The 125,199-nt window shown below is 50.8% G+C and overlaps 1 protein-coding gene across 2 annotated transcripts; it reads left to right on the forward strand.

Moving 5' to 3' along the window:
- Positions 1 to 13,532: 13,532 nt before the first annotated feature.
- LOC144938137 (uncharacterized) lies at positions 13,533 to 110,040 on the forward strand. Of its 2 annotated transcripts, none has more exons than XM_078865858.1 (17): positions 13,533 to 13,877; positions 51,954 to 52,243; positions 54,214 to 54,376; positions 57,132 to 57,333; positions 58,891 to 58,978; positions 61,540 to 61,923; positions 63,466 to 63,935; positions 64,362 to 64,531; positions 83,956 to 84,089; positions 84,765 to 84,946; positions 91,287 to 91,414; positions 93,830 to 93,977; positions 95,819 to 96,801; positions 97,771 to 97,958; positions 98,327 to 98,458; positions 106,756 to 108,201; positions 109,183 to 110,040. In XM_078865858.1, exons 3-17 carry the CDS (start codon positions 54,220 to 54,222, stop codon positions 109,390 to 109,392), a joined length of 5,022 nt encoding a protein of 1,673 aa, XP_078721984.1. In that variant the 5' UTR covers positions 13,533 to 13,877; positions 51,954 to 52,243; positions 54,214 to 54,219; the 3' UTR covers positions 109,393 to 110,040. The 2 variants fall into 2 exon arrangements, with proteins under 2 accessions (XP_078721984.1, XP_078721985.1); XM_078865859.1 differs by having other exon boundaries at positions 106,756 to 108,036.
- The last annotated feature ends 15,159 nt before the right edge of the window (positions 110,041 to 125,199 follow it).

Raw genomic sequence — 125,199 nt, forward strand, 5'->3', positions numbered from 1 at the left:
TTTTGTGTGTGTGTGTAGGCAGCGGTGGTGCAGTGGTTAGAGCGCAGTGCCACCAACCTGACCACGGGGAGTAATTCCTCGTCACAGCCATCTCTTGGACACACTTAAGCGTTTGTGCTTTCGCTACATTGTCCCCACCTGAAGAAGGACGCTCGTGTTGCGCCCGAAACGTCGTGATTTAATTGAGTTGTTTTCATTTATTTTATTTTATTTTTTACCCACGAGACTTTACCGAAAAAACCAAAGAGTAGGAGTCAGTAAGTCTAATCGAGCCCCTCGGAAATGGCCACTGCCCAGCGCTCATTTGAGCAAGGAGTGCAGCGGCAATACATCAGCATTGTCGTCTTCCCCAGGCCGTTGTGATCTGTCTCGGTCTCCTGATGCAACAATCCATCTGGCACCTGTGCAGGAGCTGATTCCGTTGCTCCATCTCCCTGATGGTCGCCGCTCTCCGTCAATAGTCCCAATCACCGGAAAGCATCCGTCCTATGCACTCAGAATATTTACCCTGGAGAAATCCGATGAGCTATGAAGCTCTTTTCCCCAGAAAGTTACAACAACAAACAATTTTAAAAATACGATAGGAGTGGACAGTATAGGAAAGATAAGCAAATCACTCAAAATATATAAAAACGCATGAAGTATAGAACTTGAAATTGCATAAATACATCAATTCACAAAGATGTGTCTTGCCCAAATCCTGCTTTCTTAACGGGGACGTCTGTGAATTTTGTTTTGTGCATGCATCGTCTCTGATCCACCTGTTGCTCTTCCCGTCTCTCGGCGTAATCCGGAGCACGCATCCCTCCGCGCCTCTCCGCGCACGTTTCTGCATCGTTCATCCGGAGCTTGGAGCCTTGCGGCTCGAGCCCAGGCATCGTCCGTGGTGGGGGTTTGCTGCCTCGGTGCTCTGACAAGGGGCACGGATTTAACCTCCTAAGCCGTCCAGCCGAGTGTATTTCACCTGGCGTAGAGTTAAAGATGATGGAATCCTTTTAGCGCCGGACCCGCGGTGCCGTTGTTTCTCAAGGGCGGCCGGTGTTGGTGCAGCGCTGCGGAGGATTACAGCCCGTGGTGGAGTGGTGTCCATGGGGATTACAAAATGCAGTTGAGGTGGTCGTGTTTGTGTGTGTGTGTACACAGCACTGCGGGCACGCAATTCGTATTCCGCCCTTGCGTGTGGCTTAGCGAACAACAACTTAAAGAGCCATATCCAAGTTTTTAAAAACATGGGTGGGGGGGGGCCTTCAGGCGAGGCTGAATGAACCGCTAAAGTAAAAACTCCTAAACTATTTATTTTTTATTTTACCAGGTAAGGCCCCATTGAGCTGTGTAGCTCTTTTTCAGAAGCAACATGGCTATCACAAATGATAGCCCAACGAAGTGGCTAATCGCGTGGAAATGTATAGCAGCTAACTAGTCTTAAAGCGTGATGTCTATTCTAAAATGTGGAGGGAAAAATCGGAGAACCCGGAGAAAAATCCACGTGACCACGGGTAGAACATGCAAGCTTCAAGTATACAAATGTCAGGGTTGGGATCGAACCCACACACTCCTGTATACCAGGCGAGATAGTTAACATTTCCCCACCGTGACACCCACTAACTGCTGCCGCTGCTGTGAGTGTCCGAAGTTCGCATGGAGTAGCTCACGATGTCGTGCCATGATGACTGTCGCGTGCGCGGGTGAACGCGGACAATTTGACCGGAAGACTTCCAGGAGACCTAGGGCTGTCTGTCAGAATTTCAGGCTGCAAAAGGCAAAACGAAATGTTTTAAACAATCCGCTATTTCACGCAATTCAGTGGACGCATTAGGGTGCCTGGGAGTTTGTTGCAAGCCTCTTGATTCATGGGTGATCTTGTAGAAGCAGCCACAAACTCCAGTCGTACTCGTGGGACGCATCACTCTCTGTCGTTTGGCCTTTAGTGGGCGCCTGCTAGGCTTGGCGCACTTTCACAACTCCTCAGAGACGATGCTACGATGTGGTTATCACCCTGGACTGGTTTCTCCTTTCAGCAGGATTTCGTCTCTTTGACTCCTCTTCTTTGAGCCAGACGAGATGTTATCTGCCTCGCCTGGTATACAGGAGGTCGTGGGTTCCATTCCGATCCTGACGCCTGCTATATATTTGGAACTTGCGTGTCTCTCTCCCCGTGGTCATGTTGATTTTTCTCCAGGTCCTCCGGTTTTCCCCTCCACATTTAAAATGAACGTCATGCGATTAGAGTATTTGGCTGCTATACATTTCCACGTGATAAGCCACTTCGTTGGGCTATCATTTGTTATAGCCATGTCGCTTCTGAAAAAGAGCTATACAGCTTAGTGTGGACTTACCTGTTAAAATAAAAACAAATACTTTCGTTTGGTTATAATAGTTGGCCAGAAAATACTCGACGTGTCTCATTCAAGACGGTGGTATTTCCGATTATGTGTTCCGGCGTTGACCGTAGGGGCAGGGTGCAGCTATGGAGCACACTGCCACGGTCGACACAACGCACGTGGGGATGGTGTGGGGCGAGAGCCACGCGCGCCCGACCACCTTTGTCTCCCCGCATTTTTTTTACATTAAAACTGTACAACGAAACTCGTGTTTGGCAAACATCCCAATGCTGAAAAATGACCTGCGGATTACTCGATTGAGATGAAACATAGCAGGAATCATCACCCCTCCCGTCCTGCTGACAGACTAATTCCTGTTTGCAGGCGAGAAGCTCTGTCGACTTGTGCGGCACAGAGACAGCGTCCAGTGCGATGCAAAGTGCTCCGCAGGGTCTTTCATTGCAAGGCCCACGGGGCGACTGGCGGCCCCCGAGTGGCCTTTAGGGCGGCCCATGACGTGGGGCCCCCCGGCAACACACAAATTGCGAACACCCCCCCCCCCCCCCATCATCATCGTGCAGCTTGCATACCTGTCAAACCCTTACCAATGCCCGAGCAATTCAGACCTTATTGGTCATCCCCGTGTGACCCGTATAAATCTCAACGTTCACCCTACAAAGTCCCATCACAAGGGAGAAACACAAACAAATAGACACAACATTGTGTTTTAATGCCCGCGTTGAAACGGCTGTACGCCGTATGGACCTGAAAACTCAATTTCCCTGTACAAGAATACGGGGTGAACCGTGTGGGTTGACAGGTTTGCTGCTGTCAAACCCCCAGTGGTTTCAAATGTGTGGCGGCCCTCCTCACACTGATGATGTCTTATCGGCGAAAGTGCCCCCCCCCCTCCGCTCTGAGAGTTAGTGAAGAACACTGCCCCAGCGTATATAGGGCGCAATTTCATAAAATAAACTATATTATTCATTATTAATGTTTATTAAACAAATATAATTTATTATTTCAGCGAAAATCTGGCAGAACCCGTCGTGAAAAAAGTATTCTCGGGTAGACATTCCTTGTAATAAGAATAATGATGCATTTATTGGGAATGGGCTACATATGGACTTGTATTAGGGATCTAACGACGCACCCGCTGTTCCGATTGTCACGAAATCCTCGCCATCGTATTCGAGCGCCGACTCGTTTTGCGTCTCGTTGTTTCAACGACCCGTTTTGTATTTTTAGTTTTTTTTTAATCCTAATTCGCGGTCGTCCCCGCATCTACGCGGTCGTTGCGTTCGTCCTAATATGCACGTTAGCATCTCATTCGCATGCCGTTTAGTCGGCGAGCCTTTCAATTTGCTCGCACAGCTGGGGCCCCGCAGCCACGCCAAGAGTCGATCGGTCATTTGCATAAACCTCATCGCTCCTCGCATGCCGCGCTGCGACGCGTGAATTGTGGGACAAAAAAAATCGCATTTTGAATCGATGGGTCAATCCTCCATTGAACACCCCGAGTAAATATCCGCGGCATTGACCGCGCGTGTGCGTACGCCAGCCGGCTTTCCGGGCCCTATCCTCTATCCCCAAGTGAACCCCAGTCTCCTGGCTCCACGTTTAAAAGGGATTAGAGGCTTGCACATCGTCTGTCGCTCAAACGCCGCTTTTGTTTTTAATTTCCCAATGGTGCCCCGTGTTCTGGAGTGGGATCCAGTTTATTATCCTTTGCAGACGTCACGACGATAATAGCGTTGGGGTGCAGCGGCGGTGGTGGTGGCGGTGGTGCGGTGTTGGTGGTGGTGGCGGTGCAGTGGTGGTGGTGGTGGCGGTGGTGGTGGTGGTGGCGGTGCGGTGGTGGTGGTGGTGGCGGTGGTGCGGTGGTGCGCGCCTGGAACACAGCGCCATGGAGTGTAGTGGAGCGGTTTAACGCGCTGCGTTACGAACCCGGCCACCCGAGTTCGATTCCCGCTCGCGGTCACCAACACCGGTAACAATAATATGAACCGGTCTTGGGCCTCCCTTAGGTTAACTCGGCCTGAAATGAGTACCTGGTGCGGTGTGTAAAAACATCGCCGCTGGGGACACAAAGGTGGCCGGGCGTGGTGCTGGCCAGCCCACTCCCCTCGTGTGCCGTGCCGGCCTTCACAGGTGCTGCTCGCTAACAGCACTTGCCCCAACAGTCTGTTACAGGCCACACGGGGGATCTTTGTCTTTGGTGGCGATACGTGCCTGGAGCACAGCGCTGTGGAGGCAGGGTCGCAGTGATCACGATTTGGATTTAGGTCGGAGATGCGGCCCAGCGGTAGCCGCGTTCGTCGCTTGTTGCAGAGGTTCGCGGTTCGAATCCGGTGGCCGTGCCTGGTTAATACAGCGGTGCTGTGCTAACCATAAAATACGTGCTGTCTGCTTCAGAGTGGATATTAACGATCCCGTGCCATCATTCGCAAGAGTAGGCCATCGTGTGCAAGCATCGTGGTCCAAATGTCAATAATAGCCCCACAAATTTCTCAGTTGAGAGTGGTAGAGTTAAATGAGAGGAGAGAGGTAGGAGAGTGCGTGGAGGGGAGTAGAGTGAGATGAGAGGGGCGAGATAGGAGAGTGCGTGGAGTAGCATTCACGAGTGTGTCACAGTGGCGGCTGGGGGTAGGGACATTGCGGGCGTGGGAGATGTGCATACCGTGTCAACCCACACGGGTTTCGCCCGTATTCTTGTTTTCAGGTCCATACGGCGTACAGCCGTTTCAATACGGGCAAAAACATGTTTTTGTCGATGTGTTTGTGTTTCTCCCTTGTGGTGGGACTTTGTAGGATGAACGTTGAGATGTTTCAGGGCGACGGGGTGACCAATGAGGTCTGAATTGGTCTGTAATATGGTAGGGCACTGATAAGGGGTTGACAGCTATGGCAGATGTGGGGGAGAGAACGGGAGCTTGGGATCATTGACAACCCTCGAGGGATGTCAGCGTCGGGAATTTTCGTGTTGGAGATGTTTTGCCTGGGCTGGTGGACCGTGTTGGAATCGGCGTGAGTTTTGACGTCTGCGGGTCTACAAGGCGATCGGAAAATTTGCAATGTAGTTAGCAGTTCGCTGACCTGTCTCTGTGGATTCGTTTCAGAGTTGGCTTCTCGCACAGCATTCCCTCGTTATTCGCGAGGGATACATTGTGGAGATGTTCGTGAAGAGCAAATTTCGCGAGAAATGCTATTGGCCTAAATAAATATGTAAATAAGTTGTGAAATACATTTTAAAAAATATCATCCATGATATAGCTTTTTGAGTTAGATCGCGTAAATAAAAATGTGTCGTTAAACCCGCCACCACCCGACACAGCCGATTAGTCAGGGTTGTCGCGTAAACAGAACGTGCCAATTCGTTACTGGTACAGCACACTGGTGTGTTGGAGAGTAAATCCACAACATTTACAATCTGAGTATTATGTTTTGCTGGCAATTACAACTAGCATCATCAGGTAACAGCCAGATTTGTAGAGAAATCCTCCTGTTCCGTTTCTTAAATAGAGGGATAGATGCGATGGTGTCAAAAATATCATGATAACACATATCTTTATCTCTCATCACTTTATCTCGTCACTTTCTTTCTCTCTCTCTCTAAGCAGTCGTGGAGAGTGCCAGATGCGATTTGCAGATTGCCAAAATCGCGGATGGCAATTTCGTGACAACAACGAAGGCAATACTGCACGTGTGAAGTGTTTCCTCTGTGAACTCCGGTTTCTTCCCACTCACAAAATACTTAATAGGGAAATGGCCAAACCATCCCATTTCAACAGGAAATGCCTGAAAAAGCCTCGCCTCTCAGTCGAAGCTTTCCAGGAGCATACGGGAAATAAGGACGGTTGTGATATTACTTTCACAACAATAGATGGGCGGTTAGCATTGAGGCACTGTCTGTTGAAGGAAATACAGGCCTCAGATTCCAACCATTCTGTGGCAGAGTTCGGGAGTCCTCTTACATAAGCGCGATTTTTTTCTTATTCCGACTCCAACAGCAACAACAACAGCCCAGCATTCGCCACTTAAGTAGCTTATGACGTCACCACGCTATGTGCACTTTGAGGCTATCACGTGAAGTGTCGAAGACTCGCTTGCTGACAGGAGGCCATGGCACAGACCCAGGCCCCATGGGTTGACCGAGACCGTTGGCCGGGTCCCCACCCGCACGCTCGTACACAGCGCAATCCTCCGATCCCTGCGCTGCCTCCCAATCCAATACCAGGATCATCCTTTGAGGTAATGCTGGCATTGCGTAATCAGTTGGCGCGCTGGACTTGCAACCCGGATGTCGCCGCTTCGATCCAAACGCCCGGCAACGATGGTGCAAGTTTCCTAAATCCCTCCGGAGAGCACAAATGAGTTCACCACGGTCAGTCGATCATCAGGACACACGTGTGGTGTTGTTGGTGGTGGTAGTTGAGCTAAAGCGTGGGCATTCTCATCCGAGACGTCCGGCCGGCAGGGAAAAGTAGGCAAAGAACTACCTTCGAGAGGTGCTCCCTTTTGGAGGCCTTTCCGCCAGCGTGCGGCGTGAGCAAGAAGTTGCAGGGCTGCCTTTTTACCATTGCACGTCTTCTTAAACACACTAACACTGAACAATACACTTTTTAATTGTATTTTACCAGGTAAGATCCACTGAGCTATGTAACTCTTTTTCAGAAGCGACCTGGCAATCACAAACGAAAGCTCAACCAAGTGGCTTATCATCATGTAGACATTTATTGCAGCCAAATACTCTGAACGTATGTTCGTTCTAAATGTGGAGGAAAAAAACGCAGGACCCGGAGATAATTCCACGCAACCACGGGGAGCGAGAGAGACACGCAAACGCCAAATATGCAGCAAGCGCCAGGGTCGGGATCGAACCCACTACCCCTGTATACCAGGCGAGGTATGTAACAACAACAAATGGAACGTCCCGTGCAGAACCCTCCTGGATAATGCATCTCAAACGACCCGACGTCTCTTCGTTTTTAACACGCAGGTAGGCGCGCTAAATCGGACGCACGTGACATCGTTCCAGGGAGTTTTGAACGGCAGCCAATGTGGCCGGATAATCTGGAAACATTCCCGAAGGCCGGCCATCATCGCGCCGAAAATAATTAGCCTGCCACTGGACCCCCACACGTTGCCCCCCACCCCCCCCCCCCCCTTAATAGGAATAAATGCGAGGATTCTAATTTGGCGGCCGATAAGTGACGACGAAAGCAAGAATGTGCTGCAGTCGTCGGGAGTAACGGATTAGCTCGTGCGTTGCGTAACGCGGCCGACGATCCGACGTGGTGCTCGTCGTCGGGGTTTTGTTGGGTTGAGTAACGGACCGTGACTCTTTGGTGCAACTTGGAAGGATCTGGAGCTCAAACTGCATTCGAAAGGGACATTTAAACGAAACTAGACTATAAGCAATGCTTGTTTTATTTTACCGGGTAAGGCTCACTGCTCAATAGAGCAATTTTTTAGAAGCGACCTGGCCACAAATTATTTGCTCTAAGAAGTGACTTATCGCGTGGCAATGTATAGCGGTCACATACTCGCAACGCGTGTTTCTAAATGTGAAGGGGAAAACCGGGGGGACCCGGAGAAGAATCCACATTACCACGGGGAGAACACGCAAATTCAAAATATACAGGTGTAGTGACAGAGAAAGGTCACTACTGTGTCGGCCCGTACGAAGGCTGGGGGCCCCAAGGGGGTGCCTGGGGGGTCACGTGGTGGAGGGATCCGGACCCTCCCAGAGGTGGGGGAAGTGAGGCGTGTCCTGGGAAGGGAGGCGTGGCCTGAAGAGAGCCAGCCACGCCGGGGCGGAGCCAGCCACGCCAAACCAAATATAAGCGTGGTGTGAACGCGGAGCGAGGCGGCTGTTGTACTGTACTCCAAAGTGAAGACATCATCGGTCGTCAAGTCCCGAGTCGTCGTCCTGGGCCAGGCAGGCCGTTGCCTGCCTGGTCCAGTCTGTGTCGTGTTCCAGAGTGTTAGTGAGTTGAGGAAGGTGGTCACCACCTCATGTAGAGTGTTATATTATTTACCGTTTAATAAATAGTGTTGCCTCCAAGTTGCGTGTGTGTGCACCTAATTCGAACCTACTACACAGGGATCGAACCCACGCCCTCCTGTATATCAGGCGAGGTAGTTAACGTCTCGCCACTGTAGCACCGCAAATTGCACGGTGCTGAACGCTGGACGATGTATCCACCGTCGATATGCCGGGGACCCCTACCACGTCGGCATGCGTGGTCGTTTCCGGGGTCGTAGCCTATTTTGTCTGACGTCAATTCAGTTCCCGAAGATGCTCCCCGGCACGCGCGGCGAAACGTCGGACTCCGTGCCGAACAGCACGCGCTGCAGACATCGGAGCGCTACATTTGCCGAGAGCGTAAATAAGTGGGACGATGCACCGTCTCCTTCGCATATCTGTCCCGCCACGTAAAACAATAAAAGTGTTTTTTTTTATTCGAAATTGGCACCTTTTGGGTGAGATCGTGTACGTATGATGTCTATTCTTTACCTATAACCCTTCACCACCTGACAGAGCCAATCAAATCAAGTTGTCACGTCGGCACAGATGGCAATCGATTTGGGTTTTTCAGCGAACTGGAATGTTGAAAGGCAAGCAAACATTGAACACTTTTATGCAACGCATAAAATTGTGCGTCAACTCTTCCGCTACCCGAATTAAATGACTCGCCTTCAATGCAGCCTCGTGAAGGCTTCTTTAGACTATTTCTGTTCATACAACGCACCTCCGATTAGCACGGTTGGCTAGGTATGGTGCGAAAGAAGTTTAACATACATACATACATGCAGTGTGCAGTAGTCAGTATTATTTTAAATGTGGGATCATGTAAGTTTCTATTTTCAACTTCTTTCCCACCGTACGTAGCCAACCGCGCTATGAGCACTGTATGTTACTTGCATACACGAAAACCTTAGCTTAGCATACACGCCTTAGCTTAGCAACTTATGTAACGGGAGTCTCAAACTTACACTTTGCAGCAGACAAAGCAGAATAAATTAATTTGCGCACGTTCTGTAAAACGATGGGAAACTCATCAGACTGAAACTCGTGTGTGTGTGTAGGATTTCCCGAAATCAGCTTTGCTGTGATTAGCATACACGGCAGTAAATATATAAATGTGTCGTGAAACCCGCCACCACCCGACACAGCCAATTAGTAAGGTCTGTCACGTAAACAGAACGTGCCAATTCGTTACTCGCACAGCACAACGGTGTGTTGGAGAGTAAACCCACAACACTTTAGTACAGCACATTTATATTTACGCGATCTAACCCAAAAAAATACTGTATTATGGATGATATTGGTGCTAAACAGACACGGCAATGTAAATAATAACCTGTGGTTGGCTGGTGACGGGAGTTAAACTGTCCAATAGGAGTTACAACTTCTCGCTGTATGATTTATGAATCGCATCTGTCTCGACGTCTTGAGTTTCATGAATGCAAATTACGTAATATTGGAGTGCTGCTCACTTAGCAGAGCGTCTCTAAAAATGCAGTCGTGAATGAAACGAATAAACCAACGAAAAGCAAAGTAGTAATAATAATACAGTGACAATCTTCACCCCTTCATAAATCAACTGCTGGATGAATGCCTCCCAAAGCCGTGTCCATTGCAGGAGGTAGTTTGACCGTGCTTCGTAGCGATGCTCAGTGTGGGATGGCGCAGGAGGGGGGTCAGGACCGGGTTTGGCTTTCACTCGCCACCAATGTGAGCTGCTGCGAGGGATCGAACTCAGGTCACCGGCTTAGTGATGCAGTGCCCAGCGCTGCGCCACCACTCCTCCACTGGCGTAATGACGCAGTGCTCAGCGCTGTCCCACCACTCCTCCACTTGCTTAGTGGCGCAGTGCCCAGCGCTGCGCCACCACTCCTCCACTGGCGTAATGACGCAGTGCTCAGCGCTGTCCCACCACTCCTCCACTGGCTTAGTGGCGCAGTGCTCAGCGCTGTCCCACCACTCCTCCACTGGCTTAGTGGCGCAGTGCTCAGCGCTGTCCCACCACTCCACCCCTGCTGCACGTGGTGACATATTTTAGGTGTACGCATGGTCGGAATTTGTTTTCGAAACGTTAACGAAAACATTTTTTATAATCGTTAAGATCAAGGCTGTATGCTTGATACGTCGTGTGACACGCAAGGCATTGATGGGACATCTGAAGGCGATGTGTCACGAGTGTGATTTTTTTCCGTGCGGAAATCAACTGTACGTGGATGATTGCTGCCTCGTCGGAATATTCAGGCTTTCACCCGCCCCTCATCCGATTTCATGAATTGTAGCAATGATGGGTCATGATTAGACTGAATACTCCATTATTTTATGCCGTCTTATTTTGCATCTGTATCTCTTTTTATGTCACGTTCGTAGTTTTGGTGTACCCTCTCATCCTAAATGTAACGTCGGCAATTTATCTGCACATAACGTGCGTGCACTTAAAGTTATTCTTCGTTGCGCGCACAATTCGATGCATGGCTCACGAACATAAGAACCGACTTTCATCGATATGCATCGGTGCATCCCGAACAAGCGAGTGTCATTTTTACAAATCGTCAAAAACACGACAGTTGCGGAAACGTCGCATTGCTCTTCATGAACCACGCGGCCCGGCCAGATTTGCGCGAAAGTGTGTTCGTTTGTTATAATACTTCTGTTATCCGTTCCTTCGGCAGCTTATTCCGGCAGACGAAGCGCTCCTCGCAATCTCTGCTCTGAGATCGACGCCTGGCTTATCGGTGTGGGTAGACTCCGCCAGACGCGGCTGTGAAATAACGCGTGTTACGCAGTTCTCATCATTTCAAGGAATAAAAAAAAAACCCAACCGGTTCGAGTCTAATCTTAGAAAGGCGAGCTAAAAATTACCGCCGGGCCCTTTCGGTCTCAACTCGGGTCCACTCCGTTCCGTTTCTAATTTCCAAATGAAGCCACGCGCGTTCGGCGCCTTGGCAGGAGACGTTGGCAGGAGAACGCCGTGCAGAGGAGGTCGGCCGTGTCCCCGTCGTCCCAACGTTCGCGATGATTTACGTGAAGTGGCGCTCGTGCAAACTACTTTTATATGGGGAGCCGGGCAGCTTTGGTGGCTCAGAAGCAGCAGGCTTGTGTCTGTGACGCATGTTGGAGCTGGCACTATGTGGGGACCCCGCGGTGGAGAGATGTTAACTACCTCGCCCGGTGTACAGGAGGTCGCGGGATCGATCCCGACCCTGATGCTTGCTGTATAATTTAAGTTTGCGTCTCTCTCTCTCCCAGTGGTCGCGTGGATTTTTCTCTTGATACCTCCTGGTATAACACTCCACATTGCGAAACATGGCTGCTATAAATTTCCATGTGATAAACCACGTCGTTGAGGTATCATTTGTGGCCAGGTCGCTTCTAAAAAAAAGAGCTGTATAGCCCAAACATTTTTTTAAATAGTAGTCCTGGACTCAAATCCTGTGATTTCTGATTTCTGCTGAGATTGAAAAGGAACAGGTTTACCCGTGCCCCAAATTCAGTCAGAACTGACTGCTCAGAAAACCCAACGTGACAAAATCCGATTTTGCTCATTTCTGAAATGTCGCATGAAGAAAACCAGTCACTGTTTCCGCAGCTGCACATTTCAGTCGCGGCGGTGTGCGGAACGGTGTCGCAGCGGTAGGCGCACTACGCTACGAACCCTGTGACCTGAGTCTGATTTCTGGCCGTGCCCAACATCAATGGCGAGTGTCGCCTGAGCTGGTTCTGGGCTGTCTCCTCCACCAACGTGCATTGATCGGTGTGGTGAAGTATGGTCAAACAAACCCCCCCGATGACCGACACGGCGTGCAAGTGCTGTGATCAAGCAGCGGATTGGCAAGGGGATGAAAATTATAATCGTTAAGACAGCCCCCTTTGAAGGAAGACAACGCCTGGGTTGATATCGGCTTGTCGTTTCAACTCGAGATGTTTGAACTGCCTAGACGTTTCAGAAAATACTAAACAGAGTTACTTCAATGTAACTTAATATGTATACGTATTTATTATTCGTTTTGTTACTTATATTATAAAACGACGACTCGGGTTTTGCGTCGAACTCGGACCCATATCTAACAGAGGAGGTCGTTGCCGATTAGCATCTGGGCAGTTCACCAGCATTGTTTTCAAGGAGGCCTGACTGCTGATGAGAAACCGAATGGTCGAAACCGGTCCCGAATGTTGCTTGAGTTGCTGCCGAAATGCTGCAGTCTCAGAAGGGTCGTGTGGCTGTCGGGATGTGTAAAACACAAACGGAATCAGAAGTTTATTCTGTGAGTAAATAACCCATTGAGCTACTCGGCTCTTTTTCAAGAGTGTGGAAGGATACATGCTGGTGTACAGATGTGCATATGTCGGTGGGGTGTTACAGTCTGCTTTTGTAGTCATGTTTACTCATCACAAGAGGATCATCAACAACAACAACAGCCATTCGCCACCAAGTGGCGATGACGTCTCCGTGGCACTTGTGCCAGGCCATGTGCATGCATCATAGCTGTCAAAAAATACGGTTTACCCCGTATTCTTGTGCAGGGAAATTGAGTTTTCAGGTCCATACGGCGTACAGCCGTTTCAATACGGGCAATATTTTTTGCCTATTTGTGTTAAGTATAGTAGTGTAGTAAAGTAGTTTCCTATAGTAGCGTGATGGGACTTTGTAGGATGAAGATTGACATGTATAAGGGGCACGGGCTGACCAATAAGGTGTGAATTTGTCTAGAACAAGGTATGGCACTGATAAGGGGTTGCCATGTATGGTAGTGTAGTGGTATAGTAGTGTAGTAGTATAGTATATTATTTGTTATGTTTTCTACCTACGTGACTTTACCGAAAGAACCAAATAGTCTAGTAGTATACTATAGTAGTGAGATGGTGACTTTGTAGGATGAACGTCGAGATTTATAAGGGGCACGGGCTGACCAACAACGTGTGCATTTGCCTGTAACGAGGTAGGGGCACTGATTCGGGGCTTCCAGGTACGATGCGCTTCGAGGCCCAATGGGGGAAGTGCGGAGGGGGACCGCCTCCGCTCTGCCCTCTAGTGGCCATCTCCCTCCAACGCGCCCGCTTCGGGCAAGGCATGGAAGTGGAGGGGGTGGTGCACGTTGTCTGCATCCCCCCCCCGCACTCTCAGCAGCCTCACCAATTGGACGGCAGAAAGCGCCACCACCCCGACGCTCTTGAAACAGCGAGCGGGGATCGTGCGGGCTGGGAGTGGAGTGGAGGAGGGAGAGGAAGAGAGGCTGACGGCGGGTGGTGGTGGCGGTGATGATGATGCCACCACCCCCACCACCACCACAGGGTACCGCCCAGTCAGTCAACTTGGGTTGTGATCAGAGAGGAGGGGGAGGAGGAGGAGGACACGCACAGAGCGAGAGAGACTGTGAATGTTCAACGGTGAAGTTATAAAGGAGGCGTGTAATCGCTGAGAGTCAAGTGAGTGCGGACAGAGTTTATTTTTTTTGCTGCTGCTGCTGTTAACTTCCATCGTTGCGACGCCGTTGTTGCAGTCGAGTCGCGGGGATTTAAAGTCCGAGGTGAGTGCGCACACCGCCCGCCCCACGGCAGACTCGCGCGGCTCGGGATTGACTCGGGCGAAGGTGACAGACACCTCGCACCGCGTGGGCGACTCTCCTCCGTCCCCTCGCCTGTGGCGGGTGAAACTTGAAAACTTGAGTCTTAACTTGAGTTCTTGACGCCCCAAAACAATTGTCGAGGGTTTACCTACTCCGAGCCACGGCGACGAACCCCCCACCCACGTGGCTTCGGTAAGAGGAGAAGTTGGTGTTGGACGGTGTTGCTATAGCCCCTGCCCGGTTTGCTGTGAGAAGCACGGCGCCGGTTAACCTTGGCTACGTGGTGCACTGCCCGTGGCTTGTCGTGAATGCGTCCCTGCGACTCTGTGTGTCAGAGTCTCTGTGGGTCTCTACGTCTCTATGGGTCTCTCTGTGAGTGTGTATCCACGAGTCTCCATGTATGTACATGGGTCTCTGAGTCTGTATCTCTGAGTGTCTTTGCGTTTATGCACTATCTGAGTGCATCTCTGGGAGTCTCTAGTATTTGAGTTAATGTACCACCTGAGTCTGAATCTCTGTGAGTCGGTCTGAGTTTACGTACCACCTGAGTATGTGTCTCTACGAGTCTCTGCTTTCACTGAATCCCACGATTGTGGGCTTACAAAGTTTGCCATGCTTCCCGTGGTTGGTGAGACACGGGGGGAGCGAGGGCGTTTCTGTGTTCACAACCAACGTATGCACTCGCTCCACTCGCTGTTGCCACTCGTTCAAGTCATTCATTCACTACGACGCCGTTTGAATGTTTCGTGGGGGTTGTGATTTCGTTTAAAAAAAAGCTGAACTATTTTACCCCAACTCCTGCGTGTGCTTCTCGCAAGTCGATGTACACGCGTTGTTTGGCATCCTGTATTTACAATTCACGGACCAGCAAGCCATCATAGAACCTGTGTCTCAACCATTCAAACGACTCAATCTACACCAGTGGTTCTTAAACCTTGGCCGCAGCATTTGCACCCCTTTGGCTCTCAATCGTTAAAACGTGTTTATTTTACAATGTTGATTCACACGTAGGGTTCTAAACTTATGTGCCCGAGCTTAATTTGCGTTCTCGATTATTTACCTTTTAAAAAATGATTTGGCCACGAGAATAGGTTTTCCCCTTTTCCACAAAAGGCGCTTTTTGGCGTCATCTGGTCTAACACCTTTTTGAGACTAGGCTCCAAAGAAAGCTGTCTCTGGTGTGGACCAATCAGTTTCAAAGACAATGCCCATATATTCTCAGTGTTTTTTGTTTGCATTCCGACCACAAGCATTGTGGTTCATGCAGACATGATTCCTTGTAAAAGGTTTCAGTTTGGTGTTTTAACATCTTAACACCTGTTTCGTTGCCAGAAAAAAGGGGGAAACCTATTATCACATTTTGGCACTGGCAAAAAGGAGGTCCCATGATGATTTGGCCATGCCTCGTAGCGAGATCACGCCCAGGTTAAGAAGAACCCAATCACTGCCTCCGAGACATTCGAAGAGCACTCGTCATGTCGTGACTGAAGCCAAGCTGCGCGCCGCGAGCACTGAAGAGGGTCCGTCTCCCCGAAACGTCGTCCGTCACATGTGTGCTCATTTATTCTTAATTTACTTTTAAAAGCTACGGAGTTACTGGCGAGATTGCGTGGAGATTTGCTGCCCTCTGCTTTCGCCACGACTGGCAGCGCAGCAGCAGCAGCATCATCATCACCACCCAGTTCTATATTTGTTTAATATTTGTTTAATACTGCAACTGCTTCCATTGTTTATCAACACACAGCGTTGTTTGGCTTGTGAGATCATTTGCCTTTTACAGTGGTAGGATCCATCGCTCCTATACGAGGGCTTGGTGTGTGGGTGTGTGGGTGTGTGCTTTTCAAAAAGTGTCATTGTAGTGTTTTTACAGGGGGGGCTGGGGGTGGACTGCGTTCTATACGATACGTGGGAGGGTTTAGACAGCGGTACTGAAAGTATCGTAGTACAGTAATTGATATTCTTTAATTCTGGTTTAATAATTATTATTGATATTGGGGAAGGTTTCCATACAGTTATTTGCTGCACAATGTTAGGCGCGTGTGTGTGTGTGGTTTAGTAGAACATTGTTCGTGCATTATATATATTAAGTCAAGTGTATGGTTAAATGTATTTAAATTCGCGGTCAGCGTACAGGTTGACGTTGTACGCCACTGCGTTGGGGGAGCGGTGGCGCAGTGGTTTGCGCACTGTTGCCGTGAACCACGAGGAGTCGGGTTCCCGGGACACGGCCCACATCAGTGGCGAGTGACGTCTGAAGAGGGTCTGCACCCCACCAAAGACAAAGATCCCCCGTGTAGCCTTAACAGACTGTTGGGGCAAGTGCTGTTAGCGAGTAGCACACCGATGAAGGCCAGCACGGCCCAGGTGAGGTGGCGGGGGGGGGGCAGCACCACGCCCGACCGCCTTTGTCTCCCCAGTGCTAGCGATGTTTACTACACACCGCTCCGGGTACTCATTTGAGGCTGAGTCTACCTAGGGGGAGGCCCAGGACCGGTTCAGATAATCGTCACCGATGTTGGCCGTGAGCGGGAATCGAACTCGGGTTGACCACCCCCGCCCCTACCCCTCCCACCCCTCCCTCGCCAACCTGCACTGACCGGTGTGGTGAAGTATGGTAAAAAAAACTACCACGACCGACATGGCGTGCGGAGGCCATTAATTATCATTTCCAACTTCGTCTACTTCAATACATTATTCATTGTATTCGTGTCCTTACTGGCTGCGAACGCTTAAATACACGCTCATCACTAAATCTTCACTCCAGTGCCAAACGTACACCAATCATATTCTCAGCTGCCCCCCTTTTACCCACTTTTGTTGCATTGCAGTCACCCATTACGATGGTGTTGACGCACTTCAACTCCGAGTTGCAGTAATTTTCTCATGCAAATTACGCAGCTCCGAGTCAGCAGTTCCGACCGTAACACCGACCGAGGAGATGGAGCAATGAAATCAGCTGGTGTCCAGGCGCTAGGTGGATTACTGTTACATGGTAGAGGCCTTCATCCAGCTGTGGATTGACCGTGCATAATGATTAAGATGATGGCGATATCCTACCCAGGATTGTAGGGGCGCCACGGTGGCGAGATGTTAACTTCGTCGCCTGGTATACAGGAGGTCGTGGGTTCGACCCTGATGCCTGCTGTATATTTGGAGTTTGCATGTTCTCCCCGTGGTTGTGTGGATTTTTCTCTCGGGGTGTCCCCTCCACGCTTAGGATCAACGTGCGATGAGAGTATTCGGCTGCTGTAAATGTCCACGCGATAAGCCACTTCGTTGAGCGATCCTTCGTGACGGCCAGGTCGCTTCTGAGAAAGAGCTGCGTAGCTCAGTGGGGCCTTACTTAGTAAAATACAAAATAATGTGCTTAGTTTTTTTTGTCATGGGGAACTATGGGACACACGGTGATTAGGACAGTCAACTTCATCGCCAGCAACGTGGGTTCTATTCTAAGCCGCGTGAGCAAGATTGTTATTTTAATTTTCGCTTAAACCTCCCCACGGCCCTCTCGGCCTAAACTTGGTGTCCAATCTGGAGCAATGTCAACACTGGAGAGACACGAAGGTGGATGGGCATACACGCCGCCTGCTGATAACACTCCACCCCCAAGCATCGTGTGCCATGCCGGTATTAATCATAATTACATGTGCTCGCACAGTTTCATTTGCCCAGGCTAAAGGGGGTATATTACCAAATTCGTAAAAAGCGCCCAGAGCAAATTGACGTGCAGTAATGTTGCAGCATCTGTGTGTGTGTGTGTGCGTAGCTTTGAACAAAGCAACGGTCGTTATCACTGGGATGCCGTACCCAGTTTCACGTTCGCTCCGGTTATAGTTCTGGCAAGTAGTACCCTTAAGCCGCTCAGATTGCGTTTCGGTGATACCCAAATAGCTGCGGCAAGGTGATTCTGATCGGGCTGGCGGGGCCTCATGACGGCCACCGAAGCCAGCCTTGGGCATAGCCGGCAGGTCAGTTTCGCGCTGAGCTGGCCAGAAATGTGTGCGGGCAAGTTGCCACAGCGTCTCCTGCAACGTGGATGTGTGGCGTTGGCCTGAGCCAGCGCGCCACTGTGTATGGATGTGTGACGTTCTTACCCTGCCACGACTGGACATCGTTGAAAAATAAGCTTCGTAGCTCATCGGATTCCTCCGGTAGAAATAAAGATTATGATTGAACTTCTTTCGCACCGTTCGTAGCCAGCCGTGCGAATCGGAGCTAAAGGCGTTGTGAAATCCGACATTTCGCATTTTACAATAACCGCAGCAGCAACGACAACCGCATTGCAAGTTGTGTACAGCAGAAAGCAAACAGATCGCTTTAGGGGGGGGGGTGAGGGACGGCATTTGGTGAAGGTCAAAGCAGGGGATGAGGTGAAGAGGGAAGGCTGAACACGACGTGGAGAACGAGTCCGTTACGGGTGGCTACGGTGGAACATTGTCACCTTTTTGTTGGGGTCTGCCATGGTTGTTACATGTGGTACTTTAAATCGAATTTTACGGTCGCATCTCATTGCGTGCGCTTAGGGCTGTCATCATTTCACCTCCCCCCCCCCCCCCCCGAGATTCAACGAATTGTCGCGATTCAGGATGGTGATCCATTTCAAGAATCAGTTATTTTTATTATGCAACGCGTGGCATTTCTAGTGAACGAGAGCGGTCCCTCTTGGCTGTAGGGGGGCGATGTGGGGGTCACACGACCCCATGACGCACGGTGTATGTGAATCAAATGTGATCTATCGACCCTTGCCAACATTTCGACGCATGAATCGCGAGCCCTGGGAATCGAAATCGGACGAATCCATCCTTCGGCAAGAACAAAAAAACGTGGCGTGGCCCGATGAGGGAGCGATTGTTGACGTGTTTGTGCGTGTAAGCGGCCGGAGATCCCTGGATTTGATCTTCGACAAAAGCTCACGGTCCACCCTAAACCGCATCCACTGCACAAAACCCTGGCAGATGCGGCCCACCCCGATGACACAATTGGGGAAATTAAAAAAAACTCTCCAGGAGCGTGCGACTGTGGTCATCCAGAGCAGACGCCGTACCAGCGTGCACCGATGCAATGCTCTGACCCACGAATACGAAGAAGGAGACATCACGGGCGGTGATGCACTCGGCTGCTTCTCACGCGGTTGTCTGCCTCGACGCCACCTACATTCTGAAATTGTAGTCGTTGCTTTACATCGACATCAGCCATACGAACTAATAAGAATAAGAAGCGACAGTACTTTTTTTACAGGAGTGGCTCGTTGTTTACATCGTTTAATTGCCGTTTCAGCACAGGCGTTTAAAATGAAGCTGCCACACCCTGTGTGTGTCAGTGACTGCAGCGCTGGCAGTGACTTGTCGTGGCATGGATAGCCTCCCGTGATGACATCAACGCTGTTAGTGCAGTACAGTGCTTGCACATCCTGTGCAGCGCAAATCCCTCTTCATTTTGATTCAAAGCTGAGCCTCTGTTACAACAAAGCCCCCTCCCCTACCCAAGTGTACATTGGCTAGTGAGCTGTGAATTATTTCACAAGTCTCAACCAGCCACCCGTCAAGGGTCTATTTTTTTCAATATCGCAACTCCCGAGACCCGATCGGCTCTGCTTGTGTTCAAATCAGTGAGTTGCGCTCACTCCATGCTTAGCAGCCTAAGTGGGTTCTCTAAATTTGGCTTGGAAAATATATCCACCAAAGTGAATTTCAACAACTTAACCTCAAAATGTGAAGTTTACAGGGATTGTATGCACCGGTGGTCATCGGGCGGAGACCATAAAACGCGCTGTGAATGATCATTTGTATTTTGCGATGGTGAGGGACCCAAAACGCGAACCCACAATATCAACGTTTGCGGCTGGGTTATGGCATTACTCCGTGAGCCATGGTGGAGCTGCTTTGAGAAGCCTCAGCACACAGCCACCTGCAGGCCAAGGCTTTTTCCGTTGGCCTTTCATTAAATGCCGGACTGGATAAGCAAGTGAGCGGGTGCTGGAAGTACAACGCCTGTTTTTTTAATGAGTCACCCGATTCAGTCCTGGATGGGGTTGGGCCCACAAAGGTGGTAACGCTTGAGAATTAAACTTAATCTCGGTACCGAGACACACGACGCCACATCTCGATGTAGCGATCATCCGTTCCTGGCTGCGTTATTAATAGGTGCGCGATAGGGGGGTTAATCCCACCGTGTGGGCCCCCCCACCCCCTCAAACCCAATAACGGGGCCCCCCAAAGCGCGGGGCCCGGGGCGTTCGCCCCGATTCGCCGTGCCCTCGGGGGACGTGTCTGACTTATTGCCGTATTATTTTGTGCGGCGACTTTGACATGATTTAGGAGACGCTTTGACTTTCTAGATTAATCATTAATTGCACCACGGCTAGGAATGCTTTGACAGGGTCACGTGACAGATGAGTTTTAAAAGATACGGCAACAATGCGTGACAGATTAACGATACGTATACTGCTACCGGTAAGTCGATACGGTCATTTCATAGGTAAGTAAAGCATCTATATAATACACGGTGTTTACGTATCGTACAAATGTGCGATCGAATGCCCGGGTGTCTTCGCCTCTGTGGCCACACACACACCACTCTCACTCCCTTTGTGCGATGGAGCGCTCTCAGCCCCCTCGATTGGCACTCGCCAACAAACAACACCCGGCCCCGATCAGGCCCCCAGCGTGTCGCGAACGACGGCCCCATCCGATGATTCGACGGCGGTCCGAAACAAAGCCACGCGGCAGCTCCCGAAGCAGTCGGAATGGATGTCAGATCTCGACACCAATCTGTTGCAATCCCACAGAATGCCACACGAAAGAAGAAGAAGTCTACATAGGCTGGGCGAGAAGGCGGCGGTGGCGGTGGGGAGGGGGCTGTCATCACCTTTGTTGTTTCTTAGCCAAATTGACGGCTACAATTCCCCCGAGTTGGTGGGTGGGTGGGGTGGGGGGGGGCTCGAGCGAAGCTTTTCGAAGAATGCGGCGGCGTCGTCGTCCACCACCCCGAGGGCGCAGTGCAAGCCGCGCCACGCCGGCGTGGCCAGGATTGTCCACATCGCCCGCCTTTTCATTGTCAGAGAGAGAGAGCGCGAGTGCGAGGTGAGCGCTGGCCAGAATCCGGGGAGCCGGGCTGTTGCAGCTCGTGAACAAGCCGTCTGGCCCCCCCGTCCCGCAACACAACTGTTGTGTGTTGCGTGTGTGGCGCGTGTGTGTGTTGTGCGTGTGTGTTGCGTGGCGCGTCACGCAGTCAACATTGGCTTAGGAGATGTTGACTGCCTCGCCTGGTATGCAGGAGGTCCGTGGGTTTGACCCCGACCCCTAACGCGTGCCGTATATTTGGAGTTTGCGCGTGGGTGCGTGTCTCTCCGTGGTCACGTCGATTTTCCTCTCCGGGTCCCTCGGGTTTTTTTTCCCGTCCACGGTGTAGAATTGAACGTGCTTGTCAAGTGTTTCGCCGCAATGCATTTCCACGTGATGAGCCACTTCGTTGAGCTATCATTTGTGATAGCCAGGTCGCTTCTGAAAAAAGAGCAATATAGCTGAGTGGGCCGTTACCTGGTAGAATAAACTAAATAGTTTAGTTTGAGTTTAGCAGCCGGAGAATCTCCCCGCTGGAACGAGCGTTGATGCAATGGTTATCATCTCCGGCCCTCAGATAGCGGTGGAATTTACACGTTTTGTGGCGAGGGCAGTCTATCCTTGGGATTGATTAGCGGACAATACCAACTCTTTCACGTATCCATCCCTGCAAAGTGTATTTTTTTTTACATGTCCCATCAGCCAACACAGCCTTCTGGGATGTGCATAATTTCAGCAGCATTGGTTCAATGCAAGCAAACTCTGGACTGGTTTTCACAACGGTCAGTGTCGGCAGAGCCAGGCTTGCCTTGGCTGGCGTAATGCCAGATGTGACACAAAACTATATCATACGTAATGATTAGTGTCGTCGAAAATACGTGTAACAACGTTCATAGATAAACAAGACAACGTGCCTCTCTCTCATAACCCGTCCCAACAGCGGGCGTCCTATGGGTGGTCGCTATTGATGTGCCTTAAAATTGTACCGATTTTATCGACCCAGACCCGGAGGGATGATTGGCCGAGTTGACTCCCTGACTCACAACAACCTTCAACCTGCGAGCCGGGTACCCCAACCGCAGTGCCACCCATCGCGGGCGCGCGCCGTGTTCATTTCACGGCGTTTTGTGAATCCCAATGCAGGAGCCTCTTGAAAAGCAGCCTTGAGACTCGGTGAGATTCTGCCGAAATAATAAAAGCCATGGAAGAAAGCCACGAATTCAAGCACTGCCTTAGAAACGGTGGCAACGAGCAATTAGGTTTTGGAAAATTGCCGGGCTGAGCCGCGTAAGCGATGTTAAACACACGTGGTAATAATGACGTGGTAACAATGACGTTAAAACACACGTGGTAACAATGACGTGGTAACAATGACGTTAAACACACGTGGTAACAATGACGTGGAAACAATGACGTTAAAAACACACGTGGTAACAATGACGTGGTAACAATGACGTTAAAAACACACGTGGTAACAATGACGTGGAAACAATGACGTTAAACACACTTGGTAACAATGACGTTAAACACACGTGGTAATAATGACGTGGTAACAATGACGTTAAAACACACTTGGTAACAATGACGTTAAACACACGTGGCAATAATGACGTGGTAATAATGTTCGTTAAAACACGTGGTAACAATGACGGGAAACAATGACGTTAAACACACGTGGTAATAATAATAACAGGTTTTTTATTGAGTTATGTTTGTGCACAGCAATTGTGCAATGTGTGAGGTGATTGTGATACTGTATACTCTACTCAACGTCTGTGTCATCTGTAAACTGTGGTTAAAATGTGTTATTGTTATTCACTTTAACGTTGGAATGTGAAGTATTTCGACAAATCATTAGCGTACAGTCAGACGTTGACACGTCACGTATTGTGGTTGGTCTCGTTTGCCCTTTGTTCCTGGTGTTTGTAGATTAGTTCGTTGTCAACATCATCTAGTCTTCACGTATTCTCTACACCTCCGACTAGCACGGTTGGCTATGTACGGTGCGAAAGAGGTTCAACACAAGTACACATACTTGACACCACTTGTTCGTCACTCCAATTAAATACACGCATCATTCCCCCCAGGTGTATGGCGGTAAGCTCGCCGCAGCGGCAACGCGTGTGCCCGCATGGCCAGAATGTCCTGGGTTCGATGTCCGACTCGGGCACCTTCCTGAGTGAAGTGTTGTATGTTCTCTCCCCCCCTCCGCTCTTGCACGTTTCTCCCATAGCTAAAATAAACAAAAAAACTCATACGGTGTAATCGGTATTTCACCCAAACATCTACATGCTCTAGAGACGCATTGCCTGCAAATAACTCAATTGGGATTGTACACAAAGCAGCATCGCCCCCCCTCCTCCCTCTAATGGGGAAACTTGACAGGACCCTCCCGAAAGAGAATCTTGAGACTCAGTGAGGCTTACCTGGCTAAAAGAGTGGAATTATAATCGTCGTAAAAATCGTGAGTGGGCATTCGGGTCTAATCACCGATTTAAAAGACGCGCGTACTGAACCAACCTCACAAGACAGCGCCCGCATCTTTCCCCTTCAAAGGCGTTGTAGCCATACAGATCAATGCGTAGCTATTTAATAAACAAACCAGCGAGAGTTTTACTTGGGCAGAGACCCGCATCTTGGAAAAAAATATAAAACTATCGTTGCGTTGGTAATGAAACGCGTCGCTGTCTTTTTTTTCTGTTGCCCAAATTTTTCGCGCACACAAATAGCCAGACAATTGGCGACAAGTTTATCTGGTTCCATCGGTCACCATTCCTGTTGGGTCAAGTACAGTAATTGGCGAGCAGGCTGAGTGCTCTAAAATGTGCTGCGTGCTTCAAATCCTGGGTCGATCTCACACAGTTGCGGGCGGGATGTGAACCCGGCTTCCCATTTTGGTTGTACGCTCACTGTAATCGGTCTGGCTTGAGGTCAAAGATGACTTTCCTTGCCCCAGTCTGCCCGTCTCCCGTTCACAGCCCTGCGGAGGCAGCCGTGGGAATTTCGCATTCACGCACGGCATGGGCGAGGCCTCTGCATAGGACAACAACGTCCGTTTGCTTCTCCCACGAAGTGGGACTAATTTTAAAAGGGGCTCTCAGAAGGATGATGGGGCAGAGTCAAATCCCAAGTGGGATTCGAACTCGTCGCGATCGGAGTGCGTGCCGCTCTCTCTCTACTGCTGAGCCACCTGGCCGGTGTGACTTCACTATATCGTGGTGGGGAGATGTTCATTACCTCGTCTGGTATACAGGAGATCGTGGGTTCGGTCCCGACGCCTGCTGTATATTTGGAGTTTGCATGTCTCTCTCTCTCCACGTGATCGCGTGGATTTTTCTCCGATCCCCCTCCGGGTTTTCTCCTCCACATTTAGAATCGCCAACACGCATTGAAGAGTATTTGGCTGCTATATATCTCCACGTGATGGTAAGCCACTCTGCTGAGCTATCATGTGTGATAGCCAGGTCGCCTCTGAAAAAAGAGCTATGTAGCTGAGTGGGTAATTACCTGGTAAAATAAAAAAATAGTCTTCAATAGTTTACACCATTGGGCGCACACACACACACCCCGACCCTAAGCTCGGGTTAACGGCTAAGTGGCATCCTTCGTCTTGTGGTTTGGGAAGGGGGTGGGGGATGGTGGCGCTTGTCCAACAAAGCGTGATGGATTCTTCCTGCGATTGTTGCCATCCTCGCGAGCTCCGCAGCGACGGTGGACGCACTCCGGCGGCGTGCGGCCGACAGCGACGGCGATCGCGTGCGGGCCGGCGTGCAGGGTGACCTCGGTAATAGCATCGGGACGATGTGTGGCGTGGCTCAGAGGTCGGAGCGCCAAAGGTGCCCCCCCCCACCGTGTAGCCTTTAACAGACGGTAGGGGCAAGTGCTGTTAGCGAGCACCTATGAAGGTCGGCACGGCACACGAGGGTGGGTGGCCAGCACCACGCCCGGCCGCCTTTTTCTCCCCAGCTGCGATGTCAACACACCCGCACCAGGTACTCATTTAAGGCTGAGTCGACCTAGGGGAGGCCCAGGACCGGTTCAGATAATCGTCACTGATGGTATTAGTCTTGAGCGGGAACCGAACTCGGTTCCCCGGGTTCGTAGTGGAGTGCGCCACCGCCGCCACCGCCGCCACCGCCGCCACCGCCGCCACCGCCGCCACCGCCGCCACCGCCGCCACCGCCGCCACCGCCGCCACCGCCGCCACCGCCGCCACCACAACAGGGATTCCCTGGGTTCGAATCGGAGTTTCGTTTGGCGGTGATTGAACTGGGTGATTTACATTTTTGCGATTTTTTTTATGTTCTCAGCCGGATCACCAATGAGGGCTCACGCAAAAAAAACCCGCTATCACTGAACGCATATATATTGAGTTACCTTCATTTGGATGAATTCCAGCCTCTGAGAATAATAAACAAGAATATCGGTTGACTGTTTTTGTGACAATGTTACTGTCGGGTGTGTGGGGAGGTGTGTCCCTCCCCCCGTCCATTCTGTAAAACATAAAAGGGCCAAATGTTTTATTTGGGAAGAGCTGTGCGACAAATATCTTCTGCAGCCATTCTTTGACACGCGCTTGAACCGCCCGAGGAGGTTCACACACGTTGCATTGTTCTTCGTATTCCATAAAACCAATCGCATATTTAGAATTAATGGAAAAATATACCGAAAAAACATTAATTCTAGATTTGAAGCTTTCGTGACTGCAATGATTCATACTCTTTGTTTTTTTCGGTAAAGTCACGTAGGTAAAAAATAAAATAAAATAAATGAAAACAACTAAATTAAACACACTTAAGTGGTTGTGCTTTCGCTACGTTGTCCCCACCTGAAAAAGGACGCTTGTATTGCGCCCGAAACGTCGTGATTTAATTTAGTTGTTTTCATTTATTTTATTTTTTACCCACGTGACTTTACCGAAAAAACCAAAGAGTACGAAAAAACATTACCAAGTAACAAGAGGGAATCACAATAAGTGTTAAATACATTCAGATGGATAGGTCTGCAGTCATGCATGCATACGATCCTATTATTGTAACATACATGCCTACAATCCTATTATTGTCACGTTAACCTGACCATTAGTACTTGTAACGCCACAACAGAATGTAGTAGGAATGTCACGCAGATGTAATCAGGAAGATGAGGCTGTCATGGGTGGGACAGTCGGTCTGAGACCAGGGGGGAGACCTCAAGGTAGATGGCGTGACAATGTAAGAGCGGACCTTGCAGAGGCCGGCTGTTGTCTATGTAATTGTTAGATCTGGCAGAAGCAAGCGACGGCTAGGCGTGATGGTATCAGTCGAAACTGGTTGTGATTACTTCTGGTCGGGACTTGAAGGCGTTTCATGTTTTCGACCCATGCCTGGATGCGTTGTTTTGTTATTTGTTTCATGCTAAAGTGTCGCTATCTTCGCTATGGAGGTTGGCCCTTGGATAACAACGCTTGCGCAATCGCCTCTGTTCTTGTTTCACCCGGTAACCCAGCTCCACCTTTGACCAAGAGACAGCGAGTCTTTAAGTGGGTTCTCAGCTGGTTGAATTAAGGCTTTGTCTGCCGGTCTGTTATTTCTGTCTGGATTGATGCGCCACGTACTTCTGCGTGTGTGTGTCTGTCTTCCCTCCCCCATCCCATCACGAGGCAACCTCCCTCCCTTCCCTCCCCGTGTTAAATCCCGAAGTCGTCAAATGCAGAGTGCTTCTTGTGTGTGTGTTGTGAAGAGAGTCAAATTCTCCTCCCACTTGCAAAAAGCCACAAGGCCCACAAGGGATTGTCGGAATCCAAAGTCAGTCTGGCAAAGTGTCACAACAAGTCACTTTGTAAGGTCAAATGTCATTCTTTGGGGCCTTGTGTAAACTAAAAAAACAACAAAAAACATTTTATTTTATTTTACCAGCTTAGGCACACTGAGCTATACAGCTATTTTCCATAAGTGACCAGGCTATCACAAGTGATTGCTCAGCGCAGTGGCTTATCACGTGGAGATTTATAGCAGCCGAATACTCTAAATGCGTGTTGATTCTAAATGTGGAAGGAAAAACCGGACCACCCGGAGAAAAATACACGCGACCACGGGGAGGAAATACACACTCGAAATATACAACAGCAGGCGTCAGGTTTGGGATCGAACCCACGAGCTCCTATACACTAGGCGAGGTAGTTAACATCTCGCCACCATGGCACACAAACCACAATGTGAGAATGTTACATGTGTCTGCGTGTCCCACTTTGCTGTACGGTCTGTGCATTTATTTGTGTTTGTGTTTATCTCTGACCCATCTGCTTCAGTCTTTTTCACTCTCATTGCTTCTCAGTTTCTCTGTCTGTCTGCCTTCTACCCTTACTTTGCTTCTGTGTGTGTCTGGTCTGCCCACTCTCTACCCTCTCATCCCCCAGCCCCACGCTTAGTATTTCACCAATTGACACACAGATTAGACGTTGCACAGTAGAAACCCCGCGCTGAAAGACAGGGGGGGGGTGGGAATGGAAATTCAGGTTAGACCAGGGCCTGGCGGACTCGAGTTGTCGCCGTGATTCTACGGATGCCTCGCGTCTCGAGCTCCTGCGGGGAAGGTGGTCCCCAGCGCCACGTGCAATTTACATCACTGACCATCGCAATCTCATATCAGGACACGTCATCATTACCACGTGTGTTACTACGTCATTGTTACACGTCATTGTTAACACGTGTGTGTAACGTCATTGTTACCACGTGTGTTTAACGTCATTGTTACCACGTCATTATTACCACGTGTGTTTAACATCGCATACGCCGCCCGGCAATTTTCCGAAACATAATTGCTCGTTGCCCCTGTTTCTAAATTTACTGTATCAATTTAGCTGTAACGGTCCCACCTGATGACGGAGACTTGTGTTGCCTCCGAAACGTCGTGATTTATTATTTTATTTCTATTATTATTTTTATTACTTATTTTTATTTTTACCTACGTGACTTTACCGAAAAAACCTAAGAGTATGAATCCTTGCAGTCACGAAAGCTTCAAATCTAGAGGACAGTCTGGTTTGACAGCCACTGTTGACTACCCATGTATGAATAGGGATGCCACGGTGGCTAGGAGATGTTGACTACCTCGCCTGGTATGCAGGAGGTCGTGGGTTCCATCCGGACCCTGATGCCTGCTGCTGCTGTGTATTTTGAGTTGGCATGTTTCTCCACGTGGTCGCGTGGATTTTTCTCCGGGTCCCTCGGGGTTTTCCCTCCACATTTAGAATCAATGTCACGCGTTTAGAGTATTTGGCTGCTATAAATTTCCACACGATACTTCGTCGAGCTATCATTTGTGATAGCCAGGTGGAAAAAGAGCTACATAGCTCAGTGGGGCCTTACCTGGTAAATAAAAAAAATAGCTAAGTTTTAGTTTAGTTTAGAATAGCAAACTCACTACTGGGAGTTCCGTGAAGACGTATTTTCCGTTCGCATGGCAGTCCCTGGGAAAGATCCCGAGAGCAATGTTACACGAGTGACCAAGAACACGGCCGTAAATAACGTTCTGTTTCTATATGAGGTGAAAAACAACAACATTTTAGCGGCGAAGGAAGAAAAAAACCCAGCATGCAAAACCCTCGCCTCGAATGTTGCAACAAGACGATGCCGAAACGGTCAACGAATTTCGGGAAAAATTCAAGAATCCCGGATAGCACTCACGGATCTGCAAAACACAAATGCGCGGCTGGTGCTGAACTTATGAAGCATGTATTGGGCCGTTTATGAAATAGTTTTTTAGCGCAGTACCATCTGTTTTGAGAGAGTGCGGTTTAATAGAACGTATACTTCATTGTTGCTCAATTTGAGGTGGGTAAGAAACTGAATTTCACACAGTTTGTAATTTACGCTCACATTTTATCCCGACTCTGCAGTCAGTGTCACATCACGAGACGGATGTATCCTCTTGGATCTCTCGCGTGGCGGTCCGATCCTCGATCGGAGAGAGAGCGGCCGATAGGAGCGGATACCACAACGCTACCCCCGAGATTGCCTTCAAGTGACCTCTGGTCCACACACGGTATATTGGGAAGCGTTTTCCCGCTCGCTCTGCACATGATGGTAATGTTCGTCGCATGGCAATCGAACCGATGTTCTCAGAGCTGGAATTTGACCGAATTAAGTGGAGAGCCAAATTTGGCACTTTACTGTGATGGTTCCTGCGCAGTCGTTGGTGACCGGGTGGAGGCCATCATCGCTCCATTACTCTCCAGGACCCCGATTTAATCCACGGGCGGCTGCCTGGATTTGACCCCCAGGATCTCAGCGGTGCCGGCTCAGCGGCTCTGACCTCTGAAGCCACCCTGGCCCACCTCCTGTTACGTTCCTTTTTTAATTAACTTTTTTTATTACGCGGCGCTTAGCGATTTGTGGACGTCAAGGAGGGGACGGGCAGAGCGCGTTGTTGCATGCAGTCGCGGCAAGGCCCCGTGCCGTCGTTTTCCACGCACGCCGAATTTGATCTCTTTTTTTTCCACAACACGAGCCATCGCCGTTTCACCTCGCGGAAAAAAAAAATTGCCGTGAGTTTGTTTGCCCGTCCCCGTGCCTCGCGAGGGAACAGACGGCAGCGGCGCAACAGGCTCAATCTTCCAAAGCGAGCGGTGCGATCGTTGCCAAAGTCTCCATGCACTTCCCCCCCCCTCCCCACCGGTCTACCCAAGCACGCTAAGTTTGGTAGCCGTGCGTTTGGCTGCGCGAGTCTCCGGCTGTATAAGGGCCTTGGCTCGAGAGTTGCGCGCCTGGGCGGGCGGCCGGCCGGCGAGCAGTCGGGCGGGAGGCTCCGTGGAACGCGACCGAGTGGGTGAGCGGCGTCGTTGTTTTCCCCCGCGGCGTTAAGCGTGGGAGCAGCTGGCCGCGGCGTCGCTGTCCCCCGCACCGCGTGCCGTAACAAAAACGCGGCAGCTGGCGGCACTCACCACCCGAGTGGCGGCGATGTCGTCGTCGTCGTAGGGCTGCTTCTGCGCTCGTACCAAGCTAGGTGCACTTACCAGGCTTGATGTTAACCACCTCGCCTGGTATACAGGAGGTTGTGGGTTTGATGCCGACCGTGACGCCTGCTGTTATATTTGGAGTTTGCGTGCTCTCTCTCTCCCCGTGCTCGCGTGGATTTTTATCCGGGTCCCGGTTTTTCCCTCCACGTTTTGCATCAACGTCACGCGTTTATAGTATTTGGGTGCTGCGATAATTTCCACGTGATGATAAGCCACTTCGTTCAGCTATCATTTGTGATAGCCAGGTGGCTTCTATATAGCTCTTTGGTCCTTACCTGCAAAATAAAATGTTTAGTTTATCATTCTAAAACGTAAAGGTGGCTGCGCACTGGGTCTCTATAACGCACCTAATGCAATGCCTTGCCTAGGCCTCGATTACGTGACCGCACAGAAGTGTAGCAGCCCTTTTTCAGTTCCACGACTAGATTTGGTGTTAGTTGATTATACTTTGCCATGCTGAACAAACCGAGTGTGTTTTATGGCCGGGAGTGTAGACGTACCAGAGCATAGAAGTACCGTACAACAATTTTGCCATCGGGCTCTCTACAGTCCATCCACAGAGCTCCACAGTCCAAGGTTATAGTGAATGTGCCGCTGCGTTTGGACCTGTAGAACGTTGAGGAAACGTGAAGGAAACCGCCAGCCACGTGGCCCAAGAATTACATTCCACTCATGGTGTGAACACCTTGCGAGTAACTTTTAAGGCACCTCTGATTAGCACGGTTGGCTGCGTACGGTGCGAAAGAAGGCCACGGGGCCCCGAGGAGTTGGGTGTATTATTGGTGTGGAGAAACCGTTATATGAGGGAGACACTATCCACCAAAATGACTGATGGATAATCTAGAGCAGCGTTCTTCACTAATTTTCAGAGGGGTGGGGGCCACTTTTGCCGATAAGACATCAGCAGTCCATAATAGAGGTTTTTTGGGGGGTTAGATTGTTAGATTGCATAAATATATAAATGTGTCGTTAAACCCGCCACCGCCCGACACAGCCAACTAGTAAGGATTGTCACGTAAACAGAACGTGCCAATTCGTTACTAGCACAGCACGCCGGTTGTGTGTTGGAGAGCAAATCCATTACATTTACGAAGACATCAGCAGTGCTGCCACACATGTGAAACCATTGCGGTTTCACAGCACGATGATAATGATGATGGGGGGGGGGGAGTGTTTTCATCATTTGTGTATTATCGGGGCCGGGGGGTGGGCGCACTAAATGCCGCCAGTGGCCCACGTGCCTTGCAATGAAGAGCTCTGCTCAAGAACCATATAGGCCAAAGAGGGCAAGTCCTTTTAGCGAGCGCCTATTGATCTCTGCATCGGTACGTGAGGGAGCGGTGTGGCGGCAGGGCACCGTGCCTGGCCGCCGTTGGCTCCACTTTGCTGATGCTCACACAATCAGCCAGTTGCTCCCGTCGGGGTTGAGGCTGAGTTGACCCAGAGGGATCTTCGGGAGAGGGTCGTGCACGACGTGCCACCATTGTCGCTCGTTACCAGGGATCAAGCCAAGGCGGCCGGGATCGTAGCTGAGTGTGATTATCGCTCGGCCACTACGCCGCATCAACACTAACACTTAGCCGGTGCGTAAAGCGGATGAATATTTGATTACTGGCAGCCTAACGATAATTACTGTAGGGCCTTCTTAACTAAATCACTTGGTCCGGTATTAAGGTAAGCAATTTTAATAATAATATTCACTCATTACAGCATTGTCTTTGTTTTTCACGGGAAAGCCTCACTAAGTCTCAGGGCTTTTTGTTTTTAATGAATGCCCCGCTTTGGTTAAATTTGGCCAATTGCATTAAATGAATAGTTTTTGTATGTTGGTAGAATTTTTTACGTCCGGGTTTTACGCTCTCGTACATGGCGAGAACGTTCACACTTTGCAAATAGGGGGTAGCAACTGCTGATGGGTACCGCATTGACCTGGCAATAGGCCGACGTTCCGGGCAATGCAACTTCCTCAGGATGGAGACGTTGACTCGCAGTCAAAGATCGTACTTGACACTTCAGGCGGGCATCGTGGCTTGCGTGATCCGCAGCCTCCGTTTAGCGCGGTTGGCTACGTACGGTGCGAAAGAAGTTCAGCTTACGTACAAGTGGATGTCATTTCTAAGTTCCATACCAGCGTGGATCCACGCACGCAATCTCTCAAGTGGCTGGGTCCGTCACAGGCATGCACGTCTCCTCCACTCTTAAAGCCGGCAAGTGTAAAACTGCAAGAGAAACCCCACCCCCTGCCCCGAGCAATAGGAGTAATACATCTGAGTGAATAAAAATAAATGTTTGCATTCCGCTGCAAACTTGAAAAACCACAAGTGGTACGAGGATGCACAATAAGCCGGCAATCAGCAAAAAAAACACCCTTTTCAAAACGCCACGTTTATTTTCTTATCTTTTTCTTCTTCTTCTTCGAGAGAGAGAGAAAGTGAGCATAACGTAATCTGGAGAAGAGACAATAATGTTTGGTCTCACATTTCCATTTTTTTTATTGGGTGCAGTTGCAGACCACGTGAAGCGTAGCCACCACCGCCACCCAGGATTCTGTTCAGATGTATGTTCAACTTCTTCCGCACCGTACGTAGCCAACCGTGCTAACCGGAGATGGGGGGGGGGGGACAATAAACTTAACACAACAAACAGTTTCAAAGAGATGAGTTTTCAATCTAGTTGATTTAAAAGTGCATAGCTCCAGCGGCTTCCTAATATCGGAAGGAAGAGCGTTCCAGACGGCCGCAGAAGCAGCGCATCTGAAAGCGCCGGACGATGCGGTGACCACCGCCGTCTTTGTTCGATGGTTTAACCAAAAGCTGCTGCTGCGAGGATGACCGGAGTTCACGTGACGGTGGTTTATGCTTCATGACGAGATGCCAGGCGCTGCGTGTACGTCGTTATTCCAGTGGTTTCGACCGCCTGTGTCTCTTCAGCGGGGTCGGGCGTGCCGAACGACAGGCTCGCGCTCGCTTACGTGAAGGACATCGATTGCGCTTCCGGATTTGAGAATTCTTCAGCTGCCGCTGCACCGCGCGCAGTGGAGGAATTCGAGCAATGCTGTGGCGGCCACTTCACCAATCACTTGAGCCTCTCTTCCACGCTCTCTTACTGCTACAATTTAATAACAACAAAACCTGAAGGAACTCTCGCGGTGCCATTCGAACGTGAAAGGAGCTGCCGAACGAAGCCCCGTCACGCGCAGAGGCGATGTCTCTCGTCGCTGTGCGTCGTTTATTTTTTTTACGGGGATGTGGTGCACACTCCTCCGCTTGTCTGGAGCTCCCCACTCCCCCCCCCCCCAGTGGTTCTCTACACAGCTGAGACTTTTACTGTTTAACTCCAGGGTCGACATCTCTTGTTCCCCCTTTGCCTGTGACTTTGTGTGTCTCTCTCGCTTTTCCTTCTAAGTGTAGTCTTTGCCTGTCCTTCTAACAGCTTCATACTTTGGGACGGATAGGGGGGGTTGTAATTTATCACGCTCTCTCCCGCCCTCCCCTGGAGATTCGATTCTAGTGTTGTGGCCACAGCGGGGTCACGTGGCCACATCACATACAAACTAACCACGGGGAGAACATGCAAACTCCAAATATAAAGGCGTCAGGGTCAGTATAGAACCCACGACCTTCGGTATTAAACTATTAAACAATTTGTATTTTACCAGGTAAGGCCCACTGCCCACTGAGCTATGCAGCTCTATTTTTTTCTGAAGCAACCTGGCCATCAGAAATGATAGCTCAACGGGGAGTGACTTGCCATCACGTGGAGATTTATAGTGGACAAATACTTGTATATTTACACGATCTAACCCCCCAAAAAATATACCCCTTACAGATGATATTGGTCGCGAAAGCCCACGTGTTAAACTGGCCAACTACTCTTGAATGCGTGTTGGTGATTCTGAATGTGGAGGGGAAACATCGGAGGGATCGTAGAAAAATCCACATGACGACGGGGAGAGCGAACAGGCAAAATTTGTACCGTACGTAGGCCGTACTTGTCAGAGGTGAGTGACGTGACACTCACTTTACTCTTCTTGGTTCTTTCGGTAAAGTCACGTAGAAGGGAAATAATAAAATAATAAAAATTAAACATAATAAAATACAAAGACGCTGTCTTTCCGACAGCCCTGTTCTTCACCTGAGGACGGCTGCTTGCGTTGTGGCCGAAACGTCGTGAGAATTGTATTTTATTATGTTATATTTTTATTATTCTATTATTTCCCTCCTACGTGACTTTACCGAAAGAACCAAGAAGATGAATCCCTGCAGTCACGAAAGCTTTAAATCGGAACTCACTTCATTGTCACGTTCCGTTGCTGTTAGTGACTTGGCCCGATTAAAAAAAACGGCAACGTCCATCAAGGTTTTGCCCAAATCCTGTTGCATAAAACCCACGCGTGTGCATTTCATTTTTTCCCCAAACTTGATGAATACGTGAAGAATTTCTGCCGAGCCACTTCGCACGGAGCCGTTGGTTTTGATCTCGGTTTCTTTCGCGCTTGCAATGCCTGCCTTCGGGCGTGTGTGTGGTGTGTGTTGTTAAATCTACTGTACTCTTTCCCTGCTCGCAATCACCAAACACGTCCTCTGTTGTAAAGTAGAGTTTAAAGACACCTTCAATGTCGGTGTTTATCAGAGTAGGGGCCAACAGAGTGTCAGTGTCTGTGTTGTATCTCTTACTAGCACAGCGATATGCCTGGCTGGATTGCAGTGTTTTGAGTTTGCGTGTTTTTCTCTTTCTCTCTCTCTCCCCATGGTCGCGTGGATGTTTTCCCCGGGTCCTACGGTTTTCCCCTCCACATTTAGAAACACGGCTGAATTGGACAGTTTTTAGAGTTTGCGTGTCTCTTTTTTTCCTCCCTGTAGTCGCGTGGATTTTTGTTGTTATTCCAGTCCCCTCCAGGGTTTCCCCTCCACATTTAGAAAACATGCATGGAGATTATTTTGATTATTTAGTATATGCTGTGGATTTCCACGTGATCAGCCACTTTTGTTGAGCTATCACTTGTGGCCAGGTCACTTGCCAAAAAGAAGCTAATGGCTCCGTGGGCCTTACCTAGTAAGATAAAAAAAATATATTAATTTTTATTTCTTTTTAAAGTGATTTGTTCCCCTTTCGTATAATTTGCACTCCTCCCGTGTGTTTGTATTTGTTGTCACGTTCTGACCTGCCACTACTGGACATCTGTGAAAAAGAGCTTTATAGCTCATTGGATTCCTTCAGGATAAATACACATCCTGATTCTTTGCTTGCGAGAGCCGGTGAGCTCGGGCGAGTGTGAGCGCGTGTGCCGTGTGATTCACTCGCAGGATTCTGGTGTCACTCGGGAGACCGGGGGAGTTCGAATCGCTTTTCGCGGGGGTCCACTCGTCGCTTCGTATATCTAAGATTGGAGAAAAACGTACCGCTTTGTGGGAAGTCTAAACTCAACAATTTTATTTTAATAGGTGACGCCTACTGAGCTATTTCGGTATTTTTGAGAAGCGGCCTGGCCACAAATTATAGCTTAACAAAGCGGCTTATCACGTGGACATATATAGCAGACAAATACAGGGCAGATAATTTAATAGTCGTGTCATAATTGTACGAGCATTGGCAATTTTTAGACGTTTCCGAAACTCCAATTATGAAATTAAATTTGTTCTGCTGCGATCCGCCAAACCTCGTAGCGAAGACGTTTGCCCTCCGGGGCCGCTGCACGTCAACGCCGCCACCGCCACAGCCGCCGTCGGCTGGCACCATTTGTCTCGGCGCAAACCCTCGGGCAAATATCTAGAGCTACCCCCCCCCCCTTCTTTCCCAGCCATAAATCCCCGTCCTGCAGAGCAGACGGCTTCCACCGCTGTCGATCGCCACAGCCGTCACCATCGTGAGCGTACAGGCGGGCGTGCGGATAGTCGTGGCGCCCGTGTCGCACCGCTCGGTCACTACCTCCCCTGCGTCCAGCGAGTTAGTTGTTGACGGTGACGACAGCTTGTCCGCGGAACGACTACGCACCCCGTGGAATTCCATTCGGTTATCCGTCTGTCCGCTTGGCATTCCACCCGTCCATTCACCCAAACGTTCATCCACTTTCTCGTTCATCTGCCCTTACGTCCATCCATCCATTCATCCATCCATCTGTTGAACTATTCTAACAACCCGTGCACCCACTTCGCAGTTCAACCACCCATCCATCCATCACACCACACTCTCTGCTTTAAATTTGTCATGAAAGGAATAGAGCTTTTACACTTCATGCATTCAGCGATTAAAGCAGATTTTTTTCTCTCCACTCATTATTATACATTGCATCGAAACTTGCACGTAATACTTGATTTATTTACGTGCTATGCACATTATGCGAGGTAGGCACGGTGCAATTGAATGACACAAAACAGGTGGGACACCACCTAGAGATGGACAATACAAACGAGGGCAATTCAACTATTTTATTTTATTTTACCAGGTAATGCCCACTGAGCTATACGGCTCTTAAGCGCATGTCGATTCTAAATGTGGAGGGAAAAACCGGAAGACTCGGAGAAAAATCCACGCCACCACCGAGAGAAAGAGAGACACGCAAACTCAAAATATACGGCAGGCATCGTGGCCGCGATCGAACCCACGATCTCGTGCATACCGTGCGAGGCAGATAACATCTCGCCACCGTGGCGCCCCAGTTGATTGAATCGCGAGGATGGGCGTGGGAGGGAATGATGTCCATGCAAATTAAACACCCAAGAGTCACAAGGGGGGAGCCAAAGACCACCAGCTTTGGGGGGGAGGGGGGGCCTTACAGATCCACACTTCAAGCTACCCCCCCCCCACCGCTTACCGCACGGTGGTTCCCAACAGCGGCAGTAATTTAACTTTGGCCAAAGTGAACCAGGTCTCTGTGTGTAAACAAAAAAAAGTGAGCATACGCCTCAGTGGGCCACGGTGATTCTCCACTTTTTGTGGCAATACAGAAAACTTGAAGTCACTCAGTCTCGTGAAATTATTCTTGTTTTTCAATGACAAAAGTTTTTTTTTTAAACCGGATGGACCAGTAAGGTGAATCTGCAATGTGAGGATGATGTTTATCGCCCGAGCCGACAGCCCATTGAAGCTTCATCAAACATCGTCACTTGCACCCCCAGGTAACTCAATCAGCCCCAGGGCTGAGTGCGTACGTGGGAATTGTGTTTCGTTATATATAACGCTGTTGTTTTCGAAAATTGCATCTCGCATTCGCTGAGGCGGAACCACAGTGAAGTCAGCAGCCAGGCGGTCAGCTGGCTCTACCAACAATTGCCCAAACTCTCAGGCTTCTCTATATATGAAGATGTTTTCAGCATATTAATTTGTTCTAACATTTGCGGGAGAGGGGACAACACTCGATCGCACACACAAGGAACGGATGATATTGGTCCGCACTTTGCTGTTACCGCCTTCTCCTGGCGAGCCCATTTCACGGCACCTCCTCGACGCCAACAGGGAAGGGAGTTTCACGATGTTTGTGCGGTCCACCAACCGTCCTCGCTGCCTCCACGCGCCACGTGTAGCATAGCCGCCAACCGCCTGCGAATACGTAAAGCGCTGTGCAATGTAAGTGTGTGTGTGTGAGTGAGCGAGTGGTTGTGCGTCTGCCAGTCATCTCGGTCAGTCAACCCATGGTACCACCTGGATCTGTCCCGTGACCTGCCAGCGGGCATTCGACACTTCACGTGGCCTGGCACAAGTGCGTTGGTGACGTCACCGCCAATTGCTTAGGTTAACTCGGCCTATAAACGATTAGCTGCAACGGTGTCAACACCAGCACCAGAGAGACAAAGGTGGCAGGGGGGAATGTAATGTTGTGGCCACACGTATTCCCTCGACCTTAACAGGTGTTCGCTAACACTGCTTGCCCCAACAGTCTAAAGGCTTTATGAGGGTTGGTGGGAGGGGGGTACCTTTGAATTTATCTTTACTCTTTCGTGCATCTGTCAGTCATCTCCGTCAGTTAACCCGGTGACCTCCTACCAGAAACTCTTCACGTGGTCCCGGATTGCACCTACGCTGGCATGAGCTCTGTGGGCGTTTGTCAACCGCATCCACTGCACAAACGATGGCAGTAGATGTGAATACCCTGATGCACAATTCGAAAGTTAAAAACTCTCCAGTAGTCTGCGACTGTGGTCAATCCAGAACAGACACCGGACAATGTTTAACGACGCAATACCCCGATCCACAAATACGAAGAAGGAGACATCGCAGCGATGATGATGAACTCCGCTCGCTACTTCTGACGCGATTATATTATCTGTCTCGATTATATTATCTGTCTCGACCCACCTGAATGTGAAATTGTGGATGAAACTCATGGCGGGACTCCGGGGTCCCGAATAAACGGAAGTCAGAATCGTAATTAACTAATTAATTTTTGGCGACTCCGTCCCACCGCACACACAAACGCCGCGACCCACCAGAAATCAATCCTCTCGTTCTTCACCAAGCCCCCGTCGTTGCCAAAATTGCTGTCGTCATGAACAAAACTTTGAAACTTTGATTAGTGCATCGTGTAGAGCTCGTCGAGAGGAATATCTTGCCATGTCGTTCGCCTTCAGCAGACGTACAATGACGTCGCAACGCAGTTTACGCGAGAGCCGGGGGCTTATGGGACCCCGGGGTCCCGCCATAAGTTTCACTTGTTGCTCTGCATCTACATCAGCAGCCACACGAAAGAAGAAGACTGTCACTTGGTGGCAATTGGTGGTTGTGCGCAGCGTGCGCGCCCACGTGGTCGACGCGCGCGCACGTGGTTAACACAGGCGTGTGCGAGTGTCGTTGCGGACTGAGCGCCGGCCGCAAACACGCGGCTTATTTGGACAGCTGTGTTGTCCGCTCGGCCGGAGCGTTCACTCGAAGTCTCCCCCCCCCCACCCCGTCGCAGCCGTCGTCGTTGGGGAAACATCCGGGGGGTTGTTTGTTTTTAATTCTGTATTTGTATTCTTTTTTTTCTCCCGGCGGGAGCGGTCGTCCACGTGTTTTGCGGCGCGCTCGACCTCGTTAGCGCGGATGAACCCAAGATCGACTGAGCTCCGCTAACGATGACAACGACGACGATAACAATAACAGCGGCGGCGGCAGTGGCGCTGGCATGCCAACGCCGGCAGGGGTGAGGGATGAGGGCACCATCCCCCCCCCCCCCACGAGTCGCTGGTGGTGCGCGGAAACTCCATGGGAACCCGAGGGTCGAGTGTCCCGCGTGTCGCGTTTCGCGGGCGGAGTCGCGTTGTCCCGTGGGGGGTTCGTGTGCGAGATGCTTCTGCTGCTTCTGCTGCTTCTGCTGCTGTGGAGGCGGTGACCGCTCTTCAGCGGAGGGCGAGAGGGGATATATCTCCTGTAAGTGCGCTTGAGTTGTGTGTTTCCTCTCTGCTGTTTAAGCGGGTGAGTGAGTTAGTCCGTGTCTGAAAGCGGTTGATGCGGTGACCACCGTCTTTTGTTCGACGACCAGCCAAAAGCTGCTGCTGCTGCTGCTGCTGCGAGGATGACCACCGGAGTTCACGTGGTGATGGTTTATGCTCCTTGACGAGATCCGCAAGGTATTGTGGTTAATTTGTGGCAAAAGCTTCTTGTGTAATGAGTGCGACCTTATAATGTGCTCGTTCGGCAACCGAAAGCCAATGCAGCTCGGCTGCATTGGCTGACAATATTGTACACGCTGCAGCTTGTATTCCTCACACGCCCTGTGGAATTTCCACCACTGGATCAGCACCGCCACTCGGGATGATCAGCACCCCACTTCGCGTCGACTAAAGTTTCTCAGCCCTTGTAGCCACTGGACACGTATATGTACGCATGCTATGTATGTTGAACTTCTTTCGCGCCGTACATCGCCAACCGTGCTAATCGTACGTATGTAAAGGGCAGAGCCAGGTAGCCGCACGCGTGTCCAGACCGCTGGCTCGCAAGCTACACGCGGCTGCCGGGCCACTGAAATACGGCTCCATGGATATGCGGATAATGCTTAGCGTTCGGATACAACTTTTTTTTACTTTTCAACGTCACTTGTTGAAACGGAGAGAGAAATCCGTGGAAGTTGGAGCAGAGCCCGAGGCACCACTCCGCCCCTGGCAGCTGAGCCAGACTTGAGAGTCCTCCTGGGGTGCTCCCGTCAATTTCTAAATTCAGAACTCCGCAGGGAACCGGCAGCGCGGCCGACCACCGCTGCACTCACAACGATGCTCGGCGTTTGGAGAATGCGCTCGTTGTGACGTCATGCGCGCGCTGTGACGTCACGCGCGCGCTGTGACGTCACGCGCACGTTGTGACGTCGCGCGTTGTGACGTCACGCGCACTCGCGGCCAACGGGAATATGTTTTTAGTAAGCGGATCGCAGGGTCGAGATGTTTGGCCGCCCGCTGCTTTGTGTGACGACTATTTCTTTGTTTGCGCATTCGCCGGTATCCCGCGGTTAAGACGATCAAACATGTAACACATGAGAATCCAGTTTTACCTCCAGCTTGGAGTTCAAAGGCAGGCTGTTCGCGGGTCTGGCTCCGTGTTGCAGTTCGCGAGCTCGCCCTGAGCCATGTGGTGAATATAAATAAAAAACGAGAAACATTTTATTTTTTATTTTACCTGGTAAGGCTCGCTGAGCTCTTTATCAGAAGGGTCCTGGCCACAAATGAGAGCGCCACGAAGTGGCTTATCGTGTGGAAATCTGCAGCAAGCCCACTACTCTAAACGTGTGACGTTGATTCTTAACGTGGAAGGGAAAAACCGAAGGACCCGGCGAAAAATTTACGCGAATATGCAAACTCCAAATACATACAGGCGTCAGGGCCGGGATCGAACCGGCGTCCTCCTGTACACCAGGCGAGGTAGTTAACATCTCACCACCGTGGCAACACACGGAAAATATTTTGTATTTACTTTTCAGTGCTGCCCGAGCTGTTTTAGATGTGTGGCGACTGGGGGCATTGTTTGTATGCGAATGATTTTCACTTGCACGTAAATGTGGTAATTTAACTAGTTTTGAATTAATTTTAAACTAGGCATGATGCAAAGCTCCCCACGGCATGCATCATATCTCGCAGATGGCAATCCATTGTTTGCGACGCGTGCAAATTATGCGCGGACGAAATTCTGACGTGACTTTTATTGAGATGCCTTCGCAAGCTAAAACGATGCGCACGAGACGGACGTGAAGTGAGAATTGTTGCGAACGAGGCAACGCAGAGTCAATTCTTCAATCGGATCGTGACCCTGATTCACGAACGTTCATTGGAGCGCTGGATGGGCGAGGAGGGGACGGGGGTAATTATTGTAAACTCGCCTTTTGCCCGTCCAATGACGGGTGTATTGCAGTAAATCTGAAGCTTGCAAGCGAAAGGCAGACCGCGACGTGATAATCATTGCATCAATTCGTGTGCAATTTGTAAGACCGCGGTGACACAGACTTTTTTCATTTTAAGGTTATAATCCCTTGTTTATCACGACGTCCTTTTTACTTTGATGTCTCAACAGCGTGACGGAGATCGCGTGATGACGTGAGGGTTTTCTGCCTTTGTCGTGAGGGTTGTAAGTTGACGCCGAGGAGGGGGGAGGAGGCGCCTCGGGCCCCCATGTGGAGTGACGTCAGCCGCTAATTATTATGAATGGGGGGGGGTGTCCATTTGGAGGATGTTACCTGCTCACGATTATTAATGAGGGGGGGTCCATGTGGAGTGATATCACCTGTTCATGATTATTAATGAGGGGGGCTGGTCGATGTGGAGTGACGTCACGAGCGTTAATGACATTCCTGGGTGATTATAGTTAAAATATTCCCACGGACCTCCGAGGACACCCACCCCTGGTGACAAAATGCATTCACTTCTCTCTCTAAATGCCACTCGTACTAAATGATTAATATTACGGGAACACTATTTTATTTCACGCAGCTATGAGGTTTTTTTCGGGAGGGGGGGGGGGTGGCATTTAGATTATAGGGATAGGGTAGTTTAATGAGGGTGGTTTACATAACTTCATTTTTTTTTATTAAATGTGGCGAGTCAAATAGGAATTATTGGCCGAAATGAAATGTATGTTTGCACGTACGTTGAACTTCTTACGCACCGCACGTAGCCAACCGTGCTAATCAGTGTGCCGGACCCAAAAAGTCCCTCTCGTAGACTCACTCGTCGCTCGCTCGTAGACTCACTCGTTCACTCACTCACTCTCTCGTAGACTCACTCGGTCACTCACTCTCTCGTAGACTCACTTGTTCACTCACTCACTCACTCTCTCGTAGACTCACTTGTTCACTCACTCGTTCACTCACCATCGGGGGGTCCGTCGGGGGTCATAGGGGCTTCATCAGGGGGGTCGTTGGGGAGCCCATCGGGGGTCCCCATCGAGCCCCGCCGTCTTTTGTTTTGCCTACTTGGCTTCTCTCACAATCCCCTCGGCTCCAAAGGTGTGGAATTCAACGGCCGTTTAATGAGCGCCCGGAGCCACGGGTGTGAACGTGTTGCAGCTTCGGGGGAAAGTAGTAGACATGCATGTGTGTGTGTGTCTGTGTGTCTCTGCGCGTGTGTGTGTGTGCGCGCGGATGCACGTGTGTTTGAACACGTGTGGTGGAGCCCTCTTGGTTAGTGCAGCGGTTAGCGCGCATCGCTACGAACCCGGCGGCCCGAGTTCAGTCCCTGCTCACGGCCAACATCGGTGGCATATTTCGACCTGTCCGAAGCCTCCCCAAAGTCGACCCGGCCTTAATTCAATACCTGGTGAGGTGTGCGCACATCAGAGCTGTGGAGACGAAGGTGGCCAGGGATGGTGTTGGTCACCCACTCCCTCGTGTGCCATACTGGCTTTAATTGGTGCTCGCTAATAGCACTTTCCCAACATCCTATTAAAGACCATGGGGGGAGGGGGTCTGTGTACGCGTGTGTGTGTGTGTGCGGCATACATGTGGGAAGTGGTCGTGCAACGGTTAACGCGCTGTGCTACGAACCCAGCTACCCCGAGCTCAATCCCCCGCTCTCGACCAACAACGGTGACGATCATCTGAACCGGTCCTGGGCTTCCCCGAGGTGGACTCAGATATGCGCCCCTTGGTTCTTTGGGGGGGAAAAAACCCCCGTGTAACCTCGTAATCAGAGAATTTATCGCGGATTAATTTGTGACCGCTCGTCAGGTGCCCGCGCGCTTCCCCTGTAGTTGGTGATTCTGTTTTTGTTAACCTCCCGTAACACGTGGCACTCCGGGGGCCACGGTGGCGAGATGTTTACTCCGTCGCCTGGTATACGGGAGGTCGTGGGTTCGATCCCGACCTTGAGGCCTGCTGTACATTTTGGTCGCGTGGATGTTTTGCCCCGATCCTCCGGTTTCTCCCTCCAAATTTAGAATCGGGATCACGCGGTTCGGTCTTTTCCTGCTCCAAATTTCCACGCGATAGGCCACTTCGTCGTGCCATCCTTCGTGATAGCCAGGTCGCTTCTGATTTAAAAAAAAAAGCTAGACAGCTCAGTGGGCCTTACCTGGTGAAATAAAAAGTCGAGGTTAAACTCCGAGCCGCGCGGCGCGCCACGGATTTGCGGGACGCGTCCGCATGGACCCACCACCAATCTCGCCTCGATGTTCTGTGTGTGAGAGTTCGTCATTGCGTGCAGCGTACCGTACCCTAACCACTTTCTCTCTCTCTCTGTCTCCCTGTCTCCCTCCCTCTCCCCTCCTGGGCTTGTCTCGCGTTTCCGCTCTCGGGAGTGTCAACACCGCCGATGCCACCAAGTCCCCCCCCATCATCACCCCTCCGTGTGTGTTTGTGGCCGCTGCACATTTTACACACGACTAAGCACATTCCACCACTCCGGTTTAATCTCCTTCCAGTGCTTGTTCACAACGGATGGAGGCTGGGGGGAGAGGGGGGAATGATTTGGCAAGAGTTAGCAAGTGGTTTGACAGTTGAGTTGAGTCTGTAACCTGACTGTAACACTCTGTGTGTGTGTAAGTGTGGGTGTGTGTAAGTGTGGGTGTGTGTCTCGAGAGCGGTGGTGCAGCGGTTAGCGCGCCGCGCTACAAACCCGGCGGCCCGGGTTCCATTCCCGCTCACGGCCAACATCAGTGGGGCGATTATATCTGAACCGGGCCTGGGCCTCCGCTAGGTCGACTCAGCCTCAAGTGCGTACCTGGCGCGTGTGTAGACATCCCCACTTGGGAGACAAAGGCGGCCGGGCGTGGTGCTGGCCACCCACCCCCTCGTGTGCCGTGCCGGCCTTCATAGGTGCTCGCTCACAGCACTTGCCCCAACAGTCTGTTAGCACTTCGCAGGAGATATTTGTGTCTGTGTTGTCAGTGGGGAGCGGTGGCGCCGCGGTTAGCGCACTGCCCCCCACGAACTCGGGGGGGACCAGAGCGTTCTCTTCCCCTGCCCGCTCATACCAACATCGGTGACAATTGTCTGAACCCCGCTCCCGGGCCTCGGCAAGGTCCACTCGGCATTAGATGTCGTAGTTCCTGGTGCGGTGGTGTAGTAAACAGCAGCAGTGGAGATACAAAGGTGGCCGGGGGGGTTGTCTACACCTACTCCAAGTTAGGTACTCGCTAACGTGGCACAAGGGTCTGTCAAAAGGCTAACGTGGTGGATTCTTTATCCGGTTGTAGGAGCGCGCGCGCGTGTGTGTGTACGTTGCGGGTTCCTTATGGAGTTTACTTAAAGCAGTGACTCTTCTTAACCTGGGGGAAGCGAGGTGCACCCCAGGTTAAGAAGAACCACTGCTTTCAGTAAACTGCGAGATGCCCTTTCTGGGGGTGGGGGGCCGGTGGGGTGTGCGAGACGTGGCCAGATGTGTTTTTTTTTCGAAAGTCAATAATCTAAAAACATACTTTAAGCACGCGCACGTAAGTAACAGCTGACTTTGTTTCATCGAAACCCTGTGTGTTTATTAATATTGTGCATTACTTTTTAAAGAGAGGTGGGTGGGTGGGTTGGGTTGGGTGGTGCAAGGCTGCGGGAAAGGTTCAGGATACCGCTGACCTAAAGATTCGTAACTCTGCTTTGTGCGAGAGTTGGAGGGGGGGTGCTGATGTTGGGTCCCCTCCCACCCGCCGTGTCCTGCTGTTTGAACAGGCGGTACACGCCGCGCGACACCTCGCCACACAATGACCTGTTAGCGTAGCAGCAGCAGCAGAATAAACATTGCACACAACAAAGAGAAGCCGCTGTCAGCCCGCGCACACGCCCTGCCCGTTGTCACGTGGCCAGACGCGCTGCTCCTGCGGCCGTCTGGAACGCTCTTCCTTCGCATCGTTAGGAAAGGCCCCACTGGGGAGATTATGAGCACTTTGAAATCATCTACATTGACAAACTCGTTTCTTTGGAGCAGTTTTGTGTGTGAGTTTGTCATCGTCCCCCAGCGCCTCCGATGAGCACGGTTTGCTACGTACGGTGCGAAAGAAGTTCAAAACGCACGCACGTGCATAACTTTCACTTAGCGAAACTCGACAGCCCTTTGGCGAACTCACTACAGTGGTGACGACGCAAAATAAACATCAACGTCACTGTGGGGGAATCCGGGTAGACGGTTTGTGACAGCCGCCTCCCGTTGCTTGCGCTGAATCAATGCCGATGGAATGATTCACTCCCAGGAGGCCATGGGGGGGGGGGGGGGTGCCGTGCCCCAAAGAGAAAATCAAATGATGGGGAAGACGCCGGCGTTTTGTTTCAAAGCCTCCTCCCGCATCTCTCGCCAGTGTGGGCGCACGCGTAGCGGAGTTGAACCCCAACCCCTGATCTTTGCGTGGTTGCGTTGAGAAGAGGCGCATTGGAAATCGGTGGGGCGTCTGTAAATGGATCGCCCTGCTCACGCATTACAAAGACAAAGATCACCCGTGTAGCCTATTACTGACTGTAGGGACAAGTGCTGTTTGCGAGCACCTATGAAGGCCGGCACGGCACACGATGGGGGGGTGGGTGGCCAACACCACGCCCGGCCGCCTTTGTCTCCCCAGTGGCGATGTTTACACACCGCACCAGGTACTCATTTGAGGCTGAGTCGACCTAGGGGACGCCCGAGACCGGTTCAGATAATCGTCACTGGTGTTGGCCGTGAGCGGGAATCGAACTTGTGTCGCCGGGTTCATAGCGCAGCGCGCTAACCGCTACACCACCACTCCCCACACTCACAAATACACACACAGATACAGACACACAGAGACACACACACACAGATACACACACACAGATACACGCACACAGATACACGCACAGATACACACACACACAGATACACACACACACAGATACACACACACACACAGATACACATTCACAGATACACACACAGATACACACAGATACACACAGATACACACACACACACAGATACACACACACAGATACACACACACAGACACACACACAGACACACACACACGAGAAGTCTACGGAGCCAGGCACGTCGGGCTTAAATCACGGCATTGAGCGAGGGCCTGGCTGGCGCCCGCCGTGGCGAATGTGGAATTTCCACTGCTGGATTGAGGGCCATCGATCAGTCGAGCCGAGTGGGAGCCCCGGTGTTTGTTTGGCCATCGCAGCAGCGATTGATGGGCGAGACATCCGTACCAGAAGTGTTGTAACGCGTGCAATCCTGCACCGCCCTAACCGCTGTCCCACTCGTCCACTTGTGTGGACACACAAAGACAAAGGACTCCCCCCCCCCCGCCTTGTTAGCTTTAAAAACTATAGGGGGCAAGTGCTGTTAGCGAGCGCCTATTAACTTGGAAATAAACATTCACAAACACACATCAGACAAACACCAACACCGACAACAGCAACTACCATTCGTCACCAAGATGATGGTGACGTTACCACGGCGCTGGCACCAGGCTAGGTGCACTTGCTTTGAAGTGCACACACACAAAGATGCCCCGTGTAGCCTTGGCAGACTGTAGGGGCAAGTGCTGTGAGCGAGTAGCAGCACCTATGTAGGCCGGCACGGAACACGAGCAGGTGGGTGGGTGGCCAGCCCCACGCCCGGCCGCCTTTGTCTCCCCAGTGGCGATGTTTACTACACACCGCACCAGGTGCTCAGGCTGAGTCGACGTAGGGGAGGCCCAGGACCGGTGCAGATAATCGTCAATGGTGTTGGCCGTGAGTGGGAATCGAACACACCTCGACACACACACAGACATACACGCACACATGAGCGTCACGGGGGTCACCCGCTGTATGACAAGATGCTATTGAGCGGCTTTATTGTTTGGCTGTCAGCGGTGGTTAGTTTGTTAATTTTCCTCGGCGGCGGGGGGGGGGGACATATTTCGGCCTAATTTGACGACGTGCTGAAGGTATTTTTTTGTCCTAAGGGAACAAAACGGACGTTTATTCTGCCACACTGGGGGTTGCGGCCAGAGACACTAGTCCTTCCTGCATCATCCCGTCTGTCTGAATATTACAATCATCATCTGCAGCCTTTTGTCAAGGGGCGCCGCAGCGGCGAGATGTTTTCTCCCTCGCCTGGTGTGCAGGAGGCCGGAGGTTCGATCCTGAGCCTGACGCCTCCTGCTGTATATTTGGAGTTTGCGTGTATCTCTCTCTCTCTCTAATCATGATCACGGTGGCTAGAATGTTAACTACCTCACCTGGTATACAGGAGGTCGTGGGTTCGATCCTGACCCTGAGGCCTGCTTTTTATTTGGAGTTTGTAGTTTTCGCTCTCCGTGGTCGCGTAGACTTTCCCCCCCTCCAGATTTAGAATGAACGTCATGCATTTAGAGTCGTTGGCTGCTGTACATTTCCACATGACGACGAGCCACTTCGTTGAGCTATCATTTGTGATTGCCAGGTCGCTTCTGAAAGAAGAGCTTCTGTATAGCTCAGTGGGCCTTACCTGGTAAAATAAAATTTAAAAAATAGTTGAGTTTACTTTCAGTGCTCCTTACGGGACTGCTAGTCATGGTGGCGGGCAGAGCGGGGGTGGTCGTGTGAGCGTAATGACTCCACGTTGGGCAGCGTGGGGGCTTTGGTTGGAAGGGTGAGCCGGCACCGGCTCATATGTCGCTCGACACTGATGTGAGCTGTGCCCCGGCAATTGCACTCCGGGTCGCCGGGTTCGGAGTGCGCCGCACGAACCGCAGGCGACGCCGCCCGCATGTCTGCGGAGTTGCGCGTTGACGTTCGCAGTGACCCAGAGAGGCTCTTCTGCCACTCGCAAAACAAAACCACCTGTAAACTAATGGGAACCTTGTGATGTATTCACGCGCGTTACTTAAATGACTATTACCTGATACGTTCAAATTAAATGCGGTGCGTTTGATGTTATCTCCCTGGCCTGGTACGCAGGAGGCCGCCGTGGGTTCGACGCCAGATATATTAATACAATGTGAATTACCAGTCTCAAGAGTCTTTTAAAGAGGGCCCTGCTTTTGTGTATTTGTATGTATTTTTCTGATCGTGGCGGCGGACGGAATGTGATCAATGGGAAATGCACTTTCAAAGCAGAAGGGGGAAGGGGCTGACTGCTACCAAAAAAAAATGCATTGGTGGTGAGTGGACCTACTTGCTGTACTTCCATATTCTGCTGGGTGTGACCCGCTCAACCCACGGCTCTGTGATCTCTGCCCGTGTGTGAGATCCACCGACATCGCACACCAAAAAGCGCTGGATTTATGGGGGGGGGGGGGGGGCCTTGCACCACAGCTCCCAGTGGAATTCCCAAAGTTGTGTTTTTGGCGACAGCCAGAGAGATTGAGAGGAAAAGGAGGCAAAGTTTTTGGATTGCGACCGAGCGAGTTGGCGCAATCATGTTCTGGGGAATTCACGGTACCACTTTGGAAGGTCACGGTGGCTAGGAGATGGTAACCACCTCGTCGTGGGTTCGATCCCGACTCTGACGCCTGCTGTATATTTGGAATTTTGCATGCCTCTTTCTCTCTTTCATCATGATCATGGTGAATAGAATGTTAACTACCTCACCTGGTATACAGGAGGTCGTGGGTGTGATCCCGACCTGGACGCCTGCTGTATATTTAGAATTTTGCGTGCCTCTCTCTCATCATCACGGTGGCTAGGAGATGTTAACTACCTCGCCTGGTATACGGAGGTCGTAGGTGTGATCCCGACCCTGACACCTGCTGTACATTTTGAGTTTTTGCGTGTCTCTCTCTGCCCGCGGTCGTGTGGATTTTTCTCCAGGCCATTTTTGTTTTCCCCTCCACGTTTAGAATCGACGTCAGGCGTTTTATATTGTTTTGCCGACTGTAGATTTCCACGTGATGAGCCACTTATTTGAGCTATCATTTGTGGCCAGCTCGCTTCTGAAGAAGAGCTGCATAGCTCAGTGGGCCTTACCTGGTAAAATAAAATGTAAAAAAAATTATTTAATATTTTTAGTTTACCTCGAAGGAAGAAAGAAACAAGAAATCACCGAACGAAAAAGCGAACCTTTTGAAATAATCTAGATTATTCGGCCGCGGATTTGTCACTGCGGTGCCATACACCGGGGTCGCGTGACCTTCCACGAGTTTGCTGAGTGAGTCACGCAGAGGGAGGGGGCGACGGGGGGTGGGGGGGGGGCTTTGTGAAGCCGTGGGGGGGGGCCCAAGGGTAAATGGATTTCTCTCACTGAGCGTAACTCTTAAACGAGTGTCGTACACATACACACAACCCCCGCACGCCTTGTGTTTTATGAAGCACGGTCTTTACAAATAGAATTCTTGAGCCCACGATACACGTGTGCAGCGGTCCATGTTCTTCGATTCCTACATGCTGCATTGAATGGAATCGGATCGTGATCCTGGATTGTGACGATTCGGCAAATTACGGGGAGGGCTCATGCATTTCCCTCCTAAAGAAGAGGCTGTGCTGTGCAATCTTTTCGCCGTTGCTCGTTAGAATGGGATGTCCTTGTGCGCGGTTGTAGTCGGCACGACTTGGATAACCCGTACATACTTTAGATGTTCCAACCGGCAACTTTGAACACGGCGTTTGTGCGAAGGTTGACACTGTGGCCGGCGTTGGGAGCGGAGGGTTTGAAACCGGGTGTGGGGCTACATCGGGGTACAAGCGTCTTCTCGCGGTTAGCAGAGGTGATGGTCTCAGCATGGTCGCTCGCTAATGACTGCCCCCAACAAAAGTTACATTTGACAAAAAAATTCACTCTGAGTAAAAAAAATAATAATGAGTTTGACTGCCATGAAATATAAACCAAACTTTTCATTTTATTTCAGCAGCTAATGCCCAGAGCTATTTAGAGCTATCGTCACAAACGATAGCGCAACGAAGTGGCTTATCCTCGTGTAGAAATTTATACTCTAAAATGCACGTTGATTCTAAATGTAGAGGGGAAAAAAATCCACGCGACCACAGGGAGAGACAAGCAAACTCAATATACGGCAGGCATCAGGGTCGGGATCGGACATCAGTGGGTGCGATGGGCAAGGCACGAAATGCTGAGAAGCCCTTCGCCTATGGCCCATGGCCCATGATATTCTAGTTATTTTAAACATTGCAACTCAAGTGTGATGGCCTTCTCTGACGCCCGAGGACTGCGTTGCGTCATCCTCCCCCTTCCCCGTGCTGTCCTTTATTTTGTTTTGATTTCGTCGGTTTGGTGACCCTGGGGTCACTCCATCCCTGGTCTCTTTGAGTTTCTCACCTGAGTGCACAAAGTAGAACTTGAAACTTAAACCGTTCCCTCCACCTCGCCGGCGGTGGGACGAGCCGGTGGCGCGTCAGGGGAATTCCCGGCTGCCCGTAGCGGGAATCGAACCTTCGCCCAGGCTCAGTGGCCAGCTGAGTGGCGTTCAGAAGACATCGCAAACAAACGCCTGGTTGTGAAAGACCCAATGCGTAAGATCCCCTGGGTTTTGATCTTCCGCGAAGCTCGTTGTCCACCCTAAAACTGCATCCACTGCATAAACCATGGCAGCAGCAGATGCGGACACCCTGATGCACAAATGTAAAATTAAAAACTCTCCAGTGTGCGACCGTGCTCACCCAGAACAGACCGTACAACGTCAGACGACGGAGTTCCCCCTATCCACAAATACGAAGGAGACATCACAGCGATGATACACGCCACCACTCCTGACTCTGTTATCAGGCTGGACCACCTGAATGTGAAATTGTAGTCGTTTGCTCTGCATCTTGATCACTGTTAGCACGGTTGGCTATGTACGGTGCCAAAGAAGTTCAACATACACACATACATAGGCAGACTCGGCCACTTCTAATGCAAAGTGTAGTCTCGTTTGTCTGGGTTAAGTTCATCTTGGGCTCTGAAGAGTATATGATATATCAGGCTGCCCTCCCGTAAGTTTTGGCTCCCAACATTATTATCATCCAGCCCGTCTCTGAACCCCGCGCAGGCCCCAAAGGTGGCAGCGGCCTGCTGCCCAAGACGTCCGTGTTCATCGTTGCGGCCACCGGTGATTTGTTCGAGCGCAATTGCAGGCGTACTCGCGTCACGCGATGCCCTCCCCCCCTTCGCTAATTAAAAGTGCCGTAAAACATGACCCAGACGCCACGAAACCCGTGGCCAGATGTTCCATCGGTTGCGGCCAAGAATTTCCCACCTCCCCCTTTGTGTCTGCGGCGGTAGTGATGGGCGGGTGGGTGGCCACCGTCGCGTTGAAACGGAATCCAGTAATTGCTTTCTGCTGTCCTCGAAATTAAAAACACGCGAGCGTGGTGTAACGAGCGCCGTCGACCCAGAGATCTGTGCAGGAAGTCGTAGCGTGGAATCTGCAGAGTTAGAGAGTGAGAGAGAGCGGTGTTCTGGAAATTCCATAGCAGCCAAATACTCTTAAACGCACGATGTCAATTCTAAATGTGGAGGACCCTGTGAAAAATCCACGCGACCACAGGGAGAGAAACATGTGAACTCCAAATACACAGGCATCAGGGTCGGGATCGAACGCGCGACCTCCCGTGTGCCGGGCGAGGTGGTCAGCGTCTCGGCACCGCGGTGGGCGGGCTGGCAGCACCGTGCGCGTGACCCCGCGCGCGACCCCTCCCTTCCTCACCCTCCCCCTCTTCCCCTGTGCCGACAGAGTGCGGGCCCCGCGTGCGGTCTCCGCGCGCGGTTGTCGCCAACGCCGGCCCGGCGGGCAATGGGCTCTGTCGCGGCGGCGGCCGCGTCGGCGTCGTCGTCGCCGGTCGGCAGCGTGGAGGAGGAGTGGCGGCGGAGCGAGCGGCCCGTGACAACCGCCGGCACACGGTGATCGGCGTGCGGCTCGTCGAGGACCCCGGCCCCGCGACAGCGCGACCCCAAGCGGCGGCGACGACGGCGGGCGGGGCCCACGTGCGGCTCAGCGGACTGCGCAGCCAGCCCGACCTGCAGGTGAGCGGCGCGACCCGGGGTGGAGCAAGCGGGGAGGTTTGGGGAAACTCATCGCGTCGTTTCCACCGCCGCTGCCACGCCGGGAGATCAAAAAATCTCCACCGTTGCGTACCGTTACACCGCCATTGTTGGTCTTCGTCAGCGCACCGCAGCCTCGAATAACATCTCAGGCTGCATCGTAATTCAGACTCGGTGGTACCGAGGTGGCGAGATGTTAACTACCTCACCTGGTATACAGGAGGTCGTGGGTTCGATCCCGACTGTCCGATGCCTGAAAGAGTTCAGCTCGAACCCAGAGAGAGAGTTGTACGGAGAGAATCAAAATGGTTTTGGGTGTGGTTTTATTTCCCATTCCTATAACGTTATTATTCCGTACGCATCATTCATTCCGCCTTGACCTCGAAGCACACAGACTCGTCTCGCATCGGCTTGAGGCATCCAGATGGGCCGTGTGAGTCTGAAACAAGTAAGCCAGGGTGGCGAGATGTTTACTACCTCGCCTGGTATACAGGAGGGCGTGGGTTCGATCCCGACGCATGCTGTGAAGTTTGCGTGTCCCTTTCCCCGTGGTCGTGTGGATTGCTTCTCCGGGTCCTCCAGTTTTTCCCTAAAAATTTTGAATTGACGTCATGCGTTTAGAGTATTTGGCTGCTATACATTTCCACGTGATGATAAGTTACTTCATTGAACTATCATTTGTGAGCATGTCACTTCTGAAAAAGAGCTACGTAGCTCAGTGGGCCTCACCTGGTAAAACAAAAACAGTTTAGTTTTAGTTCTTGAGCAACTCTGTTGCAACTCTGTTGCTCAGGAACTAATGTGTGACGTTATGTGCTAAGTAGACAGTGCAAATGGTCAGTGCAACTATTTTATCGTGATACGTTGTTGGATGTTACTACGTCAACTTCAGTTTATAGGTTTTTTGTATAAACTTAATCAAAACAATATTGTGTCTGTCATATGTTTGCCGGTGCCTCCAGCAGTACCTACCACTACGTACACAAACAAATCACATTTTAATTGTATCTCTATTATTGTAGTTACAGTTTCAGTTTCATTTATTAGGTATAACCCTGTGAGCCATGCGGCTCTTGACTCGGGTGCAACCGCAACAAAACAAAAGCATAAGAAACATCTTAAAGTGACTACACGCAGCATGAATCTTTGGAGGAGGGTCCTGCCAAGTTTGTCTTTGCAGGGCGGGGGCTTTGAGGGCTGTGTGTGTGTGTGTTTACGGTCACGGGAGATATTTGACCATACTTCACCACGTTGCTCAGGGACGTGTTGGCGACATCAATTGCACAAACCTTGGCTTCAGTTTCCGGCCTTGCGCATTATCATGACAGTCGTGTAGTCGCACTCGTGCCTGGCGGGACATGGTCGGCCGCCAAGACAGTGTGGTGTGTTCAGCTATCGGCGCCGAGGAGACGCAAAGGCACCTCCGGAATGGTGCTGATCGCACCGCACTATAGGTGCTCGCTAAGAGCACTTGCCTCTGCCGTCAGTAAGGTTCCGTTGAAGGTGTTGTTACGTTGTGTGTGTGTGTGGGTGTGCACGCTCCTTAGTGGGGTAGCGTTAGCGGTTACTGCCGGACATCTGTGATAATGAGCTTCATAGCTCATCGGGTTTCTCCACAATTAATAAAGATTCCGAAACCGTGCTGCGCAACGAACCCAGCGACCCAAGTTCGATTCCCGCTCACGACCAATAATAGCGGTGAACATTTGAACCGGTCCTGTGTCTCCCCTAGATGGACTCAGCCTTAAATGAGTACCTGGTGCGCTGTGTAAATATCAGCACTGGCTAAAAAAAAGGTGGCCGGGCGTGGTGCTGGCCACCCATCCTATGAAGGTTGCCATGCCAACCTTCATTGGCGCTCGCTAACAGCACTTGCCCCCAATGGTCTGTTACAGGCTTCACGGGTTAACTTTGTCTTTGTGTTTGCGTCCCTTGTGAACATGTGCGAGCAGGACGCCATGCAGGCCGCCGACACCGACTTCGGCCCCTACCGGCCCATGAAGGGGGGGCCGGATGTGATGTCGGAGAATGACCCAAGGTTCATCAGAGGGACCAAACAGCGCGTGTCACTTCCTGTCGTCCGCTCGGCCAACCAGAGCAAAGAGAAAACGCTCGGTAAGGTGGGATGACGGCCAATCTTTCACGACCGAGAAGAGAGGAGGAAGCGGACAGGGGAATTGTGAATTTTAGCGAGATCGTTTTGGGAGGGCTGTGACCGAATCGCACGAAGCTAAGCAGGAGTGCGCCTGTGGAGTACTTGGATGGGTGACTGCCACGCACAGGCAGGCTATCGACGGGGCTGTGATGTGGGCTGCAGAGGGCAGTGCGGTAACAAAATCTACCGTTGTACTCTAATTCTCCTGTACTTTTACTCCAAAGTCCCCAAACGCATGCTTCCGCCTTCACCAGCGTGCACGGACCAGCACGGTGAAGTATGGCCAATTTACCCCCACGACCTTCATGCCACGGTGAGGTCCTCACCCCGGGTGCAAATTTAGCAAAGCGGCATTCACGTGTTTTCGAGCAGAAGCGGCAGCGGCTTCTGCGAATGGCTGAGTTAATTTTGGGTGGCTGCCCTGGATTCTCCAAACCGTGGAATCTGTCTTTGAAATACGTGACCCAAAAAGGCACGTGGCAAAAATGTCTAAATCCTAATGAAAAACAGCCCTGTTTTTCACCATTAACGAAACCGGCATTTATAATGCCGTCTTCAGCGAAGCAGCGACTTTTTTTTTCTTCCGTGGCATCTCCCGTCTCCGGCTTGGTGGGCTGACACACTTGGTGTCGATAATAAAAAGGGTTTTCGGGGGGGTTGCATTGCGTGAATATAAATGTGTTGTTAAACGCGCCACCACGCGACATTCTTAAGGCTTGCATGCCTGTCAATCCCTTATCAGTGGCCTACCTTATTACAGACCAATTCTGAGATCTCAGTGGTCACCCCGTGCCCTTATAAATCTCAACGTTCATCCTACAAAAGTCTCATCACAAGGGAGAAACACAAACAAATAGACAAAAAAAAAATATTTGCCCGTATTGAAACGGCTGCACGCCGTATGGACCTAAACACTCAATTTCCCTGTACAAGAATACGGGGTAAACCGTGTGGGTTGATAGGTGTGGGTTTGTCGCGTAAACAAACGTGAAAATTAGTGACTACTTCAGCACAGCGAGTGTGATGAGAGAGTAAACCCACAGAATTTACAATTCTCAAGTACTGTGACGTTTCGCCGATGACTACAACAAGCAGCTTCATCAGGCGATTAGCCGGAATTGTGAAGAAGTCTTCCTGCTTCCTGTCTTAAATTGATGGGGAGTGAAGTTGACGTCGTCACTGTGTGAGCCCATCACATTGAGTCGCCCGCCGGGTTCTGCGGGCGTGCCGGGTTCGGCGGGCGTGCCCTCACCGAGAAGGCGACGTCGGCGACGCTCCACTCCAGGGCTCGACATTTGCCGGCCCGACTCTCCTGGGAAGCCTGGACGAGTGGCACGCCGGCCGCCACCGTCCGGCGGAGGACATTCTCGTGCGGCTTCTGCCGTGTTCCTCTCCCAGTCCCCTTGGCCTATTGAGCCGTTGTGGGGCCGCACGGACCGCTTCCCTTCACCGACATCTCCTTGCCGCGTCTCTCCACTTCTCTCTTGTCCGTCGCCGCGCTCTTTCAAGTGAGGCGGCTTCCATCCCGTCGGGCGTTTGACGACGTTCGACGTCCCGTCAGCTCGCCGTCTTCCTACCTCCGCTAGCTCCTGCCACGGTCGCCGCCACCGCCGTCCTTAGCAGCCGGGCACCATTGACCCTGGTCACGTGTTCATGCTGACGCGATCAACCTATTTGGTTGGGAGCAGTGGAGGGGAGCATCGACATGGGGGGCACAGGGACGATCGCTGCTGTGTCTGTGCTTTTCTGTGCTCTCCGTACTGCGTGGTGGTTCAGGCTCAGGCCCTGCTTGGCTTCCGAGATACCCACTCGCCCCTAGGTCAACTCGGCCTGAATTCTGAGTACCTGACGTCATTTTGGCTCGGTGTGCTCTGTGTTTGAAGCAAACGGCTCGCTCACAGAGGGATTGGCTGAGCCCATTTTCCACCTTTCCTTCCCGCGTCAATGAAATGGGCCTCCTGAGCCCCCCCCTCAAGACTGACTCGATCCTAAATGAGCTCCTGGTGCAGTGTGTAAATCATCATCACCGCTAAGGGGGGCCAAGATTGTCGCTGCCCACACCACCCTTTTTGTGCCTGCCCCGTGCCGACCTTCGTAGGTGCTCGCTTATAAAGCACTTGCCTCAACAGTCCATGCGGGCCACGCAGGACATCGTTTACCCCGCTTCCACTGGCACATTCGAGTCAGGCCAGCGCGAGGCCCTCGTGGCACGGGATGCTTTTCCACTGGGGCTCTTTTTTTTGTACTGAGCCAGAACTGAGCCGTGATTGCGCTGTTCTCGCGAGAGATCTGCATCTGGCTCGGGGCACAAGCAGTTCCTAGGCTGCGTCGTTTAACCACGTCTCAACTCGCCTATTTTGGGTGTTCCATCTGGAAGGAATTTCCCGGCGATATATTTGATTAAATTGAATTTTCTTTTTTTTTAATGAAGAGATACATGAATCTGGCTTGGTTGGGGGGCCAAGCAGAGCCAGGGTGGCGGGGTTCCTCATTCATCTTATATATATAAAAATCCACTAGACTCGTTCATTGCGTGTGACGTCAGCGGTGCTGCTCGGGTACTACAGTAGGAAAAATATATAATAAAAAGTATAGTACTAAAATAATGATACAATAATATTAAAATAATCCTCTGGGCCGCGCGGCAAGACAACCCGGCCGGCCGTGCAAGCGGAGACGAATCTGTGTGTGTGTGTTTGTTTCGGGTTCGTGCAGGCGTGCTGTTCCTGCACTACGGCGGGGAGACCCGGCAGACCGTGATGCCCAACGCGGTGACCACGCTGGACACGGTGCGCGCCCTCTTCGTCAAGGCCTTCCCGGACATGCTCAGCATGGCCGCGCTGGAGGCCCCGGACGCCGCCTTTCTCCTGCGCGACGCTGGGTCCACCGCCACGTTCCGCCTCCTCTCCGACCTGCGGTAGGCACGGCGGTTCCCTCCAAAACCGTCATCCCGTTGATCCTTCCGAGTTGGGGAGGTTTCTAACTTTTTAAGTGGCTTGGGAGCCGCAGAGTTGATGTGCTCGTCTCAGTCTACAAATCTCGATTGAAAACTCATTTGTTTTGGAACTGCTTTTTGTGTTTAGTTTGTTGTCCTTCCCACACGTCCTCCGATTTGGCACGGTTGGTTATGTATGGTGCGATAGAAGTTCAACATACATGTGGCTCATGGGACAATTCCGGCAAGCCTGGTACTGGTGACATTCTGGGTGAGGATCTGGGTGTCGCGGCACCGGTGACGCTCTGGGGCAGGATCTGGGTGTCACAGTAGTGGTGACACTGGGTTAGGATCTGGGTGTCAGCCGCCTACGATTGAACCTGGTTTTCAAGGCCAGCCAGTCCGTTGACTTTCATGCTGCAACGTGGGCATCATATTTATTTAAGAAAATGTTGTTTTACATAGCACTGTCTCACCATAATTAACATAAACGGCAGAACGGATTTGAAAGGTTAATGTTGGAAATGGATGAAACTCAAACTGGCTGTTCGACAGGAATTGAATAAACTTGGATTCTCATGTCAAGTCAGTTGGTGGTCTCTGGCTGCTTTTCAGCACAACCACCCAGCATGATAAATTGGGCTTTTTAACTTTATTGGATGATAAACCGTCTCTTGAGAATTAAAAACATCGGTTTGACTGCCCAGTGACAAATGTTACCATGCGGCCGGGTGGGTGGATCAGAGGGTCACTCGGAAGTAGTTCTGTGAGATCCGCTTCCTCCAATCTTCGTGGCCCTTATGGCGTCTCTCAGCGTCGTAACCGCGTGCACCGTTTCCTTTGCTGCTCTGCGCAGTCCTTGGCTTTTGTTCTTTGCCAATGTGTCCATTTGCTTTGTCGGTGTCCGTGTTTGTGATCCGCACGTCCAGAGCGGGTAATATATATTGGATTGGCTTCTCCGGGTCGTCCGGTTTTCCCCTCCACGTTTAGAAACGTGCGTTTAGGGTGTTTCGATCATTTTGCTGCTATAAATGTCCAAATTTCATTACAAGACACTTTGTTGAGCTATCATTTGTGGCCAGGTCGCTTCTGAAAAGTAAGTGAATGCCTCAGTGGGGCTTCGTCTGGTAGGGTAGGGATGGTTTAGTTTTATTTGTATGTGTTTGTTGATTTGTTTACCTTTGTTGTACTTTGCACTACTATAATCGTTTCATTGGTTGTTGTTGTGACGTTCTTACCCACCTCTACTGGACATCTGTGAAAAAGAGCTTTATAGCTCATCGGATTCCTTCAGTATAAATAAATATTCTGTTTCTGATTATATATTAAACAAAAATTTCACCCGGTTATCCAGGATTAATGCCTTGCATGACCAACACATAACGCACGCACGCACACACTCACGTGTCAAATCTACACGGTATGCATTTATACAGTGAACATCACACCCGACGCATGTTCTACACGCGTTTTTTTTTACTGGCACGTTTAATCCAGTCGCACTGATCGTCCTGTCCGATTATCATCTCAATGTTCCAGGGAGATAACAAACAAGGCCACCCTGAAGGTCGGTTTCAGGGCCCCCGTCAGCAGACAGCCCCAGGCGGTGAACGGAGGAGACATGTGGGTAAGCGTTGAGAGACCATCACAGCGGACATGTGCACGAGCGATGTTTTTATTATTTATTTAAGAGCCCAATACAGGTCTGTTCTCCTATAACGCGAGTTGTTTCATCACGCCAATTGGATATAACGCGATGAGTGTATCGGGGAACACATCTGTTTATAATGGGGATGGGACTTGGATCTGACGCCGCTGAGAAGGAATGGGCGGTCGCGCGGCTGCCTCGGCGTAGCTTCGTCACACAAGGTGGGATGCTGCTGGATGCTTCTAGACGCTACCCACGGCGCCCTCAGTCTTTGTTGAGCCCGCGTACGCATCTGACGTGTTCGTGCGTGGAGCATGCTTTTACCCCGTACCGCACTTATTGCACCGCGATTTTTGCCGTAACGCGGTGTTCTTCAGGAATACGCAGCTACTGCCGCGTCGATAGGAGAAACCGTGCGGAACGCCAATGACAAACCCCCCAGGGTCAAGTGCGAACGGACTAGGGGGGCAGGCTGACGGTGCCCTGGGCTATTGCTGCAGCCGTGTTACGTGTGCCGCTCGCACGTCGAATTGTTACCAGGATGAACTCCCCCCACCCTCCCCCCCCCGCTTAGCTTTTGAGAGCTGCAGAGAGATGGGTTGCGTTCCGAATGAAGTTTGTAAAAGAGCAGTATTAATATTACTCTGGTTCTTTCGGTAAAGTCACGTAGGTAGAAAAAATAACAAAAGAAAACGTGACGTTTCGGTCGCAACAGAAGCGTCCACCTGAAGACGGACGCTTGTGTTGCGACCGAAACGTCGCGTTTTGTTTTGTTATTTTTTCTATCTCCGTGACTTTAGCGAAAGAACCAGAAAGTATGGATTCCTGCAGTCACGAAAGCTTCAAATCAAGGTGGTATTATAGTTTTCATCGTTCATGTGTTGTTTGATGTTCATCACATTAAGATGCTTGCATCATCCTCTCTAATTGCATTTAGCCTTTATTTATTTGATATATATAGATCCTTACTCTTAGGTCCATTCGGTAAAGTCACGTAGGTACAAAATAATAAAATAATAATAATAAATGAAAATAACTCAATTAAATCACGACGTTTCGGAAGCAACACAAGCCTCCGTCATCAGGTGTAACTGCTCCAGTAAAATCACGTGTGTAATTTAGTTGTTTTCATTTATTATTATTTTATTTTATTATAATTTTTTACCTACGTGACTTTACCAAAAGGACCTAAGAGTATGAATCCTTGCAGTCACGAAAGCTTCGAATCTAGAATATATAGATCCTTGTTTGTTGACTGATTCGTACTTTGGCCGCCCTATACAGGCTATGACAGCCAGTTGTAATTTGCGCTGTCATCAGCCGGGAGATAATCTGCCCGATCCGGTTTCCACTGCAGCAAACATAATATATTTCACCTTCATTTAACATCGATTTATATTAGCAATTTTGTCCGATTCCTTCCGTCGTGCAGTTGTTTTTGTTCTCATTTCTATTTACATCATTGCCGTTTGGCTTTTGTCATTCTTTTTTCGGTAAAGTCACGTAGGTAAAAAAAATTAAAATTTAAATTAATAAAAAGTAAAATAAAAATAAAATAAAAATCACGACGTTTCGGAGGCAACACAAGCTTCCGTCTTCAGGTGGAACCGTCACAGCACGATAGCTGTATCAAGTAAGACTTGATACAGCAATCTTCAGGTGGAACCGTCACAGCACGATTGCTGTATCAAGTAAGACTTGATACAGCTATCGTGCTGTGACAGTTCCACCAAGTAAGACTTGATACAGCTATCGTGCTGTGACAGTTCCACCTGAAGACGGAAGCTTGTGTTGCCTCCGAAACGTCATGATTTTTATTTTTATTTTACTTTTATTAATTTTAATTAAAAACATTTTTACCGACGTGACTTTACCGAAAAAAAAAAAAACCTAAGAATATGAATCTTTGCAGTTACGAAAGCTTCAAATCTAGAATTTTGTCATTTTGATGACCTGCGTCTCTCTTGCGAACGAGACTCATCCTAGCATCTGGAGCTCTCGCCTGGTTACACAAAACAAATGTGTACTTGAAACTATTTCCTATACCACTAACTGCCACTGTGCTGAGAAGAGTCGACCAAGTATCGTAGTCACGTGACCAGCAGGGATTCTCGCTTCTCTGCACTGGCCCCGTTGGCCACAGCATTAGCCGGGATGCCGTAGTGGCGAGATGTTATCTCCCTCACCCGGTATACAGGAGATCATGGGTTAAATCCCCACCCTGATGCCTACTGTATGTCTGGAGTTTGCATGTTTTGCCCGTGGTCACGTGGATTTTTCTCTAGGTCCTCCGTTTTTTTCCCTCCACGTTTAGAAACATGCCTTTAGAGTATTTGGCTGCTATACATTTGCACATATGATAAGCCACGTATTTGAGCTGCTATGATTTGTGATAGCCAGATGGCTTCTGAAAAAGATCTACATAGCTCCGTGGGCCTTTCCTGTTAAAATAAAAAAAAGTTAAAATCGTTTTAATAGCAGCCGGGCACTTCTGACTTTCATTCCATTCTTTAACCGTCTTGTCATCTTCCCTTGCCCAGGAGGAGTCGGCGCGACGCTCGCACAGCGTCGGCGGCTACCGACACGGCTCCCTCTCCGGCTCCGCCACGCCAACCGTGCCGCAGTCCCCCGCTCAGCGCCACTACTCGCTGCAGCAGCGGCAGCAGCAGCTGCAGCAGCAGCAGCAGCTGCAGCAGCTGCAGCAGTCCTCCGCCGTCGCCGGATTCATCTCGGGCATCCAGGGCCCGAGCGCCTTCTCCCCGGCGGCCGCCTTCTTCGGGCCGCCGTCGCCGACGGCCTCCACCTCGTCCGTGGCGGCGCTCGGCTCCATCCTGGAGCGGCGCGACGTCCGCCCCGACGAGGACTTGCGCAATCGCGACGTGCTGCTGGTGCGCAGCGACGCCGGCACCCTGCACTACCCGCAGGTCAGCAACCACCCCCACCGCCCCACCCCCCCACCAGCCCCCGCTACCCCGCTCCCTGCACTACCCGCAGGTCGGCAACCACCCCCACCGCACCACCCCCCACTGCCCCGCCAGCCCCGCTCCCTGCACTACCCGCAGGTCAGCAACCACCCCCACCGCACCACCCCCCACTGCCCCTGCCAGCCCCCGCTCCCTGCACTACCCGCAGGTCAGCAACCACCCCCACCGCCCCACCCCCCCGCCAGCCCCCGCTCCCCCGCTCCCTGCACTACCCGCAGGTCAGCAACCACCCCCACCGCACCACCCCCCGCCAGCCCCCGCCCCCCCCGCTCCCTGCACTACCCGCAGGTCAGCAACCACCCCCACCGCCCCACCCCCCACCAGCCCCCGCTACCCCGCTCCCTGCACTACCCGCAGGTCAGCAACCACCCCCACCGCCCCACCGCCCCACCCCCCACCAGCCCCCGCCCCCCCCGCTCCCCCGCCCCTTCCGGGGACTTCCACGGCTGCGAACCTCGGGCAAGCAGCGTTTTGCGCAGGCCGATTTTGCTCGCGGCGACGTTTGCTATGGGTTTGGGTTCGTGTTGGATCGTGACGACGACGACGACATGGGCAGGTAGCCTCGTTGGTGTCCACTGTGCATTTCGTCATTTGTTGTTTCCACTTTCCTCCTCTGTCTTAGTGCCAATATGGCTCAGGTAGTGGCCTCGTCGTCATCAAGCCATTCTCTGTGAGGTCTTCCTCTCTTTCCGGATCCTTCCATTCTTCTGAAGAAACACGCTTTTAATTTTCCTGTTGTTGTCCATGCTACAAATGGTACCAGTTTCCTTCTCATCACTGCTTGCCTCATCAGGTTGTTTTCCTCTATGCGCAACATTTTTCTCACTGGGATATGTATAAGGCACCCTAAAAACCAGAGGACCCGGAGAAAATTCCACGCGACCACGGGGAGAGAGACACGCAAGCTTCAAATACACAGCAGGCGTCAGGGGTCGTAATCAAACCCACGACCTCCTGTATACCAGGCGAGGTAGTTAACATCTCGCCACCTCCAAGTCTGAATTACGATACAGGCTGAGATGTTATTCTAAGCTGTGGTGCGCTGACGAAGACCAAAAATGGCAGTGCGCAACGGTGGTGATGTTTTTTTATCTCCCGGCGTGGCATCGGCGGTGGAAGCGACGCGGCGAGTTTCCCAAACCTCCCCGCTTGCTCCACCCCGGCGGTGTAAGCGAGCACCCCACGGCGAGCCGATGGTTCTTGCGGTGGGGGGAAGCGTGGGTCCTCCCACCTCGTCCCAGATGTCGGGCCGGTGTCAAAAAGTAGGCCCCAAAGTATTCTGTCGAGGTGGCTTCAGAGCTCCCTCTAGCGGGGGAGGCCCTTCCACCGGCAGTACGTATCTTTCACTTCTTTCGCACCGAACGTGGCCAACTGTGCTTAACGGAGGTGCGGGGGGTGGGGGGTGGGGAGGACGACGAGGGACGTGGGGGGGGGGGGGCGAGTCATTGCAGGGCTGTGCCTTGACCCATTGTCCCACCGCAGGCACTCGTCGGCACCGTCGGAGGTGGAGGAGGTGGGGGCGGCCGCTACAGCCTGGCGGCATCGGGCCACGCCGTCGCCTCCTCCTACTCGGCCGGCGACCGCGGCGGCCGCTCGGGCCCGTGGGACGACTCGGCGTTGCCGCGCGCCTACGCCGGCTCGTCCCAGTGGCACGGCCACGACGGCGGCGGCGGCGGCCACCAGCACCACCACCAGCAGCACGCGCGGTCGCGTACGCCGCCCGCGTCGCTGCACGCCCTGCAGGCGTCGCTCGCCCCGCGCACCGTGGTGCCCATCGCGCTGGACGAGCCCGACTTCGGCGCCGGGCGGCGCTGGCCGCCGGCGTGGGGGGCCGCCGCCACCGCGACGCTGCCCCCCGAGCAGCAGCGACGGAAGGTGTCGGTGGGCTCCTCCGACACCGGCACCGTCACGCCGTTCAGGCCCATCGGCCACGTCGATGACAGGGAGACGCGGTGAGCGGCGCGGCCCGGGGCACCGGGGGAGAGCCCCACCCCCTGCCCCCCGTCCCACCACATCACCCCCCCCCCCCCCCATTCTCCCTGGAGGTTCGGTTCGTGGCGGGGAAGAGAGGGCGCCACGGCGGCTAGGAGATGTTAACTACCTCGCCTGGTATACAGGAGGTCGTGGGTTCGATCGCGACCCTGACGCCTGCTGTATGTTTGGAGTTTGCGGTGCCTCTCTCCCCGTGGTTGCGTCGAATTTTTTTGGTTTACAGTATTTGGCTGCTATAAATTTCGACATGATAAGCTACTTCGTTGAAAAAGAGCTATGTAGGCTGTGGGCCTTACCTGGCAAAATAAAAATAGTGATTGAACAGCACTTTCCCCAACAGTCTGTTAAGGCTATAGGGGGGGATCTTTGTCTTTTTTCCGCGGCAGGGAGCGCATGGAGTCGATGGAGAGGCAGATCGCGTCGCTCACGGAGCTGCTGCACCGCAGCGTCACGCGGGAGGACGCCGCCGCCACCACCTCCTCGTCGTCGGGAGCCGTGCAGTCGGCACGCGCTGGCACCACCGCCGCCAGCGCCGTCTCATACGCCGCCCAGCCTGGTACGCCCGCACCCAGCGCAGCCGACAACTGAACTGCAAACTATGTTTTTTATTTTACTAAGTAAGGCCCACAGAGCTATGTATCCTTTCTGTAAAAAATCCACAAAGTCAGAACTTTTTTTGGTGACCGAGCTGAAACCATCAACCCGCTCCGCCCGGGAGAGCCCTGTTCAACTGCGGGCGGGTGACACCTGGATTCAAACCCAGGATATTCGCCGTGCTGTCTTAGTGCTCTGACCCCTGACCCACGCGGCCGTCACCACCACCTCTCTGGAGATTCGAACAAAACCTCCGTGCTTGGCACGCGCGACGAGAACTAAACTAAACAATGTTTTAAAATTTACCAGGTAAGGCCCCACTGAGCTACGTAGTTCTTTTTCAGATGGCGACCTGGCCATCGAAAATGGTAGCTCAACGAAGTGACTTCTTATCGCGTGGAAATGTACAGCAGCCTCCTCCTCCAACACCCGTGCGTGGGTCGTCCGTGTTCGCTGAGCGACAGCTGTCGCGTTGAATTCGGAATGTCGATGATCGTTGCCGAGAGGCCTCCGTTCAACTGCTGCAAGTCAAGCTCCTTTAACAGACGTGCCTGCGACAAGTTGAGCCCGAGTGTGTGTGTGTGGATCGTACTTAGGCTTTCCCGGTTACTCATCGTGTTTTATCTTTGTTCAATTATCTCCTGGTTTCATTTCCTTTATTTTTGTTCGTGAAGAATGTAATGCGCCTCCGATGAGCAAGGTCGGCAGTGTACGTTGCGAAAGAAGTTCAACATACGTCGGTGACATGTCACGAGCGTGCTGATACTCGCCGTTTGCTTCACGACCGATGTAAGCACGCTCTTGTCGCTCGAGAACCTGCAACTGCATAACGTCTGTACCATCGCAAGATGCCTATGATATGGAGCCCAGCAGCTCTTTGGGCCCTTCCTGCTGAAATAAATACAATCTCTATTTATATATGAACCTTATGGCGCGACCCCAGGGTCCCGAATAAACGGAAGTCGAAATCGTAATTAATTAATCTATTTTTGCCGACTCCGTCCCACCGCGCATATAAACGCCGCGACCCACCTGGCGCGGATTATTCTGTTGTCGTGTCGTCCAAGCGTAGCGAGGACGAATGCGCAGAAGAGCTGAACAAGCGAAACTTTGATTAGCGCGTCGTGTAGAGCTCGTCGAGAGGAATAGATCGCCGTGTCGTTCGCCTTCAACAGACGTAACATGACGTCGCAATGCAGTTGATGCGAGAGGCGGGGGCTTATGGGACCCTGGGGTCCCGCCATAAGCTTCATATATCGAAAATATCTTCACGCGTGCTGCTTTAATCACACTATGTGACACAATTTTTTATCCTGGGTAGTGAGTATTATTTCATAATTGCTTATGCTTAAAAAGTACAAAAAATGGCTATTATTCCCCAAAAATTTTGCTTTTGTGACCAGAACAGTGATATTTTGAAGTTTACCTGTTTTTCAAAAACATTCCAGATAGATTCAGTGCTGAGCAAAGTTCGTGGGGAATAATAGCCATTGTATGTACTTTTGAGGCATAAGCAATTAAGAAATAACACTTACTACCCAGGAAAAAAAAAGATGTTACACGGTGCCATCAGATGCTCCTCACTCATCGCGCTGGGTCATTCCGCGATTGCTTCGAGAGAAAATAAAAAGTCTTCGCCCCTCGCTCTGCGTAGGTGAACAATTAAAACAGAAGTTTCGTGCGGCCGTAATCGGAGCAGTTAGAGCAGTGGGGGAGCGTAGGCTGTGGCAAATATTCACGTGCACAGTTTCATTTCAGCAGGAGTAAATGCGCATTTATATTGTGTTTGACGTTGGAGTGGTGGCGCAACGGTTAGGGGCAGTGCCGTCAGAACCTGTCCGTGGCCATAGATAATATCAGGAAGAGAAGTTATTGTCATCGAAGCAATTCCTTTATTAAGCCACGTCAAATCTGTAATGATCACAATTATTGCGCCGACAAAGGTTAGCAGTGTAGAAATAAGTGAATTAAATAGACAATAGTAATATATTGTAACAGCATTTATACTCTGCTACATCCGTATTATATTTCAGTCCGCAGATAATTACTGCTCATCGAAGCAACTGAATTGAACGGGCATTTGCTTAATCTGCGCCACGGTTGTGGAATTCCCTACCGTTGGAAATTCCGTTCATCTGATAATGTGGATACTTTTAAATCTCGTCTTTAAAAACCACATCTTCTTAAGTCAGTTTATTGTGTTTAGTTTATTCTATTTAGCTTCTCCGTCTCTCTTGGCCCTTTCCCTATTCTTACAAGGTGCCTTGAGACATTAAGGCACCTTACAACTACAGTCAACCCTTGTTAATTCGACACACATGGGGCTCTGGCCTTGCCGAATTATCCAATATTCCGAATTTTTTACGACTGTCCTCCCCAGTGCCTCCTGCCCCCATATTTATTTTTTGCCAAATTTATTTTCCAAGCGCTTCACACGCCCTACGCATTGACACACGCCCTGCATCAACTCTATCCAGAACCTTGGATTTGTCTCGCAGACTAAGGGATTTATATTTCAGTCCCTTTCTATTACTGCTTGATGTAGGTGTAGACGACATTTATGAGAGGGTTGGCTTACACAGAGTGCACAAACAAGTTAAAGTCCAAAGCGACGGGTCTGCACTGACGCTCACCATGCACGCCGTCACCAGACTGAGTCGGTGTTTTGGTCGTTCGGTACGGCAGTTCGGCTCGTGCCGAGTGATCCCCATTCAGGAATGATCAAATCCCGAAATAACGAGGTTTTACTGTACATTATCATTATTGATAAGCGCGAGAGCATTCATCGCGGGGTTACAGCGGCACTTTTAAAATCCGCCCCCCCCCCCACCTCCGCCTCGATCGTGCCCAGGCGAGTGTTGTGGAATCGCTCCGGTACGTTCCCTCCAGCCCCCGCGGCACCGAGTCCCACCGTGGCTGCTGTCAGCACTGCGAGCTGACTTTGGCCTTTCAAGTCCAAACAGGTGCGGATGGCGTGGGGGGGGGCAGATAGGTGTGGGGGGGGGGGAGATAGGTGTGGGGGGGGGGAGATAGGTGGGGGGGGGGAGGTGTGGGGAGGGGCGGAGATAGGTGTGGGGGGGGCGGAGATAGGTGTGGGGGGGGGCGGAGATAAGTGTGGGGGGGGGGGCGGAGATAAAGGTGGGGGGGGGGAGGTGTGGGGGGGGGGCGGAGATAGGTGTGGGGAGGGGCGGAGATAGGTGTGGGGGGGGGCGGAGATAAGTGTGGGGGGGGGCAGAGATAAGTGTGGGGGGGGGCGGAGATAAGTGTGGGGGGGGGCGGAGATAGGTGTGGGGGGGGGAGATAGGTGTGGGGGGGGGGGGAGATAGGTGTGGGGGGGGGGGAGATAGGTGTGGGGGGGGGAGAGATACGTGTGGGGGGGGCGACGATAGTTGTGGAGGGGGGGGTGTTGCCGTGCAACCGCCACACGCGCAATGACAAAATCGCCGTATAGCCGACACGGACTGTCGGGGCAAGTGCTGTTAGCCGGGAAGGGCGGCGTGGCGCACAGAGAAGTTGTTGGCGTGGCCCGAACCGCACAAGGGGCGGGGGGGGAGCCGCCTTTTGTCCTCCCCGTTGCTGTTGTGTGTGCGCGCTACGGGTTCTTCAGGCTGAGTAAATCTGGAGGAGGCCCAGGCCCAATTCGGATGATCACCACCGATGTTAACCGTGGCCGGGAATTTATTTGAAGTGGCGTAGCTTAGGTTGCGTGCTAACCACCGCGGGACCGCACCCCAGGGCGCACAAAGACAAAGACCCCCCGTATAGCCTCAACAGACTGTAGGGGCAAGTTCTGTTAGCAAGCACCTAATTAAGGCCGGAACGGCACACGAGAGGGTGGGTGGCCAGCACCACGCCCGGCCACCTTTGTCTCCCTCGTGCCAATATTTACACACTGCACCAGCTACTCATTTGAGGCTGACCTAAGAGAGGCCCCATGATCAGTTCGGTTAATCATCCCTGGTGTTAGCCGTGAACGGGAATCGAACTCGGCTCCACCGGGTTCGTAGCTCGGCGTGCTTGCCGCTACACGCACACCCCAGGGCATACGCAGACGCGCACGCTGGCACGCGCACGGAGGGCATGGCTGCCGTGCGTGCCATCAAGATGACTCGCCGCCCAAGCACTGTGCTCAACGTAGTTTATGGCCAAGGAGCTGAGCGGGCCTCGTCTGCTTCTGGGAGACGTTAGAGCGGTGGCTGGTGGCGCGGTGCTTGCTTCGGGAATAATCGGGAACGGGTGTGGGACTTGAAAGCTTTCTAGCGGTGGGAGTTGGAGGGAGGGGGCGAGGGGATTGGCAATGGATGGGTGGTGGGGGCCCGTATGTGTGTATTTATGTTGAACTTGTTTCGCACCCTACGTGGGGCGGGTAAGTACAACAAACTAAAGACAACAAGCAGTTCTAAATAATAATAGAGTTTTCAATCTAGTTCTTTTAAAAGTGCATAGCTCTGATGGCGTCCTAATATCGGAAGAAGGAGCATTCCAGACGGCCAGCAGAAGTGCATCTGAAAGCGCAGTTTGCCAGTGCGTTGTAAGGCTGGCACGGCACATGCCGGGGGGTGGTGTGGCCAGCAGCACCCCAGCCACCTCTTCTCGGCGCTGAGCTTGACTCGTGGCACGTGTAAGGTGAGGCGACCTCAGGGATCCCACTTTGCAGTGATGTAAATAGCTGGGAATTGAACCCGTCTTTGTTCGATGGTTAGCCAAAAGCCGCTGCAAATAGGACGAGCGGAGTTCGCGTGGCGGTTTACGCTCATTGACGAGATCAGCAGCAGGGTGTTGTGGTTCATTTGTGGCGAGCGCTTTGCGTGTAATGAGCGCGACCTTAACACGTGTTCGCTGTGCAACCAGAAGCCAATGCAGCTCGGTGAGCACTGGACGGCGGACACGCCCCGATCTTTCAGTACACCATTGGTGATGGAATCACCACGATTTTGTTGCCCGATCTCATCGGATGGCAAAGCGAGCGCTAGGCCTGTTTCGTACAGGTTTTCCCTCAATTTGTGCGGTAGAAGCGTTCCAAAAACAAAGAAGCTAAATCGCTTAGCGTTGACTTGCACTGTCGTCCAACCTACAATGCACCGCGTGAGATGGCCACCTGCAGCGCAGCGCACACGGCGCACAAACTCCGATGATGCTGGATGTAATTAGCAGCGAAAGGTCGTACTCAAGTTGTAAATGTTGCGGAATTACTCGCCAACACCCCGGTGGGCTTGAAGGAGTAACTAATTGGCTCGTTTTGTTAACGTGACAAACCTTACTAGCTGTGTCGGGCGGTGGAGGGTTACGACGCATTTTATACTTACGCGATCGAACCCAAAACACGTTTGCTCTGAATAATATTGGTCACGGAGGCCTACGCGTTAATCCAAATATACGGCAGCAGGCGTCGGGGTCAGGATCGAACCCACGACCTCCTGTATACCAGGTGAGGTAGCTAACATCTCGACACCGCGGATTTCCACCTTGACGTCGTCCACGGCACAACGGCTCCTGTGTGGCCGGGTGTCAGCTCGCGTGGGGCTACGCACGGGGCAAGCGCGGGGGCAGGGGGGGGGGCCCTCTCGCAATCGGTGGCTTAACAGTCACAGCCACCGTCTCCCAGCCCATACCGATTCCCACACACCTGGACGGGTTCCTGCCGTTACTCGGCCCGCCTGCCCTTGATGCGTGATGTCAGGTACGTGGCTCACGTTCGTCAGTGTGCGGGTTCAAAGTCTGCGTGATCTGACGGGGGGGGGGGGGGCTCTGAGTGATATTTACTTTTCGCAGGTGCCTCGTGGTTAGTTCTCCCAGCCTTGCTTTATGGCCGCATCGCTCGCTTTGGTTTATGAGGCAATATCCTGACGATGAGTCTCGGCTAAGTTGAAGCTGGTCTCCGAGCATTACAGTAACGAGTGTTTTCATAACACGAATTGGATATAACGCGATGAATGTATTAGGGAACACTTTTGTTTTTCATAGAATGCGGATGCGAATTTAATATAACGCGATCGAGCGAACGGGACTACATCGTGCGAGTAGGAATAAGCGGACGTGCGGCTGCCTCGGCGTAGCATCGCACAAGGCATTGGGATGCTGCTGGATGCTTCGAGATGCTACCCACGTGCCTCGGTCTTTGTTCAGCCTGCATTACGCATCTCACGTTTTTATCGCGGACTGTGGCTTTCCATAACAACGCCGGCGTTCTTCATGAACGCGACTTGCTACCGCCGCCCCACGAGAGAACAGGGCCACGCTCGTCTAGCACCAACGCAACGCGTCTCGTTTTGTGGCAATCCAACACGAGCTGGAAGACCTTTTCCCGAAATGTTTGTACGACCCGTAACTTCGCCGGGTCGGTGAAAGTCTTCTCGGGCCTGGTTTAGACATCGGCGCGCCCTCTAAGCGCCGACGTTAACGCGCGAGGCTGGTAGTGAAATTGAGCCCGGCGATCGCTGCTTCTGTTCACTGATGAACTGGTAATGCGTACGGTCGGTCGCACGATGCGACAACAGGCGCGTTGGGCATTACATTTTACGGGAAGCCAATGTTCAGTCATGAGGCGAGGAACCGCTTGTTTTCTCGAAGTGAATTTCGAGAAGATTCACGAGTTATTGCGTCTGCCTGTGTGAATCTTTTTACGAGATCGACTTTGGGGGGGAGGGGGGTTAATAAGCAACCAAACTCTATCGTTCCGTATCGATGACTGAACTGGGGGAGGTCACGGAGCCGCTGGCAGGTGACTTACAGAGGGCTGAGTGTGGGTGAGAGCTGTGTGCTTAGGAGCAGCCTCCTGTGTTTTGTCAGCATTATCCAGGATAACATTACTATACCGTGTGTATGCAGACAACGACACTAGACATCCCATTAGCACGGTTGGCTACGTACGGTGTGAAAGAAGTTCATACGTATGGTGTGAAAGAAGTTCGCCATACGGTATGTTGAACGTCTTACATCACCGCACGTAGCCAACCGTGCTAATCGGAGGTGCAGATAACATCAGCACCTCCGATTAGCACGGTTTGCTACGTACGGCGCGAAAGAAGTTCAACGTACTGTCCATACCTACACAGACGGCTAGGCAAGGATAATAGCACAGTCGAACTCACTGGAAGCAAACTGCGCTGCCATGACCTGAAACTGGCCATGAATAAAATCACTCGGAATGTGCCATATGTCGGGCGCTAAGCAGGGTCGAGCATGGATAGTGATTGAATGGGCGACATTCACACACAACAGATTGTTATAGGCGGTGGACAACATTGTGGGTAACCGAGGGCAGTACAGAAACATAAATTGTGCTACAGTACAGTAACACCTCGTCATTTCGGTCTTTGTTCATTCGTAATTGGGGATCATTCGGCACGGCTGCGCTTTCGGCATATATATACGGTGTGTTAGTAATTCGCCACGAGCCGAATTGCCGTACCGAACGGTCCAATTTCGGCATACACGTGGAGCGACGCCTCGCGCCACGACCAAAACACCGACTCGGTCTGATGGCGGCGCGCGTGGTGAGCGTCAGTGCAGACCCGTCGCTTTGGACTTTACCTTGTGCAAGCCAACCCTCTCATAAATGTCGTCTGCACCTACATCAAGAAGTAATAGAAAGGGGCTTCAAGTATAAATCCCTTAGTCTGCGAGACAAATCCAAAGTTTTGGATCGAGTTGATGCAGGGCGTGTGTCAATGCGTACGGTGTGTGAAGCGTTTGGAAAACAAACGTGGATTTTTTTTATTGTACATAATGCGGAATATTGGATAATCGCAAACGCCTAGAGTCACATATGTGTCGAATTAGCAAGGGTTTACTCTACTACTCTTCTCCCACGCCTTTACAAACCCGCACTAACCAGCGTGGTGAAGTATGGTCAAACAACCTCCACTTTTCGCACGGCATGGGGAGGCCCCTCATCCTCCAGTGCATAGGCAGAGGGCTTTATGTTTACATATCTAAAACTGTGATGCAATAACAAAAAATTGGCAAATGATTTACAGTCTGATAAACTCGCAAATAAGTAATTTTCACAGTAAAATGTGATCCCACTTGCGCTAAAGACTTATCCTGGATGATTCTGTGAGTATGTAAAAAATGGGCGCTGATGGCCTGTGCCTCTACGGCACTCGGCTAAGATATCCACAGCCCCTACTGAAGTTCCATGTTCTGGGTTATAGTTAAAGTTGTTAATCGGTACCCAGATAAACCGCTAACCGCTTTGACAATCGATCAGCGGATCTGAACTTCTGGAACCGGAAATAGTTTTCTGCAGAAATGTAGTTGTATGTAAATATGTTGAACTTCTTTCGCACCCTACGTAGCCAAGTGGAGGTGCGGGGGGGGGTAGGACAACAAATGAAACACGAAAAGCAGTTGTAAATAAAAGTGTTTTTTATATCTAGATAGTTGGAAGGAGGTGGGCGTACCCACACTTTACCACACCAATCCGTGACCCGCTGATCGAATTAACTGCGGTGCACCCATTTATACTGCCGGGTGGACAGAGGCATGGGTGATGGTGGGGAGATGGTGGGGGTGGGGTGATGGTAGGGGTGGGGAGATGGGAACGATGCGATGCGGTGACCTTTGGATGGGAAGTCCTGTGTGTGAACCATCACAACTTCGTGGCAGCAACCTGCCTTCGTTTCTCAGTTAAAAGGGTAACAATGTCACATTATTTTTCATCATCCGTTGCTTTTCGGGTTAGATTAGCGTGTCGATGAAATGTAATGTTATTATTTTAGTTTTACTTTATAACCCTCCACTGTTCGGACTGAGCCAATCGAAGGAAGTTGCCGCTTGGGCAAATATGCCAATTGATTTGGGTTTTCAACCCGGCTGAATGATGGATATCTGTGGGCCCTTTTTTTTGGTCAAAGTTATTGTGTGAAAAAAAACAATAGATTTTTGCCTTTCTGGCAATAAAACAGGCGTTAAGATGTTCAAACACCCAAATAGAACGCCTGACTTTTTGCCAGAAAGGGTAAAACCTATTTTTATGTAAATTATTTTGATTGATCCAAACACGGGGGCGGGGCGGAAGGTGTGTACAACTTCTGCGACAGGTGAGTGGTGCATTGTGGGAAAGGCGGCTCGGACAGATAACCAACACAGACGTGTGATACGTGCGTCAGATACCTTTTCTTCAGGGAAGGAAGAGGGTAAGAGGGCGGAGAAGTGGGAATCAGTCGCATTGCATGCTCAGTCAAGTAAACTCGGGGTCTTTGGAATGGCATTCACGAGGGGTCCCAGATCTGGGTGAACTTCCCAATTCCTCAGTTTCAGACTCAGGTGTTCTAAAGCTGTTAGGGTGAATAAGGAGTTACGGTGAATGAGGGGCCCCCACGGTTCTTCCGGGAGCTTAGGATGGTCTTTCTAACCGAAATGGTAACACCGATATTTATTTTTCATACTGGAGAAGGGATGTTGAAACGCAAGCGTAAGTTTGACATTTGCCCAGGAAGTGACAATTTCATTTGATTGGCTCTTGTTGGCTGCTGGAGGGTTTTATATAAAAAAAAATGATTACGCCTACACGTCAATTTAACCCAAAAAAAAACTACGAGTAGTATCGGTAGTGTGAAAGCTTACTCGTTAATTTAATGTCACGTTCATTGCTCTAGACCAGTGGTACTCAACCTTTACTGCAACCTTGCACCCCTTAGATTCTCAGTCGTTAAAAAAAAATTATGTTAATAAATAGGAAGGGTTTGATGACACAAAGTAATTACACTCGCGTGCCCGTGCTCGATTTGTGTTTCGTTGATTTACCTTCTAAAAACCATCTGGCCATGTCTCGTGCACCCCAGGTTAAGAAGAACCACCGCCTCTAGACTTTTCTGTGTGCGGCAAACTGTTTACCAGGCTAATATAGAATTTTAGCTTTCGTGACTGCAGAAATTACTATACTCATTGGGTTTTTTCGGTAAAGTCACGTATGTAGAAATAAAATCTAAATAAATAAAATTTCTTCAGTCATGAAAGCTTCAATTCTATATTAATCCACCTCTACGGGGAGTTTATCTTTACAATTCTGTCCTAAACATCTTGCCCTGTGTTGTCTTCTCTTCGTATGTATCTCTACGTGCTACAATTTACTTAGTTTTTTTGTTTACCGTGGTCTGTGTCTCCGTTTCTGTTTTCTGCCCCCTTTTGGTTTTCCCATGTGCTCCCTCCTTGTCGGTTCCCTATTGTTTTCCCACGTTTTGTTGCTTTTTCTTCGCCCTTCCTCCTCCCCCCCCCACCTCTACAGCTTCTATAAATTCCCTGTACGTTATCCCTCCAGGCGTGTTTCTGCGTGTGCCTCTCCATGTGTGCATGTCTCTTGTTGTGGTGTTACTCTGGTTGTCCCTCTGTGCTGCCCAAAACATCTTTCCCTGTATGTTCTTCTCTGTGTATGTGTCTCTGCTACCTTGTACACTCTGTTCTACGTTGGTATGTTCAGCCCAGAAGTTGAACACGAAATTTAGCAGTCTTTTGAAATACGTGGTCAACCAGGTTAGTGTCTAACTGTGTTGTTGGCCGACTGGTTTTGCATCACGTGGTGTTTCTAAGGTTTGTCGAGTTCTCGTCTCCCATCTTCTTGTTGTATTTGCCTCCATGCAGTTTACCGTTCTCTATGTGCTATGTGCGTGATGTCCCCCTATGTGTTCCCTCGCTATGTGTTTTACCCAATTTCCACCTGGTGATGATCGCTTGTGTTGCATTCAAAACGTCGTGGTTTATTTTAATTAAATTAAATTTTATTTTATTTTTACTTACTTGACTCTACCGAAAAAAAAACCAATGGGTATGTTAACCAGTTTTTTACGGGGATGTTTTAAATGTACAGTCTGTTCTCCTATAACGTGTTTCCATAACGCGAATTTAATATAACGCGATTGAGTGAACGGGACTACGTCGCTCGACCTGATGACGACCGCCTGTGTTGCGATCGAAACGTCGTAGGTTTTTTGTTCTAATTTTTTTTAAACCTATCTACTTGACTTTACCGAAGGACCCAAAGAAAATGAATAGGAATACGCGGTCGTATGGCTGCCTTAGTGTAGCATTGCATAAGGCATGGGATGCTGCTGGATGCTTCTAGATGCATCCCAGTCTTTGTTAGGCCTGCATACGCATCTCGCGTGTTATCGCGGACTGTGGTTTACCCCGTGTTACATATTATTATCACTCGATTTTTCCATAACGCGGTGTTCTTTAGGAACACGCAACTGTTACCTCGTTATAGGAAAACGGGCTGTAGTTATGTTAATGCAAAATAAATAATGTTTGAACAACCACAATACTTGTGGTCATATGCATTGTCTTTGAAACTGATTGGTCCACACCAGACAGCTTTCTTTTGAGCCGAGTCTCAAAACGGTGTTAGACCAGAGGACGCCAAAAGGCGTACGTTAATTAATTCGTATCGGTGTGCGAGCAGATGTTGAACATTAATTAAATTGAATTAAATGCGTTCAATTGTGTTTTTGAATGAGTATAAATACTGCATTATTTAAAAAACCATATGATCACTTAAAAAAATTATTTTTACTACTAGCACCTAAAGAGACAAAAATATCATATTGAAAGCCCACGATGCTACAGCAACCATTTGTTTGTCTGTGTTGCCCAGAGAGTTGCGAATTCCTTTGAATGGAACGGTGGCGAAGTGGCTAGCACACTACGCTGGGAACACGACGACCTGAGTTCGTTTCCCGCCCACGGCTAGTGATACCTGAGCTGGTCGTGAGCTCTACCCGAAGTTAAAACACCCACCATACCGTGACGACATGCGGAAAGGAGGCCCTCATCCAGCAGTGGATTATGAAAGGGCTGAAAATTGGCTGACGTGCTAATTTCTATTAAAAAAAAAATGTACCGCAATTATTTTGTTCACTCGGTGATATCCACTTGTTTTTCTTCACTAGGGCTTATGGCACTCAGCGGTGTCTTGGCGAAACAAATACAAATCTCGGGAACTCACTAAAGCTGATTGTCTATAAACGTAGAGCTCTTGTTGAGAGTCATCTGGTGAAGTGGACTAAGCGAGAGAATTACTATCGTGCGTAAGGGGGTGGAATGGGACAATAAAACGATCAAAGTTCGATTGTCCCGGTGTGTCAACAAAGCCGCCAGCTCTGTGTTATCTTATAAGGCAATCGTAGTAACGATAACTCTTTGCCACCCTTTGTCAATCCACTACTGGATAAAAGGGTTCTGTGGCTTGTCATCACGCCCGTTATATATTCGTGTGGGTCGGTTGGTAAAGCGGCGGGCGCAGGACTCAGGGCCGGTACCGCTCGCCACTGAGGTTATCAATTGCCTGGAATCGAACACGGGTTACGAGTTCACACAGCAGTAGTGCGCGAACCGCTGTGCCCACCCCTTACCCACCGCTAACCCACCGCCATAACCCTTAATCCCTGCACAATCAACACGCATTTAGAGTATTTGGCTGCTATACATTTTCCACGTGATAAGCCACTTCGTTGAGCTATCATTTGTGGCCAGGTTGCTTCTGAAAATAATTATGGTCTCACATTTTTCTGGGATTCCTCTTAACGTGTAGGGGGGTCGGCAACTCCGCGTCTCCGGAGCCGCACGTGACTGCTTCGAGACCGTTATTTATCAAGGACCACACCACTGGTGGTCTCGGACACATTCACGTGCATTGGCGGCTCCTGAAACATTGAGGCTTTTTTTTACTGAATATAAAAAAATGGCCGCTCTTGTTATTTTGGTTGCCGACCTCTACCCCTGTCAGAACCGATAGTCTCTCTTATACATCTTTGCGTGTTGACTCTTTGTAAAATAAAAAAAAAACGCCAGTCGCACTGTGTACTTACTGTACTATTGTGCCCGTGTAGTGGAATGCTTATAAACCAGTCGAAGAGGCCAAGTCTACAATAAAGACATGCTCGCTGCCCGGAGGCGTGCGTGAGACCTATGCTCGCGATGAGTCAAGTGGCCCTGTTAGTCAGTCAGCGGCATCGTAAAACCAACGCCGTTATCATCAGCGCGGGTCAGTGTGGGCAATCGGTCAGGTGTGGGTGGGCGGGGGGGGGAGACCCAATATTTGAATTAATCAATTTGCGGAATGCTAAATGTTACGATAAAAACGTGGAACGTAAATTGAGGCATTTCCATAAAAGTTAATATAAAAACCGCGATTTTAAGTAAGTGTTTTTTATTTTACACTGTTGTTCAGAATATATCTCATTGCGGTTGCCAAGAGGGCTCCCTGCCCCATGCTCGTTACGCTACTGCCGAGTTTTTGTTTTTGAACGTTTCGGGCAGCGTAGGTCGTTGGTGAAGCGCTTCACGTGTCGTCGATCTTACAACAACCGCCATTCGCCACTAAGTGGCGGTGACATCACCACGGCGCCTGTGCCAGGCCATGTGCACATTGAGGCCACGTGAAAGTCACAGGGCAGACCCAGGTGCCATGGGTCGACTGACTGTGCCCCCAACTGTGCCAACTTGCTGTGTTTTAACCGCCCAACGCTCCGCTCGTTGTGAGCGTCGCTCCTCGCTATTACACACTCAATACACACTACTCTCTATTACACACTCACGACTATACTACACACTCACTACTGTACGTACGTGTGTATGTTGCACTTCTTTTGCACTGTACACAAGCCAACCTTGCTAACTGGAGGTGCGGTGCAAGGACAACGAAGCTAAACACAACAAAATGTTCTAAAGAAATGAGTTTGTCAATCTACATCATGATTTAAAGCGCAATAGTTCCCAGTGGCTTCCTAATATCGGAAGGAAGGGCGTTCCAGACGGCTGCAGATGTGCACCTGAAAGCACACGATGCAGTGAGACTACTGTCGTTGTATAATGGCGACAGGTTATTGTTTTGTTCAGTCCAACATGTCTATGGCACAGGAACAGATCAGCGGACTGCTGTTGTATGCTACGGAGAGTGAATGATATATATTGTTTTCTTATTCGACTGCACCGGGTTGTTAAGTTACTGCACTATTCTAATCAAGTTACGTCAGGAGCTTAGATGACAATAGCTCTTGTCACGTCATTTGGTAATCCTAGACATTTCACTTCTTGGCCTCAAGCAACATTCACATTAAACCAGCTAAACTAATGGTACCATTTTTATTTATTTGTCGTGTCCCGCAGACCCGTTTAACTGTGCCCCCTTGCAATGTGGAATGATAACAGTGTGTCAACATTGGGTGCATTTGGCTTGGCTAAAGTTTACCCTCGGCCTAAGCAAAAAAGGCTGAATCCAATACAGTACGTCACGTATCCAGCTCGCTGGGAGGGCTGAGGTACAGTGTCGGCGGATATGTGAACACTTATAAATAAAATTATACTAATGGATTACTTAACAGAAATGCAGTGCAAACTTCTCTAAACGTGCGGAGATGTTCTACTTGTACTTCGGAAGTGAGCAAATTCTACACGAGGTTAAAACACAAACGAGCGCGACTGCATGACAATCTGTCAATGTTTGTGAACCCTCTAGAAATTGTCAGTTCGGCAGACAAATTGGTCGAGGCGGATCTATGACTGTTGGACATGCAACGTTGTACTGTGGTGTTTTGGCTGCCTTCCATGTCGAATCGGCTCACTTTGTCTGGGTAAGCAAGATTTGATTGTACCTCTGGGCCCACAGCACAGCATAATGCCGTAGGTATCTCCACATATATATTCTCTGCGAATATATTTTGTTATTCTCTCCAACGAGCCGCTCAATAATTATTTGTTGTCGTGTATTACTATCGTTTTGTGTCGAATTGGGACCCATATCGAGCGGCGAGGCTCCTTGCCCGTAAAAAGTTATTGCTCAAGTCAATAAATACGCGTGAACTTTTGTCGATTATTACAGCTTTAACAGAACTGTTTTGTTGCTGGCAGCCTGACGTCTTGGGCCTTCGTGGGCCCTGTGCACGGCAGGAAAATGTTTTTAAAGAGTAAAATAAAAGTGCTGCCACCGCTTGCCTCTGATAAAGTACAGGAGTCACTCGGTTGAAAGGTCACCGCCACTTATTAGAATCGGCCACGAAGCTCTTTCTCACAGATGTCTTGGCCTCCCGACTGTGTGCTGACACCGATTACCGAGACGCTAACAGACGTGTTGTCACGCACGCGCACGATTGTTGGAGATGCCGATGAAAATCTCTTGCGCGGAATCTGCTATAATCCATGCGCAAACCTGAGTGGAAGATGTTTTTTTTTTTACCAAAACGGCAGTGAATATTTAGGGTTGGATTCACTTTGTTGAAACGGCCGATACGGAATCCACCTCGGTGGAGTAGGTGACGGGGGAGGGGGGGGCATGAGCGCCCCGATTTACCAAAATCACAAACAAAACTTTTTTTGCTAAGACAGGACTCGGAGCTTAATCGGTGTTGTGCCATTTGCAGTATTGTCGAGAGAGCTATGTGAAAAAAATATTTTTAAATACTTTTTTTTTAAACACTTTAATGAAATGTACTGTCCGAGCTGCCCCTCCCCCTGCCCCCATCGCCCCTCCCCTCCTTCCACATCCCCCGCCCCTCGGCGTGTAAATGTGAAAAAAAATATGTTTTGGATTTTTTTATGATAGAATATAGTCTTGTCATCAGTATGACATAGGTATTTCAAGTTTGCAGTCGATAGCACATTGGGAAGTGGGTAAAATTTGAGTTACAAGATTTTTTTTGGAAGATACAACAGACGGAGTGAGTTAAATAAAAGCGTGTAATAATAATACATGGCGTATATCTGTGGCTAAAGGAATGCTGCTGCAAAATCTCAGCCAGTTTGTTATGGAAAGTGTTCAACCGAAACCAAGAGAGAGTTACAGAAAGAATCGAAATGGTAGTGCGTTTTTTTTTATTCCTACATATTATTCCGTACGCGTAATTCATTCCACCTTGACCCGATAACGCGAAGCCTCGCCTCACATCGGCTTGAGTCAGACGTTCGGAACGCCTGGGATTATTTGCACAAGACATCAAGATGGGCCGTGTGCGTCTGATACAAGCGAGCCACGGTGGTGAGATGTTGACTACCTTGCATGGTATACAGGAGGTCATGGGTTCGATCTCGACCCTGACGCCTAATATATTTGGGGTTTGCACGTTTTCCCCGTGGTCACGTGAATTTTTTTCTCCGGTTTTTAGAGTGTTTGGCTGCGAAATATTTCCACGTGATAAGCCACTTGGGTGAGCTATCATTTGTTGCCAGGTCGCTTCTGAAAAATGGCTTTGTAGCTCAGTGGGCCTCATCGGATAAAATAATAATAATACAAAAATTAGTTTAGATTGTTAAGTTGAGGCGAACGTAATAATCATATAAGTTGTACCATCGTGAATGAGGGAGGGTTGGGTGGTGGGTGGGTGGGGATAATTTAAGGGCTGTGGACGACGCAGTGGAGGCATGATGGAACATGCCACCCTGCGGTCCGAACGCCACTCCCTTGGATGCCTTCTCGCCCACGCGCATGTGCGGGACGCAACGCCCAACTCGCTCGCCCACACAGACTCACACAAACACCCCCGCGTGGTGACACAACACTCGCACGCTTAACACTCGCACACCGAAACTCCGACCCACTCGCACACCGAAATGCCGACCCACTCGCACAATGCTTGACCCAAGCGCATGTGCACAAGCTCACAAGCAACGACAACAACAACTGCCGTCCGTTCGCCACTAATTGGCGGTGACATCACCACGACACGTGTATCAGGCCAGGTGCACCTTGAGGCCACGTTACAGTGTAGTAGGTTCACTGGCAAGAAGTCACGGGACAGACTTATGGGTTGAATGACTGAGATGACTGGCAGATGCACCAGCTGTGCCCCCTACTGGGCCAACTTGCTGTGTTTTAGCCGCCCAGCGCTTCTCTCGTTGTTGTGAGTGTCGCTCCTTTGCCCTCCGCCGTTGTTGGAGGGTGACTGCCTCCAACTGCCCAGTAGCTTCCTTCACGATCCTCCTCCACAGAGGCCGATCTTGATACCACTGATATCAGTCACTGGAAAGTCCACTCAGCTCCATATCCTCCAGTATAACATCGGCCCATATCTTCAGCCCATGCCGCACCCGTTTAGCCCCCTCTATCCAGCAAAACAGAAGCCACTTGGGCATGCGGTGAATGGGCATGCGATGAATGGGCATGTGACAGAGGTCGCAACCGGGTACCCGATACCCATACCCTACCCGATACCCGGCTACCCGTACCCGGGTACGGGTACCCGTTTGCGACCCTGGTGCAGCCGGGTACGGGTGCGGATAGGCCGTGAGTCACTGGTGAGTAACCGTTGGTCACTCATTTCCCAACGTCTTGTCTCTTCTCACAATTCAAGTTCCTAGAATCATCCTAACCCGCGCCTGCAACATGGCTTCATCCCAGAGGTCGCAATCGGGTACCCGATACTCATACCCTACCCGATACCCGGCTACCCGTACCCGGCCGGGTATTGGGTACGGGTACCCATTTGCAACCCTGGTGCGGCCGGGTACAGGTAAGGAATCAAAACCCGTTTGCGACCTCTGGCATGCAAACTACATGATGCAACCTCGCTTGCTGGAGGAGCTCACTGATGGGACTGTCCAGATTTTGCAAGGATCTGTGAGCTCACACAATTCAGTCTGAGTAAACCTCGGATGGATTGTAGGCAAGCCAGCCTGAACGTTTCAAAGCGGCCCATATGTTTATTTTAGAGGGGTCCATGGTGTGCAAGCTTAGAGAAGAGATGGCATCACTATGGCCAAGAAGAACGGGAGCTTCATATGGAGGGATAGGCCACATAGCTTCCACATAACGTTGCACAGCTGATGAAAACATAATGCCACCCGACTGATTCAGAGTGATACCTTTGCTGCCAAACCGGAGCTAGCCATAAGCACACTACCCAGGTATGAAACTTCTCAACTCTCTCCACAACTGCCCCATTACTCATGGGGAGTTGAGAGGGTGGGGCATGTTATGACATCAAATACCCAGGGAGGGCCATTGTATTTTTGTGGGGCTGATGGTAAGGCGCATCTCTTTTTGGGAGTGGTAGGCGCACGTTCAACAGTAGAGTCTCCAACTCGTCAGAGTGAGGAGCAATTACCAGATTATCAGCAAACATAATCTGGTAGGACCATAAGGGAGACATGCCTTGACTGCACCCGGGCATCTATCAGCCTCCCATTGTATCTGTTTACTTTCTACGTGACTTTACCGAAAGAACCTAAGAAGAATAAATAGACATTTATTTGGTACAGCCATGGATAGCTTCTCAAGCTATATGGTCAAAAAATATGTTCAGTAATGTCGGAGTCAGAGGGCACCCCTGTCGTATCCCAAGGTGAACATAAATGGCTTTGACTCCCAGCCACGCAACTTTTACCTGGGCCTGCCCAGCATCATGAAGGTCCCCTCAATGATTCTGAGCAGGGGGTCAGGGACCCCCAAAAGCACGAAGAACAACCCAAAGCCCAGGCGTGTTGATGGTATCATAGGCATGACCAGGTCAGTTAAGTAGAGATGTAGGTCCCGTTGAAACCGTACACCACTGCTGTGGCACACAAAGACAACGATCCCCTGATATAGCCTTAACATACTTTTCGAGGCAAGTGCTATTAGTAACACCAATGAAGGCCAGTTTGGCACACCAGGGGGTGGGTGGCCAGCACAACGCCCGGCCACCTTTATCTTCCTAGTGCGAAGTTTACACACGCATTTGAGTGTGAATGTGGATATCTGTGTATGAGCGTGCGTGCGTCATGGGAGCGGTAGTGTAGTGGTTAGCACACTGCGGTACGAAACTGGCGACCTAAGTTCGATTCCCGCGCACGGCCACCAAGACCAGTGACAATTATGTGAAGAGCTCTTGGGCCTCCCCTAGGTCGACTTAGCCTCAAATGAGTACCTGGTGCGGTGTGTGAGCATCCCTACTGGGGATACAAAGGCGGCTGGGCGTGATGCTGGCCACCCACCCCCTCGTGTACTGTTCCAGCCTCCATAGGTTCTCGTTAACAGCACTTTCGCCAACAGTCTGTTAAGGCTTTACGGGGGATCTTTGTCCGTTGTGCGTGCTTCTGTATGTGGAAGTGGGCGCCTGTGCTCAAGGCTAGTGGTAGGCGCACGTTTGAAATGTTCAGTGCCGTAACGTGTTTGTAGTTGCCGATCTGAACCACAGGCGCACGACCGCAATAACAATGCTGTGCCGTGTGTGTGAGTGAGCGAGCGAGCTTGTGTACAAGCCCACACATTTATAGGTAATTCACTTGCGCTCCCGCGTCTGGTTCTGTGTATTAACGCAGTTACTTGCTCGCTCCTGCTGCTACTTCTGCTGCTGCCGCTGCTACCACCGCTGCTACTGCCGCTGTTGCTACTGCTGCCACCCACGCCACTGCTGCTGCCGCTGCTGCTGCTGCCGCTGCGTTATCTCCGCTGGGTTTGCTTCGGTTCCCCAGCGTTTGGCAGCAGAACAGCGAGGGCCATGCGTGGCAGAGACAAGTCTGGGCAGGAGGCCCGCGCCACGGCATCGCGGCTGCACGGAGGCATCGCCCAGCTGCGCGCCGAGCTCCAGGAGATCCGCCGCTTGCAGGTGACACTCGCGGCACCGGAGATATTGGGGGCATTGGTGACATTGGTGACACTGGTGACAATAGCTAGAAAATGGAAATTTTAAAGCTCGCCTCTTCTCCATTGCCCATCATCTTCCTCTTCCCTCCCCCCGCCCCTCCACTTCTTCCCATCCCTCCCTTACTCTTTCCTAAGCCCCAACTGCCCACCCTCTGTCGCGGTCACCCATTCCTCATCGCTTGCAAGCCTCCTGCCATCTCAATAGTATATTTGCGAGAACCGTTTTTTTTATGTTATTCACCTTCATCAAAGGTATTAAATACAATCAATCAAGTGCCACTAACAATTACAGCAACAGTTGAGCACGTAGGCTTTTACAATCAATATTATTCGTAATAAAATTCTGTCAAAATCGCCCGATGATGCTGGCTGTAATTGCCAGCGAAACGTCACCGTACTCAAATTGTAAATGTGAATTTACTCTCCAACGCATCGGTGTGCTGAAGTGTTAACTAATTGGCACGTTTTGTTTACGTGACAAACCTTACCAGTTGGCTGCGTTGGGTGGTGGTGGGATAACGACACATTTATATTTACGCGATCTAACCCAAAAATAACCGTTCAGTATGAATAACAGCAGCGGCAGCAGCGGCATGACGGCGTGGCGTCCTCTCTCTGTGTCTCCCTCGTGATGCAGCTGAGCCAGCGGGCGGCGTGGCAGGCCACGGTGGCTTCCGTGCGGCAGGAGATCGCGGGCCGCCTGGCGGGCGAGGCGGCGCGGGCCGCACGGGATGAGCCCGCGCGCAGGCTGCGTGCGCAGGCCGAGGAGGGGCGGCAGGCATACGTGGAGAGGCAGCGTGCGGCACAGCACCGCCTCAGGTAGGGCCGGCCCGGGGGAATCCCGGGGTGCCGGGTTCGTAACAAAGATCCCCCCCCCCCCCCCCTCCTGTATGGCCTGTAACAGAGACTGTTGGGGCAAGTGCTGTTAGCGGGTAGCACCTATGAAGGCCAACACAGCGCGTGAGGTGGGTGGGTGGCCAACACTACATCCGGCGGTGATGTTGACTAATCGTCACCAGCTACTCATTTGAGGCTGAGTACCTGCTGGGAGGCCCAGGACCGCTTCAGATGATCGTCACCGGCGATGGCCGTGAGTGGGAATCGAATTCGGGTTTGCCGGGTTTCTTAGCGCAGCGCGCTGACCGCGACGCCACCGATCGACAAACAACCACCAACCACCACCTCGCTACCAGCTACCCGCCGCCATGTCCCGCATTCGCTGCACAGTAGAGACACGCAGCCACCTCGGGGATCTGCCCTCACGATATCACCCCGCCCCCCGTGCTCATGGATCTCGTGGAGACCACTCCACGGGGGCGAGGAGATGTTATCTCCCTCGCCTGGTATGCAGGAGGGTTGCGGGTTCGATCCCAACCCTGATGTTGCCTCTATATCCGAGTTTGCACGTTCTCTCCGTGGTGGTCGTGTGGACTTTTCAACGGGTCCTCCGGTTTTCCCATCCACATTTAGGAACGTGCGTTTAGATTACTTGGCTGCTGCTATAAAAACAAATCCCACGTGAGATGTGATGATTATCGGCCGCTTCGATGAGCCATCATCTGTGGGCAGGTCGCCGCTAAAATCATCTAACAGCTCTGTGGGCTTTACTTGGTGAATAAAGTAGTTTCGTTTTACGTTTAAGAAGTTCCCACTAACCTGCCCTCCCCCCATCCTGCAAACGTGTCTCACGATTGGCACGTTTGGCTACTTGCGACCCGAAAGAAGTTCTGCATGCATACAAGCGCAGCAGTTTTTCCGAATCACATCCACCGCACTCAGCTGCCACATTCTCCTCCGGACAGCTGCATTGCTTACCCGGTCTTGCCATGCAAATCCTCGGCATCTGCCTCGGGCACCTGTGCTTAACTGCCAATGACTTCTGTTCAATCTGCATACATTCCCTCCTCTCTGCCATCTCTTGTCACTGCCAATAAACGACTGTACTTCGTCTTGGCTTTAGGCTTGGGTATTACCGCTGCACATGCATGCATCCACTCCACTGCTGGATAAGAAACCTCCTCATGCCATGCGGGTGGTGGAGGCTACGTGACCATACTTCACCATGCTCGCTCAGCGCAGGGTTGGTGAAGGCGGGACGCATAGACGTACAGTGAAACGAGGGATTTAGCTTCACCACGTAGCCTCTCAGCAGCCCCGTAGCACCTGTTGTGCACGATGGTCACCCACGCAGGGCCCAAGGCTGCTTGGCTACCGAGATCTAAAGAAAGCGGGCACATTCCAGATGAGTGGGTCATAGGCGATGCATATATTTACGCTATATTGTGATGGGTTTTTTTTTATTACGCATGTAACCCCGCTCCCTCTACTCCCTGAAGTTCCTCTTCCCTCGCCTTCCGCTTCCCACTCGGTGGGGCAGCAGCGAGCCCAATGTCCCCCTCCTCTAAACTCGGGGCCACAGCGTTCGGGAATTCTGTCTCGCGGAGTTTCTGTACCCCCCACACACGCCGCGGTTTGTGCTCTGTACCGGGCTCCAACTGAAAACTAATCGTGAGAAAAAAAATACAGCGTTGGCATGCTCAGCAGTAAGGTTTAACTATGACAATTGGTTCAGTGATTTGATCTTTTAATTAAAATAGGAGAGCGCTATTTTTGCCATGCACGTGTTACGCGCTGGGAATGAAATTGTGAGCGCTTTGTCGGTCGTGCGCGCTGATACAGCGGTGCGATCAAATGACGAAAAGGCCGCTCGCGTTACCCCCATCGTGTTGCAAAAGGATTGCCATCCAATTACAGTGACATCATTGGATTAGGGAAATTAAACCGTAATGAGCGCGACAGCCCGTTTTTGGCGAGTGTCGTCTCTCCGTGCAGCTGTTTTATTTGGCCACACTTTGCCCTCGTCATGATGGGCGAAGCTGCCGGTGTATTTGGGTGCCGCGATGGCGAGATGTTTACTACCTCACCTGGTATACAGGAGGTCGTGGGTTCGATCCCGACCCTGATGCCTGAAGTATATTTGGAGTTTGCATGTCTCTCTCGTCCTGTGTTGGGATGGATTTTTCTCCGAATTCTCCGGGCTTTTCCCCTCCACATTTAGATTCAACATGCAATTTAGACTATTTCGCTGCTATAAATTTCCTCGTGATAAGCCACTTTGTTGAGCTGTCGTTATTGATTGCCAGGTCGCTTCTGAAAAAGAGCTACATAGCTCAATGGGCCTTACCTGTTGAAACAAAAATAGTGTTAGTGTTTAACGATAGTTATTCATCACTGAGCTCTTGGGCAATAACCCTTTGATGAATTTTCCCTTTTTTTTCTATCTGTCTGAAAAGTCCCCAACAGCAAAACAAAGATGACACTCGAATTTAAGTCGCGTCGGATCATCTCTGCGAGAGGCACCGTGCCCTGTCCCTACAGGCGCACAGACAGAGTTGATGCCTTGACGCTTTCAACATCAGTTGGAAAACATTTAAAATGAGGCAAAAACTTTCAAAGAAACGTGTTGTAGAATCGTGACAGTCAATTGGAGGATGAGGAATTGTTACATGCCTACTCGTTCACTTAGCGGTTACTGGCCCCCAGACAAAAGGCGTGTGGATTACATAGTTTCTCCACATGCTCAATTGAGCATTGGGCAGTGCACATCATCCCCCATCGGCAGCAACTTCCATGTTCCAATTACCGGGCGTGGTCTCTCCATTGACCAGCCGCTGTTGACTCGTCGATGGACGACGGGCCGAGCCGATGCCATCACCGCGATTTGGACTCTCTCGTTGGTGAGATTCATCCGGCGGCTCGCGCCCTAAACTCATCACGCCCAGTTTAAAATACCCGGTTCACCATAGTGGAGCTGCCCCAATGCTGGTGACCAATTCCCACAATAATAATGTTTATTTTTCTTAAACCGGAAGTGCCTGCCACAGAAAATAGGTGTAGTTGGGCCAGTCGCCCATTTGCCGTACTGTCTGCCATAGCTACCAGGCGTGTAATGATACATCGATTCATCTATTTAATTTTATTGTTTAATTGTCCTCTAAGCCGACTGATACACGCATCGGCTTGTGATGCGGGGATCCATTGTTCGTGATACTTGATAATTATTGGTAATAATGTGCAATTGTTACATTCAGGCTAATGGAGTGAGCGAAACTGTACACGCCCCTGCCGTCATAAACAGCAAATATAATACCAGTAAAATATAAACTTGACTCGAATTTAGGGTCTCCACACCTTTTCCACTGCAGACCATACAGCACCATGTTTCTCAGACGGCTTAGGTCTGTAATAGCTGTAAAGGTCACTGGGATAAAGTGAAAAAAAGAATACCGGCACCAGATCTCTACAATACCAGCACAAATGAATTTCCTGCCACCTGAACACCGATGCCAATTCCCAGACTGCTGGCATCCCTTACCCTGCACCGTAACATTTCCTCACGTCGCTGGTGGGAGTGGCAGCTTACATGACTAAGAGGACCCAACAGCACATCCTGTGGGAGTCACAAAACAAAGACAAAGTCGCCCCGTATAGCCTTAACAGAATTTTGGGGAAAGTGCTGTTAACGAGCACCTGTCAAGGCCGGCACGGTGCACGAGGGGGTGATTTGCCAGCACCACGCCCGGCCCCCTTTGTCTCCTGAATTATGATGATGTTTACACACCACAACAGATACTCACTTGAGGCTGAGTAAACCTAGGGGAAGCCCAGGAACGGCTAAAACAATCGTCACACAAAACATTAGCAGCCGTCATTCTCCACCAAGTGGCGGTGATGTCACCATGGCGCTTGTGCCAGGCTAGGTGCACTTTGAGGCCACTTCAAACACACACACTCGTGAAATGTGGCCAATCTACTAACTTCACCTGCAAAGCAATGGGTCACACCCAGCCGTTTAAAACAAAATGATGGCACTCTGCATTATAAGGGCACCCTCATTATACACACATTTCTTGCCACAAATGAACCACAATTCTTAGCTGATCTTGTCAGGGAGCATAAACCATCACGTGAACTCTGGTCATCATCGCAGCAGCGGCTCTTTTTGTTTCGCCATCTAACAAAGACGGTCACCGCATCGCGCGCTTTCAGATGCGCTTCTGCGGCCGTCTGGAACGCTCTTCCTTCCGATATTAGGAAGCCACTGGGAACTATTCACTTTTAAATCTAGATTGAAAACTCAGTTTTCTCGAACTGCTTTTGTGTTTCAGTATGTTGTCCCCCTCCCCCGCACCTCCGATTAGCACAGTTGGCTACATATGGTGCGAAACAAGTTCAACATACACACACACATATGGGCCCCCCCAACCCCATCCATTGCCAATCCCCTCCTCCTCCCACTCCCACTGCTAGAAAGCTTTTAAGTCCCACACCCGTTCCCGATTATTCCAGAGTTCCAGATAATTCCGAAGTTCAACATACATCAATACTCGCCATTCGCCACGGCACCTGTGCCAGGCCAGGTGCACTTTGAGGCCGCGTGAAGTGTCGAAGGCTCGCTGGCAGAAGGTCACGGGACAGACCCAGCAGGTGCCTTGGCTTGGCTGACTGAGATGACTGGTAGATGCACCAGCTGTACCCCCCTACTGTGCCAACTTGCTGAATTTTCTCTGCACACACACACATACATAAAAACGCACATACATACGTACACATTTTCAATGTCCACGTGTGACATTGGCTGGCTACAGCAGCGGCCGGCGTGGTGATGATGGGACACTCCTCCTTGGGCTGCTCTTGATCATTTAGTTGAAGTGGCACGACCGACGAACGAGCCCACGGACTTCGATTCTTTGGGAGAAACCCCCCCCCCCCCCTTTTGCCGGAATATCAAGAAGATGATAAACAAAATAGGCTTTACCCTTTCTGGCAAGAATACATGAGGTGTTAAGATGTTCAAACGCCCAAACGTTGCCATGTTTTACCACAAGCAGTGAACCTTATGGTGGGATCCCGGGGTCCCGAATAAACGGAAGTCAAAATTGTTATTAATTTATTTTTGGCGACTCCGTCCCACCGCGCACATAAACGCCGCGACCCTCGTGGCCCGGATCATTCTGTATGTCATGTCATGTCCAAGCGCAGCAGCCGGGACGAATGCACAGAAGAGCTGAACAAGCGAAAGCACGCCATGCTCGGGTATGGGCAGGATCATAAGTCTTATCCAAAGCTGCTCAAACTGCCAACACGACTTAAGTCCTTTATCTGTCATAACGGTATATGCATAATACAGTGAAACTGCTCTCTTATCTTCATTGTTATTTGTGACCAATGTCTGCAGCCAGGATCAATCGATGACAATCCTATTACCTGCAGATATTTAACAGATGAGATGCGTTGCACCGTTAATTCCTCCTGTTTGATAGTACTTCTCTTGTCCGTATGCATCTGTGCAGATAGGTTTTTTTGCGGTTAAGCCACATACCGCTCGTATCAATGAGGATAAGAGGAGCGGCGACCCACTACTCTGTAGAGTAACATTGGTTACAATATGAACAGCGCATTGAAAACGCGCACTATTTTACGTACTGTTTATAAAGTGTGTTCACAAATCCACACTGAGAAACACGATGATTGACCGAGGGGTGTAAATTATTTTTTCAATAGTGTACTTAAATAGAGGTACTGCAGGTAAGTAGTTTTCAGTTTTAAAGGCATAGTTTAACAAGACAACACTTGCCACCATCCTTCAAACCCATTGGTGATAAAGAGCAAAGTTTTAATTTACATTTTAATATAATGTTTATGTGAGAGCCGGGGGCTTATGGGACCCCGGGCTCCCGCCATAAGGCTCATGTGTTGGTTAATGCAGACGTGTAACGCCTTGTGATAAGTGCCTATTTGGTGTTTGAACATCTTTGATGACAGCTCAACTCGCCGGCGCTGCAGGGGCGGCACGATGCATTGTTGGTTCGCGTGTCAGGCCACCGGATGATTCTGACTAACTCTCTTGTCGGCATGAGCCCTCCGCCACCCGAAGCAGCCAAACAAAATTGATCGCCGCGAGCGCTTATCGACGCGACAATTATCGTCCCAGCTCGCCCTGGTCGGGCCGCACAAACGACGCTCGCACAAACAGACGCAGACTAATCGCGGTGCTACTCTCACCCCCCCCTCTGCCCCCTCTGCCGCCCCCACCTCCCGCACCCCTCCACTTCCCGCCCCCTACACCCTCCGCCGCCGCCCGCCGTGACCGCGACAGCGAGCTGGAGGAGGCCATGGAGACGCTGCGCTCGAGGGCGTCCCTGCCGGGAGTCGTCTCGCTGGCGGACGTGGACGAGGGGGGCGAGCTGCTGCGCCAGCTCGAGGAGGAGACGTCCGCGCTGCAGGGTGAGGCGCCGGCTCGCTTGGCCGCGTGCGGCGCGGAGGGAGTTGGGGGTGTGCGTGCACGACAACCGTGGAGGCGGTGGGGGGTTGGTGGATCGTCGCCACTCACGTCGTGCAACTGTCTTGCTCTGCGCGTCGGGGAGGTGCCCCCCCCCTTGTACCCTCGCTCGCCAGCGGAAGGCAGTACAGCCGCTGCGAACTTCCAGCTGTTCCAGATGTGAAGCTTTCGTGACTGCAAGGATTCATACTCTTAGTTTTTTCGGTAAAGTCACGTCGGTTGTTACAGGAAATCTGGCTGTGACTGTCCCACCTGATGACGGAGACTTGAGTTGCCTCCGAAACGTCGTGAATTTTATTATTTGATTTTTATTAATTTTTATTTCATTTTTTACCTACGTGACTTTACCGAAAAAACTAAGAGTATGAATCCCAGCTGTTCCGTCCGTGTGGGATTGAGTGTTGCCACCTCGCACAGTTTTCTCTCTTCACGCCGATTTCCTCCCACGTGTATGAACACTCGTTGGCCGAAAACATATCGATATGTAAAGGACCGCAGAGCTTGGGCGATTGTTGGCACCGGCTCGCCGCCTTTGGCAGTCGTCAGCGGCTCCTCGCGCCTCCGAGTCGTCGATCCGTCTCTCCGAGAGCGAGCGGATACTGTGCGGCGTGTTACAGGTTGGAATTATCGTGATTATAACGAACAGCGGGGAAAGATAATTATTATAATTGTAAATTAAAAGCCGGGGAAAACACGTTTGGACGGTTTGTCAAGGGGGAGCAACATGGAATGGCGTGACCTGGAAACAGGTTGATAACCCATGTACATTTATATGATAATTTCATTTTATAGAGCGTCATTTGTGCAATTGCATCTCACAACGCTGCACATCAATTAGCCGGTCCCTTACACAAACAATACAAAAACAAAACCCCCACTTACTTAGCAAATCAAATACTAAAAGTTGAAAACATTCGAAAAAAAACTTTTCCTTATGACGACCGCTTGTGTTGCGATCAAAAATCGTGGTTTTAGTTTTTTGTTGTTATTTTCTTTGAACCTATCTATGTGACTTTACTGAAAGACCCAAGGAATCTACATCATGAGGCCTCCTTTGCCAGTACCAAAATGTAAGAATAGGTTTTTCCCCTTTTTTCTGGCAACAAAACTGAAACCTTTTTACGAGGAATCATGTCTGCATAAACCACAATACTTGTGGTCACAAAGCAAACAAAAAACATACTCTGATAATATATGCATTGTCATTGAAACTGATTAGTCTACACCGGAGACAGCTTTTTTTTGAGCCTCGTCTCAAACGGTGTTCTGGCAAAGGAGATCCCATAATGTAGATGCTCACCCCGAGCTCTCATTACTCTGATAGGGCAATCTCTTTGAGCTGTACGCCTTTTGGCGTCCTCTGGTCTAATACCGTTTGAGACGAGACTCAAAAGAAAGCTGTCTCTGGTGTAGACCAATCAGTTTCAAGGACAATGCCAATATATTATCAGAGTATGTTTTTTGTTTGCATTCTGACCACAAGTATTGTGGTTAATGCAGACGTGATTTATCGTAAAAAGGTTTCAGTTTTGTTGCCAGAAAAAAGGGGAAAGAATTTGAATACTTAAACAACTAGAAAAAAATGCCAATAACAAGAAAGTGATCATCACAGAGACAATACATTAAAAGAAATAAACCCGTTCGGTCTCCATGAACCCCAGACCACGATCCCAACATTTAGCCGTTTATAGGGGAACCTTCCCAAGAGGGGTGCTGGTGTGGCCAAAACGTTACGAGGCGAGTTGGACCATAATATAAACGCCTATTTTTCCAGCGTATGCCTGGATATATCTTCAGAGAAAAAACGATGTTCCCTTCATTGGCCCACTGTGCAGTTCACTTTTGATGGGGGGGTGGGGGGTTATCTCTCCACAGATGGCCGCCGACAGTGACCTTAATAATTCAACTTCTTTAAATCGAATTATATTCAACAATGAGACTGTGAGGGTTGGTCGGAGCTTTTTTTCCAGAATGCTCTTCAGTTGCCTCTGATGTGGTAACCGTTCTGGCATTAATTTTCTGTTCAGCTCACGGTGTACCCATTCTTTATGTTCACCCTTCATCCTGACCCCTCCCTCCATCCAACCGAACCACACCCTCACCCCAATCTCTTTGCTCTCCTGCACTCCCGTTCCCTGTTTCCTGTCCCCCCAACTCCCCGTCTCTCCCGTTCCCCACGTCTCTCCCATTCCCCATGTCTCTCCCATTGTCCCCATCTCTTCTGTGCCCCCATATCTCCTGTCTCTCCCATTCCCCACGTCTTTCCCATCCCCCCCTTCTCTCTCACCACTCCCGTTCCCCACGTCACTCCCGTCTCTCTCCCATTGACACCATCTCTTCCGTTCTCCCCGGCACCGCAGGGCAATTCCCGACGATGCAGTCGCGCATGCAAGGGCTCCTGCGCGTCGAGGTGGAGGCCATGAAGTTCCTCAAGGACGAGCCGCACAAGCTGGACGAGCTGCACAGGGGCTGCCGCAACCTCGCGTCCACCCTTGTTCTCCTGCGCAGGTGAAGTCCCTCCCCCACCACCCCCACCCACCCCTCCCCCACCACCCCCCCCTCCCCCACCCACCCCCCCTCCCTCACCACCCCCACCCCCCCCTCCTCCCACACCACCCCACCGCACCCGTCATATAGAGGAGCTGGTTCCCGTCGTAGGCACATGGAATTTTCGCAAAGCCACCTCCAAAAATGCAAAGCTCGTTTTTGCGCGAGACGCCATATCAGTGTGTTTTTATTTTCTCATTTAGCTTGAGCTGCCAAAAAAATCTGCCAAGGTCGGGCGTGTGGCCGGGTGGGTTGGCCGTGGCATCACGGGTGTTATAGGCTACGGGGGCTACGTTTTTGTGGGCAGTGCAGCGCAATCCATTGTTAGTACAGCGCAGTAGGGTGGCCACTCGATTTGTATGCAGAGAAGGGAAGTTTCAGTTTCTTAGGATCACACCAATCCTCTTAAGTTTGTTAGTCTCGGTGTAGAACTCAACCGCTTTTATCCCCGTTCATATTTACAGGTTGCTCAGCGTCCCCTGCTCCTCTTCTCTGCATCTGTGCCGACACTACGCTTGATTAATCAGAGTTGTATGGTGCATTGATGTATAATTTAATTCATATTCAGCGACTTACCATTTTCTCTATATTACGCTATAGATGACCGATGTATGAAATTATTGTGCATTGTGATTATAGTGCACTGCTGCTGCTATTGTTAATCCGGCTGTTATGGATTGGCTTATGCAGCTAGCGAAGGATGCTAGGTTTAGCGATGTGTGTTGTGTGTGTCGCTATTGTAAACTTTTAATCACATTTTTTTGGAAAAAACTGTTACGTTGTTTATATAGCATTGTTTTAGTAAGTTTTAGAGGGGCTTGGTTTGGCCCGATTTTTTTTATTTAGTATAGATTTATACTTAAAATTTTGATCTGTATCGTATTATGATTGTTATTGTGATCAAACATCGAAAGGGAATTTTTTGCACTTTTTGTACGCAGCATGGTGGTGCTTTTTTCTGTAGGATTTCATTGTTGACGTATGCGATATTAAGATTTGTGTACAATTAATTTTAGGTGTATCTTGTAATTGTATTGTTTGTTGCGGTTGAACCCAAATCAAGAGCCGAATGGCTCACAGGGTAAATCCTAATAAATGAAACTGAAACTCCGACTGGAACATCTGTGAGATAAAGAGCTTCATGGCTCATCGGATTCCTCCTGCAGTCTCAATAAAGATTCTGATTCGATGGCTGTGCTGCACCCACTAAATGTTGACCGATCGTCGTTTAAAACTGGCAGTTGGTTCAGGTTAACAGCAAAATAAATGCAACCAGGAGGGTGTGACCTTGACATTCACAAACTTGAAATTTCAAAATAAAGGGGTTTTTATGGGTTAGATCGCGTAAATATAAATGTGTCGTTAAACCCACCACCAACACCAACCGACGCAGCCAAATTAGTAAGGTTTGTCACGTAAACAAAACGTGCCAATTAGTTACTACTTCAGCACTCCCGATTGGTTGTGTGTTGGGGAGTGAAACCCACAGCATTTTTCTATTCGAGTACTGTGACGTTCTCGCTGGTCATTACAACCAGCTTCCTCGGGCGGTTTGCCAGCATTGTGAAGGAAGCCTTCCTGCTTCCGTGGCACCCTTACTGCACAGTGCACATCTACGCTCTCTTCGCCAACTACCCCCCCCCCCCCAGCCAACGTGGTGAAGTACGGTCAAAACAGCCTCTACGACGCTCGTGACGTGGTGGACGCCCTCGTCCGGTCGTCGATTAAAGAAGCCCGACTAATTGCACCGTCTCTCCTGCTGTTTCGTGTCCCCCCCCCCTCCCATCTGTAAACAATCGCAGGTCCATCGTCGAAGGAACCCCGGTAAACGAGCCAGAGAAGCCACCACCTGCTGTGCCTGAACCGGACCTCGATCCGGTTGTCCAGTGCGACGCGTACATGCCACACTTTGCCAGCAGCCACCGGAGCGTGCTGTCGCAGCAGCAGCAGCAGCAGGAGCTGGAGCAGCAGAAGCAGCTTCAACAGCAGCTGGAACAGCAGAAGCAGCTGCAGATTCAGCAGCAGCAGAAGCTGCTTCAACAGCAGCAGGAACAGCAGAAGCAGCTGCAACAGCAGCAGGAACAGCAGAATCAGCTTCTGCAGCAGCAGAGGCTGCTTCATCAGCAGCAGGAACAGCAGAAGCAGCTTCAGCAGCAGCAGAAGCTGATTCAACAACAGCAGGAACAGCAGAAGCAGCAGCTTCAGCAGCAGCAAGAGGAACAGCAGAAGCAGCTGCAGCTTCAGCAGAAGCAGCAGCAGGAACTTGAGAAGAAGCTGCAGCATCAGCAACAGCAGCAGCAGCAAGCAGTGACATCAACAATGGAAGTTACGACGCTTGCGGATGTCGTTGTCCAGAACAGAACTGTGCACGTCACGAGAACGGAGGTGAATGGGTCGGAGGAGGTCACACGTACAGAGGTCAGGAGGTCGGAGGTCACTCCGAGCGGGGCCTCCGGGGCGGAGGATGGCGCGGGGAGCGAGGCACCGCTGGCTGCCGCGGGCGGCCCCGAACGCGCCGACAGGGCGGAGGTGGAAACGATCACGGTGTTCCTCGCGCAAGTGTCCGACGTTCCGGAGCGCGGGCTTGAAGCAGAGGAGGAGCCCCCGGCGACCGTGCGGGCGGCCCCCACGGCCGCGAGCGAGCGCGACGACAATGGAGCGGCGGAAGCCGGCGCCGCCGCTGTCGGCGAGGGGAAGCCGGAGAAGAGGGACACCGGCAATCGGCGCGTGAGCTTCGCCAAAGATCTCGACGCGCCGACGCGCGAAACCAGCAGCAAGACGACCGGTGAGAAAACTGCCCTCGCGCCGATCGATCGCCGCCGAGTCGTGTGTATGTAGGTGTGTGTGTATGCGTGGAACATCTTCGACGGTTAGAAACATTTAGGCTGGCCTGACTACGATCCATCCTGGGTTTAACCAGGCTGGATTGTGTGAGGAGCTCACAAATCCTTGAAAGATCTGGGCAAAGACCCATTGGTGAGCTCCTCCGGCAGGCAAGGCTGCGTTGGCTGGGTCATGTAGCCCGCATGGACAGCCACCGCATGCCTAAACAGCTTTTGTTCGGCCGGATTGAGGGTGCAAAACGGGCGCGGCACGGGCTAGAGAAGAGATGGACTGCGCTATGAGCCCGGCGACCCACCATCGAACCACCGTCATTGTTCGATGGCGAGCTGAAAGCTGCTGCTGCGAGGACGACCGGAGTTTGCGTGATGGTTTGTGCTCCTTGATGAGATCAGCAAGGAGTCACCAAGTTTGTGATATTAACGACGACGACGCTGCTGATGATGGTGTTAAATAACAATAGCCTGTTTATTTGGGACCACAAGTGAACAGATTAAAAGGGCGGTGGTGGCTACGCTGCACGTGCGCTGTAGCCCAGCGCTGTGGAGGCAGCGAGGGTTGGTGGATCGCTGGACGAATGTTGTGAAACTCCCCACCCTCGGCAATCCGCTGCTGGATGACGGGCTCCTTGCGCCGTATCAGAGCCGGTGGTTGTCTGACCATACTTGACCACGCTGGTCAGTGGGTGTCGGCAGAGGGACTTTCAGATTAGTCGGCAGGGGTTTGCAGCGCACTAACTACAGAACCACGCTCGGATAACAGGGTAATGTCGTTATCACGGCCGTCTGCATCCTCGTAACTGACGCCCACATTGTGCTGTTTCTCTGCCCCGCTTTCCCCTCTGTGCTGCATCCTCCGCTCCCCACGCTCCGTTCTCCACGCTCCGTTCTCCGTGCTCTTCGCTCGCGAGCAGCGACGGGGAGGGCGTCCCGCTCGTTCGCCCTCCGCGGGGCGGTGCCGGCGGAGGCCACGGAGCAGGCGGAGGACGCGGATATCCCCCCACCCCCCACCATGAGCCCCCCGCCCCCACCGCCACGCGGCGGCAAAGGCTTCAAGTTCGTGAGGACCACGCCAGCCGAGGTCCTCTTCATGAACCGCAAGGTGAGGGGGAGACGAGCCGTTCGTGCGTGGCGGTCGCCCATCCGAGCGCTGTGTAGGCCGAGGCCTGTTCGGCCGCCCCCGAGATGTGACGAGGTCGGGCGGCTGTGGCGTGCGTGTAAGCGCTTGTAGAGGTGTTTATTTTACTCGGCTTGTCTAATCGTTACTTTTCCCACCATCCCCCGTCATTAGCAGACGGCTTCGTCGGGCAACAACTTTGGTCAAACCGAGGAATCCCACGGTTTGGTTGATGTATTTTTTTTTCGTAAGTTAAGAGCACTTTGAAGGCCCAAGCGAAGGTCAAAGAGAGAACGGCGTTTTGATCGCGTGTTTGTTTTTTATTGTAATTTTTTCGCGCGACAACAATGCAGGCCAACAAGTTGGCAGTGGACACGCAGGCCAACCAATCGGAAGAGGAGGACAGCCAGACCCCGCCTCCTCCTGGCTCCAGCTCCAAACCGGAGGACGACGGTCAAACAGGTCACATGACCATCGAAGTGCAGGTACTAAAATGCATCTCCGACTAGCACGGTCGGCTACGTACGGTCCGAAAGAAGTTCAACATTTCCACACGTGCGTTAAGCGGAGGGTGGATACGCAGAGCTGCTGAGAGGTGAAAGCCGAGTCTGCCCTGATTCTTCAGACCGTTACAAATTCTTCACTCTTCTGTGCTGTTGTGGTGCAACGGGTCTGCACGCTTTGGACAATTCAGAGGTCACTGGTTTGATTCCATCTCCCGGCGCAGTGGTTGAAGCAAATGAGAGCATTTATTTATTCTCCCCCCCCCCCCCCCCGCCTTGATCCTCCCAGCGGTATAAGAAACGCCACAGTTTGTCCAGTGTCTGTTTGCGGGCACTGCCACTGCTTCCGAGACATATGCCTAGCGTGGAAGAGTAGGCCAAGTGCCTTCTGGGGAGCGGTCATCTTTAGCTCCCTCTAGTGGAAGGCCCTTCTGTCAGCAGTGGCATTAGTAAGCAATTGCAAGGCTGCACCTTTACCGTAGTGATAATGAATGTCCCGTGGGAGAAATTACTCCCAAGTTGGCACGGCATTTGGTGTAGATCAGAAACTGTGTGAGGAATGCTAACGTTGCGGGTGCACTGGTAATGCTCACGCTGTGTTCAGCCGGGGTAGGCAGAACATTGCAGCGACGAAGCTGTGTTGTATCCAACACGTTTTCCTGTAGGGCAAACGCGCCGCTCGCCGGAGGCAGTCCAGCAAGTGGGATCCTCGGAGGGCCTATCTGTGCCAAATTCTAAAACTATTCTTATCGGGCGTGTTTTCTCGGAGTCATCTGCTTTCCTCCCACATGCAAAAATTATTTTCAGAACAGAATTAGCCAAACGTCCCTCATAGAGCCCTCCTCAAAACATGAGCCCGTCCAGGGTAAATATTTTTCGATATTAATCGCAGGGTTGTGCTAATTCCATATTTCACTGGCGTTTTCGAAGCCATGTGTTATTTATGGAGGCGCACCCGGCCGGTCAGTCAGCCAGTCGGCCATCCCGCTCTGAAATCCGTTGCCGTAGCTACGCGAGTGTGCAGCATGTGCAACCGCAGAGAGGGGCCCATGGGGGCGGAGGGGCCCAGAAGGTGCATGCTGCGGCACGGGGGTGGGGATGGAGGGGGGCCCATTTCGTTCCTTGCACCTCGGGGGCCCATGCCACACCACATGCTCCACCACTGTAGCTGCATGAACGGATGGGTGAGTGAGCGAATGCCTTCCTTTGTTGAGTGTCAGGTGAGAATCAAGTGGAGTGCAACATCTATTATTAGGGTGGGGGGGGGTGGACTCGAACGTGAACGTCACTCGCCAAGGTCGCAAATCAATGATCAGCAATTGTACGGGTGGCAGGGTGGGGACGGTGGTCTAACAGTCGTGCCTCACAGCAAGAGGGGCCTGGGTTCGATTCCTGGCTCGGGTTGCCTCGCTGTGTGGAGTCTATAAGTTTCTCACTATGTTCTGCATGGGTCTCCTACGGTTTCCTTACATAGATAAAAACAACAACAACAACCCATACATTATATTTATGGGACCATTTTTCCAGGACCAAAATAATGGAAAAATAGAATAGGTTTTATATATTATCGGAGCGTGTTTGTTTGCCTGTTCACCGCAAGTGCGTGTGGTTAATGCAGACCTGATTCCTTGCAAAAGGTTTCTAATTTTCTGTTCGAACCCATACATTGTAACTTGGCATTGGCCCATCATCCCAATGCTAAATAAAGCACCTGCAAATTACTCGTTCAGAATATACACAGTAGTAGCAGTAATAGCAGCAAGTAGCAGCAGCAGCAAGTAGCAGTAGTAGTAGCAGCAGCAGCAACAGGCAGCAGCAGCAACGTCGTTCCCCGCTGCTGGAAAGGTGGAGCGCAGGGCCCTCTTGAAAGCGCGAGTCTTGGGACTCGGTGAGACTTTCCTGGGTATTTGGCTGCTGTAGATTCCCACGTGATGATGATGAGCCGCTTCGTTGAGCGATATAATTTGTAATCGCCAGGTCACTTCTGAAAAAAGAGCTCGAGAGCTCAGTGGGCCTTACGTGGTAAAAAAAAATAGTTTAGTTTTCGCAACAACAATAATAACCGCTCCCGATCGTTGCCCCCCCCCCCCCCACGTGAGGAGGGTGGTGACCCCAGGCAACGTTTCCTGGTCCCTGCCCCGAGGGGGGCACCTGACCCCCGGTTTGTCGCTTGCAAGGTTGCTTGTAACTCTTCCTCCCCCCACATTGTCCTATTCTGTATTGAGATCTTATTTAATAACAATAATACTAATAAAATGTATACGAAAATCCCATGGCAAAGGATACCAAAGTACAATAAAATAGCGTAAAATTAACTCCAGCAAGCCCATGAGGAACGCGACCCGGAGCCTGGCACGTACAACGCGCTCCCCCCCCCCCCCCCCCGTCGGAGCCCTCAATGGGTCACGCACTGCGGGTGCGTCGTCACATCGCGTGTCTACCCAGAGACCAGATTATTATCTCTCGGAGGCTCCGAGAGAGAGGGAGAGAGGCGACGCTGTGCATTAATGCACCGTTATATCTTTAGCCCGGCCCTCGGGTGCCCGGTTAATGCAGCCTTCGATGATTATTACACGCCAGCGGCAGGGGGGTGCTTGATCTCCCACCGGCATTGCCAGAAATAGCCGTGCGATGCGAGCGCGTGCTGGGAGCCGATGGAATATTTGTCTAAGCCAAAGCTGGGAAATGGAATAATAATTAAAAAGGTACTAATTTCTCCTTTTCTCTTAAGCCATGGGGATGTGAGGCCACAAAATCACGATCAGTCGGTGGCCTTGTAACTGAATGATTAAAGACATCTGTCGGAGGGTCACAACTGGGAAAACGCAGCAGAGTATGTGAACCCATTGCAGCCGTTGAAAGCGGACCGGATTCTAAACGATGGAATACAGAGGCTGTTGGAGCAGTTTTGAACGGCTGCACATAAAAAGTAACGAAGCAATCTGTACTTTTGTCAGTTTTGTTGTGTGGTGCGATGGTTGGGAAGGCCGTCATTCAGCAATGGATTGACCAGAGCTTGCTTGTAACTGAATTTCAAGGCCACATGTGTATGACAAGCCACCTTGATTTAAAAAAATGCAAATCATTTTTTGATTGTGGTAATTGGAGGCATACACGTTTTTGCCAGGCCATGGTCTGCAGATGTTAGCAATCGCATTGTGACAAAACTTAAAGAGTGTAGCCCCATTCGGGCGAGCGTGGAGGAGCAGTGCTCTCATTCATGTCTGACGCCTGTTGAGTCAATCCAAGGAAATTTTGCTCCGAGCAAAAACGGCTCCCAGTTTGACAGGTTGGGGCGAACACCGCCCACTGGCGCCTCCTCGCTGAACTCTTACCTGCCCTTGCCGAATGTTTTCTAAACGTGCAGGAGAATTATTTTCTTTGATGTCATGAGAATCTTTCCGCCTTTGATGTCACGTTGGAATGCTCACGGCCTGGGTGTGGCGCGCAAATCTCGTCCAAATAGTAATTTAGAGAATGGGGAGGGTTGGGGGGAGTTGTTTTGTCTCAACTGACAGCTGAGTTGAGGCTTGAGAGACCCTCAATTGCACCACTTTCCAGGACCCTGTTTTTCTTGGGCCTACGCAACGGAACCTAAAGATGAATAAGTATAACCCGTAAAAACAAAGTTTTTCACTATAAATCCTTTATATGCGTGGCGGCTAGAGTCATTTCGTCCTCTGGCTTGAGATGGCTGCCACCTATGGGTCAGATGATTGCATTGCACCATTAAGAAATTGGTAATTAAATATAATATTTTTGTCCTAAAAAGTGTAACATTTTGGAAAAAACTTTTCATGAACATTAATTGTCACGCACAACGAGTCTGTGTGGGAAATGTCAGCTCGATTGGATCACGGGAAGTGGGTTAAAAAACGACCGAAAGATTTGCACGGTCCTAAGCAAGCAAGCGAACTTAATATAAAGGATTTAAAAATAGGTGCGATTGGAATTGCACCGTGAGACAGCGAGAGAGAGGACCACGTGCATCAGATAACAGATGAAAAATCGGAAGCCTCATATTGAGGGTTGAGGAGAGGTGAAGTGTTCCTGGGCAGGCCGTGACGTCGCTTAAGAAGCAACGATGAGATTGGTGATGGAGAATGCACCCGAGAGGGCAACCACTGTGGAGATGGAGCAGTGAAATTAACCCGTGAAGGAAGGGATGGATCGTGGGATCTCGAGACCACGAGAGATGGATTGTGGAATCGCAAGGCCGTGATGGGTGAGTTCAGCGTGAGGAGGCCTTCATCCAGCAGTGGATTGACAGTGTTGAGGACAACTTTCCTGAAGCATGGTGACACAGCTTTGTGAAAATTCACCAATAGCAGCTGCCAATTTAAAGCATTCCTGTTTTACCCGCTGTTTGCGATATCGTTTCTATCGGGAATGTATTAACGGCGCGGTTTCATTACCCACGGATGTTCGGGGTGTTGTTCTCCGCATGCTGCGGTGTGGCATCATTGTATATTAATACAACATTGTCACGTATAGCTACGCACTACCCTTGTGCCGGTATCGAGATGATAACCAAACGTAAAAATTGCGTTTTACCCCTTTTGGCATGAATACAGTACAGGTGTTCAGACGTTCAACCGACAAATAGACGCCTGTTTGCGAGGCATCAAGTCTGCATTAAGCCAGTGTGTCGTGTTGTTTTGGAGTTGCTGCGTAAGAGATGGGGCCCCGTTGTGAAAAGGCCCCTTGGTAGCCCACTGAGAGCCACTTGTTGGGCGTTCGACGCTGGCTCGAGGATCTGTAATGAAATGGACCTCACTCTCAGAATCAATGTTTCGGATTCGACGATGCGAGTAAGCCGGGTAAGTGGAGTCGTATTTCCGTCGATGAATATCCAGTGGCACTGAGAAATCCGTTGAGCCGTGAAGCTCCCTTTTCACAGATGTGTCCAGCAAGGTGGCGGGTAAGAACGTTACAACAACAAACAATACAAAAACACGACAGGAGTGCAAAGTGTAGGAAAGATAAACAAATCACTTTAAGAAAAAGATACAAATAAAACTGAACTCTTTTTTTTATCTTAACCTGGTAAAGCCCACTGAGGTATTAACTCATTTTTCAGAAGCGACCTGTTTAACTGCGGGCGGGCGACACCTGGATTCAAACCCAGGACATCCGCCGTGCTGTCTTAGTGCTCCGACCCCTTACCCCTGACCTACGTGGCCATCATCACCACTTCTCTGGAGATTCTAACAAAACCTCCGCGCTTGGTACGCGCGACGAGAGCTAAACTAAACCATTTTTTATTTTATCGGTTAAGGCCCCACTGAGCTATAGTCTAGCTCCTTTTTCAGATCGCAGCCTGGCCATCACAAATGGTAACTCAACGAAGTGGCGATTGGTGACAAACGTGCCCGTGGATTTACCTTTGGACGTCCTGATTGCTCTGTCTCCCATCTCAAGCTGTCACCTCTGTCTGCCTGTCTGCCTGTCTCTCTGTCTGCCTGTCTCTCTGTCTGCCTGTCTCTCTGTCTGCCTGTCTCTCTGTCTGCCTGTCTCTCTGTCTGCCTGTCTCTCTGTCTGCCTGTCTTTCCCTTCTCAGTTCTTTACCCTCAACATCGAGGAGCAGGCGAGTGTCCGTTCCATGCCCTGCTGCTGTCGCCCCGTTGTCGGCTCTGCAAATTAATGCGCCTCGCTAATCTCCTCCATAACGATCGTCGACACTAACTCGGATTTTCTCAAATGCAAGATTCATTTTTGGAGCCAAGCATGCATTGATGTCAAGGATTTGTTTCCAATTGCATTATATTCTTTTCTGTTAACCTTCCAGAATTACTTGTTTTGTTTAAATGTTTTTATTTAGCTTCTCACAAGTTGGGCACATTGCGGAGTTTCTATTTCACTATGTTTATAAATGTGGTCAAAGGCGATTACTATATACGTGAATAATATGAACACACCTTTAGGGTTTATATAGCTCGGGGTTATTCATTTGGAGGTTCTCATTGGTGACGAAATGAATTTGATTTGGTTTGATTTTGAAAATGTTTTTATTTATTTAAATGAGACCAGGGCCAAATGTGTTGACAACACAACACCAGTCCATCTTAAGATACTCAACACATCTCTTCTACACCAGAGACCTGAGGTTACCAACAAAAAATAGAATTTCCACAACCACAATCTTCCACCACATTGTGTATACATTTTTTATTTTGCTCCAAAAATGAATTCGTTTGGTTTTTCACATTTGCAGTCCTTGCTTGCGTTCTTTTGTGTGTGCTTCCGAGTTGTCGAGTTGTGTTCCTCGTTGTCCGCCATCTCGCTGTGGTTCGACACGAGCGCACGCCCCACCATGCTGGACTGCAGCGGTCGGCGGGGGGGGGGGGTGGCGGCGGCCGTTTGCACGCCGACTCCAGGGGCTGCCGTGTGCCGAGAGGGGACCCAGAGGGGACCTCAAGTATCACATTAAAGCAGCGGTTCTCAACCCCTGGGCCCCAGGGGGTTGCGTGCACATTTAGAGGAGGGCAGAGGTGGAGGGGGCTCGCACTACGACATGGATAGAATGCAGGGAAATTGTGAAAGGCTGCAGAGGACATCGGCGTCTCAGTGTAGCGACAAAACACACGATTACGCAACATCAAACACGTGTGGTGGGAGGGGGGGCGGTGTGGGGTGGTGGGTGGGGCTTGTCGTGTTGGCGGAGGGGGGCGCAGGCACCCATTGGGGGGGGCCGCCATTCCAACAGCTTGAGAAGCGCACTGCAGTGAGCCGCGTGGCACGTGCGCGTTCACCGCTCGCCATTGTCTGTCCGTCTGCCTGCAAGCCTCGCCGTTTGTTGATCAAGGGGGGCTCTGAGCTCATCACCTCGATCTGCGTTCACCGCGACTCTGTCGAGGAGCATTGGAAAAATTGCAGGCAAATTGACCACTCGGCCGGCACGCAGATCTAGCCGCATTGGCGATGCTGCTGCTGCTGTTATTGTAAGCGGTGCAAGCTTACGATTCAGCATTTTGGAAGGGCTTCACATTTTCGAAACCGTTTTGCGCGCGTGAAGCGCAGTTTGTGGAGGTCACGGTAAGGGAGACCGTTGAGGATTTCTGACGAATGCCGCTGTAGTCCCCCTCCTGGGTTATTGCACCACCACACGGCGCGCGTTGCCCCCGGCTGTCGTGCCGTGGACGCCGACTGTGAAAACGCGCTTCGCTCTCTCTGGCACCGCCAGCCACACCTCCGATTAGCGCGGTTGGCTACGTACGACACGAAACAAGTTCGACATGCGTACGTGGGGATGTAGCTGGCGGCAACTCAATAGTTTACTTCCGTAATAGAGGTTTTGTTTGGGTTAGATCGCGTAAATATATAAATGTGTCGTTAAACCCGTCACCACCCGACACAGCCAACTAGTAAGGTTTGTCATGTCAACAGAACGTGCCAATTCGTTACGAGTACAGCACAACGGTGTGTTGGAGAGCAAAGCTACGACATTTACAATCTGAGTATGACGTTTCGCCAGTAATTAAAACTAGCTTCATCAGGTGACAGCCAGATTTGTGGAGAAATCCTCCTGTTTCGTTCCTTAAATAGAGGGGTAGATGCGTTGACATCACTTGTGAGCCCTTCTTGAGCGAAGTGGGGGGGATATTAATGAATGCATATAAATGACAATGGGTATCCATTGCCGGTTGAGTTTTTTACATATTAATCAACTTGCATAATGCATGTGCATTGGTCACGAAAGCCTTAGGTTTTCACGGATGTGCTTTCCAGCTCCTTCCCCCCCGAGATGTTGTCGTGGTCACGCCACGCATTGTTGGGAGCCAGGTCGCGACCCCCCTCGCACCGTGCGTGCTGCGAGCTTCCTCGGGAACTAAAATTCCGGCCGGTTTCGTTGACGAAGGTGGCAGCACGCAGAGCGAAACGTCGGCCATCGCGGTACAAAGTATGAACAATAGGAATAGGTTTAACCCTTTCTGGCAATGACACGGGCGTTAAGACCAAATATACCTTTTGCAAGGACTCAAGTCTGCAAAAGGATATCTATTTGGTGTTTGAACATCTTAACACCTGCTTTATTGCCAGACAGGGTGAAACCTATTCTGACTTTTAATACTTTGATACTGGCAAAAAGGTCCCATGATATCGTGGTACAAGCCTGAAAGCACATCGGAGAGAAATACAAAACGTAGTGGCAACTGCACATTCGAGGGGGGGTCTTCCACACGTACAGGTCTTTCAAATCGTTGATATAAATTAACATTCTCGATTTCGGACGTTTTAACATGATCTCACCAAAGCCTGGGGCGTGTTTTCTCACACAGGGCGGAGCTTCGAGCGTCAAAGACGCTCAACCGGCGGTGGCCTTCGAAGAGGAGATCACCGACTTCTCTTCGGGCCACGGTGCGGCGGGCCGGAAGGCCCAGGACGGCGGCAGGGACACGCGGCGCAGCCAGGTGGTGTTCCAGGAGAAGGACGTCGTGGACCGTCGAGCCCAGGCGCCCAAGACCATCACGATTCGCTACATCGAGGAGATCACGTCGGAGTCGACGGACGAGGACGGCGAGCCGTCGCCGGGCGCCGTCAAGGAGAAGTTGGCGTTCCTCATCCGCGAGAGCCACGTGCAGGCCGTGACGCACGACGAGGCGGCGGCGATCGCCGGCGGCGACGGCGTCACCACCTTCACCTTCACCCGCAAGCCGCCGGAGGACGACGGAGACAACGACGGAGGAGGGGACGGGAGCCCCGGAGTTGGGGGCACCGGCGACGACGACGGCGGAGGAGGAGGAGGAGGAGAAGGAGGAGGCGGAGGTCGGGACGCGCGGGGGGAATCGGCGGGAGATGCGGGGAGCGGCGAGGCGGCCCCGGCGCCCGAGGTGGCGCTGCGCGACAAGAAGCCGCTCATCGTCATCTTCGACGAGCCAATGGACATCCGCTCGGCCTACAAGCGGCTGTCGACCATCTTCGAGGAGAAAGACCTCGAGGAGTACCAGGAGGATGAGACGGAGGAGGACGACGACGACGACGACTCGAGCAGCTTTGAGTACAACGAGCGGGAGGCGGCCCGCGCGGCCGCGGAGGAGCCGGCGTCGCCGCTCGTTGCCGCGCCCGCGACGCCGGAGGAGCGGGACGAGGAGACGGAGGAGGCCTCGCGAGAAGCCCGCCCCGGGGAGCGCGGAGATGACCACGATGGCGCCGCCGCCGCCGCCCGGCCACCGGCGAGCCTCGCCGAGCACCGGCCGCCCGCCAAGGACGGCGCGGGCGCGAGATCCAAGTTCAAGATCAAGTTCCCGCGCAAGCAGCTGGCGGCGCTCACGTCGGCGCTGCGCTCGGGCACGCGCTCGGGCAAGAAGACGCTCGAGCTGGTGATGGACGGCGACGAGACGTCGGACGGGGACGGCGACGGCACGCTGGCGAGCATGAACCCCTACGCGCAGGTCGACGGCGGCGGCCCGTCTCGACGGGCGCTCGCGGATGCCGAGGGGGCCGACGGGCGGCCGAGGCCCGAGAACGGGGCCGCCGCAGGGCGCGGGGAAGGCCCGGACGACGGCCCGGACGACGACGGGGCCCGCTGGGCGGAGGGCGCGACGGACTCGGAGCATCCGGTAACTTGGCCCGGGCGGAACGGAGAGGGCGAGTCGCCCGCCGGCGCCGCGGGGTTCCCCGCCGCAGGGATGGTGGCCACCGCTTCCCCCGAGGCCGCTCGCGCCAAGCCGCTCGCTAAGCCCAAACCTCCTCTGCTGCCAAAGCCCAGCTTCGCTCCCGAGCAGGTCTCTGACTTGGAAGTTCTTGTCTCTCTCTCTCTGTGACGGCGTCTCTCTGTCTCTCGTCGCCACCTCCACTCTGCCGCGGGGAGGGGTTCGCTTTGCGCTTTTCACGCCGGTGTTTGGTGCTCGCTTTTGCCCAAAGTTGCTCGTTCGGTTGTCGAGGTACGTCTCTTAGTTTTGCGAGAATAACTTGGGGGCGTGGCTTCCCATAAATGTGCACCTTGAAGGGGTCGAATTGGTACATTCTTACAGCACGGCCACCGTGAGTCCCCCTCAGCCATCTGGACTCCCCATGAGGTACTCTTTGAACACTTTCCAATGAAAGGTTGGCTGCGTTGATGCGTCAGCTTTGTCTGTCTGCAGTGGAGGATGGCCAATTATTGCCCCTGTAAAGATGATCCGATATTAACAACGTTTTTCGTGTAAAGTTGTGTTGCTTTTAAGAGATTTAACCAGGCGCAATGGATCAAAGTGTTGCCCAAATCTTGGCGACAAACAACCAGCGCTCAAAAGGATTTGCCTTGTGTGCATGTACGTACGTTGAACTTCTTCTGCACCATACGTAGCCAACTGTGTTGGTCGGAGATGCGGGGAAGGACAAAAAAGTTAACATAAAAACTAGTTCTTAAGAAATTAGTTTTCAATGTAGATTTTAAAGTACGTAGCTCCGGTGGCTTCCTAAAATCGGAAGCAAGAGCGTTCCAGACGGCTACAGAAGCAGCGCATCTGAAAGCGCGCGATGCGGTGACCACCGTCTTTGTTCGCTAGGTTAGCCAAAAGCCGCTGCTGCGAGGATGAGCAGAGTTCACGTGATGATTTATGCTCCTTGACGAGATCAGCGAGGTATTGTGGTTCGTTTGCGGCAAGCACTTTGTGTGTAACGAGTGCGACCTTTGCGGGGCCAAGGCAAACGCGCGACGTCGGATCGTTGCACGGAACTTGAATGTTCCGTTTTTTTTTTGTTTGTTGCCGTGACTCCCGCAGAACGGCAAGTCGCCATCGTCGGCGTCGTCGGTGCCGGGGACGGCCGAGCCGACTGCCCAGCCATCGACTCCCCGGCAAGGCCAGAAGGCGATGCGCGTCCTTCACAGCATCACGAGCAGCGTGCGCCAAGTCAGCAAGAGCAACAGCGGCGGCGGCGGCGGTAGCGCTGGACCTCCCACTGCTTCCCCGCAGCGCAAGAACAAGGCCTGAGCCTCGTGGCGTGCGCCACAAACGATCGATGTTCTGCCCGCGGAACCGTTGCTTGCCGCGCAGTGACGCCGCCACGCGCCGGCTCATTGCGTGGCGTCCTCCAGTCGTTCCGCTCGACTTCACCGCCTGGTTTGGTTTCGCCCGAGACGCGTCGGTTACATCGGACTTTTTCTGCAGAAGGTTGATTCTTTCTATCGTACCGTCGTATGTGCGGGGATTATTCTTTTCCGGGTGCTGTGGTTGTTTTTTTTTATCTTCTCGAGCAAAAATTTTTTTTACAAAAAACAAACTGGCTGAAAACTCCCAGCCAGGGATTCTTTGTAAAAAAAAATAATGCCTGAAGCTTTATTTCATAAAGAGCATTATTTAAATAGAGTAGTATTTTGACTGCGCCGTAATTGTGTGTCTAGGCTCAGCGTTCCATTTATTTACGTTGTTGTAGCCCTCCAGAAATGCGTTGAGATGCTTTCCTCTCGCATCCCTTGGTGGTGGTCTGTCGTTGCGTCGTCACTGGGAGTGCACACTGTTGGGCCTGTAGGTGGTTTGTTTTTGACTGAATACTTTGAAAAACTTTGCTTTACCACAATCAATGCAAAACCGAGTTTTATATTATATGGTGTATTTTGGTAAATTAAATTTGGTGCCTGGGATGATAGTTGATGTTTTTCTTTCTCCACCATTTGGGAGCCCAAGGATTCGAAGCCAGAATCTGAGCAATGCGTCCTGCTCACGTGACTATGTTGTGTTTTTTCTATTCCCGTTCCACCAACCACAATTTTTTTGAGCAACATCCAACCAAAACAAAGGTGGCCTTTTAAAAAAATGCTTCAAATCCTCCTCACTGATGTCTCGGTTTCATTTTATAGACATCTTGAATTATATCCTCCACTGTTTATCATCCGCCGTTTTATTGAAATCCCCCCCCCCCCCCCCGCTTTGGTAACCCCACATTTTAATAAAGGAGTCACCCTTTTATTTTATTTCAGCAAAATAAACTCGCCAGCCCACTCCTCTTTTACGAATTTTGATGAAAGTCCGAGCTTGAATCGGTCCTCAACGTGGCTCAGCGGCGGAGCGGAGCGGCGCGCGGTGAGCGCGCTGCGAGTTCGAATCCTAACTTGCCAGAGGTTGACTCAGCCCACCGTACCTCCCGGGGGGTGGAGTCGATAAAATACGCTGGGCGAGTCAACGGTGGTTGTCCCGCGGATGGACTCTCGCCTCCACCGTAGTAGGAATGTGGAATTTCCACCACTGCCTCAGCCGGGGCTCTGAACAGGACCGTGAGCGTCTGAGCGATGAAACGCGTTGACTGATGTATGCAAAGGAGAAGACTCCCCCCAAGTTTTAGCCCACAATACAGAAATATAAATCCATGTAAAAGTAAATAATGTAAGTGTGTGTGTATATATATAATCGGAGGATTTGTGTGGCCCTGCGTCAGCGTGAATAAGCAATGCAGTCTTGGGAGACTTGGCCTATCGCGTTTCTTGTCAAACACGGCCTATCGCGACGAGTGGTGGTCGTAAGCCTCTCGTCTTGGTCAGCGGGTGGGCTTGCCAGGCAAGTGTCGCCTGGTGTGACGCACGCTGCCTTCAGCTCCCTGAGACGTACTTACGCGATCCAACCCAAAAAACCTTCATCATTCATAATATTGGTCGCGAAAGCCCACGTGTCAAAGTGAGCTTTGTTGTCGAATGTGTGTTACGGCCGCTTGTCATGATGACGTTTCTCTTCAGGCGTGTCGCAATAGCAATGTAACGACGCTTCGATTAATCGATGAAAAATCTTCTTATCCTGCACTCAACGATCCATGCCTCTAACCGTGCCCTTGGTGAGCATCGATTATGTCCGCTTTCATACAAATTCTAATCAAGTGACGTGTCGTAAAAAAACACTCGCACGAAACGATTCAACCGACACAAACGGTGCACCCGCGAGGGCTGCGCTGTGCCCTGGGCAGGGCGCGGTGGGTGGGGAAGCCGGATTGTTGGGAACGAAGTGAGCAGCGGTGGGCGGCTTCTTCGTGGCTCCCGATCCTTGGTGGGGCGGTGCCGGCAACGCGACAGCGGCCGGGCGGGCACGGAGGGGGCGAAGATGGCACCGTGGTTGACACGGGCGGCAAATTGTCTCGCCGCGGCTGTGCGAGATGAGTAAACGAAACACGAAATAAGTAAAACTATTTATTTGGTGCTGCTGCTGCTGCGTTGGCCCTGGTGCACAAGCATGGATAACAACGATGAACTCGACACATTCGTCAATAATAACAACTTTGTGTGGCCTTAAAAGAAAAAAATAATATCCTGGATAATGCTTCCAAAGGAATATCCCTGATTTGCAGCGTAAACAATTAACAACAGGATAGCTTCGCGAATTAGATTCGCAATCTGGAATTGTCACATTTTAGTAACTTGAGGAAGAAGGGGAGGGGGTGGCGAGGCCGGGGGGATGAATCGTCGCGGAGAACACGTGCAGTGTCCGGCCACGCAACGCCGCTGGCTCACTGCGTGCGGTCCACCTATAGTCCTGGTCGAGCATCGGAGCATCCCTGGTGGAAAACTTTAACGAATATTGTAATCTTGCAATGTCAGCGGCCGCGTTGTTGTGTCTTAGAGCTACCGTGGTGGAGGTGCGGGCGTGGTTCGTAAGCCCAGGAGTGGGTCGATCGGTTATTTGAATCTATAGATAAGTAAATGGAAGATAAATTCGTAAAACTATTGTTCGTTTCTCATTTAAATCGCGCAAAGTAAGCAGTGAAGGTGTTTTAAACAACCCAGCAACACAGGTGCGATTCACTGTCAAAGCAGTGGTGCATATGGTGAGGTAGGTTGGATCAGAATTCACATGGTTCCTGGTCACGTGAGTAAAAAAAATCATCAATCATGTTCAGGTTCTTTCATTAACCCTCTCACGAAGCATGCCCACTACCATAATGCAAACTAAAACTTTAAAACTTATCTTTTTTTTATTTGACCAGGTAAGGCCCGCTGAGCTATACAGCTCTTTTTCAGAAGCGACCTGGCCACAAATGATAGATCAACGAAGTAGCTTAGCAAGTGGAAATGTATAGCAGCCAAATCCTCTAAAGAGCGTGTTCCTAAATGTGGAGGGGAAAAAGTGGAGGACCCGGAGAAAAATGCACGTGACCACAGCGAGAACATGCAGATTCCAAATATACAGCAGGCGTCAGGGATGGGGCCGAACCCCACGTCCTCCTGCATACCAGGTGAGGTCGTTAACATCTCGCCACCTGAGCACATTAATGTACAGGGTAGTCCAGATGTCTTGTGAACTCCAATTAATTGACCCCCTAACATTTTTTGTTCCCCTTAGCATATTCATTTCTGTTTTAAATAAACCTTATTTATTTCAGATGGCTGATACGAGGTCATATACTCTTGATGAACGGCTCGTAGCGGAGGCGTATGGGCCTGTGAAAGATGACAAACCAGAAAAAAACGATGAACGATGCTCGAAAAGAATGAAGCTGTTTTGCACAGGATCAATTTTTGGACGAAATCAACGAGGCCTGGGAGACCTAAGTGAGCGGAGCAATGCGCAGTGGTTGCTGAATCGATGACATGGGGATCACAAGACATCTGACCGCTCATCTTCTTGGTTCTTTCGGTAAATGTAATTATTTCTACGTGACTTTATAAAACATAATGTGTTTCATTTTTATTATTTTATTATTTCTACGTGACTTTACCGAAAGAACCAAGAAGATGAATCCCTGCAGTCACGAAAGCTTTAAATTGAAACATCTGACCGCTGTTAAAGATTATTAAACATTATTAACTCAATTTTAAGATTTTTTTTTTTATTCTTACTAAATCCACGCGCGACAGGGTTGAGCTCTGGAGAGAATGGAGGTCGTTCTGCCAGTGTGGGAGTGTCGACGGTCGGTTCTTGAGAAGACTTTGCGGAAGGCGGGATGGAAATAACCGTAGATTGTCCCGGAATGTGAGCGAAGGGTTTTTGATGAATTGTAGAGCAGGCTCAGAAAGTTGAGCAATTTGAAAAGTCAAGCTCTTGATGAGAGCGTGAGATGACGTCTGTTTTTGTTACGGTCAGGCGATATTGAAGGTCTATTAGAGATGGATTTGTCAGAGTGTTGTCCCAGTGGAGTTCCCATGAAAGTTCACATGCCAGTTGATTGTTTTTTTTCACTTGCCAAAGAGATTATTTTGAAACTTCGCATTTTCTGTCGGTGTTAAGAATTGCATGTATTATTGACATTTTAAGTAGTCTGAGGATTTCTCCGCTCAAAAGAACATTGGGGGCATTTAATGATTCCCGATCAAAGAAATCATTCCTAATCTCCATTGGTGGCCGAGCATAATCCTACCCTTAGTCCCTGTCCTCTGACGCATGACTTGTGGCCACTTACATAAAGTGTCCCCCTTAGTGTCCTCTGATTTCCATTGCAAAGTCATGGAAAATGAAGCATGATTTGGTGATGCTGCGTTGGCTGCCGTGCAAATAACAACGAACTCATAAGATGGTTAGGTGCTCCGAAGAAGCGCTAGTGCCCGATACGTTCCCTCTTCTGTGTTACTTTATTGACGAATGCAGAGTGTTGCTGAGGTTAAATATTGCCTAAGACACATTATGCAACCCACCACTATCGGTTTAAGTTTTTCTGTTAGTTGATTCACGCCTCTGGAGAATTGCCAATTATTTTTCCGTAAAACGGACACTTATTTTGCCGGCGCTGCTGAAATCCTGGGTTCGCTATTGACGATCGAACGCCGTCGTGCGCGATTGTCGAAAACGAATTTTCTTTTTAGAATTTGCTTTTTTGTGTTCAGCTCGTTGTCCCCCCCACCTCCCCGCACCCCGTCCGATTGAACACGGTCGGCCAGGTACGGCGCGTGTGCACGCACCCAGACGAGAAACACGGCGAATTCACGACCTGCTGGTCGTTGCGGCCAGCGCGGAACGGTTGGGCCCAACGGTGGCACCGACTGCCCAACCTTCGGCATTGTTCACTTGTGGCTATGAGGGGGGGTGGGGGTCACCAATTGCTCTTGCATTCAGCGATACATGCTTCGAGTCCGCACTGCCTTGGTGTAGCGGTCGGCTACGCTGGACTTCCGTCCGTCTCCCGACGGTCAATCTATGTCCACCCAGAAGGTCGCGCGCGGTGGGGTAAGGTGTGGGTACACTCCCATCTGCTTTCCACGACGTTTAGCCGGTGCGGAGGAGAAGGGCCCAATTCATTGGCTTCTAGAGGGACTCGCCAGAGCTTTGTTTTTAATGTTTATAAAAAAATATATATATTCTTTGGGTCTTTCGGTAAAGTAACGTAGATAGGTTCAAAGAAAATAACCGAAAGACCCAAAGAATGTGAATTCCTGCAGTCACGAAAGCTTTAAGTCAAGTATTTTTGTATATTATTATAATTCAGTAGGAGCCCGGGTACAGAGAGGGGTGCGCGGTACAGAAACTCCGCGGACAGAAGTCCCGAACGCTCCTGACTTTGGAGGAGATTGGGCTCGCTGCTGCCCCACCGGAGTGGGCACTGCGAGTGCGGGTATATGGTCGTATTGGCGGTACAACGGTGGTGCGCGGTATATAACACACACAAAAGCAAAATTTTCGCGATTATTTATTTTCCCCCAATTCGCAACCCCGGTCAGAAAATCTTGCGGGGCTGCTGGTGATGGTGGCGGCGGCGGTGGTGGTGATGGCGGCGGCGGTGGTGATGGTGGCGGTGGTGGTGGTTGTGGTGATAGTGGCGGTGGTGATGGTGGCGGCGGCGGTGGTGGTGGCGGTGGTGCTGCGTCACAATCGGTTCTCGTGACGTCGAAGCGGTCTGAATGTGAATGTTGATGAGCGGCTGAACACGTGGCTTCTCGCAGTCTGTTGCCGCCTCGCAGCAGCAGCAGCCAGCCATGATGACGATGGGGCTGGCTCCGTGTTACAAAGGGAGAGGTTTGACTCCTCGTGCACAACGCTTGTGGTCGGACGCTTCATCCAAATCATTCCTTGGCGGACGGTGGCATCAAAAGATTTACGGCTCGTGGTGTCACCACCACAACCACCACAACCACAACCACCACGTTCGAATTGGAAAGGAGGCTACCGAATGAATCCGAGTGCAACTTCTGATGGAGAGAGTCTGCGGCACTCTCAAGGGGCAGCAACGGCGACAATGTCAGACTGATTCACGGGGACCGATGAGTTGTTGTGCTGCACCGGTGTGTACCGCCAACTGCGTCCATTTGTACTCTGATGTGGGAACGGGTCTGGAGCGCTCCCTCTGATTCGTTCAAGGGGACGGGGGGGGGGGGGTCTTCCACGAGCAGTGCCGTAGGTGAGCAGTTGCAGGGCTGCGCCTTGACGTTTGCATCCGAGACGAGGGTGTGTTCCGGTGGCTTCGTGCGCATTTACACAATGAACCCAATGAATCTGTGTAAATCGCGTGTGGGGAGCGGTGGTGTAGCGGTCAGCGCTACGAACCCAGCGACCCGAGTTCGATTCCCGCTCACGGCCAACACCAGTGACGATTATCTGAACCGGTACCTGGGTCTCCACCTAGGTCGACTCGGCCTCAAATGAGTGTGGTGCGGTGTGTAGTAAACATCGCCGCTGGGGAGACAAAGGCGGCCGGGCGTGGTGCTGGAAACCCACCCCCTCGTGTGCCGTGCCGGCCTTCATAGGGGGTCGCTCACAGCACTTGCTCCCACAGTCTGTTACAGGCTATGCGGGGGATCTTTGTCTTCGTGTAATCGTTTAAAACTTGGGAGTTACACTGAGATTAGAAAATGAATGAGTTTTAAAAAAAAAACAAGACGTTACATGATGGAGGATGATGCATTTGCAGAGGCTTTCTCGCTCGCTCTATGGTAGCCAAGTTCAACCAAGTGCCTTTTCAAATATATTTTTTATGACGATATGTGTGGATACTACTGATTAAAACACACACACATTATGTTAAGTTGACGTGTTAAGGTTGTTTTCTTTTGCTAGATTAAAGCTAAGACAATGCTGTGTGTTTAAGCGGCGCACACCTTAAGTGTGCAGAGGCGGGGTGGAGGGTGTGCGACGTTGCTTTTCCTACTGTCTTGCTGTTACGGAACGCAGCACTGCTACTTAACCAACGTGCAAAGAGGTGTCACTCGTTGGCTGTGGGGGGTGGTGGGGTGGGGGGCATGGTGGGGGGAGTAGCTGTGGGGGGTGGTGTGCACCAAATTCCACGTCGGTTCGGAATTCGGAATCCAAATAAAGAGAGCCAGGCTCACCGTTCAAATGACGATACCGAAACAATGTCATTGTTCATTGTCCATTGCTGTGTTAAAGTCACGATTTCTCAAATGAGCGTGAGGATAAGGAAGACGTGTCGTAGTCGCTGTTGTTGTTGTCACATTGTCACCTTCCGACATCCCCCCCCCCGTGCCCCGACTGGACATCTGTGACAAAGAGCTTCATGGCTCGTCGGATTCCTCCTCCAGTATAAATAAATAAATATTCTTATTCTGATTTCTGTCCGGTATGAAGTGCGTGTGTTCACGTGACGGACCCCAACAGAAACCCATTTCTGCTTGGGGCATCCCATGGGCTTCGGGTTGCCAATCCTCCCAGATAGGCCTGGAGTCTCGGCCGGAATTGGCATCGATAGCAACGAGGGAGATTTTAATGATAGGCTATTTTCAGAAAATTAATGAATTATTTCAATAATTAAAAATAAATCTCCCCCGGAATAGCTTCGGTCAGAGTTGGCAGCCTTACATGGTCTGGTACCAGCCATTGAGTGTACATGTTGAGCGATGTCTTAAGGCGGAAGGGGATGAAGACGTATTTGTTGGGCAGGCAGCTCTGAATACTCTTTGGTTCTTTCGATAAAGTCACGTAGTCATAATAAAGTTGTTGGGTTCGATCGCGTTATTTATAAATGTGTCGTAACCCTCCACCACCCGACACGGCCAATCAGCAAAGAGTGTCACGTTGACAAAATACAAATAGTTCACAACTTTAGCCCACCGGTGTGTTGAAGAGTGAATCCACAACATTTAAAATGTTTTGAGTACGACGTTTCGCTGGTAATTGCATCCAGCATCATCGGGCAATTCGCCAGAAAGCCTACGTGTTAAACTGAAAGTCACGTAGGTAGAAAAATAATAGATCACGACGTTTCGATCGCAACACAAGCGACCGTCTTCAGCTTTGCATGCCCTCTGCAGGTCTTGCTGCTGTTAATGTGACAACGCCGTGCCTTGTGCGACTCTAGGACACAACATCGAGGCCATCTGGTAACTTTACCGACTTTAATTGGGGGGCTCTCAGTCCAGAGTTGATCTCAGACACGTGACTTGCACTCCACTCCACACCTTGTCCTGACGTGGCTCTGTGTGTGTTGAATGTGGGGAGCGGTGGCGTAACGGTGAGCGCCAGTTGCACTTTAAACCTGGCGACCCGCGTTCGATTCTCGCTCATGGCCAACATCCGTGACGATTATCTGAACCGGTCCTGGGTCTACTCAGCCTCAACTGAGTACCTGGTGCGGTGTGTAAAACATCGCCACTGGGGAGACAAAGGCGGCCGGGCATGGTGTTGGCCACCCACCCCCTCGTGTGCCGTACCGGCCTTCATAGGTGCTGGCTATAACAGTACTTGCCCAAAGTCTTGTTTAAGGCTATACGTGGGATATTTGTCTTTGTATAAGATGATATAAGATGATTTCTGGCAATTAAAACACCAAACAGACACTCTTTGCAATGATCCATATATACTTGTGGTGAACATGCAAACAAAAAACATGCTCTTGGTAGTCTTTGTGTATATTCATATTCATAACATGGCACCTCACATCCATATGAATATACATAAGCACGTAAATGTCACAATTATTGACATTTAAAAAAATCCAGAGCTCTTAATATTTTTCGACAAGTGGTGGCGCTTCGGCACAGGCCCGCCAAGGCAAAGTTTCGGACTCCAGGCCGGATTCTTGAGAAGGAGGAGGAGGAGGAAGAAAAGGAAAGTTCATTTAATTTTTCGATGTAAAGCTTTCGTGACTGCAGGGATTCATCTTCTTGGTTCTTTCGGTAAAGTCACGTAGAAGGGAAATAATAAAAATAAAAATAATATATTTCGATGTAAAGCTTTCGTGACTGCAGGGATTCGTCTTCTTGGTTCTTTCGGTAAAGTCACGTAGAAGGGAAATAATAAAATAATGTAAATAAAACATGATTAAATACAATTCTCACGACGTTTCGGCCACAACGCAAGCAGCCGTCCTCAGCGTCTGAATGAACACCAGACGCTGTCTTTCCGACAGCCCCGTTCTTCACCTGAGGACGGCTGCTTGCGTTGTGGCCTAAACGTCGTGAGAATTGTATTTTATTATGTTTTATTTTTATTATTTTATTATTTCCCTTCTACGTGACTTTACCGAAAGAACCAAGAAGATGCATTTAATTTGTTATCAGCTCAAATTCTAACCAACATAAAAGCGAATGAACATTAAACGATAGTTCATCTCATCTCTATCCTATCTGTCACGTCTCTCTCTTTTTCTTGTCGACATTGCTGCTGTCTAAATACCTTCTAGCACCAGGGGGCTCGGCAACGCTGCGGCTCTGGAGGCGCATGGCGGTGGCTCTTGAAGGAACCGCTGCTTCGTGACGCGTTCATCAATAGCCCACCACCGTCTCGGATGCAGTCACATTGCACTGAGGCTCATGAAATATTGAGGGGGTTTTCTCCTCGCCGAATACGAACAAAAAAGGCTCTTATTGTTCTTCTTCTTGGTTCTTTCGGTAAAGTCACGTAGAACGGAAATAATAAAATAATGAATATAAAAATAATAAAACATTATTTTTATTTTTATTATTGTATTCTTTCCCTTCTACGTGACTTTACCGAAAAAAACAAGAAGATGAATCCCTGCAGTCACGAAAGCTTTAAATCGCTATTATTGTTATTTCATTTGCCGGACCCCCCCCCCCCCCTGATCTCGGGGGAAGACCACATGTCCCTGGCGTGGCTGAAGAGCCACGATGCAATGCCCTCTCGGAGTGCGGTGGACGCGTCATAACCACTCGTCTTCTCTACTTTGAGCAGGTAGGGCCCACTGAGCTATATAGCTATTTTTTTAATAATAATTATGACATAACGCGCCAGATTTTGCAAACAAGTCGACAACTCAGAGGCGCGGAGCCAAACTCAGGGCTGCTCGAAAGCCCTGAGCGAACAGAGAGACCTTTCGATGTCCCTTGAAGGTCAGAGTTCATTTGATGTTGCGGATATGCCACGTAATTCGAGAGTTCCACACCGATAGGGGGCGACAGCAGAGAACCGACGTGAGGCTGTAACAGTAAAGTGTAGTGTATAAGGTAGTATATAGTAGTGTATAGTGTAGTGTATAAGGTAGTGTATAGTGCAGTGTATAGTAGTGTATAGTAGTGTATAGTGTAGTGTATAGTAGTGTAGTGTATAGTGTATAGTAGTGTATAGTGTAGTGTATAAGGTAGTGTATAGTGTAGTGTATAGTAGTGTATAGTGTAGTGTATAGTGTAGTGTATAGTAGTGTAGTGTATAGTGTATAGTAGTGTATAGTGTAGTGTATAAGGTAGTGTATAGTAGTGGAGTGTATAGTAGTGTATAGTATAGTGTATAGTAGTGTATAGTGTAGTGTAAAAGTAGTGTATACTGTGTAGTGTATAGTAGTGTAGTGTATAGTAGTGTATAGTGTAGTGTATAGTAGTGTATACTGTGTAGTGTATAGTAGTGTATAGTAGTGTATACTGTGTAGTGTATAGTAGTGTATAATAACCGGAGGACCCGGAAAAAAATCTACGCAACCACGGGAAGAACATGCAAACTCCAAATATACATCAGGCGTCAGGGTCGGGATCGAACCCACGACCTGTATACGAGGCGAGGTAGTTACCATCTCCTTGCCACGGTGGCTCGAGTAGGCCATTGTGTGACGGCGTCACGGCAGGACCCTCGTGAAGAAGAGTCATGAGACTCAGCGAGGCTTCCCTGTGCAAAGAAGCGCGATACCGTAGTAATAACAATGTTGATAAAAACTACTGCACCCAAATCACCGCTACAGGGGGGTTGGGGGATCACGCATAGACGGAGACACTCACTCGCAGCACCGTGACAAGCCGTGACAAGCCCTTTAGGATGCCGCGTGGTTAAAGTGCATTGTTTTTTGTGAGTGGTATGTCTCCGTTCGCCATTCATTCACTTGGGAGCAGTGGAAATGAATTATGCCAGCATGCGGCATCCGCCCCAAGAAGCAAGACAACCGGCTTCCAACACATTCCAAAACATTGACTCAAGTACCGTTTCAACACGAGAAAGCCTTGCACCTCACAAAGCTCACAGTTGAGGCATGGCATGTGCCAAGCACGCTTTCATAGAGAGTGGTCCTGCAATGGAGTTCATCATTTACGTGTCCCGCAATGCGTTCCTGGAATGTGACTAACGACCAAAGATGGGTAAACCGGTGTCTCTGCATGAGCCCTCTCTGTCTCTCAGGGGGTCGTGATTATTGTGTAGGCACGGTGCAGAACGCTTCCCAGAAATGCAAATGTAATGATAATTCACCCGCTCATCCCGGTAACTCAAGAAGCACATCAAGGGGAGGGGCACTTGATGTGCGTTGTGGGCGCCAGACAAGTCTGGCAGTTTCCAATACACACAAATACCCCCCCCCTCACTCCTCCCCCACCCATGGAGCCTTCACAGAAAGCGCTGTTTGGGGACGTCCATAAATGACGTCACGCGATTTTGGACGATTTTTAACTCCCCCCCCCCTTCGTCACACGGCGTCACAAAAAGTCAGACCCCCCCCCCTCGAATATGACGTCACAAAGCTCTGCCCCCTCCCCCCAAAATCATATTTATATTTTGAAAATTAAACGTGCTTCAAATCGCTTTAAACTATTGTCATTGTAGTGCGTATTTACTGTGGCGTTGCACTCTGATGTTGTAGGAGAAAACAGTTATTAAAAAGTATATTTAATTCGTTAGAACGTGTTGTCTACATGTATTTAAAGTTGCTCATTTTGATTTCTCAACCCCCCCCCCTCGTCACACATCGTGCGTGACGTCATTTATGGACGGCCCCTATGAAGCCCCAAAAGGCACACTTAGGGGGGTTGGTGGCCAGCATCACGCCCGGCCGCCTTTGCCTCCCTAGTGGCGATGTTTGTATTTGTTTTTACTTTACACATCGCACTCGGTACTCATTTGAGGCTGAGTCGACCTTGACGGGGACCGGTTCAGATAACCGTCACTGATGTTGGCCGTGAGCCGGGAATCGAACTCGGGTCGCCCGGGTTCGTAAGCACAGAGCTCGCGAACCACTGCATCACCGCTCCCCTGCCACATGGGGACAGGACATCCCAACCACCGGGATCAAGCATTGGATGAAGCTGTGATATTTTGAATAAAATTTTTGTGAATTATTATTAATTGGTAAAGTGATTCTTGTCACACGGTTTGTGGCTCGAAGCCCCATATTAGGCCGCCCCTTGCCTGGTTTCCCTCCTTATGAACATTATTTCTTATTCAGTCGCGGATTAATTTTATACTGTTACATAGCGATCGTGGCTTTTGTGTGTTTGTTGAACTTATTGTGCAGCGTACGTAGCCAACCGCGCTAATCGGAGGTGCAGCGGAATGACAACAAACTTAACTCAGAATGCAATTCTCAAGAAAAGAGTTTTCAATCTGGATTCAAAAGCAAATACTGTAGCACCAGTGGCTTCCTAATATCGGAAGGAAGAGCGTTCCAGACGGCCGCAGCAGCGCGTCTGAAAGCGCCGCGCGATGCGGTGACCACCGCCGTCTTTGTTCGATGGCTGAGCCAAAAGCCGCCGCTGCGAGGGTTGATCCGAGTTCGCGTGGTGGTGGTTTCCACTTCTTGACGAGATCAGCAGAACGACTCCACACAATTGCGTTGGTCTGTTCAATAAACACCCAGAAAGATCAACCACACGTCTGGGAACTTCCCTGCACATGCATCGCGCCATCATTTTATTCGTTAGTTTCACTGCAATTCCTTTTAAGATTGTGCCAAAAGAAATGAGGATTATGGTGGTGGGGACAGCTTCAGTTCAACAACGCTGTCGCCTTACAAGGGAGTAGAGTGGGTGGTGGGGCACGAAATGTCCCCTCTTTTTCCGAGCACATCAATCAGTGCCGTCGCCCGAAACGTCGCCTATTACATAGTTTCCCTTTCATGGCCACAGTGAGATTGACGAACGCGTTGAGTTGATTTTGTTAATGTGTGCTTGTACGCCACTGACCGTCTCGGCATCACCAAATAATGTGTTCAGTATACAGGACACACACAAATATATATCACAGTTCGTATCAATAGAGTCCTTCTGTTAATCTACCACTGGATGAGGGCCTCCCCATATCCTTGCGGATGGTGGCGGTTGTTTGACCATACTTCACCACGCCGGTCAGTGCGAGTTGGTGGAAGGTGGGCAAATATAATGGATGTACAATGCATGGCGGATATACAAAACTGTATTCGTGATCACGGTATATGGATGAATGTACACAGTCTTCACTCCCGTAACGAATCATCAGTAACTCGGACTTAGCTGCCCCACTCCTCTGTCGAGGATAAAGACTTTTTGCTTGCTGAGTTCCCTGCCGTTGGAAGGTCACCTATCGATTAAATATTTGGTTTAATACATTTAAATATTGACATGTTGAAAAGTGGTATGTACATGAATGCTTCGCCACGCAAGTTACCGCACTCGAGTTTGTCTTGCTAACAGTCGGGCCACGCTGCCTCCGCGTGTTACATAACGTGCGCCGAGGTTATTTTCTCAACGTGGATTTCCCATAAAAAATTCAGAGGCCCGCCGCAGGCGATGTCACCGATGCCACCGGACCTCGGCATCGCTCCCTTTCTACCTTCCTCGAGAATTGGCGACTTGCGCCGTCAGCCACGCGTGACCTCCGAGGAGCGGCCCACCTCACATGACCCCGCCGTCCTCACCCCGTTGGCCCCCGTCATCCCCTTCGTTCGCCAAGCGCTGGGCGGACAGTCGCGCCTCCGTGAAAAGGTTGAAAGTGCAGCGCTGCCGCTGTGTTCTCTCTACTGCTGGTGGTAGGTTCCCAGCTGTCAGCAGTTCTGGAGAACCCCGCCAAAGAAGGTTATCTTGGCCTACTCTTCCAGTGTCTTTGGGGGTAATCTGGGAGTACTATCCACGCTTTACCCCAATGCACGCGACCTACCGATCCGCTAAGTGAGGTTCCCCCCATGTGTACTGCTGGCGGGTTTGAATCGTCCATTGTTCCAACAGCCGCACCGGAGTGATCTAACATGTGATGGGCCACCTCTGGATTGCAAAGTCCATTGTGGCTAAGCATTGAACCACGACAGCTTTCCCCCATCTCAATGATGTGCCCTGTTATGATAACGATGATAAATACTCAATCACAACAATGGTAACATTATCTTCGAGCAATTTTTTCTTTAAAACACATGCAGCAATTACTGTAGAATGGCGTAATAAACATGTATACACATTTAAATGACAGTGCTTCGAAGCCTTGAGTGTGCATGTACGCACGTGGGACTTCTTTCGCGCCGTACGTAGCCAACCATGCTAAGCGGAGGTGCGTGTTCGTAATATCTCAACAACGCTTCTATACTTAGTTTAAACCCAGGATACCCTAATTACAATGGAAGAGCTCAACACAGTGTTTGTAATTCATAGTCAGTCGCTCAGACAACCGGGAGGGCAAACCTCCTCCGTTTGATGTAACTTGCGTGTTTCCCTGTAGCAGTCACAAACACCCACCACACACCGTGCCCTGAAAAGGGCAACAAAATATAAAATATATAATCGGTGACATTATACTCAGTAACCTTTCTTCTTTCATAGCACGCAGAAGAAGGTCCATTTCCTGAATCGTTGTGTATTAAATGTACTTATGTATTTACATATATACTTTCATTATGTGTTTTCCTTCTAAGTCAGTGTTATTGATGAATGTGTTGAGTTTTTTTATTTTGCTTTCAGTGCTTGTGCATCTCTGCCAAGGCAGTATCACCCCGTCGCTTCGTTTGAATGCCTGCTGATGGCGGGCCTTTTGCGAGGTCACGGAAATCGGCAGGGTGGAAGCATTTTCAGGAAGGCTCCTCAACTTCCCGGCGTTGTGTTTACAACAAAAAAATAGTTCGTGTAAAGTCCTGACCACGTGGCTTTTTAAGCACGCGTTGTTTTTCTTCTTCTTCAGACCAGTCAAAAGTGTTGCAGTTTGGACTTTTTACGATTGACCCATGGCCCGTCCACGGCTTCTCTTGGCAGCGTGTGCAGCCCGATTGTTCACTCTCCTCCTGCCGCCGCTGCTGCTGCCGAGTGCCGTTCAGCGACGCTCACGCGGCCGCCGCAGCGACGCGGGATGACGACGCACTCCCCGCCGCATCAATCGACGTGCGGGACCGCTTGCGCCTGGGAAGTTGGCGCGACCACAAGGCACCGCGCGGGGTCTTCGCGCGAGGGGGCGGGGGGCCGGTGCGGCGCTCGGCGTTACTTTCACCGAGTTAGAGATTTTTCGCCCTTCCCAGCAACTTATTCAAATACTTGGGCAAGTCGAACATCGGAGATTTCCTGCCGTCGACGCGGTCCGCCCGCAGCTGCGCCAGAATGTCCGAGCAGGACGACGAGCGCGGCACCGACCTCCGCCTGCTCACCGTCACCCACAGGCTGTCCCTCCTGGCCACGCGGCCGCTCGTGGAGCGACGCGCCTCCCCCGGCGGGTCCGCGCGCCGCGGGTCGCCCGCTTCGCCCCTCGCAGACGACGGCGCTCCCCGCGCCG

The sequence above is a fragment of the Lampetra fluviatilis genome, chromosome 21, assembly GCF_964198595.1.
Source record: "Lampetra fluviatilis chromosome 21, kcLamFluv1.1, whole genome shotgun sequence".
Lineage (NCBI taxonomy): Eukaryota > Metazoa > Chordata > Hyperoartia > Petromyzontiformes > Petromyzontidae > Lampetra > Lampetra fluviatilis.

Bases quoted from the DNA above. Each gene is read 5' to 3' on its own strand.
- LOC144938137 (XM_078865858.1), top strand. From the start codon at position 54,220: ATGCAGGCCGCCGACACCGACTTCGGCCCCTACCGGCCCATGAAGGGG. The intron at 63,936-64,361 runs GTGAGCGGCGCG...TTTCCGCGGCAG, and splicing joins GTCGATGACAGGGAGACGCG to GGAGCGCATGGAGTCGATGG. The intron at 64,532-83,955 runs GTACGCCCGCAC...TCGGTTCCCCAG, and splicing joins CTCATACGCCGCCCAGCCTG to CGTTTGGCAGCAGAACAGCG.